Here is a 144,179-nt window from a genome sequence, read left to right on the forward strand (position 1 = left end):
TGATGCCCCCAGTGATTACAATAGAGAACTCTACATGCCCCAGCGATTTACAACAGAGAACTCTGCATGCCCCAAGCAATTTACAATAGAGAACTCTACATGCCCCCGTGATTTACAATAGAGAATTCTACATGCCCCCAGTGATTTACAATAGAGAATTCTACATGCCCCCGGTGATTTACAATAGAGAATTCTACATGCCCCCATTGATTTACAATAGAGAATTCTACATGCCCCAAGTGAATTACAATAGAGAATTCTACATGCCCCCATGATGTCCCCACTGTCAGTGCCGTTGTAGTGGACACAGGTCACTTCAACACCATGGTAGGGGTGAAACTATGCAGATTAAGGATGAGTCCCAAATGCCACCCTATTCCCTGGCCTATTCAATAACTATGTGTCCTGGTCAAAATTAGTGCATTATAAAGGGAATAGACTATCGTCAAAAGGAGTACATTTAGGAAACAACCTATAGCGACAGAGGAGAGGAGCTTCATTTATCAGTGGTGTGACCGTACAACTGAGTCATTTCACACATGGCTGAGGCCAACCTGAAACTCCAATGATGGACTGTACATCAAACGGATCTGGATGCTACACTGAAGTAGGCTACTACTGTTTTACCATAGCACACACCATAGAACAATGTCCTCACCAACCAAAGAGGCTCGTCTTCTTCTTGTTCTTGACACACCTATACGCCGGTTACAGTGAAGGAGAGATATTTGAATAATTGATTTTCCAGTCCTGAGAATCCCATGCATACCAAGAAGTTCTATGAGTTATTCCCGCTGTAGTCGCAGCCGTCTGCAGGCGTCGCAGGGAATATGCCGATTTTATGAGCTCGGGAACATGAAGACACTGTAGATTGTGCTCGTATCCTTCCCAAGGCAGGAGGGGAGGGACACTGGGTATTTAGAGATGTCTGTGTGCTACGTATGAAACCCCTAGAGATGAGTAATCTCCTTGTCAAGGGAGTTGGAGACGACATGATTACTGTCAGCTATGGTGTATAAGGATGAAATTCTTGCTTTGTATAGCTTTGTAATAAGAGCACGATTAGCAACATTGTATCAACAATTTGTTACCATCACTGTGGTTTTCAAGATGTACTCGTTTAGGTATCTGCTAGAAGATGACATGGACTGACATAAGTAACGTTTTAAAAAGTGGGTAGGCATATCATGTCTTTCATGAGAAGGCAATCTGGAATCCAGTATCTGGTATCAAGATTAAAAAGCCACTTACAGTTATACCTACTTTGAAATGACACAAACAGGTTATTAAAATATCATTCTAAAAGTCAAAAACTGTCACGATTGTCTATGGGTGAGAGAGAGGACCAAGGCGCAGCGTGTGCAAAATACATTATCTTTTATTTAGAGAAGGGAAAAACACGCAACGAACACTATAACAAAACGAAACAAAACAACAAACGATCGTGAAGCTATAAACGTAAGTGCACACACAAGCTACAAACGTACAACATAGACAATTACCCACAAAACCCCAATGCCTATGACTGCCTTAAATATGGCTCTCAATTAGAGACAATGAACCACAGCTGCCTCTAATTGAGAACCAATCCAGGCAGCCATAGACATACAAACACCTAGACAAGACACTGACCCATATACCATACAAAACCCCTAGACAATACAAAAACACATACATTCCCCATGTCACACCCTGACCTAACTAAAATAATAAAGAAAACAAAGAATACTAAGGCCAGGGCGTGACAGTACCCCCCCCCCCCAAAGGTGCGGACTCCGGCCGCACAACCTGACATTGAAGGGGAGGGTCCGGGGTGGGCCTTATTATGGCGGCGGCTCGGGTGCGGGACATGGCCCCCACTCCACCATTGTCAATACCCGCTTTGGTGGCGCCTCTGGAGCGGCGACCCTTGTAGCAAGTCCCGGACTGAAGACCATCCCAGAGGGCGCCACCGGACTGAGGGGTAGCTCCGGACTGAGGGGTAGCTCCCGACTGAGGGACGGCAGCTCCGGACTGAGGGACGGCAGCTCCGGACTGAGGGACTGCAGCTCCGGACTGAGGGACTGCAGCTCCGGACTGAGGGACTGCAGCTCATGGCTGGCTGAAGGATCTGGCTGCTCATGGCTGGCTGACGGATCTGGCTGCTCATGGCTGGCTGACGGATCTGGCTGCTCATGGCTGGCTGACGGATCTGGCTGCTCATGGCTGGCTGACGGATCTGGCTGCTCATGGCTGGCTGGCGGCTCTGGCAGATCCTGGCTGACTGGCGGCTCTGGCGGATCCTGGCTGACTGGCGGCTCTGGCGGATCCTGGCTGACTGGCGGCTCTGGCGGATCCTGGCTGACTGGCGGCTCTGGCGGATCCTGGCTGACTGGCGGCTCTGGCGGATCCTGGCTGACTGGCGGCTCTGGCGGATCCTGGCTGACTGGCGGCTCTGGCGGATCCTGGCTGACTGGCGGCTCTGGCGGATCCTGGCTGACTGGCGGCTCTGGCGGATCCTGGCTGACTGGCGGCTCTAGCGGCTCCTGACTGACGGACGGCTCTGACGGCTCCTGACTGACGAACGGCTCTGACGGCTCGGGACAGACGGGCGGCTCTAATGGCTTGGGACAGACGGATGGCTCAGATGGCGCTGGGCAGACGGATGGCTCAGATGGCGCTGGGCAGACGGATGGCTCAGATGGCGCTGGGCAGACGGATGGCTCAGATGGCGCTGGGCAGACAGATGGCTCAGATGGCGCTGGGCAGACGGATGGCTCAGATGGCGCTGGGCAGACGGATGGCTCAGATGGCGCTGGGCAGACGGATGGCTCAGATGGCGCTGGGCAGACGGGCAGTTCAGGCGCCGCTGGGCAGACGGCAGACTCTGGCCGGCTGAGGCGCACTGTAGGCCTGGTGCGTGGTGCCGGAACAGGTGGTACCGGGCTGGGGACACGCACCTGAAGGCTAGTGCGGGGAGAAGGAACAGGGCATACTGGACGCTGGAGACGCACATTTGGCCTAGTGCGTGGTGCCGGCACTGGTGGTACCGGGCTGGGGACACGCATCTCAGGGCTAGTGCGGGGAGCAGCAACAGGACGCACAGGACTCTGGGGACACACATGAGGCTTGGTGCGTGGTGTAGGCACTGGTGGTAATGGGCTGGAGACACGCACCATAGGGCTAGTGCGTGGAGGAGGAACAGGGCTCTGGAGACGCACAGGAAGCCTGGTGCGTGGTGTAGGCACTGGTGGTACTGGGCTGGGGCGGGGAGGTGGCGCCGGAAATACCGGACCGTGCAGGCGTACTGGCTCCCTTGAGCACTGAGCCTGTCCAACCTTACCTGGTTGTATGCTCCCCGTTGCCCGACCAGTGCGGGGAGGTGGAATAACCCGCACCGGGATATGTAGGCGAACCGGGGACACCATGCGTAAGGCTGGTGCCATGTAAGCCGGCCCGAGGAGACGCACTGGAGACCAGACGCGTTGAGCCGGCTTCATGGCACCTGGCTCAATACTCAATCTAGCCCGGCTGATAGGAGGAGCTGGTATGTACCGCACCGGGCTATGCACACCTACACGGTAAGTACAGGGAGTAGGCGCAGGTCTCCTACCTGACTTCGCCACACTCCCTTTTAGCCCCCCCCCAATACATTTTTGGGGCTGACTCACAGGCTTCCTACCGCGTCTTGGTGCTGCCTCCATTCGCCGGTATCCCTCCTCGCACTGCGCCAGAGAATCCCAGGCGGGCTCCGGCACTCGCCCTGGGTCGATCGCCCACCTGTCAATCTCCTCCCACGTAGTGTAGCCCAGATCCTGCACCCTTTGCCATAAATCCTGTGTGTATTGCTCCTGTTGCCGCTTGACACGCCGCTTGGTCCGATTCTGGTGGGTAATTCTGTCACGATCGTCTATGGGTGAGAGAGAGGACCAAGGCGCAGCGTGTGCAAAATACATTCTCTTTTATTTAGAGAAGGGAAAAACACGCAACGAACACTATAACAAAACGAAACAAAACAACAAACGATCGTGAAGCTATAAACGTAAGTGCACACACAAGCTACAAACGTACAACATAGACAATTACCCACAAAACCCCAATGCCTATGACTGCCTTAAATATGGCTCTCAATTAGAGATAATGAACCACAGCTGCCTCTAATTGAGAACCAATCCAGGCAGCCATAGACATACAAACACCTAGACAAGACACTGACCCATATACCATACAAAACCCCTAGACAATACAAAAACACATACATTCCCCATGTCACACCCTGACCTAACTAAAATAATAAAGAAAACAAAGAATACTAAGGCCAGGGCGTGACAAAAACGATATAAGAGGTTTAAAAAACGTTTGTCATATTTGACTCAAAATTCCATGACGTCTACTTCAGTCAGACATTGTAGGCAGAATAAATGGTTGAAAGTCAATGCATGATTCATTTAATTCGGCAATAAATCTCAGGTTAATCTAATAAATATTCCTATCAGATTGTAAAGGGTATCAGTGTGGGGAATCCCCCTATTACACCAGCCTCATTCAAAATAACGTGTATTAAGCAGCAGCATGTTTACATAACCCAGTCAAAATGGGCCCTTGATTGACTGAGGTTACTGTTCCCCGTCTTCTTTATCTCTGTCCAAAGATTAAAACAAGATTATTCTGGAAATTAGAATATACGGAGATGAAGACGGGGCTGATAATAGGTTTTGAGGATATTTTGGCTGTACTGTTTGTACTGAGCATTGTTAAAGCAAGGCTACATTTTGTGTAATCCCAATTCACATTACACTGTATCACATATAACCTACAATCTGACATGTCCTCATAGATTAAGGTAGATTGAAAGAGAGCAGCTCTTTGTAATTTAATGATGTACTGACATATTAAAATATTTTTATGAGGTAACGGTGACATTTATGACAGCTGCTGTTCGTCTTTGTGTCTATGTGTACACGCGTATGCACCTGCCTGCCTGGCTGCGTGTGCATGCATGTGTGTGCACAGGAAATCATTTTCTCTGGCAGTCATAGCCGATTAAGAGGAGGGAGGTAAACCTGTGAGGTTTGAAGCTGTGGCACCGTCTAAAGGCTGGTGGAGAGACAGGAAGGGCAGGGAGGTAAAACTGTGAGGTTTGAAGCTATGGCACCGTCTAAAGGCTGGTGGAGAGACAGGAAGGGCAGGGAGGTAAAACTGTGAGGTTTGAAGCTATGGCACCGTCTAAAGGCTGGTGGAGTGACGGGAAGGGGAGGGAGGTGAAACAGTGAGGTTTGAAGCTATGGCACCGTCTAAAGGCTGGTGGAGTGACGGGAAGGTGAGGGAGGTGAAACAGTGAGGTTTGAAGCTATGGCACCGTCTAAAGGCTGGTGGAGTGACGGGAAGGGGAGGGAGGTGAAACAGTGAGGTTTGAAGCTATGGCACCGTCTAAAGGCTGGTGGAGAGACAGGAAGGGGAGGGAGGTAAACCTGTGAGGTTTGAAGCTATGGCACCGTCTAAAGGCTGGTGGAGAGACAGGAAGGGCAGGGAGGTAAAACTGTGAGGTTTGAAGCTATGGCACCGTCTAAAGGCTGGTGGAGTGACGGGAAGGGGAGGGAGGTGAAACAGTGAGGTTTGAAGCTATGGCACCGTCTAAAGGCTGGTGGAGTGACGGGAAGGGGAGGGAGGTGAACCAGTGAGGTTTGAAGCTATGGCACCGTCTAAAGGCTGGTGGAGTGACGGGACGGGGAGGGAGGTGAAACAGTGAGGTTTGAAGCTATGGCACCGTCTAAAGGCTGGTGGAGAGACAGGAAGGGGAGGGAGGTAAACCTGTGAGGTTTGAAGCTATGGCACCGTCTAAAGGCTGGTGGAGAGACAGGAAGGGCAGGGAGGTAAAACTGTGAGGTTTGAAGCTATGGCACCGTCTAAAGGCTGGTGGAGTGACGGGAAGGGGAGGGAGGTGAAACAGTGAGGTTTGAAGCTATGGCACCGTCTAAAGGCTGGTGGAGTGACGGGAAGGGGAGGGAGGTGAAACAGTGAGGTTTGAAGCTATGGCACCGTCTAAAGGCTGGTGGAGTGACGGGAAGGGGAGGGAGGTGAAACAGTGAGGTTTGAAGCTATGGCACCGTCTAAAGGCTGGTGGAGTGACGGGAAGGGGAGGGAGGTGAAACAGTGAGGTTTGAAGCTATGGCACCGTCTAAAGGCTGGTGGAGTGACGGGAAGGGGAGGGAGGTGAAACAGTGAGGTTTGAAGCTATGGCACCGTCTAAAGGCTGGTGGAGTGACGGGAAGGGGAGGGAGGTGAAACAGTGAGGTTTGAAGCTATGGCACCGTCTAAAGGCTGGTGGAGAGACAGGAAGGGGAGGGAGGTAAACCTGTGAGGTTTGAAGCTATGGCACCGTCTAAAGGCTGGTGGAGAGACAGGAAGGGCAGGGAGGTAAAACTGTGAGGTTTGAAGCTGTGGCACCCTCTAAAGGCTGCTGGAGTGACAGGAAGACAGGATGTCAATGTGTCGGCTCTGTTTTAGAGGGTGGATGTCAGCGAACCCAGTTCTTAATTAGAGCCTGTTGGTCTGAGAGAGGAGGGGGAGACTGGCAGAGTGGAGCTGTGCTCTCTCACATTAGCCCTGGAAGTATTATTAAAAACTGTCACTCTAATTAGTGGGTATGATCACACACGCACTCACACACAGAGAGAGAGACGCAGGCACAAGCACAGGCAGGCGCAGACAGACAGACAGACAGACAGACAGACAGACAGACAGACAGACAGACAGACAGACAGACAGACAGACAGACAGACAGACAGACAGACAGACAGACAGACAGACGTAGACACACACACACAGACGCTCACACACACACAGAAAGAGACGCAGGCACAGGCACACACACACACACACAGGCACACACAGACAGCCAGAGAGAGAGAAAACAAGCGATTACTATCAGTTTTGACTTCAGTTATTTCCCTAGCTCGATCTGTCATTGAAATCAGGTCAACAGGTTTTTTTCTCCATTTCAAGCCTCTAGGGTCCCAAAGTATTTTCTGGAATCCAGTCGTTTCTGCTTCCACAACCATGCAGTGCACTCGGAAATCATTCAGACCCCTTGACTTTTTTCACATTTTGCTACTTTAGTCTTATTCTAAAATTTATTAAATGTGTTTTTTTCTTCATCAATCTACACACAATACCCCATAATGACAAAGCAAAATTTGTTGGCAAATTTAAAAAACTACAAAATCACATTTACATAAGTATTCAGACCCTTTACTCAGTACTATGTTGAAGCACCTTTGGCAGCAATTAAAGCCTTGAGTTTTCTTGGATATGACTTTACAAGCCTGGCACACCTGTATTTGGGGAGTTTCTCCCATTCTTCTCTACAGATCCTCTCAAACTCTGTCAGGGTGGATGGGGAGCGTAGCTGCACAGCTATTTTCAGGTCTCTCCAGAGATGTTCGATCGGGTTTAAGTACGGGCTCTGGCTGGGCCACTCAAGGACATTCAGAGAGACTTGTCCCGAAGCCACTCCTTGTCTTGACTGTGTGCTTAGGGTCATTGTCCTGTTAGAAGGTGAACCTTGGCCCCAGTCTGAGCTCCTGATCACTCCGGAGCAGGTTTTCATCAAGGATCTCTCTGTACTTTGCTCCGTTCATCTTTGCCCCGATCCTGACTAGTCTCCCAGTCCCTGCCACTGAAAAACATCCCCACAGCATGATGCTGCCACCACAATGCTTCACCGTAAGGATGGTGCCAGGTTTCCTCCAGAAATCTGTGCCTCGACACAATCCTGTCTCGGAACTCTACGGACAAATCCTTCGACCTCATTCTTGGTTTTTGCTCTGACATGCACTGTCAACTGTGGGACATTATATAGACAGGTGTGTGCCTTTCCAAATCATGTCCAATTAATTGAATTTACCACAGGTGGACTCCAATCAAGTTGTAGAGACATCTCAAAGACGATCAATGGAAACAGCATGCACCTGAGTTCAATTTCGAGTCTCATAGTAAAGGGTCTGAATACTTATGTAAATAAGGTATTTTGTTTATTTTATTTTATTATTATTGCAAAAATCCTGTTTTCACTTTGTCATTATGGGGTATTCTGTGTAGATTGCGGGTGAAAAAAAAGTATTTATTCCATTTTAGAATAAGGCTGTAACGTAAGAAAATGTGTACAAAGTCAAGAGGTCTGAGTACTTTCCGAAGGCACTGTATATAACACTGACAAAACACATTACAGAACATCTGGAATCCAGTCGTTTATGCTTCCACAACCATATATAACACTGACAAAACACATTACAGAACATCTGGAATCCAGTCGTTTCTGCTTCCACAACCATATATAAACACTGACAAAACACATTACAGAACATCTGGAATCCAGTCGTTTCTGCTTCCACAACCATATAAACACTGACAAAACACATTACAGAACATCTGGAATCCAGTCGTTTCTGCTTCCACAACCATATATAAACACTGACAAAACACATTACAGAACATCTGGAATCCAGTCGTTTCTGCTTCCACAACCATATATAACACTGACAAAACACATTACAGAACATCTGGAATCCAGTCGTTTCTGCTTCCACAACCATATATAAACACTGACAAAACACATTACAGAACATCTGGAATCCAGTCGTTTCTGCTTCCACAACCATATATAAACACTGACAAAACACATTACAGAACATCTGGAATCCAGTCGTTTCTGCTTCCACAACCATATATAAACACTGACAAAACACATTACAGAACATCTGGAATCCAGTCGTTTCTGCTTCCACAACCATATATAAACACTGACAAAACACACTACAGAACATCTGGAATCCAGTCGTTTCTGCTTCCACAACCATATATAAACACTGACAAAACACATTACAGAACATCTGGAATCCAGTCGTTTCTGCTTCCACAACCATATATAAACACTGACAAAACACACTACAGAACATCTGGAATCCAGTCGTTTCTGCTTCCACAACCATATATAAACACTGACAAAACACATTACAGAACATCTGGAATCCAGTCATTTCTGCTTCCACAACCATATATAACACTGACAAAACACATTACAGAACATCTGGAATCCAGTCGTTTCTGCTTCCACAACCATATATAACACTGACAAAACACACTACAGAACATCTGGAATCCAGTCGTTTCTGCTTCCACAACCATATATAAACACTGACAAAACACATTACAGGACATCTGGAATCCAGTCGTTTCTGCTTCCACAACCATATTTAACACTGACAAAACACATTACAGGACATCTGGAATCCAGTCATTTCTGCTTCCACAACCATATATAACACTGACAAAACACACTACAGAACATCTGGAATCCAGTCGTTTCTGCTTCCACAACCATATATAACACTGACAAAACACATTACAGGACATCTGGAATCCAGTCATTTCTGCTTCCACAACCATATATAACACTGACAAAACACATTACAGAACATCTGGAATCCAGTCGTTTCTGCTTCCACAACCATATATAACACTGACAAAACACATTACAGAACATCTGGAATCCAGTCGTTTCTGCTTCCACAACCATATATAAACACTGACAAAACACATTACAGAACATCTGGAATCCAGTCGTTTCTGCTTCCACAACCATATATAAACACTGACAAAACACATTACAGAACATCTGGAATCCAGTCGTTTCTGCTTCCACAACCATATATAAACACTGACAAAACACACTACAGAACATCTGGAATCCAGTCGTTTCTGCTTCCACAACCATATATAAACACTGACAAAACACACTACAGAACATCTGGAATCCAGTCGTTTCTGCTTCCACAACCATATATAAACACTGACAAAACACATTACAGAACATCTGGAATCCAGTCATTTCTGCTTCCACAACCATATATAAACACTGACAAAACACACTACAGAACATCTGGAATCCAGTCGTTTCTGCTTCCACAACCATATATAAACACTGACAAAACACATTACAGAACATCTGGAATCCAGTCATTTCTGCTTCCACAACCATATATAAACACTGACAAAACACACTACAGAACATCTGGAATCCAGTCGTTTCTGCTTCCACAACCATATATAACACTGACAAAACACACTACAGAACATCTGGAATCCAGTCGTTTCTGCTTCCACAACCATATATAACACTGACAAAACACATTACAGAACATCTGGAATCCAGTCATTTCTGCTTCCACAACCATATATAAACACTGACAAAACACATTACAGAACATCTGGAATCCAGTCATTTCTGCTTCCACAACCATATATAACACTGACAAAACACATTACAGAACATCTGGAATCCAGTCGTTTCTGCTTCCACAACCATATATAACACTGACAAAACACACTACAGAACATCTGGAATCCAGTCGTTTCTGCTTCCACAACCATATATAAACACTGACAAAACACACTACAGAACATCTGGAATCCAGTCGTTTCTGCTTCCACAACCATATATAACACTGACAAAACACACTACAGAACATCTGGAATCCAGTCGTTTCTGCTTCCACAACCATATATAACACTGACAAAACACACTACAGAACATCTGGAATCCAGTCGTTTCTGCTTCCACAACCATATATAAACACTGACAAAACACATTACAGAACATCTGGAATCCAGTCGTTTCTGCTTCCACAACCATATATAAACACTGACAAAACACACTACAGAACATCTGGAATCCAGTCGTTTCTGCTTCCACAACCATATATAACACTGACAAAACACATTACAGAACATCTGGAATCCAGTCGTTTCTGCTTCCACAACCATATATAACACTGACAAAACACATTACAGAACATCTGGAATCCAGTCGTTTCTGCTTCCACAACCATATATAAACACTGACAAAACACATTACAGAACATCTGGAATCCAGTCGTTTCTGCTTCCACAACCATATATAAACACTGACAAAACACATTACAGAACATCTGGAATCCAGTCGTTTCTGCTTCCACAACCATATATAAACACTGACAAAACACATTACAGAACATCTGGAATCCAGTCGTTTCTGCTTCCACAACCATATATAAACACTGACAAAACACATTACAGAACATCTGGAATCCAGTCGTTTCTGCTTCCACAACCATATATAACACTGACAAAACACATTACAGAACATCTGGAATCCAGTCGTTTCTGCTTCCACAACCATATATAAACACTGACAAAACACATTACAGAACATCTGGAATCCAGTCGTTTCTGCTTCCACAACCATATATAACACTGACAAAACACATTACAGAACATCTGGAATCCAGTCGTTTCTGCTTCCACAACCATATATAACACTGACAAAACACATTACAGAACATCTGGAATCCAGTCGTTTCTGCTTCCACAACCATATATAAACACTGACAAAACACATTACAGAACATCTGGAATCCAGTCGTTTCTGCTTCCACAACCATATAAACACTGACAAAACACATTACAGAACATCTGGAATCCAGTCGTTTCTGCTTCCACAACCATATATAACACTGACAAAACACATTACAGAACATCTGGAATCCAGTCGTTTCTGCTTCCACAACCATATATAAACACTGACAAAAAACATTACAGAACATCTGGAATCCAGTCGTTTCTGCTTCCACAACCATATATAAACACTGACAAAACACACTACAGAACATCTGGAATCCAGTCGTTTCTGCTTCCACAACCATATATAAACACTGACAAAACACATTACAGAACATCTGGAATCCAGTCGTTTCTGCTTCCACAACCATATATAACACTGACAAAACACATTACAGAACATCTGGAATCCAGTCGTTTCTGCTTCCACAACCATATATAAACACTGACAAAACACACTACAGAACATCTGGAATCCAGTCGTTTCTGCTTCCACAACCATATATAAACACTGACAAAACACATTACAGAACATCTGGAATCCAGTCGTTTCTGCTTCCACAACCATATATAACACTGACAAAACACACTACAGAACATCTGGAATCCAGTCATTTCTGCTTCCACAACCATATATAACACTGACAAAACACATTACAGAACATCTGGAATCCAGTCGTTTCTGCTTCCACAACCATATATAACACTGACAAAACACACTACAGAACATCTGGAATCCAGTCGTTTCTGCTTCCACAACCATATATAAACACTGACAAAACACATTACAGAACATCTGGAATCCAGTCGTTTCTGCTTCCACAACCATATATAAACACTGACAAAACACACTACAGAACATCTGGAATCCAGTCGTTTCTGCTTCCACAACCATATATAAACACTGACAAAACACATTACAGAACATCTGGAATCCAGTCGTTTCTGCTTCCACAACCATATATAAACACTGACAAAACACACTACAGAACATCTGGAATCCAGTCGTTTCTGCTTCCACAACCATATATAAACACTGACAAAACACACTACAGAACATCTGGAATCCAGTCGTTTCTGCTTCCACAACCATATATAAACACTGACAAAACACATTACAGAACATCTGGAATCCAGTCGTTTCTGCTTCCACAACCATATAAACACTGACAAAACACATTACAGAACATCTGGAATCCAGTCGTTTCTGCTTCCACAACCATATATAAACACTGACAAAACACATTACAGAACATCTGGAATCCAGTCGTTTCTGCTTCCACAACCATATATAAACACTGACAAAACACACTACAGAACATCTGGAATCCAGTCGTTTCTGCTTCCACAACCATATATAAACACTGACAAAACACATTACAGAACATCTGGAATCCAGTCGTTTCTGCTTCCACAACCATATATAACACTGACAAAACACACTACAGAACATCTGGAATCCAGTCATTTCTGCTTCCACAACCATATATAACACTGACAAAACACATTACAGAACATCTGGAATCCAGTCGTTTCTGCTTCCACAACCATATATAACACTGACAAAACACACTACAGAACATCTGGAATCCAGTCGTTTCTGCTTCCACAACCATATATAAACACTGACAAAACACATTACAGAACATCTGGAATCCAGTCGTTTCTGCTTCCACAACCATATATAAACACTGACAAAACACACTACAGAACATCTGGAATCCAGTCGTTTCTGCTTCCACAACCATATATAAACACTGACAAAACACATTACAGAACATCTGGAATCCAGTCGTTTCTGCTTCCACAACCATATATAAACACTGACAAAACACACTACAGAACATCTGGAATCCAGTCGTTTCTGCTTCCACAACCATATATAACACTGACAAAACACACTACAGAACATCACCAGATGACCTTAAATAAACAACAGCAGATTAACATTAACAGAATGTGTGTCTGAAAAGCTATAAGAAGTTTGTTGATGGATATTTGTATTTTGTATTTAAGTTATCATTTCAGTTTTACTTGGTGTTATCACTGTTACACACAATATTTCTGATAGCTTAACACTGCTAGAATGTGTCCCAAATGGCACCCTATACACAATAGTTCACTAGTTTTGACTAGAACCCATTTGGCCCTGGTCTAAAGTAGTGCACTAAATAGGGAATAGGGTTCCATTTGGGATGTTAAAAACAGTACTATCAACAATTGTGTTCAATGTGCTGGGGACTGCTGTGACCCATCACAATGTACTAGTTACAGCACTGCACATCTCTATGCTTGTAGCTGTTTGGCTGATAAACTGTGTTCATTAGAGTATGATGCTTAAGGGCTTGCTGGCCCAGATACAATACTCCCAGAATAGATAGATGATCAACGTCTCCTCCATTCTTATGACTGCTGTCCTCAAAACATCTACAGATGACATCACAAGTCACCGAGGGGTCACATGGACCACCAGGTGCATACAGGGATTAACTCCTGCAATGAAGAAACATATATCTCAGTTTTGGAAAGATTTAGTGACATGACATATTTCTAGTTGTATAGTCAATATGAATCATCCAAAGTTGTGTACAATGCATTTCCATGTTAGTTTGGAACTCTGGATATTAAATAAACATGAGATACAAAATCAGTAATAATCTGCCGTGATGATATGTCCAGCCAGGTCACCTGTGATACAAGTCAGTATTCGACGTCCATCCATGTCTGAGAACGTCAGGAGATGACATGGAAACCGGACACTAGGGGCAAAAGTGAGCGCTGTTACCTTCAAGTAGGTTTAGGTTTTGCTAGGGCATTGTGGATGGGGATGGTGGATGTGCGTAAGCCTATCCCAAACCTTAACCGAAACTTAAAAATGTGGAGTTAATGCCTAAACATAACCTTAAACACAACAACAAGAAAAAATTACTTTTGCAACAACCACAAAATTTGAAGTTTGAGAAACATGGATGAACGTCTAATTCTGACGTGAGACTGTGAGAGCTAGTTAAATATGTCACACACCCACAACCAGGCTGTTGTATTTCTGTTACTACATGGCATCTCCTAGGGTGTGTCCCAAGTGGTACCCTGTTTACAATAGTGCACTATCCCTGAACTGGTCAAAAGTAGTGCACTATATAGGGAATAGGGTGCCATTTGGGACTTACCCCTGTGTCTCCACTAATGAGAACCAACCATCCATCCAGTCAGACAGCCAGGCAGCCAGTCAGATAGCCAGCTAGTCAGCCAGTCAGTCAGCCAGCCAGTCAGCCAGCCAGCCAGTCAGTCAGCTATCCAGACAGCTAGCTAGTCAGCCAGTCAGCCATCTATCCATCCAGTCAGTCAGCCAGTCAGCCAGCCAGGGAGGGGGAGGCCCAGCCTGTCCGGCCCACGTGCCTGACTGATCTCCACTCTCCAAGGAGGACCAGCGCTCCAGGACTCCGGCCAGCACCATTAATTATGGAGGGAACCCAGAACACCCGAGTTAATAAGAGTTTGCTCCTGAAAGGTTAAGAGCCAGTCAATGATTTATACATGTGTGTACGGGGTGAGACACAGAGAGAGAGAGAGAGAGAGAGAGAGAGAGAGAGAGAGAGAGAGAGAGAGAGAGAGAGAGAGAGAGAGAGAAACAGAGAGAGAGAAAGACAGAGAGAGTGAAACATGGAGAGATGGGAAGAGAAAAAGTGAGAGACAGATGGAGAGAGAGAGAGACAGATGAAGAGAGAGAGAGAGAAAAATAGAGAGATGGGAAGAGAGAGAGAGACAGATGGAGAGAGAGAGCGAGACAGAGAGTGAAAATTAGAGAGATGAGAAATAAATAGAGAGATGGGAAGAGAGAGAGAGAGAGAGAGAGACAGATGAGAGAGAGAACGAGACAGAGAGTGAAAAATAGAGAGATGAGAAAGAAAGAGAGAGACAGCTGGAGAGAGAGAGTGAAAAATAGAGAGAGCGAGTCAGAGAGGGAGAGAGAGAGAGAGAGAGACAGATGAAGAGGGAGAGAGAGAGACAGATGGAGAGAGAGCGAGTCAGAGAGAGAGAGCGAGACAGATGAAGAGGGAGAGAGAGAGAGAGAGAGAGACAGATGGAGAGAGAGCGAGTCAGAGAGCGAGAGAGAGAGAGAGACAGATGAAGAGGGAGAGAGAGAGAGAGGGAGAGAGACAGATGAAGAGGGAGAGAGAGAGAGAGACAGATGAAGAGGGAGAGAGAGAGACAGATGGAGAGAGAGAGAGCGAGAGAGAGAGAGAGAGAGACAGATGAAGAGGGAGAGAGAGAGAGAGAGACAGATGAAGAGGGAGAGAGAGAGAGAGAGACAGATGAAGAGGGAGAGAGAGAGAGACAGATGAAGAGGGAGAGAGAGAGAGACAGATGAAGAGAGAGAGAGCGAGAGAGAGAGAGAGAGGTAGAGAGAGAGCGAGAGAGAGAGAGAGTCAGAGAAAGAGAGAGAGTCAGAGAGAGAGAGAGAGAGAGAGAGAGAGAGAGAGAGAGAGAGAGAGAGAGAGAAAAGAAGAAGGGCCTTCTATGCCATCAAAAGGAACATAAATTTCAACATACCAATTAGGATCTGGCTAAAAATACTTGAATCAGTCATAGAGCCCATTGCCCTTTATGGTTGTGAGGTCTGGGGTCCGCTCACCAACCAAGATTTCACAAAATGGGACAAACACCAAATTGAGACTCTGCATGCAGAATTCTGCAAAAATATCCTCCGTGTACAACGTAGAACACCAAATAATGCATGCAGAGCAGAATTAGGCCGATACCCACTAATTATCAAAATCCAGAAAAGAGCCGTTAAATTCTACAACCACCTAAAAGGAAGCGATTCCCAAACCTTCCATAACAAAGCCATCACCTACAGAGAGATGAACCTGGAGAAGAGTCCCCTAAGCAAGCTGGTCCTAGGGCTCTGTTCACAAACACAAACACACCCCACAGAGCCCCAGGACAACAGCACAATTAGACCCAACCAAATCATGAGAAAACAAAAAGATAATTACTTGACACATTGGAAAGAATTAACAAAAAAACAGAGCAAACTAGAATGCTATTTGGCCCTAAACAGAGAGTACACAGTGGCAGAATACCTGACCACTGTGACTGACCCAAACTTAAGGAAAGCTTTGACTATGTACAGACTCAGTGAGCATAGCCTTGCTATTGAGAAAGGCCGCCGTAGGCAGACATGGCTCTCAAGAGAAGACAGGCTATGTGCACACTGCCCACAAAATGAGGTGGAAACTGAGCTGCACTTCCTAACCTCCTGCCCAATGTATGACCATATTAGAGAGACATATTTCCCTCAGATTACACAGATCCACAAAGAATTTGAAAACAAATCCAATTTTGATAAACTCCCATATCTACTGGGAGAAATTCCACAGTGTGCCATCACAGCAGCAAGATTTGTGACCTGTTGCCACAAGAAAAGGGCAACCAGTGAAGAACAAACACCATTGTAAATACAACCCATATTTATGCTTATTTATTTTAACTTGTGTGCTTTAACCATTTGTACATTGTTACAACACTGTATATATATAATATAACATTTGTAATGTCTTTATTGTTTTGAAACTTCTGTATGTGTAATGTTTACTGTTAATTTGTATTGTTTATTTCACTTTTGTATAATATCTACCTCACTTGCTTTGGCAATGTTAACACATGTTTCCCATGCCAATAAAGCCCCTTGAATTGAATTGAATTGAATTGAGAGAGAGAGAGAGAGAGAGAGCGAGAGAGGTAGAGAGAGAGCGAGTCAGAGAGAGAGAGAGCGAGTCAGAGAGAGAGAGAGAGAGAGAGAGGTAGAGGGAGAGCGAGTCAGAGAGAGAGAGAGCGAGTCAGAGAGAGAGAGAGCGAGAGAGAGAGAGAGAGAGAGGTAGAGAGAGAGCGAGTCAGAGAGAGAGAGCGAGTCAGAGAGAGAGAGAGCGAGTCAGAGAGAGAGAGAGAGAGAGAGACTGTGAGGCTGCTGGTAGCACATTATGAACTCTCTTTTCTCCTCTGATTAGACTTATGGTGGATTGAGATATTCTCTTCCACTCAAGGTGTTCAACCACATCTATAACTGTTGGGTTAGTTTAGGAGAGCTGTCGGCCAGGAGGCCTAACCCCAACCGACCTCAGTTCATCTTTCAATCACCCACGTGGGTATATGTTCCTAAAAACCAATGAGAAGATGGCACGTGGGTATATGCTTCTAAAAACCAATGAGGAGATGGGAGAGGCAGGACTTGCAGCGCGTTCCGCGTCACAAATAGAATCAACTTCTATTTTAGCGCCTGGCAACGCAGATGCTCGTTGATGCGCGCGAGCACTGATTGAATAACATGTATGTGTACATTTATTTTTGCAACACTCATGCACGTGACCAGTGTGGTCAGCATGTAAGAGTTTATTATAGAACAAGGGGCAGGCAAAGAGTCGTAATCCACATCAGTCAGGCAGGTTTTATTTTTATTTATTCATTTATTTCACCTTTATTTGAGAATAAGTTCTCATTTGCAACTGCGACCTGGCCAAGATAAAGCATAGCAATCTGACACATACAACAACACAACACAGTCAATAATACAGTAGAAGAAAGAAAACAAAAAGTCTATATACAGTGAGTGCAAATGAGGTAAGATAAGGGAGTTAAGGCAATAAATAGGCCAATCTTTGGGAATCTCAGACGATACGAAAGAGAGGTTGAACAGGCTAGTAATAGGGGTTGCAACAATTTCGGCAGATCATTTTAGAAAGAGAGGGTCCAGATTGTCTAGCCCGGCTGATTTGTAGGGGTCCAGATTTTGCAGCTCTTTCAGAACATCAGCTATCTGGATTTGGGTGAAGGAGAAATGCTGGGGGCTTGGGCAGGTTGCTGTGGAGGGTGTCGGTCAGTTGACCGGGGTAGTGGTAGCCAGGTGGAAAGCATGGCCAGCCGTGGAGAAATGCTTATTGAAATTCTCAATTATAGTGGATTTATCAGTGGTAACAATGTTTCCTAGCCTCAGAGCAGTGGGCAGCTGGGAGGAGGTGCTCTTATTCTCCATGGACTTTACAGTGTCCCAGAACTTTTTTGAGTTTGTACTACAGGATGCAAATTTCTGTTTGAAAAAAGCTAGCCTTAGCTTTCCTAACTGCCTGTGTATATTTGTTCCTAACTTCCCTGAAAAGTTGCATATCACGGGGGCTATTCGATGCTAATGCAGAACGCCACAGGATGTTTTTGTGCTAGTGAAGGGGAGACAGGTCTGGAGTGAACCAAGGACTATCTGTTCCTGGTTCTACATGTTTTGAACGGGGCATGCTTATTTAAGATGGTGAGGAAGGCACTTTTTTTTTTTTTTTTTAATTTTTTTTTTTTTTTTAATTTTATCCCCTTTTCTCCCCAATTTTCGTGGTATCCAATCGCTAGTAATTACTATCTTGTCTCATCGCTACAACTCCCGTACGGGCTCGGGAGAGACGAAGGTCGAAAGCCATGCGTCCTCCGAAGCACAACCCAACCAAGCCGCACTGCTTCTTTAACACAGCGCGCCTCCAACCCGGAAGCCAGCCGCACCAATGTGTCGGAGGAAACACCGTGCACCTGGCCCCCTTGGTTAGCGCGCACTGCGCCCGGCCCGCCACAGGAGTCGCTGGAGCGCGATGAGACAAGGATATCCCTACCGGCCAAACCCACCCTAACCCGGACGACGCTAGCCCAATTGTGCGTCGCCCCACGGACCTCCCGGTCGCGGCCGGCTGCGACAGAGCCTGGGCGCGAACCCAGAGACTCTGGTGGCGCAGTTAGCACTGCGATGCAGTGCCCTAGACCACTGCGCCACCCGGGAGGCCTAGGAAGGCACTTTTAAAGAATAACCAGGCATCCTCTACTGGCGGGATGAGGTCAATCTCATTCCAGGATACCCCGGCCAGGTCGATTAGAAAGGCCTGCTCGCTGAAGTGTTTTAGGGAGCGTTTGACAGTGTTGAGGGGTGGTCGTTTGGTCGCAGACCCATTACGGATGCAGGCAATGAGGCAGTGATCGCTGAGATCTTGATTGAAAACAGCAGAGGTGTATTTGGAGGGCGAGTTAGTTAGGATGATATCTATGAGGGTGCCCGTGTTTACGGATTTGGGGTTGAAACATCTGAAACAGGGGTGGGTGCCGTCCTATTTACATTTACATTTAAGTCATTTAGCAGACGCTCTTATCCAGAGCGACTTACAGATTGGAAAGTTCATACATATTCATCCTGGTCCCCCCGTGGGGAATGAACCCACAACCCTGGCGTTGCAAGCGCCATGCTCTACCAACTGAGCCACACGGGTCCTATCACAGCTACAAGACGGTGAGGAACACCCAGTCATGTACATTAGCCGGAAGCTGTTGCCGCGGGAAGAAAGCTATTCCACAGTGGAGAAAAAATGTCTAGCAATCAAGTGGGCGCTGGAGACGCTGAAATATGTCTTATTGGGATGGCACTTCACTGGTTTGGATGTCACGGAATTAGGACAGTAATGCCCGGATCACCCGCTGGTTCCTATCCTTACAGCCCTTTGCTTTCTCTGTTGTCCACAGGTCAGGTGCAGCCAATGGAAATGCCGATGCATTTGGGGGGGGTGGCGGCAGATGGCAGGGAGAGGTGAGGGAAGTGGTGATTGATTGAAGGGAGATATCGTGCAGCCTGCTGGCTCCACCCCCGAGGCTTATATGGACTTCCTGCCCCAACGATGCAAGCCTGTGGATCATTAAGTCATGGAGTGCTTGGGGATGGGCTGCACAAACAGGAAGAGGACTGAGGGAAATGTGTGAGAAGAGAGAATTAGCTCTGTGATTACCCGTTGTGACCTGGACTGTCTGATTACCACCACTGTGTACTGACCTGAGTTTTAGGATAACCCCTGGAGAACAGAACGGACAACGACAATGGATTGTGGACTGAACTGGTTACTAAATTCACCCCTTTCCCACAGTGTGTAAATCTCCCTAATAAATTCCCCATTTGTATTCTAGTTGTGCTTCGTGTACATGTTTGGTTATTGAACTTGGTGATGTGGAAACTCCACCCCCTTGAGCCTGCTACAATACATACATATACACACTTTATTTTAAATATACCTTTATTATTTCACGCAAACCCTAACACATCTCCCCAATTGGAGTAAACTAATAAACAATAACACTTAGGCTTCTACCTTCAGTTTATACATACTACACACATTACAGGCATAATCTATTTTACAGTAGTTATATTTTGTTTTTAATCCTGGCCTTCCTCTATTTCTGATGTCCATCCAGTTTGATTTCTATTTGTAACTGTGCTATTTGACAACATTTCTGAACCTATATACATTTTACAGCCCCCGTATGTTTTACATTGGTTCTTGTTGTTTTCATGACTCTTCATTGAGGTAACACTGAAACATCAATCCATGTGAGAGTCAGTGCCACATTTTCATTGGAACCGAAAACAAAATGAAAAGTTGTCTCACAAAGTGCTGTCTTTAGTTTATTACTTATTGTTAATGCAGTCTTTGGTGTGCTTATCAATGCATAAGCACCTTTTTCCCCACTCCTATCACTAAAATAATTGGATTAAGCCACACAAGTGTTACTGTGCGTGAAGTTTGAAAAGTGTTCCCTCATTACTAAATGTGTAATGTGATAGGTATTTTAACATTTAAAAAATGTAACACACAAAGAAATGTATTGTCTTCTTCAAATTAAGTGGATGTTTACGCAATCTTTGTGAGAGGGAGAGAATCTGATATCATTGGTCCTCAACTCGCAGCTCAGACATTTAATTCAGCATAAATAGTTAGTCCTGACTTGTTCTGAAGGATTCGTTGCCATAAAAATTTACCTGGTTAAAAGGTGAGACACTTTTGTGGATCAGGTTATCCCGAGTTGAACTCAGTTGACCTAAGTTACGTCGGTAACTCCTCAAACCTGGTGCTCCCCAGTGTATTTGTGTGTCATCCCATCAGGTCATTAACGGGCCGAGCCACGCATCAGGTGACCGGGTCAATCAATAAAGCTCGCACTCTCTCTTCATTAGAGGCCTCCCGGCTAGGCAACCTGTCACTCCGCTGCTCTGTCTCTGGCTCAGAGCACCACAGACCACAACACCACCCAGGAAACACAAGGAGCACTGTCAACCTCTGTGTCTCCGAGCACCACAGACCACAACACCACCCAGGAAACACAAGGAGCACTGTCCTCTGTGTCTCCGAGCATCACAGACCACAACACCACCCAGGAAACACAAGGAGCACTGTCAACCTCTGTTTCTCAGAGCACCACAGACCACAACACCACCCAGGAAACACAAGGAGCACTGTCAACCTCTGTGTCTCCGAGCACCACAGACCACAACACCACCCAGGAAACACAAGGAGCACTGTCAACCTCTGTGTCTCCGAGCACCACAGACCACAACACCACCCAGGAAACACAAGGGGTGTGGAGCTCTCTCTCTCTCTCTCTCTCTCTCTCTCGCTCTCTCTCTCAGCAGCGGGAAGAAGAAACGAGGAGAGAAATAGAGGAAAAGCAGGAAGACTCATTCCACAATGTTGGTAAAAGAGACGTAAATGTGTTGCTACCAAAAACAACATATTATATCACATCTGTCTGGTGGTGGAGAATAAGATATGTCAGGTGAATAAAATTCAGCTTTTGTAATGCAATCCATTAAAGATGTTGATTCAGACGTGGGGGTTAGGGACGCAGGGAACGGTGCATCAATCGCAGACCGTGTTAATGAATAACGTTCTGCCTTTGAAATAGTTTACAGGTCTTGGATACCATGATAGCCGTGCACTTCAGGCTGATGATATAAACTACTGAGCAGGATGAATGAAGGGACATTTTACCTGCACCATTTCCATAGCAATACCCACTGAGTGCTTAGAGCGCTTTGAACTTTCATTAGGCATGGCATTACGTGATGTGAAGTGTTTTGCATCGTGGGTTAGGGTCGGGAGTATTTTCAGAAGATAGTGTAATACAGGCATAAGGAATAAACACAGGTATAAGGAATAAACCTCTATGTGACGACTTTGGACATTTCATTGTTATCCTCTAATTTGGTGCCAAATTCAGATTCCAAATGTTTGCAATTGTTTGTTCATGTTGCTAGAGTTTTGAAGTACATTCCTACTGCTAGACGTCAATTCATGTTAATTGATGAAATACCTGTTTAACCTGTTTAGGTTGCTAATTTTGAGTTGAGCATAGGCTGGATTGACATGTTATAACTCAAAGTTATAGGTGCCCTGCCTAGTTTATAGGCGTGCTGCCTAGTTTAAAGGTGCTCTGCCTAGTTTTTCGGTGCTTTGCCTAGTTTATAGGTGCTCAGCCTAGTTTATAGGTGCTCGGCCTAGTTTAACGTTGCTCTGCACCAGTAAATAAATACCACCTTCTGCACCAGTAAATACATTCCAATATATGTTTTTTTTAATTGTACTTTTACCCCTTTTCTCCCCAATTGGTAGTTACTGTAGTTACAGGACTTGGGAGAGGCAAAGTTCAAGAGCCATGTGTCCTCCGAAACACGACCCGCCAATCTGCACTGCTTCTTGACACACTGCTCGCTTAACCAGGAAGCCAGCCGCACCAATATGTCAGAGGAAACACTGTCCAGCTGGCAACCGAAGTCAGCTTGCAGGCGCCCGGCCCGCCACAAGGAGTCACTAGAGCGTGATGGGACAAGGACATCCTTGTCCAAACCCTCCTCTAACCCGGACGATGCTGGGCCATTTGTGCGCCGCCTCATGGGTCTCCACAGACTGGGATCGAACCCGGGTCTGTAGTGATGCCTCAAGCACTGCGATGCAGTGCCTTAGACCACTGCGCCACTTGGGACTCCTAAATACCACATTCTACACCAGTAAATAAATACCACTACTGCACCATTCTGTCTGACTCCTGATGCTTCGCACCCCCTGACAAAATGTCTAGGGTCCACCGTCTTACACTCTGTTACATGCAAAGTGTATAAAAAAAATCTCCAGCGACATTGTTTAGAAAACTCTGGAGGAGAAAAGACAAGTGCTTAACGTAATTGTGTTACATTCTAACCAAATAATGACTCTGAGTTGCTACCCCACAGGTAGTGAACAGCTGATCTTTTACATTGAAGTAGGCCTATGTATCAAGTTTAAAGTGTATTGTCACGCGCCCAAGTACAGTTAAATGCCTTTCTTGCTCTTTCCCAACAATACAGTAATGAATATCAGTAGTAGCCTGTTATAAAGTCAAGTATAACATAAACACATGAGAAATAGAACTGCAACTACTGTAAGTACTGTAATTACATTTTATTTGAGTAGCCTGCCCTACAATGTTTTAGAATTCGGGAAGTTTCTCATATCTAGGTTGGGGGAGAAGTTGATATAAACCATTGTTGAATTCAAACATTCTGCTGACAGGTCCACTACAATTTGCCATTGTTATCTCTTTCAGGAAACTGACAGTCATTTTCCAGATACAGAGTAGAATACTGCTAAAGATTAGAACATTTTGCCAACATAGTAAATAGACCAGTAGTGTATGTAAAATATTTGACAGTATGGGTAGGCCACAGTATTGCTGTGCGATAGGAGCGTGACGTCATAGCCTATTTAATCTCAGAGCCTATACCAAGGCAGGATAGGAGCGTGACATCATAGCCTATTTAATCTCAGAGCCTATACCAAGGCAGGATAGGAGCGTGACATCATAGCCTATTTAATCTCAGAGCCTATACCAAGGCAGGATAGGAGCGTGACATCATAGCCTATTTAATCTCAGAGCCTATACCAAGGCAGGATAGGAGCGTGACATCATAGCCTATTTAATCTCAGAGCCTATACCAAGGCAGGATAGGAGCGTGACATCATAGCCTATTTAATCTCAGAGCCTATACCAAGGCAGGATAGGAGCGTGACATCATAGCCTATTTAATCTCAGAGCCTATACCAAGGCAGGATAGGAGCGTGACATCATAGCCTATTTAATCTCAGAGCCTATACCAAGGCAGGATAGGAGCGTGACATCATAGCCTATTTAATCTCAGAGCCTATGCCATACAAACCTAACAATCTATTGAAAACTAAATATTTTACAACAATTTGTCTTTTGCATGTCGTGGCCTAATAATGCCAAAAGTTCCAAATTACACAACTAGTAAAGGGCGTTTTGTCACCAATAAAGGTGAATGGAGGCATTTTCCAGTCTGGGAGTGTTAATACTTGTTCATGTGCGCAGTTTTACGACCGGTCTGGTTTATAATGGGAAACATGGGTATGTATGGTGTGAGGCAAGTTTATAAATCTCAACAGTTTTGTAAGTGCAAAGACTTTTCAGAAATGGCGCAAGTAGAAATGTTTTGTATAATGTACGCAATGACTGTAAATGAGGCCCCTGGTTCATACCAGCAATACTGGCCCAGTGGGGATCCCTCCTTAGGAATTAGCACTTCCTTATATCTGACTGTTTGTGTGAGCTTCCTGCTTCCCTCTTGTCCCCCTCAACTGAGAATGTTCCGGCGTCCCCCAGCGATGAACTCTATCAATCACCCCACTTGGAAAAGGTTACTTGGCTTTGGCTACTGGCTAGGTACTCCGTGCCCACGCCATGCTCATCAACACTCCACACCTACTTTCTATTTCTCTTTGGCTCTTGCTCTCTCTCTCTCTCTCTGGTAGTCAGACAGGGACCTCAGCTGTAATCTGTAACCACTGTGCTTTTAAAACCCCACTGGATGTGTGTCTCTGTGGTGCCACATGGTCCATTTCACAAGATGTTGTGGGAATACACTGCCGGCTCAGAGCAACAGATTTTTCTAAGTGGCTAGAGGATATTGTGTGTAATGTACCCATGAAATATGATAGCAACATTGCCTTTCAACACCCAGTAAAAGGAAAAATATTCTAAAGTTGCCACCATCAACAACGTAATGACCGTAAAGTACATTGCTGAAACAAACAATTGTTTGTCATTTTATAAACCAACCATTAAACCGATAATTTTGCCAATGATGAATTATGTATGAAAAATCTTCCTACAGCTGGATAGACCTACAGCTCATATCTGAGGAAAATTAAAGTTGTGCTCTCTTAAAAGAACATTAGCTGAAGCTCCACTACTGGGATGACTGGCCTTGAGCTTCGTTGATTCCACAACTCCTTATCGTCTCTGCCTCTGCTCCACTACATAAGATTAATAGGATAGAATAATTAATTACACAGCAAGCAAAGTATTTTCTAAAACCCTAAAGCCTGATGCGTATAAATGTTGCTCACACTTTCAATTGAGCAGAAGGAGAAACAGATGAGAAAAAAACGAAGTAGTGGCCAGGGGCTGGTATGAGGAGGATGCATGGTCACGGTGTGAGAGACCAGTTGAAGAAAATAAAGACCTGAACAATTGAACCCTGGTCAGCAGTGATGGTATTGTAATTCACACGTGTGAAAAACACAAACAAGTCCCACCATCCCAGAGCAAATCCTCTAAGGACAGCAATGACACCTTTACACTGAGACATGTAATGCCAATAGTTTTTAATTCAATGCCAATAGTCTTTAATTCAATGCCAATAGTCTTTCTCATTCAGTGAAACTGATGAATCAAAAAGAGGGATGTTTTATGTTCTCTCTGGTGGCTGGGTGACATCAGGGAAGGGGTAATATTCGATCTCATTCAGCCACTTGTGAACGGCTGTGTTCCTTCTTATGGTCTCCACCGACTCCAGAGTCAACCTGTGGCTGGGTGCCCCCTGGTCCTTCCTTCCTGCAGCTCCAGGAGGATCTCCCTGCTTCAGCCCTGTCTGCCCTCCACTCCTACCCACTCTAGCAAGGCCCAGCGCTGCCCCGCACGTTGGTGGCCTCAGCTGCTTCTCAGCGACACTACATGTTTGGACCCTCTCGTGGAGCTTCTTGGTTTCGTTCCTGTTGTGGATCTCCCTCAGCTTCCTGTAGAAGACGCGGCAGCTGAAGCCCTTCATCCAGCTGAGGCCGATGTGGTTCTGCAGCGCGGCCAGGCTGGGATAGAGCAACAGGCACCCAGCGCACCGGTACTGGAGCTCCCCCTCTACCTGCTCCATGGTAGAGGCCATGCGCAGGAAGTTAAAGTCCAGGTGGCGTGGCTCGTATCTAGGCTCCACCGACTTGGACCGCTCCTTGGCTGAAGGCTGAGGTGCATGTGGTGGATATCCCTGTCCATAAGGGCCGGGTGGGGTGTGCTTTAGGGGGATGCAGGGAGGGTGAGTGGGGATGGACTGCGTCTGTCGTAAGTGTGGCTCTGCTGTCCTCAAAACTGTGAGGGAGGGTGGCCATCTCATTGAGGCTGGGAGAGAGAACAATAAATGAGGGGAATGTACATATGAAGAACCCTGATCTATGAATACATTGCTAGGTGAACACATATCAATGCTCCTGACTGGCCTTTACACTTTTCAGATTTCTATTCAGTATAGCATTTGAGAAGTAGACTAAACTGAAGAAAGCAGCCCATTGAGAACATCTAGCATTACGAAGGAACTGGAGAACATCTAGCATTATTGTAACGGCGTTCCTCCTCCTCTTCATCCGAAGAGGAGGAGCAGGGATTGAACCAAACTGCAGCGTTGTATTTAGACATAATGAATTTATTTAAGTGTAGACGAAAAACACGAACTTCACTTGAATACTTACAAAATAACAAAACGAATGTAGACAAACCTGAACATACGAACTTACATATAACACGAAGAACGCACGAACAGGAAAAATGACTACATAAAACGATGAACGAACGAAACAGTCCCGTATGGTGCAAACAAACACAGACACGGAAGACAACCACCCACAAACAAACAATGTGACACCACCTACCTTAATATGATTCTCAATCAGAGGAGATGAAAACCACCTGCCTCTAATTGAGAACCATATTAGGTACCCATTAACCAACATAGAAACAGAAAACATAGACTGCCCACCCAAACTCACGTCCTGACCAACTAACACATACAAAAACTAACAGAAAACAGGTCAGGAACGTGACAATTATGAAGGAACTGGAGAACATCTAGCATTATGAAGGAACTGGAGAACCTCTAGCATTATGAAGGAACTGGAGAACCTCTAGCATTATGAAGGAACTGGAGAACCTCTAGCATTATGAAGGAACTGGAGAACCTCTAGCATTATGAAGGAACTGGAGAACCTCTAGCATTATGAAGGAACTGGAGAACCTCTAGCATTATGAAGGAACTGGAGAACATCTAGCATTGTGAAGGAACTGGAGAACATCTAGCATTGTGAAGGAACTGGAGAACATCTAGCATTGTGAAGGAACTGGAGAACATCTAGCATTATGAAGGAACTGGGGAACCTCTAGCATTATGAAGGAACTGGAGAACCTCTAGCATTATGAAGGAACTGGAGAACCTCTAGCATTATGAAGGAACTGGAGAACATCTAGCATTATGAAGGAACTGGAGAACATCTAGCATTACGAAGGAACTGGAGAACATCTAGCATTATGAAGGAACAGGAGAACATCTAGCATTATGAAGGAACTGGAGAACATCTAGCATTATGAAGGAACAGGAGAACATCTAGCATTGTGAAGGAACTGGAGAACATCTAGCATTGTGAAGGAACAGGAGAACATCTAGCATTACGAAGGAACTGGAGAACATCTAGCATTACGAAGGAACTGGAGAACATCTAGCATTATGAAGGAACTGGAGAACATCTAGCATTATGAAGGAACTGGAGAACCTCTAGCATTATGAAGGAACTGGAGAACCTCTAGCATTATGAAGGAACTGGAGAACCTCTAGCATTATGAAGGAACTGGAGAACCTCTAGCATTATGAAGGAACTGGAGAACATCTAGCATTGTGAAGGAACTGGAGAACATCTAGCATTGTGAAGGAACTGGAGAACATCTAGCATTATGAAGGAACTGGGGAACCTCTAGCATTATGAAGGAACTGGAGAACCTCTAGCATTATGAAAGAACTGGAGAACATCTAGCATTGTGAAGGAACTGGAGAACATCTAGCATTGTGAAGGAACTGGAGAACATCTAGCATTGTGAAGGAACTGGAGAACATCTAGCATTGTGAAGGAACTGGAGAACATCTAGCATTGTGAAGGAACTGGAAAAGATCTAGCATTGTGAAGGAACTGGGGAACCTCTAGCATTATGAAGGAACTGGAGAACCTCTAGCATTACGAAGGAACTGGAGAACATCTAGCATTACGAAGGAACTGGAGAACATCTAGCATTACGAAGGAGCTGGAGAACCTCTAGCATTACGAAGGAACTGGAGAACATCTAGCATTATGAAGGAACTGGAGAACATCTAGCATTATGAAGGAACTGGAGAACATCTAGCATTATGAAGGAACTGGAGAACATCTAGCATTATTAAGGAACTGGAGAACATCTAGCATTATAAAGGAACTGGAGAACATCTAGCATTATGAAGGAACTGGAGAACATCTAGCATTGTGAAGGAACTGGAGAACATCTAGCATTGTGAAGGAACAGGAGAACATCTAGCATTACGAAGGAACTGGAGAACATCTAGCATTACAAAGGAACTGGAGAACATCTAGCATTGTGAAGGAACTGGAGAACATCTAGGATTGTGAAGGAACAGGAGAACATCTAGCATTACGAAGGAACAGGAGAACATCTAGCATTACGAAGGAACTGGAGAACATCTAGCATTACGAAGGAACTGGAGAACATCTAGCATTACGAAGGAGCTGGAGAACATCTAGCATTACGAAGGAACTGGAGAACATCTAGCATTACGAAGGAACTGGAGAACATCTAGCATTATGAAGGAACTGGAGAACATCTAGCATTACGAAGGAACTGGAGAACATCTAGCATTACGAAGAAACTGGAGAACCTCTAGCATTACGAAGGAACTGGAGAACATCTAGCATTACGAAGGAACTGGAGAACATCTAGCATTATGAAGGAACTGGAGAACATCTAGCATTATGAAGGAACTGGAGAACATCTAGCATTATGAAGGAACTGGAGAACATCTAGCATTATGAAGGAACAGGAGAACATCTAGCATTGTGAAGGAACTGGAGAACATCTAGCATTACGAAGGAACTGGAGAACATCTAGCATTACGAAGGAACTGGAGAACATCTAGCATTACGAAGGAACTGGAGAACATCTAGCATTACGAAGGAACTGGAGAACATCTAGCATTACGAAGGAACTGGAGAACATCTAGCATTACGAAGGAACCGGAGAACATCTAGCATTACGAAGGAACCGGAGAACATCTAGCATTATGAAGGAACCGGAGAACATCTAGCATTATGAAGGAACCGGAGAACATCTAGCATTATGAAGGAACCGGAGAACATCTATCATTATGAAGGAACTGGAGAACATCTAGCATTATGAAGGAACTGGAGAACATCTAGCATTATGAAGGAACTGGAGAACATCTAGCATTATGAAGGAACTGGAAAACATCTAGCATTATGAAGGAACTGGAGAACATCTAGCATTATGAAGGAACAGGAGAACATCTAGCATTATGAAGGAACTGGAGAACATCTAGCATTGTGAAGGAACTGGAGAACATCTAGCATTACGAAGGAACTGGAGAACATCTAATATAATGAAGGAACAGGAAAAGTGCTCTAACCTCGCTAGATGAAAACTACAGAAGAGTTTTGTCCATTTTGGTGTGTCGGAGGAGGCTGCAAAATTCACAAACTAGAGCATTTTGTGATAAAAACATGTTTTTTCTTAAAACATAATTTCACATTGAATGTTTACCACATGGAAATGGATTACTGGACTTATTTCTATATTTTTTTCTGTTTTATATTCTTGTCTTGCATGCTCACATTTCTCAGAGGTGTGAATTCAATCCTAAGGCACTGCATGTAATGTTAATGGAGTAATCACATTTGAGCGTCTCCCTATTTTTAGCCAACACATTTGAATAAATGTAAATCTCCTACACAGGCTTGTCATCATGTGTCATCTGCATTGGCTCTGCCATGTCCATTGACTTTGGGGTGAAAAGAGCCATAGACTCCAGACTTTGTTGAACAAGTGTGATATGTTCTGATGGTTCCCCTCTCTCCATCACCATGGAAATGCTTCTCAGATTAAATACCAGTGGATGATGGCATAAACTACAAGCAGTGCTTTCTACATGGAAGATATGAATGCAAGGAGACTTGAACCTTTGTGAATGAAATCCTATTTTCATCTCTAAATGACAAAATAGAGTTTTCACAGTATTATATTAAAGGTCCAATGCAGGTCGTTTAATCTCAATATCAAATCATTTCTGGGTAACAATTAAGTGCTGTGGTTGTTTTACATTAAAATGGTAAAAAATATATTTAAAAAAAGCTTCTTAGCAAAAGGGCAAATTCTTAAGCAAGAATTTTGCTAGGATTGTCTGGGAGTGGTCTGAGTGGGCATGGGGGAAAACAAAAAAATTGATTTTATTGGCAGAGAGGTTATGAACTGTCTTTCTTATTGATTTACTAACTAATTGATTTTCAGGCAGTCTTTTCAAACAGCTCTTACACTAAAAGGGCATTATCATAATATTCACAATTTCACAGTATTATTCCAACTTCAGTGTGGAAATATATATAAAACACAGGGAACTCAAATTTGACTGCACTGGGCCTTTAAGATCATTTCAGATATCCTAAACTCTGAGTAAAACACATTCAAAAGGGAAGTAGGAACTTATATTATGTTGATGTATTCATTCATTTATTTAACACACTTAGTTTCAAACACCTAGACAACACAGCAACAATAATACAGTACACACATTCTCCGAATCAACTCATTAAAAACTGCCTCAGTGAAGCAATGATGTCACTTCTGTCTTCTGCAGCCACATGTGGATCATGTCTGCCTTCTTGTCCCTTGTCCCAGGACCCTTCCTCCCGTCAACATCAGTCGGATGGTGGGCCAGGGCCAGCGAGGCCGACCCGAGGCGAATGATGGAGGAGCTAGAGTGCTTAGGGTCGATATCCAGGGCCTGGGCCTCCTTGCTCTGGCAACTCATCATGACCATGGGGCTGCGGTCCTGCATGCTCTTCAGCTTCCTGTAGAACACCCTGCAGCTGAAGCCCTCGCTCCAGCCCTGGTCGATATGACCCAGCAGGGTCCCCAGGTGGTCGTAGTACCTCAGGCAGCCTGAGCACCTGTACTTACTCTCCCCGCAGACTAATTCTGCAGCCGTAACTGTGTGTATAAAGAGAGGATCCACCTCGCCGCACAGTGACCTCTGGGAGTCGGAGCGGTGGTGGTAGTACATGGTCTGCGGCGGCTGGGGGTGAGGGTCGGCGCCGGTCAAACTGTTGGACCCTGCCAGGGTTTGAGTGTCCAGGTTGAGGGAGTAGCTGTGGACCATGGTGTCTTGGTGGAGGTGTTGGTCAGAGGGCCTACTGGCGGGGTGCTGGTCGCTGCCCAGGTTGGTGGTGCCGAGCCTAGAGAGGAGGTCTGAGAGACTGGGGTTGAGTCTGGAGGGAGTTGTCTCTATGGCCTTTGACTGCACCTGTACCTGACTCTCACAACCTGTACAGACAGCAGGCAGTTTACAATTCCAAGGCTTCATTAGTGGTCTAAAATTGAATCAATGAAAGAAAAATCTAGTCTGCATTGCATCTTAAAAGTCAGTCTACATGGAAACAGTTGGAGTCTTTTCAGAGGTAGAAATGAGTGGGGAAAAGTCACAAATTTCTCCCACAGCTAGAGGTGGAAATGGGTTTGACACAGTACAGGTCACTAAAGGTCATGACCTTCATCAAGCAGCAACATCTAAATGGATAAATCCATTGAGTCTATCTGTACTTTTACCAAGAGTGATCACCAGATTCCCCTTCAGAAATGTCCATGTCATTGTCATCTCGCCCTGATAAACACTTTTATATGTCGACATCACATTATAACATGACTAGTGTCATAAGGGCAGCAATCTGAAACCATTAAAGAGTAACATACCAGATGATTCCTCTATAATATTTGTATTTTTGTTCTTAGTCCTCCTCAGAGCGTCCACACTCATGACCTTAAGTGCATCCTGCCTACACTGTTTCAACAGCTACTTTGAGTAGATAACTGTTCATTAATAAATTATATGAAAAGTGCTATAGAAATGTAATAAATTATTATAACACTTGAGCAATCATGTGCATCATCATCATCATAGGCCAGAACAGTGATGTCACAAAGGGAACTGAATCTGAACATGTCACTGTGATTAACATTTTCTAACATTAACTAAAATGAGAATAATATTGAGTGCTACATTGTTGCTTAACAAGAGATGATTTTATTAGAAGTATCAGAACAAGCATTCCTTTTCCAGATAAATGTTTATAATGTTCATTCCTCTAGCATAACAATTTAATGAAATATGTAGGCTACATATTTTGTGGATAACAGTGCCAGCATAATCATTTACCTCTCTCTGCAGTCCTAGTGTTATCAGTAAGATCATCTGTGGTATCATTCTTTGGCGAGCCAAGCTTCCTATAGTGTCCCTTCGTGTGATACCTGGATATATCCAACTCTAGTCAGACAGAGAAGGATGTAAAGACATATTACTGAAACACTCAGTGGCCATGATAAAAAGCAAAAAATATAATTTGAAGTGTAACACATTTAAATAAGCAAGGCTACATCAGAACAGAGAACAAAATAATTGTAAAAAATTATATTGAGAGGTGGGAGAGTATTGTTGCAATTGAGAGCATGGTGCATGTGTATTCAGGGCCAAATAAGCCAACATGAGCTCAGATTGTTCACTGTACAAATAAATGTTTGCACATACAAAAGATCCCACTCAACTATCAGATGAATTACTTAGCTGTAAATGTACCTTCTATCTTCTTCACAACAAAGTCCATTGAATTTTCCCCGTCTACAGTTTTGTGTACAGTTCTGTTATGAGCTCTTGAAGTACTAAAATGTTGCATGCTTCAAATACTTTGTTTCCTTGTTCCCCGGGAAACCAGAATTCTATGAGATCAGAGGGTTCCATTCAGAGAAGAGATGCAAATTATCTAAAAATGTCAGTAGGCTCAAGCATTTCTGTCCTATGAATGTACTTACTTGATTGATCAAAGATGATCACGTACATATGTGTTCACTTTCTTAGTTCCAAATACAGGTGGTAATTAGATTCAAGTCAACCCACTTTTCCTTTACATTCACCAACACATAATCTAAACAAGAGCTTCAAGGCTCCTGAGCACTACCTCAATATGCAGGTCTTACATAATCAATGCATCGTCTGGCAAGCCTCCTGAAATTAAGGTGTTTCACCTAATGCATTCAGCTATAGCAGCCGCTCACTGTGCCACTGGGCTCAATGGGTATTGGGGTTTATGTAAACCACTGACTTGCACTGAGAAGAGAAATAGACTATGTGTAGGCGATGTCACACACTCAAGCCTCCTATGGTTTCTCCCTCCCCTGACAACCAAAGAGCCTTAGCTTCTCAAATGAGTTGTACTGTAGGAAGTGTGATGTACATGACCAATGGACATATGCATGGGATGTGGGTTAATGTGGAAGGCTTGCAGCCTCAATGTACAGTTTTCAGGTTACTACACTGAACATAAATATAAACGCAACCATTTCAAAGATTTTACTGAGTTACAGTTCATGTAAGGAAATCAGTCAATTGAAATAAATTCATTTGGCCCAAATCTATGGATTTATTTTCTATTTTATTTAACTCGGCAAGTCAGTTAAGACAAATTCTTATTTGCAATGACGGCCTACACAGGCCAAACCTGGACACTGCTGGGCCAATTGTGTACCGCCCTATGGGACTCCCAATCACGGCTGGTCGTGAGAGCCTGGATTCGAACCAGGGTGTCTGTTGTGACACTTCTAGCACTGAGATGCAGTTCCTTAGACCGCTGCACCACTCGGGAGCTCCAGTCACATGACTGGAAATACAGATATGCATTTGTTGGTCAGATACTTACAAAAAAAGGCTTGGATCATAAAACCAGTCAGTATCTGAAGTGACCACCATTTGCCTCAAGCAGCGCGACACATCTCCTTTGCATACAGTTGATAACGCTGTTGATTGTGGTCTGTGAAATGTTGTCCCACTCCTCTTCAATGGCTGTACGAAGTTGCTAGATATTGTCGGGAACTGTCGTACACGTCGATCCAGAGCATCCCAAACATGCTCAATGGGTGACACGTCTGGTTAGTATGCAGACCATGGAAGAACTGGGACATTTTCTGCTTCCAGGAATTGTGAACAGATCCTTGCGACATGGGGCAGTGCATAATTATGCTGAAACATCAGGTGATGACGGCGGATGAATGGCACGACAATGGGCCTTAGGATCTCGTCACGGTATCTCTGTGCATTCAAATTGCCATTGATAAAATGCAATTGTGTTCGTTGTCCGTAGCTTATACCTGCTCATACCATAACCCCACCTCCACCATGGGGCACTCTGTTCACAACGTTGACATCAACAAACAGCTCACTTACACAACGCCATACTACTCGCCATCTGCCCAGTACAGTTGAAACCGGGATTCATCCGTGAAGAGCACACTTCTCCAGTGTACCAGTGGTCATCGAAGGTGAGCATTTGCCCACTGAAGTCAATTACGACGCCGAACACCAGTCAGGTCAAAACCCTGGTGAGTATGACGAGCACGCAGATGAGCTTCCCTGAGACGTTTTTTGACAGTTTGTGCAGAGATTCTTCAGTTGTGCAAACCCACAGTTTCATCAGCTGTCCAGGTGGTTGGTCTCAGAAGATCCCGCAGGTGAAGAAGCCGGATGTGTAGGTCCTGGGCTGGCATGGTTAGCGGTTGTGAGACTGGTTTGACGTACTGTCAAATTCTCTAAAACAACATTGGAGGTGGCTTATGGTAGGGAAATTAACATTCTCTGGCAACAACTCTGGTGAACATTTCTGCGGTCAGCATGCCAATTCCACGCTCCCTCAAAACTTGAAACATCTGTGACATTGTGTTGTGTGACAAAACTGCACATTTTAGAGTGGACTTTTATTGTCCCCAGCACAAGGTGCACCTGTGTAATTATCATGCTGTTTAATCAGCTTCTTGATATGCCACACCTGTCAGGTGGATGAATTATCTTGACACAAGAGAAATGCTCACCAACAGGGATGTAAGCAAATTTGTGCACAGCATTTGAGGGAAACAAGCTTTTTGTGCATATGGAACATTTCTGGGATTTTTTGTTTCAGCTCATGAAACACAGGACCAACACTTTACATGCATTTATATTTTGGTTCAGAATATGTACATCACTATTATACATAAAGATACATCTCTTTCCTGGAGAAGGTTATTAAGGTCTTTCCGTGTTAACAACTTATTCATGATATTTCTGGGAACGCTGAATTTTATCATTACATATTCCATACACTGTTCAAAGGGAACAAGATACACTTTGGCAATATATAAACTATACAAGGAGTGAATAGTACTCAGCGCTGATCTAGAGCTAGATTGATGTCTCGGCAGCATTAGTGCCCGTCAGAATGACGGGTTCCAGCTAGTTCTTCTGAGAGCGTGTCATTCTGTGAGAGAGCCAGCAGACTGAAATGTTCCAAAATAGATATAAGATATCTTCTCTACAGATATACTCCATGATTTAAAGAAAATCACATCTTTGTTAAATGTTGGTTTGAGGTTACAATTTTCAACACAAAGGATCATTTCAGCCTTCCTGAACTGGCCACAGCTAGTTCCCTTCAGTGTTTCTGTGAGGAGACAGCGAACACAGCTCTAACTACCACGGTTCTAATTCCCTTCCTTTCCTCTCACTGCGCCACAGAGCCAGCCTCGGCAGACGACACCACACAAAGGAGGCCCACGCAAGCACCCTATGAAATATCAAACAGTGGAGCTTCATGAATGAGTAATTGAGGAGAACTGCAGGGCATTGCTGAGGCACAGGGGGAAGAGAGGGACTTGGCGTGAGCTCGACATTTCCCCCATCTCACACAGCAGCTGGTGTTAAAAACCAATCAGATATGGTTTGAACAGAACTCTCTCTCCCTACGCAAAGAGGATAATGGGAATGGATCCACCAGCAGTAGTCTATATTATTATGACTGGGATGCATGAGTCATATATGGAAAAGGGAACAAACTATTACAATTGTAATGATATGAGTAGTTACTAAAAATATGTAGTGTTTTCTTGGGGAGCTTTTTTTAAATGTATTTTTTAAAGGTACAGTACTCAAAAATACCCGCCTGTGCGTCAGTCCACAGCAGAGTACATACATAGGCATCTGAAATGTACATAAATAAAATGTCTACTGTGCTGTAATAGTATGAAGGAGAAAGATTGTGTGAATTCAGGTATTTGATGTACAGTACCAGTCAAAGGTTTGGACACACCTACTCATTCAAGGGTTCTTTATTTGCACTATTTTCTACATTGCAGAATAATAGTGAAGACATCAAAACTATGAAATAACACATATGGAATCATGTAGTAACTAAAAAATCTAATCTTAAACAAATCAAAATATATTTATATTTGAGATTCTTCAAAGTAGCCACCCTTTGCCTACTTCTCTCAACAAGCTTCGCGTGGAAAGCTTTTCCAACAGTCGTGAAGGAGTTCCCACATATGCTGAGCACTTGTTGGCTGCTTTTCCTTCACTCTGCGGTCCAACTCATCCCAAACCATCTCAAATTGGGTTGAGGTCGGATGATTATGGAGGCCAGGTTATCTGATGCAGCACTCCATCACTCTCCTTCTTGGTCAAATAGCCCTTACACAGTCTGGAGGTGTTGGGTCATTGTCATGTTGAAAAACAAATGATAGTCTCACTAAGCGCAAAACCAGATGGGATGGCGTATCCCTGTAGAATTCTGTGGTAGCCATGCTGGTTAAGTGTGCCTTGAATTCTAAATAAATCACAAACAGTGTCACCAGCAAAGCACCCCCACCATCACACCTCCTCCTCCATGCTTCACGATGGGAACCACACATGCAGAGATCATCCGTTCACCTACTCTCTCGTCTCACGAAGACATGGCCGTTGGAACCAAAAATCTCAAATGTGGACTCCTCAGACCAAAGCACAGATTTCCACTGGTCTAATGTCCATTGCTCGTGTTTCTTGGCCCATGCAAGTGTCTTCTTCTTATTGGTGTCCTTTAGTAGTGGTTTCTTTGCAGCAATTTGACAATGAAGGCCTGATTCACGCAGTCTCCTCTAAACAATTGATGTTGAGATGTGTCTGTTAATTGAACTCTGAAGTATTTATTTTGGCTGCAATTTCTGAGGCCGGTAACTCTAAATGAACTTATCCTCTGCAGCAGAGGAAACTCTGGTTCTTCTTTTCCTGTGGCGGTCCTCATAGGAGCGTTTCATCATAGCGCTTGATCGTTTTTGTGACTGCACTTGAAGGAACTTTCAAAGTTCTTGAAATTTTATGTCTTTTCATGTCTTAAAGTAATGATGGACTGTCTTTTCTCTTTGCTTATTTGAGCTGTTCTTGACATAATATGGAATTCCACAAATTAAACAAGGCACACATGTTAATTGGAATGCATTCCAGGTGACTACTATTTTTTAATAGTAAAAAATAAAGGAAAACCCTTGAATGAGTAGGTGTGTCCAAACTTTTGACTGGTACCTGATGTGGTTTGAAGAAAATACATACATACCAACCAAGAATACAATTCTTAAAAGTTTTACTTTGTATTATTATTATTCAGAAATGAAACATTACACATTAAATACTTTTTCCAGAATGGTACTAGAAAAATGGTACATTAATATGATTACAAACTCAGTTTCATCCAATCGATTCCATTTTATGGACAGTTCCTAAAAATATCTTGAATTAATAACAATTTTTTTTTATGATGGTAAAGGCCACATGGAATGAACAGCATTAGAATTAAATCCAGTTGGATCCAGCATATTGATTTTAAAAAGTAGTTGTCAACATAGAGAACAGGGTGCCATGTGGGATGCATCCAGAGTACTGTGTCCCAAACAGACAGAACATCACACTTTATGATGTACGGTGATAGAGGAGCGCCACGCCATTCTATGACCTGCCAGAAAGATATTAAGCAAACCAGGTGAATGGTCACTTATCAATTTTGCTGCGGCCATATACCATGTCAAATAACATACAATAAAACATGTTTTACAATGTAGGGACATGCCTGGAATACCAGATGACTAAGAAAACCGTAAATAACGCTACTATAACTCAGGAAAAACAATCTCATATTTATTCAACTCCCTGGCGCAAAAATATGTCTGCATTCCAAATGGTACTCTATAGTGCACTACTTTGGACCCTGTCCAAAATCAATAGGTTGACATATTGTGATTCACCCGGTCGTGTTTAAATAAAACTGACTCTTGTCAATGTACTTAGAAAACATGTTATGAACTGTGGCCATGGGATATAAAAAGGTATAAATCAAATCTCATATCCCTATTTCAATTGAAGTGATCCAGAGATCCTGCACGTAAACTCCGGTGTGTGTGTGTGTGTGTGTGTGTGTGTGTATGCATGTGTGTTAGTGAGTGTGTGTCCAACGTCCCCCTAAACGCAACAGCCATACCACTAGGCTAAGCGAACAGGGATCAATGCAGCACTCCATTCACCCACAATCTCCTTGCATAAGATATCAATCTTAAAGTACACTTAGGCTATATCTCAAATGACACCTTACGCCCTATAGCAGCCAACTGGCGGTTCCGGATCCGGACCCAGAACAGGGTCAATACGGACCGCAGGTCCTGACTAAATAAATAAATAGTATTTATTTTTTGGGAAATGAAACTTACTGTTGAGTTATAATAGTAGAATGCACAAGGCAATATCTTGAAATTTGGTTGTGTATGGACAGTTTTCCTTCCTCCACTGACAGACCTTAGAGAGCTATTTATAACCTGTCAGAAAAATGTCCAGTTAATTACCACTAGCGCATGTCAACTAGATAGGAAAGTTAGGCTAACCAGCTACCTACATCTTGTAGTTATCGTGGCCAGATTACATGCCCAGGGGCCTCCATCCCAAGGGAACCCCGGCTGATTTTGTTGAGCCACTCAGGTATCATATGAACACACATAAGACATGTCAACATGTGTAGAATTGCAGGAAATTTGTTTTAAAAAACAGCAACTTTATTTTTTATATCTGGCAAAAAGAGGGGTGTAAACAGTTTGAACAGCTTGGGGGTCGCAACGTTAGGGTTTGTTACTACGACAAATTACAATATCCATCCGGACCATTGCCACAGAGGAAATGTATGTGACCGGACCTTCTCAAATAGTAGGCGAGTACCCCTGCACTATAGTACACTATATAGGGATAAGGTAGGTATCATTTGAGATTTGTCCTTAATCTCTTTTAATAAAAATGTGGATTTGTTTTAGAATTCCATGCGTATCTTTCCATATCTCTTTTTGCATCAGGTAAGGCACTTCTGGGTAAAATGGCCCAAATGATGGCCTTAAGGAACATTTATTGTCAACAATTGTTTTCCCCATTTGTTATTGCAATTGCAATACATAAAGTCAAGTGGCTCATTTAACTTAGTGCTGAATTAATAAATCCACGCTGACATCAACGATGATCAATAAGTAAGTAAATAAACATTGAGTAAATATATCATTTAAAATAAACAAGAATTATAATATAATTAACACACCCAATATAGCTACGTTAAGTCTTAGTAGCTTCACTCTATTAGGAAAATAACAATCTCACTAGGAGTCAACTGCATTGACAAGATGCATGTTAGACCAAAAAACAATGAAAAACCACAAGTATTCCTTCTTTCAGAAATGTTTAAATTGCTTACCGTGAGTTATCCAAATTCATAATTGTGATTCATGAACACAACTTAAGACCGGAGTGGAATTTCTCCTACTACCAGTAATCGTGTGGCTAAAGAGGTACTGTGTGTTGTCTTAAGCCTAGAAGCGGAGCCAATCGAAAGTTATAAAGCCCCTCCACGATTCTGTCATCGCAATTTTTTTGTGTGCAATCAAAAATTTCATCACATATTTTGCGAGGGCTTGCAAATTTGACCAATCACCACACTAATTTCTGCATAAAAAAGTCAAATCATTGCAATATTACCGCATAAAACAGATCCATTACCGCAGTACAAAAAGAGGGGGCGCAAATTAACCAATCACAGCATAATATGGTTCAATCAAGCTACACGGCAACAAATGTTTCTCTCGTCAGCGCACTTTCGCGACAAATTGAACACAATTGTTGCATACTGCCATGCAAGATTATTTTGCCCGAAAATATCACAAAAAAAAAAAAAATCTTGGAGGGACTGGTTGAAGTAGTAAGCACGTATTTAAAAAATAAAATATGTATAAAACAAAATATTAGGCTCCCAAAAATACCTGAACAATTAACAACTCACATCACTGAGCTGAGAACATGCTGGATGGAGTGAAAAAGATCAGCACACAAGATGGAAGCTTTGGCTCCGTCTAGAGGTTGAGTCTGAGATTTCCAGCTATAATGTAATGCGCAAGTACATAAGAGTCTGTCATGATCACTGCAATGCCCAAAAACATCCACGACCAGCTGCTAAGTGGTCCTGTGTTCCAGAGAAAGAGAGAGGTAAGAACGAAAGTGAGAATAAAAAGTAGGAGTGGCTTTCAGTCAGATGAACAGACAGGTCATTAAATCCCACACATAAAAATGTGTTAAATATCCCAGTCCATTCCAACATCCTTCGTCTCCCAGGTTTTCACAAATGTGCGAAAACGTCAATGTTGACGTTGTCCAGCAAGCACACGGTTGTGCATAGATACAGGAGGTGAGAACGGTTCTCCTGACCAGGGTCATATTCATTAGAGCACAACATTTACAAACCGTGTGCAACAGAAAACAAATTATTCCTATTAGACTACTTCAGATAGAACCTCGCCGTTTTGGACCATTTTCTTCTGTTTTGTATCTAGTGACTACGACCCAGGTCATCTCCACGGCATAAGGGCGCTGGACCTGAGTATTGGTCTTGGGGGCCCTCCAACCCTCACCCTCTATCCCAGGGGTAAGAGTTTGGTTGACCCTCTACCCCAGGGATAGGGATTTCGGCTGGCCCGTTCCACTACGCCCCCCTCTCCTCAAAAAACCACTTCTGGTTGGCGTGGTCTGAGCAAGGCCGCAGGGCAGGGGCAGGGGTGCCGTTGTCAGTCTTGTCCACGGCCTGGACGCACTTCTGCGTCATCACATGGTAGAGGGTGTCGTCCTAGTGGAAAGAAGTTATTAAAAACATGTTACCTTTATTTAAAACAGGTTATTGAAATATAATCTATTTTACAAGCCAGGCCAAATGGACCACTAGTATAGAGTAGAGAAGCACTGTCCTTAAGGCCTATTAACTAATGCTGGTCCCAATTAACTAATGCTGGTCTTAATCCTTCCCTTTAACCAACTAATATCTACCTAAACAACCAAGTCTGTGGACTCACTAGCCAATCAATAAAAAAAGAAGATTTTAACAGCAGTAGGACTGGCTACAACCCTGGAGAAGTGAAGTTGTGAACCACTGGTGTGTAGACTACATCCAGGAACAAGAGACTACATACAGGCATTACAGAGAGGGGAGCTGTGCAGTGTGAAGAGTCAGAAACTGTCCCTAGCCTTCTGTCAATTGCTCTCTCTCTCTCTCTCTCTCTAGCTATTAACATGTTTGGAAACCAGGGGAGCAACTTTGATTTTAGAAGTGGGAGGGACATCATTTATTTTTTTATCCAGTCCGATAAACATTTCAAACAGCCTAACCGACCGCTCGGAGGCGTCGGCATGGTCCTAAAGCACACCGTGGCCTTGTTTTGTATCACATTCCAATGATAAAACTGGGGGGGGACAAAAATGCAAATGTGGGGGGGACTTTCACCCGTCCCCAGTGAAAGTTGCTCCCCTGCTGGAAACACTGAACACGTACCTGTACTAAACTACCACAACAAGCATGGACTGTGCACCCAGTCAATAGGCTACCTCAATGCTTTATGATCCATTGTGTACCAAACGCCACAAAAACACTTATCACCTGAGATACATCAAAGCTATCCAGAAGACATTATTTAATCATGTGACCCCTACTCCAGAGAGAGACTAGGACTATTAACATCTACTATAGTGATACTGGGATGAGTCTGTATCTGAGGGGAGTTGGAGTCTGTGGAGGATAAGGACTCGAGAAAGAGAAAGAAAGAGCGAGAGAGAGAGTGCTGACAGAGGTACTGCTGAAAGAGTGTGAAAATGGGAGATCTGAGAGAGAGTGAAAATGGGAGATCAGAGAGAGTGAAAATGGGAGATCAGAGAGAGTGAAAATGGGAGAGCTGAGAGAGAGTGAAAATGGGAGATCTGAGAGAGAGTGAAAATGGGAGAGCTGAGAGAGAGTGAAAATGGGAGAGCTGAGAGAGAGTGAAAATGGGAGATCTGAGAGAGAGTGAAAATGGGAGATCTGAGAGAGAGTGAAAATGGGAGATCTGAGAGAGAGTGAAAATGGGAGATCTGAGAGAGAGTGAAAATGGGAGATCTGAGAGAGAGTGAAAATGGGAGATCTGAGAGAGTGAAAATGGGAGAGCTGAGAGAGTGAAAATGGGAGAGCTGAGAGAGTGAAAATGGGAGAGCTGAGAGGGAGAGAGATAGATAAAGCCATCACGTACAGAGAGATTAACCTAGAGAAGAGTCCCCTAAGCAAGCTGGTCATTGGGCTCTGTTCACAAACAACCCCAGGACTGTTTGTGTTTGGAATGTTTACTGTTCATTTTTGATTGTTTATTTCAGTTTTGTTAATTATCTATTTCACTTGCTTTGGCAATGTTAACATATGTTTCCCGTGCCAATAAGGCCCTTTGAATTGAATTGATTTGATAGAGCGAGGTAGCGCTGAGAGAAAAATGAGAGCTGAGAGGGGAGAGGGCTTAATGTGAGTATTTGTCAAAGCTTCCCTTTGAACATGCTCTGAATGCATCGAGGCCGCTCCAACCAGAAAATCAACAGAACAGACAGAACACAAGAGTGCTTAGTGAAAACCAACATTTAGCTACACCCGTACTGTACTCTACTGTATATACTGCCTTCAGAACCCCTTGATTTCCCCCACATTTTGTTGTGTTACAAAGTGGGATTAAAACGGAATGTGTTGTCAATTTTTGTCAACAATCTACTCAAAATACTCTTTCGGTTACTGGCCAAACGCTCTAACCACTAGTCAGATCACCATTGGGCTCATGATGAAATCCCTGAGAAGTTTCCTTCCTCTCCAGCAACTGAGTTAGGAAGGACGCCTGTATCTTTGTAGTGACTGGGTGTATTGATACACCATCCAAAGTGTAATTAATAACTGCACCATGCTCAAAGGAGCACTTAAGTGTGTGTGTTTTTTTTTTTTACCCATCTACCCTTCTTTGCAAACCATTGGAAAACCCTTCCTGGCCTTTGTGGCTGAGTCTGTGCTTTAAATTCACAAATTCACTGAGTGACCTTACAGATAATTGTATGTGTGGGGTACATAGATGGGGTAGTCATTTAAAAATCATGTTACACAAAATTATTGCACACAGAGTGAGTCCATGCAACTTATGTGACTTAAGTACACTCTTACTCCTGAATTTATTTATGCTTGCCATAACAAAAATGGTTGAATACTTAGACTCAAGACATTTCAGCTTTTCATTTTTAATTAATTTGTAAACATTTCTCAACATATAGTTCCACTTTGACATTATGGGATATTTTGTGTAGATTAGGGACACACAAAAAATCTACATTAAATCCATTTTAAATTCAGGCTGTAACACAACAAAATGTGGGAAAAGTCCAGGGGTGTGAATACTTTCTGATGGCTCTGTACGTCCATGTGTTCATCTGGGTTTTCTACTCTCCTCTCCACCTTCTTCAGAGGAGGCTGGTGGACAGAGATCTAAGAGGACTGGTTCTTTGTAATGGTTGAATGGAACGGTATCAAAACATATGATTTCCATGTGTTTGATACCCTTACACGGCAGGTAGCCTAGTTTTGGGCCAGTAACCGAAAGGTTGCTAGTTCGAATCCCCGAGCTGACAAGGTAAAAATCTGCCGTTCTGCCCCTGAACAGGCAGTTAACCCACTGTTCCTAGGCCGTCATTGAAAATAAGAATTTGTTCTTAACTGACTTGCCTAGTTAAAATAAAGGTTAAATACATTTTAAAAACATTGATTCCATTACAAAATTCCTGTACACCTATATCTCTGGCCACCATCCACCACTGACCCTTTCCTCTGCTCCCTGTTTGCTGCCATGACGTGGGATGAACACACAGTCCCCATCCAGCTCACCTCTCTGAGGACAAACTTCTGGTCCTGTGGTACAGTCTGCCGGGGTTTCCTGCACAGGTGCACGGTCAGGTAGTTGGAGACAGCGTCCCCCACAGCGCACCCTGCTGGCTCCCTGGTGTTATAGCGGATCTCCCTACTCTCATTGGAGTACTCAAAAAACTGCAACAGGAGAGACGAAGAGCGTGTGCGTGGTTCGTGGAGTTTTTGTTGTGTTCCATACAGCTGACCTCACACACAATGGTACCTGTTTTCTTCACTTTCATTTTGCTCCAAATACACATAATACTTTTGTACTTGTCAATGTACATTATAATCTGAAGCCCTGAGTCAAATATCATTTCCATTACCACATGCTGTCTGCCAGGCCCAGTTAAAAATCAAATGACCATTACATTCAAGTTTCGCCTCTCCCATTTACTCATTGGTTTTCACGAGCATACTAACCCATGTGGGTGATTAAAAGATGAACGAGGAGAGATTAAATCAAAGAAAATTAACTAGGTTTCTCCTTTATCTGTGGACTAATGGTCAGAGTAGAGCACACACGACTTTGTATGACTCAAAATAGGTTAAATTCTACAAAGATCCACCAGAAAAAGAAGGTAAAATAATCCAAAGCTTTCCTTCCTGGACAAATGATCTAGCAACAGCAAGCTAGCTAAATGTCCATGAATGCTTCATGTGTTTCAACCTGTCCCCAAACTAATATAGTTGGTTAGGCATTTTAATCTGCGCGTTATGAACCCGTCTGCTGGGTGTAGACAAAATCAACATGCGCACGGAAATGCACGTGCAGGGCCGGTTTGGTCAAGGTGTTAGGCTATTAGCCATGAAAGCACTGTAAGCATTGTTTAACCATGACAGATGATGAGACGTCATTTGTTCTTAACTGACTTGCCTAGTTAAAAAAAGGTTAAATTAAAAAAAATGCTAAACAAAAATCTAAGCTAACAACACTAGACAACAATCACTGCAGTCCTGAAAACAATATAGGCTAGCACACCAGTGTCTGAACCACTACTAAATGAAGGACATGGAGAGTAAAGATGGAGCCATAGCTACCTGGTTTTAAATGAAGGACATGGAGACTAAAGATGGAGCCATAGCTACATGGTTTTAAATGAAGGATATGGAGACTAAAGATGGAGCCATAGCTACATGGTTTTAAATGAAGGACATGGAGACTAAAGATGGAGCCATAGCTACCTGGTTTTAAATGAAGGACATGGAGAGTAAAGATGGAGCCATAGCTACCTGGTTTTAAATGAAGGACATGGAGACTAAAGATGGAGCCATAGCTACCTGGTTTTAAATGAAGGACATGGAGAGTAAAGATGGAGCCATAGCTACCTGGTTTTAAATGAAGGACATGGAGACTAAAGATGGAGCCATAGCTACCTGGTTTTAAATGAAGGACATGGAGACTAAAGATGGAGCCATAGCTACCTGGTTTTAAATGAAGGACATGGAGACTAAAGATGGAGCCATAGCTACCTGGTTTTGTCCCATGCCATGACAGGGGTAGAGGATGATCCGGTGGCCCACCAGGTTATGGTCGTCAGGAGGGTTGTAGTCAAAGCAGTAGCTGGACATGCCTCTGTTCTTCAGCTAAAGGGAAACAACATGCAGATGCTGCTGTTAAAGTACAGCTATGAGTGTGGGGAGTCAAGGGAAAGTTCAGTCAAGTTGCCTATGATAACACACTTGAGTGCACTATCCCTTTAATAAACACAGATTCATTAATGTGGTACATTTACTTAAGTAAAAATACTTTAAAGTACTACTTATGTCGGGTTTTTTGGTATCTGTACTTTTTTATATTTTTGCCAACTTTGCCAACTTTGAAAATAATGTACTTTTTACTCTATACATTTTTCCTGACACCCAAAAGTACTTGTTACATTTTGACAGGAAAATGGTCCAATTCACACACTTATCAAGAGAACATGCCTGGTCATCCCTACTGCCTCTGATCTGGTGGACTCACTAAACACAATCACTTAGTTCGTAAGTTATGTCTGAGTGTTGGAGTGTGCCCCTGGTTATCCGTTAACAAAAAAAACATAGGGATGTCTGGTTTGCTTAATATAAGGAAGTTAAAATGATTTATACTTTTACTTTTGATACTTAAGGTCATTTTAGCAATTCCATTTACTTTTGATACTTAAGTATGTTTAAAACCAAATACCTTTAGACAAGTAGCATTTTACTGGGTGACTTTCCCTTGAGTTACACTGTGCAAATGTGAGGTCGCCTGGGTTGAAAACGACAACACGTGTTTCTTATTGGACAAGTTCAGGTAGTTTCAGTCCGTTTCCTTCTGTTTGGTGCCTAACAAATACAACCTTCTGTTTGGTGCCTAACTAATACAACCTTCTGTTTGGTGCCTAACTAATACAACCTTCTGTTTGGTGCCTAACTAATACAACCTTCTGTTTGGTTCCTAACTAATACAACCTTCTGTTTGGTGCCTAACTAATACAACCTTCTGTTTGGTGCCTAACTAATACAACCTTGGAGTCAAAATGGTAGCATTCTCCTCACCATTCCAAACATCCCAGGCCTGTCCTCAGGGACGTGGATATCAGGATAGATGTTCTCCAGGTACCACTTGAAGTCCTTACATCCCAGCTGGGTCCTGAGCCTCCTCCTGTCTGTCACATCCCCAAAGGCTTCCTGACAACAACAACAAAACAAGAGACTTTAAAATTATATCATTATATTTATTTTGAGGCCATGCAGTCATGAGCTCAGAAGTAAATGTTCAACTGACTTCCTGTCTGTTTGAGTCTCTTGGTATTATTCTGTGAACTGACAAACAGCACCATCTATGGTTTTTCAAAAGTTCCCATAAACACACAAATCCACCACATACACTGACACTACAAAAACAGACTTTTGCATCACACTCCTCTTTTGTTGTACACAATCTCAACTCAAACGTAAGCACTCCTCCCACACACACACACAAACACTGCCCACTAGCAGACCACCACTGCATCCTGGTCACTGTTAGCACAAATACACTCCAATCCACAGTCTAGGGTTGCAAAATTCCCAAGGTTTTTCAGAAATCAAATTTGATTTGTCACACGCTTCGTAAACAACAGGTGTAGAGTAACAGTGAAATGCTTACGAGCCCTTCCCAACAATGCAAAGAAAAAGAAAATAGAGAAATAATAGAAAAGTCAAACAAGTAATAATAAATACACTGAGTAACGATAACTTGGCTATATACACAAGGTACCAGTACTGAGTCGATATACAGTATGTACAGTTGAAGTAGGAAGTTTACATACACTTAGGTTGTTGTCATTAAAACTCGTTATTCAACCACTCCACAAATGTCTTGTTAACAAACTATGGCTTCGGAAAGTCGGTTAGGACATCTACTTTATATGTCCTATATCGACATAACCTGAAAGGCCGCTCAGCATGGAAGAAGGCACTGCTCCAAAACCACCATAAAAAAGCCAGACTACGGTTTGCAACTGCACATGGGGACAAAGATCATGCTTTTTGGAGAAATGTCCTCTGGTCTGATGAAACAAAAATAGAACTGTTTGACCATAATGACCATTGTTATGTTCGGAGGAAAAAGGGGGAGGTTTGCAAGCCGAAGAACACCACAATCATGTGGATATATTGAAGCAACATCTCAAGACATCAGTCAGGAAGTTAAAGCTTGGTCGCAAATGGGCCTTCCAAATGGACAATGACCCCAAGCATACTTCCGAAGTTGTGGCAAAATGGCTTAAGGACAACAAAGTCAAGGTATTGGAGTGGCCATCACAAAGCCCTGACCTCAATCCCATAGAAGATTTGTGGGCAGAACTGAAAAAGCGTGTGCGAGCAAGGAGGCCTACAAACCTGACTCAGTTACACCAGCTCTGTCAGGAGGAATGGGCCAAAATTCACCCAACTTATTGTGGATGGCTACCCAAAACATTTGCCAAGTTAAACAATTTAAAGGAAATGCTACCAAATACTAATTGAGTGTATGTAAACTTCTGACCCACTGTGAATGTGATGAAAGAAATAAAAGCTGAAATAAATCACTCTACTATTATTCTGACATTTGACATTCTTAAAATAGAGTGGTGATCCTAACTGACCTAATACAGGGAATTTTTACTAGGATTAAATGTCAGGAATTGTGAAAAACTGAGTTTAAATGTATTTGGCCAAGGTGTTTGTAATCATCCAACTTCAACTGTACATATAACGAGGAATAAAGTGACATAATAAACAGTAGCAGCACTGTTTGCAAGGAGTCCAAAAGGTTTGTGCAAAAAGGGTTAATGTAGATAGCTAATCAAATAGCTACTCAGACTAACTATTTAGCAGTCTTATGGCTCGGGGGGAGAAGCTGTTCAGGGTCTTGTTGGTTCTAGACTTGGTGCATCGGCACCACTTGCCGTGCGGTAGCAGAGAGAACAGTGTATGACTTGGGTGGCTGGAACATTTGACATTTTTTAGGGCCTACCTGCCTGGTATAGAGGATACATGGATCTCGGCAGAGAGCTCTGCTCCAGTGATGTACTGGGCCGTACGGTCGGATGCCAAGCAGTTGCCATACCAAGCGGTGATTGTTAGGTGTTAGTTATGGTCCACAGAGGAGTGTTGGGGACAGGAACATCTGCTTGGAGACAAGCCCCTGTTGGAGGAAGGTGACTGCCCCCTACTGTTGGAGGAAGGTGACTGCCCCCTACTGTTGGAGGAAGGTGACTGCCCCCTACTGTTGGAGGAAGTTGACTGCCCCCTACTGTTGGAGGAAGTTGACTGCCCCCTACTGTTGGAGGAAGGTGACTGCCCCCTACTGTTGGAGGAAGGTGACTGCCCCCTACTGTTGGAGGAAGGTGACTGCCCCCTACTGTTGGAGGAAGGTGACTGCCCCCTACTGTTGGAGGAAGGTGACTGCCCCCTACTGTTGGAGGAAGGTGAAAGATGGGAGCGGCATGCCTGAACATCTCTAATTGATTGCCCATCAATTGATTTAGACCCCAGAGAAGGAAGGTAATCAAGTCAGGGGAGACAGGAGGGTGGGGCAGTAAGGGCCAGTAGGGGGCAGTCTTAGAGGAATTATTAGGCTTACAAAAACTTTCCAACCATCCCAGGTTTTCCAGACATCCCGAGTTAGAAGATTCCTGGAATCAGGAAGGAATAAGCAGGACATCCGGGAACGCTCCAAACGGGATTTCTGTTAGTAAGTAGTAAAATGGAGGTTTCAACTGGTGTGAATTAAAAGTTGAACAGGAAACAAGCCTGAGGAATATTAGTCCAACCATTAGAAAACAACATCCCATTGCTTGACAGGAGCTTTATCAATTTGAATCACTGGATTCTTGAGAGCGATTGTATCTCATATTTCTACTGAAAAGGTCAGACTGGCACATTCCCCTTCACCTGAATGCCAGGCAGAGAGCACACACACAGAGAGAGAGCGACAGAGAGAGAGTGCGCGAGAGTGCGCGAGGGAGAGAGCGAGGGAGAGAGCGAGAGAGAGAGCGAGAGAGAGAGAGCGAGAGAGAGCGAGAGAGAGCGAGAGAGAGCGAGAGAGAGATAGAGAGCGAGCGAGAGCAAATTGGTGTTTGTGGAGAAGGTAAAGTTCTGCCTAGCACTTCCCACTTGGCAGTTGGCATGTCAACCTCCTCTCAGAAAGCTGAGTGCCATCTGATCCGTGTTTCGTTTAGAGTGCCACACACTGGCAGCATGGTACCCTGGCAGACTTGGGTTCAAATATTATTAGAAATCTTTCAAATACTTTTTGCGTTTGTTTGCATTTGCTTTAGCCTGCCAGGAGTGCCAGATGGGCAAAGTTTGCAATTTTCGAACTATTCCATTGGTTCCATTGCACCAGGCAAGCTAAATCAAGCCCAGTTGAAGTATTTGAAATAATTTCAACTAGTATTTGAACCCAGGCCTGCTGGCAGCCTGGCACCTGGGTTGCCGCAGAACGGAGTATCTTTGACTAACTGAAGGGTGGGTGGGTGATGCCCACTGTCGCTGCGTGGAGCTGTGCCGCTCGATGGTAATCTCACACCGGACGGAGTGTCACCTTGTGTGTCCCGTCCTCATGCATCACAAGTGTCACTCAATCAGGGGAGCATTTACAGAGCAGGGGGCGGGGAGAAGTGTGTGTGTGTGTGTGTGTGTGTGTGTGTGTGTGTGTGTGTGTGTGTGTGTCTTAGACGTAAAAAAATATGAGGGGCTTTTCCCTTCTTTCAGTGTAAGATGGCTGCTCTTAACCATAGAGGTATGATCCACAAGTGTGAATGGAAGTTGTGCTCCTCAGAGGCATGCTTTTATGTGAATTTGATCACTACTTTGAAAAGCTGTGCATGCATACATACAAACTATTACCACCTGCACTACTGGTCCTAACCCACAATCACAGCACCATACACTTCTGATCCTGACCCACAATCACAGCACCATACACTTCTGATCCTGACCCACAATCACAGCACCATACACTACTGGTCCTGACCCACAATCACAGCACCATACACTACTGGTCCTGACCCACAATCACAGCACCATACACTTCTGATCCTGACCCACAATCACAGCACCATACACTACTGGTCCTGACCCACAATCACAGCACCATACACTTCTAATCCTGAGCCACAATCACAGCACCATACACTACTGGTCCTGACCCACAATCACAGCACCATACACTACTGGTCCTGACCCACAATCACAGCACCATACACTTCTGATCCTGACCCACAATCACAGCACCATACACTACTGGTCCTGACCCACAATCACAGCACCATACACTACTGGTCCTGACCCACAATCACAGCACCATACACTTCTGATCCTGACCCACAATCACAGCACCATGCACTTTCAAAAGCCACACATTTTGCTAGCTTTCGCTAGTCCCTGTTCAGGGCTGGCCTACCAGGCGAGCGTGGGGGTTACGGTGGTAGTACAACTCCTTGTAGTCGTCCATCCAGACCTCTGCAGCACGCACGCTGTTGGCCAGGGCCTTACTCCGCGAATAGGGGGCCTTCTTGGGGAAGACATGGCCCACGTGGGAGCAGGGGTGGATCTCCAGGCTGCCCCCGCACTGCCAGATCTAAATAACAACAACAACAGCAACACGAGGACATGATTAGCTACACACCATGATTCAATCAGGCAGCACAATGGGCAGCTTTGTGTGTCTTTCTCAAAGGGGAGGGAGTTCTGTTGTTGTATGGTGGTTTGGTTCTTTCCCACAGGAAGTAACTGAAGGAAAACATGACCTCTGTGCTGGTTTAAATTCTTCAAACGTTGCAACTTTATTGACTGCGGAACCTTAATTGACAGAGGTAACTTTTGGTTCAAAGTTCTTTAATGTAATTTTGATTAGGGGACAGAAAGGTAATTTTTCTTTATCCAAAATGGCATAGTGGTGACCTAGTTATATAATGAAAGTGTCAACATTGCAGCCTTGTGTGAATCCCCACATATTTCATAACAGTATGGTGACCATGGGTTACTGGATTCCAGCGGGTTTTTAACTTATCACAGAAACGTCAGGAAAAAGGCATGGATAAACAGCACAGAGTACAGCAAGCCCAAATGTATCACTCTCGCTCTCACACACAATCTCACTCACACACACACTCTTGCTCGTTCTCTCTCTCACCTACACTCACCCTAAATGAGAACTCTAGGTTCTCTCCTCCCCACACCTCCATGCCTGTGTCATACGTGCCCAGGTAATGGAAATAGTTCTTACTGACAGCAAACAGCCCACCAGCCATAGTAGGAGACCTGGGACCAAAACACACACAGCTTACAGAGCAGATCTTGAAAACTTGTTCCATAATTATCATAAATCATATAGCCTATGGTATGTATAACAATTGTTGATCTCTACATAATATGCATATCAAATTGTTAAACATATATCTTGATAGTTAACTGAGGATTAGACTATTTTCCTCTCCGGTACACTGAAGTTGTTAGGGTACCACAGACCTGGTGACATCGATGGCAGAGCGCCTGTTTCTAATGTAGGGTACCACAGACCTGGTGACATCGATGGCAGAGCGCCTGTTTCTAATGTAGGGTACCACAGACCTGGTGACATCGATGGCAGAGCGCCTGTTTCTAATGTAGGGTACCACAGACCTGGTGACATCGATGGCAGAGCGCCTGTTTCTAATGTAGGGTACCACAGACCTGATGACATCGATGGCAGAGCGCCTGTTTCTAATGTAGGGTACCACAGACCTGATGACATCGATGGCAGAGTGCCTGTTTCTAATGTAGGGTACCACAGACCTGATGACATCGATGGCAGAGTGCCTGTTTCTAATGTAGGGTACCACAGACCTGGTGACATCGATGGCAGAGCGCCTGTTTCTAATGTAGGGTACCACAGACCTGATGACATCGATGGCAGAGCGCCTGTTTCTAATGTAGGGTCCCACAGACCTGGTGACATAGCGCCTGTTTCTAATGTAGGGTACCACAGACCTGGTGACATAGCGCCTGTTTCTAATGTAGGGTACCACAGACCTGATGACATAGTGCCTGTTTCTAATGTAGGGTACCACAGACCTGATGACATCGATGGCAGAGCGCCTGCGTTTCTGCTCATACTCTGGCACCGAGTGCCAGGTGAAGACCAGCCGCCAATCAAAACCTCCGATCTGGGGTTCCCCGGGGTTGCCTAGATACTGGAAGGTGTTCCAGTCGATGACATCAATGACGGGACACACCACAGCGGACGGTTCCTCCTTAATCCTGGGGCAGAGGAGAAGAGAGCAGAAGCAAGCATGGGGCAGGGGGTTGCAGTATAACAGGGTGACGACAGAGAGAAAGGCCTCACCAGGTACCATATGGAACAGGCCTTTGGAGGCTTGGGATTAGTGTGAAAGGGGGTGGGTAAGGAAAATAGTTCACATAGCTACACATATCCAAATCTAGCCAGCAGCACGATACATTCAACCGCAAAGTAGAAGGAATGGAGAGAGGCACTACTGTACATGTGGAAACTAAGGTCCTACGACTAGACTGAAGAACAGTCCTGACCTGGCTCACTACGGGGTTTCTCACCTCTCGAGCAGGGGCTCCAGCCAGCCCCTGTGGCATTCACAGTGGCAGTCGAGAAAGGTCAGCACATCGCCCGTGGCGATGGAGGCCCCCAAGAGCCTGGCCCGCACCAGGCCCTCCCTCTTCCTGGCCCGGATCAGATGCACCTTCTTCAAGCTGGAGATGTAGTTTTCTAACGGCTCCTTCAAATGAGCTGACAGGGAACCAAAAGGGCTGTTTACGTATCATGACAAGAGTGTACATTTCCTCAACTGGGATGTGTGTAACATGCAGGTACAGGGTGTGTAATGGTACAGAATGTGTAATGCTGCTAACAGATGTGCCTGCACTTTGTGGTTTAATTGATAATGACAAGCAAGTAAGAAAGGCTTTTCTTCACTATGTTTTCTTCACTATAGGTATTTCCAAAAGTACTGATTTAGCACCATCTAGTGGCGATGGAAGGAACCACTCAATGTCAAATGGGGAAGTGATGCCCTTTGAGGTTCAGTCAATATTGGTGCCTTTTTAATCCTTAAAAGAAAACACACAAAAACAAAAAAAATTGTGAACCAACACTGGCACTTGACTATTTTCCCCTTACTAGCTCTAACTTTGCTGATAGATACTTTATTGAGGAAACATGTATTTACTATGACTGTGATGTGTGGTTGTCCCACCTAGCTGTCTTAATACGAATGCACTAAGTGTAAGTGGCTCTGGATAAGAGCGTCTGCTAAATGCCTAAAATGTAAACTACTTGTCAGAAATCTGATCAAATATTCGGAGCGACTCCCATGGCCAATACTACGTCATGTGCTGAAAGGGACAAATAGTGGCCTATGAGTAAGGCTGCATGTTTACCAACTGGTATTCAAATATATTTAAAGTTCACTTAAAAACTTTAATTTTGTATTTTGTTCATTAGTCTGTTGTTAACACAATCCCCCCAAAAATGTGCATGTCAGCAGTCAAGTTTTCAAGGTAGAACACTTTCAGTACAGAGCAGAAACTTTGATGATGATGAGTTCGCACTATGTGCACCATCCCTTTAACCTTAACATATTGAATGTCATATTCATCAGATATTGGCTCGCTTTGCCTTTGGCAGACATAGTGATGTCACTCTAGCCAAGCATGTCTGTAAATCTGGGCCCATACAAACAGGGTCTCGGGGTAAGAGTTTAGCCTTTTAGATCACAATTAATACAAATTGCATTGACAGGAGGCACCTGGTCCTAGATCAGCACATACAGGCAAAGGGTGGCTACTTTGAAGAATCGCAAATATAAATATATTTTGATTTTTTAACTCTTTTTTTGGTTACTACATGATTCCATATGTGGTATTTCATAGTTTTGATGTCTTCACTATTATTCTACAATGTAGAAAATAGTAAAAATAAAGAAAAACCCTTGAATGAGTAGGTGTGTCCAAACTTTTGACTGGTACTGTATATACATGATTGTACCTCTGTCACTATAGTCGTCCACCAGCACCACCTCTCGTAGCAGTCTGTCGGGTGAGGTCTCCAGGACACTGTGGACAGTACGTAGCAGTGTGGACCAGGCCTCGTTGTAGAAGGCGATCACCACTGAAGTGGATGGCAATGACCTATAGTCATACTTCTGGTCCTTACAACTGGAGAAGTAAAGAGAAGGAGTTCACTTGTTATAGATCTGTAGCAAGCCTGACCACAGACATCCCCTTTCCATCATGCTTCTCATTGTTTACTCACTGTCATTGACATGACAAGGAGTGTAATTATAGCACAACAGATATGTCACCCTGGCTAATAGATCTGGGCCAGTATTCAAAAAGTGTCTAATAGTAGGAGTGCTGATCTGATCTAGGAAGAAAGAAAATCTGTTCGTTTTTGGTCAATGTTGTTGGTTACCCATATGCTTGGATGTCTGACTGAGATATGGCCGCAGTACTTTATTCATTCTTTGCACATGGCTTAACACGCAACGAGTCATTTAATACCTCATTCCTGGCCCTTTCGTAAACTCAAAATAAACAGTTTAATTAACGAGCTTTGTCAGTGATCTGACTTTATCCAACCTTGCAAAATCAAGCATTGCCTTGCCTGTCATTTAGGCATTTAGAAATACTCAACGAGGTTTGCCACAATCGGTTGATGGCTCCTTCATATTCAGTCAGTCATATTTTAGAAAAGCTCTATAAAATACTCTTATCACAAGGGAATGTTGGGAAAATATCATAAACACCACACTCAAACTCACAGAGGATTCCATCGTTCGGGTAGACTGCGGTGGAGAGATACCAGATCACTCACATAGGTATTAATCTGGTGTTTATTAATACTTTCCTCTTCGTTTCTCTTCTCCTCTCCAACGAGGTTTAATTTGACAGCTCTGCCCATTTCTCCCAAGGCATTTAAATCCAACGTCGGTTTGTCATAAACAGGCTTTTTAAGCATTTCATTTGCAATATCTTGCTCAGTTGGAACCTCTCTTCGACGTGTTCCAGCTATGTCACCGTGATTATTATGCCTGTTTAAAATAAAATATCCCACTATAGACGCCGCAAAAAGGCAAACTATCAACTTCCACCGATTCCTTCGCCGGGAAAGTGCCATCGTGTCTCCCTTCCTCCTTCACGAGATATGTTCATACCCCGTAGGCTACAACAGCATCATGGTGCATTACCAAACCAGATCCACCAAATTCACCATGAACTGGCTTCTGATAATAACTTTGTGCAATGTAAAAGTTCCCCTATTTTGCTTGAATCAACTTTATTTCGAAATGTTTAACAGGGTTGACCAAATTTGACTAGCCAAGTCAAATTTCAACGGTCGTTTTCTGTCATGCAGCGATTGGCTTCCTTGGTCAAAGTTTATTGAAATATGACTTCTCCATAAACGTGATGTTAAAAATGGATTATCATTTACACCCAGATAAAAAAAAAAAGAATCAAGGTCAAATTAATGTGTCCAGCGCTCCATTCTGTCCCAGTAGCACTAAATCCTAATCCATTTTGCGCACCCTACTTATCTTCGCGCCATGGACACAATGTAGCCTACATTAACTATGTCACGTTGTAGCTCTTTACCTGCAACCTACGCACACATTTCAACGGTTTCCGTTAGCGAGCCGCACAAAATCATACACGTCGATACATTTAAGAAGTTTATCAGAAGTTTATCAGTCACTAATCTTTCTCCAGTGTCACGAGTTGTTGTATCAACAAACGACGCTGTGCAAACAATGTCTTCTGCGTTCCAGGAAACTGTAACGAAAAAAATTGTTACAGTTTAACAATGTTACAGCTGCTTCGTTTCGATATCGTATTCATAATTATGCAAATGCATGAAGCATTAAATTGACTGCTTCCGGGTTGGCAACAAGTAGTAAAAAAAAGTACAATATCACGTGACTGTAGTTTACTGTAGTTTTCATGCACTGATTCCAAAGAGACTACTGATATTCCGTGTTCTTGTATGAACAGAGCTTGTGTTATTAAATATATGATTTGACATTTGTTTAACATTTACGGGTGCAATAAAGTCATCTTCATTATGGACAAATATTCTTACATTATTTATCTTAGCACTGTTGAATGTCACTTAGCCCTAAATATATTTTAAATAGTCTAGTTTGAAGCAAACATCTTTAAGAAAATGAAAATGATCAATAATTGAGGTAACTGTTCAGAGTGAGAAGGTAATTTGGGTGCCATACTGTTTGATTGAATACTCTTAGTGTCAAAACAACAAAGAGAAAAGGTAACCAGAGTGTTGTAATATATCATGGTACACTGACCTGTCTGTCTTACTATCTCTGGAGGAAAACATATATTAGCCTGGATGAGGACATTTTCATAAAAAATAAACAGTCAACACTTCTCTGTCAAGAAGCCAACTAATATGGTACTACATTAACCTCCAGTTAATTGGCTTCATTTCCATGGTGCTTATGACGCAATATCTCAAGGTGCTATCCAGAGTAATGCACATGCTACAGCATTTCACAAGTGTCATTTACATAATTTCTGGCAAGCAAAATGTATTTAGGATTACACTTCGCTGAGCCTGAAGATTATTCTACCATTTCACACAAAGCCATGGAGTAATTTGATTGGATAAGTAGTAAACACCAGAGGCTCTGGTAATGTAATGTACTAAAGAATGTTGGAAATCCTGATTGTTTAATTGCTCATGGTAAGGTTTAAAAAGCAGTTAGGGGGGTACTAAGTTAACATTTGGAATTGTTTTAAGAAGGTCATACCATGGATCATTTAACTATTTGAGTTAGAATTTTAGGACCCCTTTAGGTATTAAAAAAATTACATATACTTTTTTGTTGTTGTTCAAATATTGAATTTGGTCTTCACTACTATAGAAACGCATTGAGTAACACATTCATAAATAAAAATTAAAAAAAGACTTCAAATATTCATCATAAGAATAAGGTTTTGAAGTGTCTGTCCTATATCTAGGAGATATAAGAAAGCTCAGAAAATATATATATTTTTGGATTTAAACGCTTATTTTTGTTGGCACAAAACGGCCTCCATACTTCCATTCGTTTGTATGGGTTACCTTCAGAGGAGTCCCGTGACACTGGTAGGGGTCAGAGCAAAATAGAGAACACCATCGTGTTCGTAAGATTCTCCCCTTTCCATAGTGGTCATAATAGCCAAACCGTTCGGACGCTACAGACGGTTTCGTGAAGGACCACATGTTCGGGATGTCTGGTGGTCTGACACACACCGCTGTAGCTATGCCACCTTTCACCGCTGATGCGGAAGGCCGACATAGTCGGATGAGGTGGATTGAGACAGTCTATGCAAAACAACAACATATCTCTAGTTTAAACTGACAGATTTTGATGGGGATTAGGTTGTTTAAAATAATAGACTCTTAAGGATTAAAACGGCATCACTTCCCCATTTGACATTGAGTGGTTCCTTCCATCGCCACTAGATGGTGCTAAATCAGTACATTTGGAAATACCTATAGTGAAGAAAAGCCTTTCTTTCTTGCTTGTCAAAGTTCACTGGAGTCTTGTGTCAGTACTAAAATAAATAAAACCAACTCCTTTGGATTCATTGTTCAGTGAGTTAAAAGGCATTGATCTAGCAATCCTCCAAAACTCTCGGTAGCTCTGTTGGGCTCTGGTTTAGGGAAGGGTCTGGCCGGGGTAGGCCGCCACTGTAAATCTTAACTGACGTGCCTAGTTAAATAAAGGTTAAATAAAAAAAATGTCAACACCAATTTTATTTTGACCCTTTTATTCTTCACTGGTACAAACAATAATCCCCACCACCTCTTGTGCTTATTAAATCAGTTCAGTAGTTTAAATACACCACATCCCATTCAGGTCCCTTTATACCAAGAAATATCCTATTAAGCTGGAGTCATTTTGAATGATCAAACAATCATTACAAATATTTGATATGAAGAAAAAAAAATGCCCTCGTGCAAAGGACCACAAAAAGACCATTAGGAAAACCAGTCTGCGGCGGTACAACTGATTTCAATAAGCACTTCAATAGCAACAAACACAGAATCATTGTTATTAAGGCCATAATGTGCTTCTGGAATCCCAATCAAGGGAACATGATATTATAGGAAAGGTTCAGGTTAGGAGAGAGAGTAAGAGCAGAGTGCAGGTGTTGATGTAAGTCTGTCAAAGACAAGGGAATCTGTTGTGTGGCAGGTTTAAGAGAATCAATCCCTTGAGAGATCAGCAATTGATGCATGATACAGTATAAATGCTACAAGTAAGCAATGCTGTGACATGCTTGTGTTAGTTGCAATGGTGAGGCCTTGGAAGAGAGCAGACAACATTGCTATAGACCAAGACTTATATGAGAATATTGCCACTATGAAAGTAAAATGAACATCTTTATAATTGTATGTTAGGCACATTTGATTTTTATTTATTTTTTATTTTTTATAGATTAAAATATGTGTAAAAGAATTCTGCCCAAATTTTTTAACTGTGCCTCAGTTTTTGAATCCACAGCACAGTGAAGACTCCCAGACAACAATGTCAGACATCCCACCATCCTCAGGCAATGGAAAATTGCACTTAGCACAAGCTTAAGTGTTTCAAGTCTTGTTCGAATAGCCCGATTTCAACCTACTTTGAACAGTCTCCAAACAGAGAGACGGACGCTGGTGAGTAGAACACATACAGCCCACTAGCACGACAGGGTCCTCTTAACTCCACATAAACAACAAGATGGGGCTTGTATAGTTAAGTCTCATATGATACAAAGCTTTGGGACTTATTCAGCTATCTCAAAGGGTTATCTTTGAATTGCAAACCTCAGATTAACCACACATAGAAAAGAGTAATCATTTAGACCTCTAAATGAATCGTTTTAATGTACTAAAAACTTTTTTATCTTATTTTAAGGACAACACCATTCAATTATTTTGTTGTGGTCTACCTGTAAAAAAAACACCACCAAAATATTCTATAAAATCATTCTGTAGTGCAACAGTACTTGTTCGAATCTATGCCGATCCCACTGAATTAAAAAACAAAACTCCCATGATCCCTGCCATTGATCCTCTTTGAAACCAGTCTTTTAGATCTGACACCACTAGACAATCGTGGACTGTTCCTTCAAGCTTTCTTATTGTTTTTCAGCCCACATAGTGACAGGAAGGAAAGATCAACAAAACTAGGTCATTCTGACAGACGGACATAAATACTGTCACCTCAGGTGTGGACCCCACTTGGTTTGCAAAGGCACTTTAAATGAGGAAGTCTTCCCACAGGGAACAAGTAGGTAGTTTGCTGAGGGGCTTTGCTGGGTCCCTCTTTAAAAATCCTGCCTCTCAATCGTCCACCGTGGAACTGTAATTGCACTTAGGTCAAAGGTCAATTAGGGTTAGGGTGAGGCTAGTTCCTCCCATTCTCAAACTTCCAGCGCTGGTGCTTGTCCTCGGGAGTGCACGTCCTTATCTGGACGTCCGCTCGCCCCTCGGCTGTGCGGTAGGAGGTGACACACATGTCTGAGTGAGGGTGGTATATGGTCCCGTCCTGAAGTGGTAATACAGAGACATCCAGGTAAGACACTACAGCTATGGAAGAGTTGAATATAGTCCATTTCTAACTGACAAGACAACTTGTCGTGTGTTTACCAATTCAATCAGCCCAGTGGTGCATACTATGAAATCTGTAGTGTTTTTCTGTGAGTGAGTATGTGTGTAAAGAATTTCTCTGCTTACATGCATGTTTTTGCTTGCGTCTGCATCACTCACCTCTCTGAACTCCCAGATGATGGTGGGGGGTGTAGGGGTTCTGTCATGGGGGCAGTGTTTCATCCCAATGTAAGTCTGTCCCTCGGGGACCTCGGCACACAGCTCCGTCACAGAGTTATAGCGGATCTCCTTATGAGTCGTGTACTCAAAGTACTAGGGGAAAGAGAGATGCATGGTTAAACTCTGCTTATCTGAATTATAGTAACCACCGTACTCCTCTCTCTCTCTCCCTCTCTCCCTGAGCGCCTGCCTGCGCCTCTCTCTCCCTCGGTGCCTCTCTCCCTCGGTGCCTCTCTCCCTCGGTGCCTCTCTCCCTCTCTCTCCGGGGGTGCCTCTCTCCCGGAGAGAGGCACCTGCGGAGAGAGGGAGAGAGGTGCCCGCAGAAAGAGAGGTGCCCGCAGAGAGAGAGGTGCCCGCAGAGAGAGGCGCAGGCAGGCGCTCAGGGAGAGAGACACACAGAGAGAGCCTCTCTCGCAAGCCTCTCTCTACCTCCCTCTCCCTCTCTCCGCACGCCTCTCTCTACTTCTACCTCCCCCCACGCGCCTCTCTCTTTCCCTCCCCGTGCACCTCTCTCTTTCCCTCCCCCTCCCCGCCTCTCTCTACCTCAGCCCACGCGCCTCTCTCTACCTCCCCCCGCGCGCCTCTCGCTCTCCCTCCCTCCCTCCCTCTCCTCGCGCACCTCTCTCTTTCCCTCCCCCGCGCCTCTCTCTTTCCCTCCCCCTCCCCCTTGAGCGCATCTCTTTCCCTCCCCCTCTCTCGCGAGCCTCTCTCCCTGCGTGCGCGCGAGCCTCTCTGCCTCTCTCCGCATGCCTCTCCCCGCGCGCCTCTCTCTCTACCTCCCTCCCCCCGCGCACCTCTCTCTAACTCTACCTCCCCCCACACGCCTTTCTCTTTCCCCCCCTCCCCCGCGCGCCTCTCTCTTTCCCCCCCTCCCCCCGCGCGCCTCTTTCCCTCCCCCTCCCCCCCCGCGCGCCTCTCTCTTTCCCTCCCCCGTGCGCCTCTCTCTTTCCCTCCCCCTCCCACCTCTCTTTCCATCCCCCTCCCCCTGCGCACCTCTCTCTTTCCCTCCCCCCTCCTGCCTCTTTCCCTCTCCCTCCTGCCTCTTTCCCTCCCCCTGCATGCCCTTGTCCGCGCGTGCCTCTCTCCCTCTCCACACGCACCTCTCTCTCTCTCCCCCCGCGTGCCTCTTTCTCCCTCCCTCCCCCTGCACGCCCTTGTCCGCGCGTGCCTCTCCCTCTCCACGCGCACCTTCTCTCTCTTTCCCCCGCACCTCTTTCTCCTTCCCTCCCGCGCGCGCCTCTCTCTCTCTCTCTCTCTCCCTCCCTGCGCAAGTCTCTTTCCCTGCGCACCTCCCTCTCCCTCCCTGCTCGCCTCTTTCCCTCTCTCGACGCGCGCCACTCTCCCTGCGCGCCTATCTTCCTGTGCCTCTTTCTCCCTCTCCCTTCCCGCCTCTTTCTCCCTCCCTCCCTCCCCCTGCACGCCCTTGTCCGCGCGTGCCTCTCTCCCTCTCCACGCGCACCTTCTCTCTCTTTCCCCCACACCTCTTTCTCCCTCCCTCCCGCGCGCGCCTCTCTCTCCCTCCCTGCGCAAGTCTCTTTCCCTGCGCACCTCCCTCTCCCTCCCTGCTCGCCTCTTTCCCTCTCTCGACGCGCACCACTCTCCCTGCGCGCCTATCTTCCTGTGCCTCTTTCTCCCTCTCCCTTCCCGCCTCTTTCTCCCTCTCCCTTCCCGCCTCTTTCCCTCTCCCTTCCCGCCTCTTTCCCTCTCCCTTCCCGCCTCTTTCCCTCTCCCTTCCCGCCTCTTTCCCTCTCCCTTCCCGCCTCTTTCCCTCTCCCTTCCCGCCTCTTTCTCCCTCCCCGCCTCTTTCTCCCTTCCCGCCTCTTTCTCCCTCCCTCCCTCCCTCCCCCTGCACGCCCTTGTCCGCGCGTGCCTCTCTCCCTCTCCACGCGCACCTCTCTCTCTCTTTCCCCCGCGCCTCTTTCTCCCTCTCCCTTCCCGCCTCTTTCTCCCTCTCCCTTCCCGCCTCTTTCTCCCTCTCCCTTCCCGCCTCTTTCTCCCTCTCCCTTCCCGCCTCTTTCTCCCTCTCCCCCCGCGCCCCTCTTTCTCCCTCCCTCCCTCCCCCCGCGCGCCTCTTTCTCCCTCCCTCCCTCCCCCCGCGCGCCTCTTTCTCCCTCCCTCCCTCCCCCCGCGCGCCTCTTTCTCTCTCCCTCCCTCCCTCCCCCCGCGCGCCTCTTTCTCTCTCCCTCCCTCCCTCCCCCCGCGCGCCTCTTTCTCTCTCCCTCCCTCCCTCCCCCCGCGCGCCTCTTTCTCCCTCCCTCCCTCCCCCCGCGCGCCTCTTTCTCCCTCCCTCCCTCCCTCCGCGCCTCTTTCTCCCTCCCTCCCCACCTCTTTCTCCCTCTCCCTTCCCGCCTCTTTCTCCCTCTCCCTTCCCGCCTCTTTCTCCCTCTCCCTTCCCGCCTCTTTCTCCCTCTCCCTTCCCGCCTCTTTCTCCCTCTCCCTTCCCGCCTCTTTCTCCCTCCCTCCCCTCGCACCCCTCCCCTCGCACCCCTCCCCTCGCACCCCTCCCCCTCTCATGTATCTTTTAAATGGAACTAGGAGTGAACTCTCTAAAGAGAAGGTAGAGGTTTCCGTTTCAGTGCAGGCTGTGGAAACATTGATTTTCAGTCACACACATGGTGCTTTTAGTAGCGTTGGACACCTGATGCATCAATGAGTAATCAGAGATGGAAATATAGCCGGTGGAGATGGGCATGCAGACAGAGGCCTCCACTACTCCCTGTTGTCTGACATCAAATATACATCCATACAGTCAGCAAGTATCTGCAAACTAACTACAAACATAGATATAAAAGTATAAAAAATTAGTTATGTAGATTTAGGCCTAAAATATGCTTTAGGATACTTTGTCTAGAAATACTAGGCCAAAGTTGTAGATATCTCAGCATCTCACTTGACACTAAATTCTAGATAGCTGAGATGAGGTGGATATTCTCCCACAGTCACCGGATATGGTTGACATTCAGAGTAACCACTCCGTCCGTCCATCAGGGAGACGGACGTGGGATCAGGGGGGTTGAGAGAGAGAGAAAATAAACTGACAAGACATTATTAAATCACCTGGTTGCCGCCCTGCCCATGGCAACCGAAGAGGGAGATGTGCGCCCCCGTGGGACTGTGTTCCGGGGCGTTGTAGTCCAGGCACTCTGAATGGATCCCAGAGCTACGCACCTGTGATGAGAATGATCCGGATTAGCATCATGAGATCTGCCATCACTGCAAAGAGGGTCAGATTAAAGGAGACAAACAACTGTGCTTCTGCCTCTGCATTGCTTGCTCTTTGGGGGTTTGGACTGGGTTTCTGTATAGTGACAACTGCTGATGTAAAGAAGGCTTCATACACTGAGACTGACACACATACACAACCTATTTCTCAATTGTCTCGAGGCTTACAAATCCTTCTTTAACCAGTCTCCTCCCCTTCATCTACACTGAAGAAAAGTGGATTTAAGGGGAGGAGACAGGTTAAGATTTTTGAGCCTGGTTAAGATTTTTAAGCCTTGTGCCAATTGAGACATGGATTGTGTATGTGTGCCATTCAGAGGGTGAATGGGCAAGACAAAGATTTAAGTGCCTTTGAACGGGGTATAGTAGTAGATCCCAGGAACACTGGTTTGTGTCAAGAACTGCAATGCTGCTGGGTTTTTTACAGTTTCCCATGTGTGTCAAGACTGGTCCACCACCCAAAGGACTTCCAGCCAACTGGACACAACTGAGGGAAGCGTTGGAGTGAACATGGGCCAGCATCCCTGTGGGATGCTTTCAACACCTTGTCGAGTCCATGCCCCAACAAATTGAGCCTGTTCTGAGGACAAAAAATGCATACATTTTTACATATAGAAGAACTAAAAGTATGCAGGCAATATGGCAGAGGAAGATGGGTAGGAGATGCTAGTATATTTGAATGCTATTACCATGCTCATTTCACATCTACATGGAGGCCAACGAGGTAGGACATAGGAGTTCATTTTGGCTTCAACTTATTACAGACCCATGTTTTATGTTTAGTTTGTTGGAGTGCCTTAGTGCTTAAGATATGGAATCGTGTTGATGGGGAGAGAGAGAGACAGACTCACCGCCCCGTGCCAGCCCTCCCTGTCCTCTGGTACATGCAGGTCAGGGTAGATGTTCTTCAGGTACCAGTCAAAGCTGTTACATTTCAGTCTCTCTCTGAGGACAACCCTCTCTGAGATGTCCCCATATGTCTCCTGTGGAAAAATAACACTTCATCTAACACGTTTATTTGAGTAGGGATGGATACACTTAAAAACATTGACACATTGAGTAAACAACATAACACTTTAGCTTGCACCAATTTCCAGCATTTCACAAATTAGGCCCACACACAACTCTAAAAGACACACCAGAATAATAACCGGGGCAGCAGGTAGCCTAGCGGTTTAGAGCGTTGGGCTAGTAACCAAAGAGCAGACTGTGAAAAATCTGCCAATGTGACCTTGAGCAAGGAACTTAACCCTAATTGCTCCCGTAAGCTGCTCTGTATAAGAGCGTCTGCTGAATGACTAAAATGTCATGTAAATGTAATTAAGCTGGATTTCACTGCAATCCTCAATGCAGCTCTGGCCAAATATGCCAATCCTAGGAGTGGTTTGATATGCCACACTAACCATGATGGTACTGGGTGACAACATGAAGTAGCTACATCCTGGTCTGATAACTTGAATCCTGGGTGGTGCACTGCTGTTGTGTCCTTAATGAAAGTCATTGAGAAGGTTTTCCTGGATGACAGGTGTGAGCGTGACACCTGTGTAGTACTGACAGCAGTGGTTCTCCCCACCTTAAACCAAAAGGGATGGGAATTCAAACACATGTTTGTGGCAACTGATGAACCAGGGGTGTATTCATTAGGGCACACCGTAGCAAAACATTTAGCAATGGCAAAATGAAAACAACCATTTCTTACTGAATAAAATTCAGGTATGTTTTTTGTTTTCTGTTTCATCCCGTTAGCTTCTGCTTGGTTCCTTGTGAAAACACACCTGGTACGTTTAGACAAAAGACTAGTGGTTTAGGTCCAAGTGAATTTAAACCTACCAATTCCCTCTGGCACCCAGTCTCCAGCTACCTTTGGTTGGGTAATTTATTGTTTGATCAAAGATGCCTGGCATTAATAATGTAATTTATTTCAGAGGTGAAACCAAGATGAACATGAGACTTTGATATCAGGCAACACAAAGAAAGCCGAGAGGGACACACACACAACCTCCTCAACCACTGCTGACACCCAGACAGGTGAAGCAACATCTCCATCCAAGTTACTCCATTACGATACAATATTAATCAAGTCTAGGGTGTTCCATCCTTGGTAGAACTATCACAGCTCTAAAGGGCCAATCAAGAGTTGCTACATTCCCTTTGACTGTGGATGATACAGCAGGGTTCTCCAACTGGCGACCATCGCGGGCCAAATTTGGCCATAAAAGACTAAAAACACCAGGAAATCAGCACCAAGTGATTTTAATTTTAAGAAATCTGTTCCCAAATATTCTCACGCATAGAGAGACACATGATCATATATAAATGCAAGAAATGTTTGACTAAAACATAATAATTTTAAACCTCTGTTTGGGCTCCTTGCGGTCAATTTGCCGGCTCAATTTTTATGTATTTATTATGTTCCAGCCCCGACCTCTCAAGACAAAAATCATCCCGCGGCTCAATCTAGTTGATGATCCTTGATACTGTATATAGACATTGATTCCTGAAGAACAGATCTTAAAAATGCCTCGTGAGCTTAGTTCAACTGTCATACCCCATCAGAACCCAAAATATCAGCTGGTTTTACTCCCATGTTTGTTAACAAAGTCAATGTAAACAAACACTGTATAGCTTCAAAACATGGTTAAAACTATAATTTTGATATCATGGACGGTCAGTCCAAAGCTCTGTCTAAGAATTTAAGAGTGGTTATAGTTCTCAAGCACCATCCCTCAGCGGTTTACCAAAACAAATGTCGGAGTGCATGCTTTGTTATTTTTTTTATCTCCGGATTGGTCCTTTAACTAAAGCATGACCTACTTCTTATCACCTGTTGGGATTATGCACATTACAATAAGTGACTTTATTATTGGTATTTCTACAGCCTGATCTACAATCACTGCATCCTCCACTACTAAGGAAAAGGGAGATACCTAGTCAGTTGTACAACTGAATGCCTTCAACTGAAATGTGTCTTCCGCATTTAACCCCTCAGAGGTGTGGGGGGCTGCCTTAAATCGCCATCCACGTTTTCGGCACCCAGGGAACAGTGTGTTAACTCCCTTGCCCAGGTGCAGAACAACATATTTTCACCTTGTCGATTCGATCCAGCAACCTTTCGTTTCCTGGCCCAACTTTCTAACCACTAGCTACCTCATAATGGTGTAACTTTGTTGTAGCCTCTACAACTCACTGAAAATACTGTACCTCACATCGATCATATGACGATGGGGAGCGAGATAAAATAACATTTTACTGTAAAGTGTACTACAGTACTCTACCTTTCTGGCAGGGGGGTTTCTGTTGTAGAAGTGCTGTTTGTAGGTGTCCATCCACACCTCGGCAGCACGGACCGTGTTCTGGAGGAACTTGGGCCTGGCGTAGGGGGCTTTCTTTGGGAAGACGTGGCCCACATGGGAGCAGGGGTGGATCTCCAGAGAACCTCCACACTGCCACACCTGGGGAACAGGAAGAAATATAGCCCATTTGACATTTTTTGCATCTTATGATATTTCGGACAAAAATCCAGACAAGAGATATACAGGATGGGTATGCATGTGACTCAAACCTTCCCATAAATCCCAAATGTAAGATTTATGGAGAGGTTCCTATTGCTCGTGTTTTCTTTATATGTATATATACAGTGCCTTCGGAATGTATTCAGACCCCTTGACTTTTTTCCCACATTTTGTTACGTTACAGCCTTATTCTAAAATGGAATAAATAAAACAATTTCCTCATTAATCTACACACAACACCCCATAACGACAAATCAAAAACAAGTTTGTAGAAATGTTTGCAACTTTATTAAAAATAGTATCACATTTACATAAGTATTCAGACCCTTTACTCAGTACTTTGTTGAAGCACCTTTGGCAGCGATTACAGCCTCAATTCTTCTTGGGTATGACACTACAATTTTGACACATGTTTTTGGGGAGTTTCTCCCATTCTTCTCTGAAGATCCTCTCAAGCTCTGTCAGGTTGGATGGGGAGCGTCACTGCACGGCTATTTTCAGATCTCTCCAGAGATGTTTGATGGGGTTCAAGTCCGGGCTCTGGCTGGGCCACTAAAGGACATTCAGAGACTTGTCCGAATCCACTCCTGCGTTGTCTTGGCTGTGTGCTTAGGGTCGTTGTCCTGTTGGAAGGTGAAACTTCGCTCCAGTCTGAGGTCCTGAGCGCTCTGGAGCATGTTTTCATCAAGGATCTCTCTGTACTTTGCTCTGTTCATCTTTGCCTCGAACCTGACTAGTCTCCCAGTCCCTGCTGCTGAAAAACATCCCCACAGCATGATGCTGCCACCACCATGCTTCACCGTAGGGATGGTGCCAGGTTTCCTCCAGACGTGACGCTTGGCATTCAGGCCAAAGAGTTCAGTCTTGGTTTCATCAGACCAGAGAATCTTGTTTCTCATGGTCTGAGAGTCTTTAGGTGCCTTCTGGCAAACTCCAAGCGGGCTGTCATGTGCCTTTTACTGAGGAGTGGCTTCCGTCTGGCCACTCTACCATAAAGGCCTGATTGGTAGAGTGCTGCAGAGATGGTTGTCCTTCTGCAAGATTCTCATATCTCCAAAGAGGAACTCTAGAGCTCTGTCAGAGTGACCATCGTGTTCTTAGTTACCTTCCTGACCAAGGTCTTTCTCCCCCAATTGCTCAGTTTGGCCGGGCGGCCAGCTCTAGGAAGAGTCTTAGTGGTTCCAAACTTAGTGGCCTCGACACAATCCTGTCTTGGAGCTCTACGGACAACTCCTTCGACCTCATGGCTTAGTTTTTGCTCTCATAGCAAAGGGGCTGAATATTTCTGTTTTTAATACATTTGCAAAAAAATCTAAACCTGTTTTCGCTTTGTCATTATTGGGTATTGTGTGTAGATTGCAGAGGATTTATTTAATCCATTTTAGAATAAGGCTAACGTAATGACATTTGGAAAAAGTCAAGGGATCTGACTACTTTCCGAAGGCAGGCAGACACACACACACATACACCAAAATATATTTTATATTTGAGACTCTTAAAAGTAGCCATAATTTGCCTTGATGACAGCTTTGCACACTCTTGGCATTCTCTCAACCAGCTTCATGAGGTAGTCACCTGGAATGCATTTGAATTAACATGTGTGCCTTGTTAAAAGAGAAGTTGTGGAATTTCTTTCCTTCTTAATGCGTTTGAGCCAGTCAGTTGTTTAGTGACAAGGTAGAGGTGGTATACAGAAGATAGACCAAGTCCATATTATGGCAAGAACAGCTCAAATAAGCAAAGAGAAACAGTCTATCATTACATGAAGAGATGAAGATCAATCAATCTGGAACATTTCAAGAACTTTGAAAGTTGCTTAAGTGCAGTCGCAAAAACCATCAAGCGTTATGATGAAACTGGCTCATGAGGATCACCACAGGAAAGGAAGACCCAGAGTTACCTCTGCTGCAGAGGATAAGTTTATTAGAGTTACCAGTAGGGTTGCACATTTAGGGAATATTCAGAGGTGGAAACTTTCCGTGGGAATTAATTAATATCATTTAAATGTAATGTTTTTTGCATTGGATATATTTACCATATTGAGACAGAAACAAACATTTTACCTAGACATAATTACAAATGATAATACTTCCAATAGAAATAAAAAAAAACAATTTAGTTATGAATTGAACTTTAATTAAATGAGTTGACTCTTCACATGGGATGATTTCACTGAACAAAAGGGAATATTGAATGATCCCCAATGATCCATCGCATCTCTCAAAAATGTTTTCAACATACATCTGTAATATGATAGTCTAGAATCTAAAGCTTTGGTTGTCTTCCTCTCAGGCTTCATTGTCTTCTCCCTGGACCTTCTTAATGTCCACCTCTTGAACATCAGACGGAGGCCTCATCTTCACTGTCACTTTCCAACCTTGTTGAGGATGGCTCGTTGTCAGGCTCAAAAAGCCAAAAATTTGCCCGATTGACAAATTTTTCAACCCTTGCATTGGTCATCCTGTTGCGTGCTTTGGCGTGTGTGTTCCCAAATAAGGACCAGTTGTGTTCTGAGGCGGCTGATGTTGGTGAGATTTGGAGGATGATGGAAGCAACAGGGGAAAGAGCCTCAGATCCACAAAGTCCCTTCCACCAGGTGGCTGATGAGATATGTTGGCACGACTGCCATATTGCATCTACATCCCAAAGCCCTTGCTTGGAAGTGTACTTCACCAGACTGCCAACAACCTTGCCCTCATCCAGGCCAAGGTAGCGAGACACGGTAGTGATGACACCATAGGCCTTGTTGATCTCTGCACCAGACAGGATGCTATTGCCAGCATACTTTGGATCCAACATGTACGCTGTTGCATGTATGGACTTCAGGCAGAAGTCTTCATGCTTTATTATGCATTTCAGAACTACAGTTTCCTCTGCTTGGAGCAACAGTGAAGTGGGCAGGGCAGTACGGATTTCTTCCCTTACATCTGCAGTCTGAACATCAGACAGAATGGCATTGTCTCCCTCAATCTGTGCAATGGCTACTGCTATAGGTTTCAGGAGTCTCAGGCTGCTTACCACTCTCTCCCAAAATACATCATCCAGGAGGATCCTCTTAAATGGGGCTGTCCATATAGGCAGACTGTGATATGGCCATTTCTTAGAGACTCCTTCCCCTCCAGGAGACTGTCAAACATGATGACAACACCACCCCAACGAGTTTTGCTGGGCAGCTTCAATGTGGTGCTCTTATTCTTCTCACTTTGCTTGAAGAGGTAGATTGCTGCTATAACTTGATGATCCTTCACATACCGAACCATTTCTTTGGCTCTCTTGTAGAGTGTATCTATTGTTTTCAGTGCCATGATGTCCTTGAGGAGCAGATTCAATGCATGAGCAGCAAAGCCAATGGGTGTGATGTGAGGGTAGGACTCCTCCACTTTAGACCAAGCAGCCGTCATGTTCGCAGCATTGTCTGTCACCAGTGTAAATACCTTCTGTGGTCCAAGGTCATTGATGACTGCCTTCAGCTCATCTGCAATGTAGAGACCGGTGTGTCTGTTGCCCCTTGTGTCTGTGCTCTTGTAGAATACTGGTTGAGGGGTGGAGATAATGTAGTCAATTATTCCTTGCCCACAAACATTTGATCACCCATCAGAGATGATTGCAATACAGTCTGCTTTCTCTATGATTTGACCTTCACTTGACCTTCACTTGAACTCTGTTGAACTCTGCATCCAGCAAATGAGTAGATAAAGCATGTCTGGTTGGAGGGGTGTATGCTGGGCGAAGAACATTCAGAAATCTTCCAAAACACATTACCTGTGAGCATCAGACGTGAACCAGTTGCATACACAGCTTGAGCAAAACATTCATCAGCATTTCTGACTATGTTCCTCCATCGAGTCTAAAAAAAACCTTCTGATTCCAGGAGGACCATGAGCTGTTGTTATCGATAAGGTGTCTGATTCATAATTTTCACCTTGAATAGAAGTAGAGGGACTTTTGTCAGAGGTTGCTTATTGGGAGCACTGAGGGAACTTTATGCACTTGGCCAGATGATTCTGCATTTTTGTTGCATTCTTCACATGATTTGGCACAGTATTTGCAAATGTACACAGCTTTTCCTTCTACATTAGCTGCAGTGAAATGTCTCTACACAGAGGATAGTGCCCGTGGCATTTTCCTGTAAAGATGAGAAAAAAATGAGTAAATAACAAATACAATTCCCTGTACAGATAAATAGTTAAGCAGTTAGATTAAACAACTCCTTTGTACAATAAATGTTTTAAAAATGAAACATGTATGGAAACAGGTGAATTAACCCTCTGTTAGCAGGCTCAAGCAAGCTAAACCCCCACATGGTACAGTAGCAAAAACTAACTAGCAGAAATTGTTAACAAGTTAGAAATGATTTAAACACACTTTGCTGTAGGCTACTATTTACTAGTTAACAAAAAAATCATGTATGTCATAAAATATATTCACCCCACCCAGTATTGTAATCAAAACTTACCAGAAAGCTTGTAGTCCTTGGCTCAGACAGTGTAGTAGGGTGGCATCTCAGCGTGAAAGATCTTGAGAATCAGCTGTGCATGTGATGGAAGAGTGCACTGCACAGGTGATGGAAGAATGCACTGTGCATGCAGAGGATTGGAATTCCATTGAATTGGGGATAGTTTAACTACAATATGCCACCAGACCTAGAATTGCCTTGTGTGTATCCCAAAAAAAGGTTCACTGTTATAAGATAACTTTTTGATGAATTTAAGCAAAATTCCCAGGCTTAACTTCCCATGGAAAATCTTCGGAAAAATTCCAGCAATTTACCGGAAAGTTTACGACCTATTGCAATCATAGTTACCAGCCTCAAAAATATCAGCCCAAATAAATGCTTCAGAGTTCAAGTAACAGACACATCTCAACATCAACTGTTCAGAGGAAACTGTGTGAATCAGGCCTTCATGGTCGAATTGCTGCAAAGAAACCACTACTAAAGGACACCAATAATAAGAAGAGACAAGAAACACGAGCAATGGACATTAGACCGGTGGAAATCTGTCCTTTGGTCTGATGAGTCCAAATTTGAGATTTTTGGTTCCAACTGCTATGTCTTTGTGAGACGCATAGTAGGTGAACGGATGATCTCTGCATGTGTGGTTCCCACCGTGAAGCATGGAGGAGGAGGTGTGATGGTGCTTTGCTGGTGACACTGTCTGATTTATTTAGAATTTAAGACACACTCAACCAGCATGGCTACCACAGAATTCTGCAGCGATAAGCCATCCCATCTGGTTTGCGCTTAGTGGGACAATCATTTGTTTTTCAACAGGACAATGACCCAACACACCTCCAGGCTGTGTAAGGGCTATTTGACCAAGAAAGAGAGTGATGGAGTGCTGCATCAGATGACCTGGCCTCCACAATCACCCAACCTCAAACCAATTGTGATGGTTTGGGATGAGTTGGAGGAAAAGCAGGCAACAAGTGCTCAGCATATGTGGGAAGTCCTTCAAGACTGTTGGAAAAGCATTCCAGGTGAAGCCGGTTGAGAGAATGCCAAGAGTGTGCAAAGCTGTCATCAAGGCAAAGGGTGGCCACTTTGAAGAATCTTAAATATATATATATATTTTTTTTTTGTATATAGTTATACTATTTTGATACGATTCACTGCACTGGTGGATCAAGCTTGCAAATTAAGCATTTCACTGTACTTTGCATGTGACAAAAAAAATCCATGACAGTTACATATCGCAATATTATTTTTTGACAATATTATAAATCGATACTTTGACTGCAAGTATCGATTTGTAAAAAAGGTAGCGTTAGCTAGCGCTAGTCAGCTGTACATGTTCCATAATTCGGGTATTTTTTTTATCTTGTAACTACTTTTGTTTAAAGAGTGAGCCAACATGTTTTCAGAACTTTTATTCCAAGACTGATCAAAAGGTATTTTCTCATGCTCTCTCCTATCTCTCTGCAGCAGACATACAGTGAGCAATATGCTTGGAACATCAAATCGCAACAAAAATCACAGTATAGAATTGTAATACATATTGCATCGGTCCCAGGTGATTCCCAGCCCTACTTCCTAATAATTAAACTAGTGCCTAAATGTTTTCCAGACTATGAAATAGGATCCAAACTAGGATGTATGTGGTGTGATAATGCAGGCAGAAACCAAGATGGGCGTTGTCTATGAATAATCAACACTGCCGCTCTTCTTCTCTCGCGGCTACTATGCAAATGACAAGAGAATCATGAAAACCAGTTTGTTGGGGGATCTTTTTCCCATTTGAATACATTTCCTGCAGGACATTTGATTTATGGTATCAATTTGCATCTTATAATTGTTTGTTTTCCACTACAGCCAATAAAACAGCTTTGGAGAGCGACAGGGTGTTACCTCACTATTCGCTAACTACCTTTAGCGACTTCCTTGAGTTATGCCTCAATTACACAACACATTCTCTCATTGTAATGGATACTTAGCTAGAACCCTATTCATTCTCATCAAAACATTTCATTCTGTGCCATACTTACTCCTTTGTGTTCCCAAAACACAGTTGTAAACCAATTCACAAGTCATTAATTATGGATGGAGAGTCCCAGAGAGAGGCATTTTATTTCCACATACATAAAACATCATATAGGGTGATACCCCATCCGTCTTTAGTTTTTCACACACACACACACACACACACACACACACACACACACACACACACACACACACACACACAAAGTCACAAACACCCGCACGCACAAACACACACTTGGATCAAAAACAGGAAATCTGTGCCAGTAATGATTGATGTGAACAGCTGAATGGGACACCAACAACAAGGTAGCCTTCATTATCTAAATGGGGATGCAGTGTCCGACGCCATCCATCCATCACTCACATTCAGCAGATCAGACACTGTGAGACATCACTTCACCATCAGGGCCTGCTGAGAACTAGGCTACGTCCCAAATGGCACCCTATTCCCTATGTAGTGCATAACTTATGACCAGGTGCTGGTCAAAAACAGTACACTACATAGGGAAAAGGGTGTCATTTGGGACACAACCAGACTCTTCTAGGCGACACTGATGAATCAAGCTCATTAACTGGATTTGAACTGGGGATAGCAGTCTGCCTATATCCATTTTCCTCCAATTAAACTTATTATTGAAACCTTTTTGAGGCATAGAACATATACTTTGTAAACCTTTTTGGAACATGGATCATTGACATTTTAAAAACATTTTGGTACAAAGATCAGAATATCCTTTCTGCATTAGATTAGTCTCTTTTTTACCAAGTACCTGAGAAATAGCTTAATTGTGCCAACTGCAAATGCTACTGGCACTGAGAAGTTGATGCCATATTGAAAGAGTGGTTGCTTCCAAATTGGCATCATATTCCCTATTCCCTTAGGGCCCATAGGAGTCTGGTCCAAAGTAGTGCACTTTAAAGGGAATAGGTGCAATTTGGGACACAGTCAATGAGTATTTAGTACTCACCCTGAAGGACAGTTCCAAGTTCTCTCCTCCCCACACCTCCATGCCCATGTCATATGTGCCCAGGTACTCAAAGTAGGCCTTGCTCACAGCAAACAGTCCACCGGCCATGGTAGGAGACCTGAGAGAGAGAAAGCATAGTGGAACATGGAGGTCAGTACAGTGTGCAGTTAACAGTCAGAGGCCATATTAGAAGACGTTTAAAATAAATCTATTTCTCCCTTTCCTGAGGTAATCACTTATTTGTATGTGATTAGACCAAACTTAAGTGATTAGACCTTCTTCAAGGAATGAAGGAGAGAAGGTGAGATGCATTTCAAAACATTTTAAACTAGGTCAGAAAGGAGAGTATTTGGGAACTAACTATAACTTTTACAAAACAACTTCTCTTCAAAATATCTCCCTATATAATTTCCTCCTAAGAGGAGAGCCAGAGGTTGTTTCCCAAAAGGCACCCTATTACTTATCTATAGAGCAATACTGTTTACCAGGGCCAGAGGGCTCCCAGAGGGATCCTCCCAGAGGGCTCCCAGAGGGCTCCCATCAAAAGCAGTGCACAAAAGGGGTGCCGTTTGAGATGGGCCCAGAAATCCCATATGGAAAGAAACTGATGACCATAGAATTACTGACCTGATGGGTTCGGTGCGGGATTTGCGTTTCTTGCGGTCGACCTCAGGGAGGGAGTGCCACTGGAAGGTCAGCCTCCAGTCAAAGCCTCCGATCATGGGCTCATCTGTCTGCATGTAGAACTCAAACGAGTTCCAGTCGATGGTGTCGATCACCGGACACACGATGGTGCTCTCATTCTCTCCAATCCTGGAGGGAGGATAAGATACACAGCATGGTGTAAGAAAGGACTCACTGAAAGTCCCTGGAAGGTTTTCATGATGAGACATTCCCTCATTTACATGTGATGAAATTCACGTGCCACTATACTTGACCAGGAATGCCAATAGGCCAATCAACACTAGTCTGTTTTTATTGCCTCCAGAATGTCTTGTTGCTATGCAACCCTAATGACTATGTCCCCATCCCATTCATTGAGTATTGAATCTGTAATTGTAATCAAATTGTCAATATGCTGGCTAAGCGAAACACACCTCTCCAAGAGCGGCTCGATCCAGCCGGGGACACACTCGCAGTGACAGTCCAGGAAGGTCAATACGTCCCCTGTGGCATAGGTGGCGCCGATGAGCCTCGCCCTGACCAGCCCCTCCCTCTTGTTGGTGCGGATGAGGCGGACACGCTCCCAGTTACTGATGTACTGCTCCAGCTGAGACTGCAGATAGACTGGGTTTCACACAGAGAGATAGATGGTCAAGGCTTCTCACACACACACAGTATGCAGGCACTGTACTTCTAAAAACTCATAATTGATAGTATGGGAAGGGCATAGATCCTTACTTCCCAACTGTTTTCAAAAAGTTTATTTGCCATGTGCACAGGATACAACCAGTGTAAATCAGTACAGTGAAATTCTTACCTTGAGAGCTATTTCCCAACAGTGCAATGATAATAATGTAGACAATAATAGAAAATAGAACAACAAATAAACCGATCTTATCTTTGCACATTGACAGACCAACAGGCTCAGCTAAATTATTATTCAACTGCAATGGAAATGATAGTCCCAGTCTCCCTGAAGGGGAAGACACCATCAGTAGTGTTGATGACAGTGCTTTCCTCTCTCCTTATCATCAGTCTCTTGTATATTACAGTTGGTCTCAGAGGGCGGGGGAGAGTAAATTGACTGGTCTCAGAGGGCGGGGGAGAGTAAATTGTAATATGTGGTCATTTGATACTCAGAGAGAGCAGCTATCATGTCTGAGCATAGAATCGAATGAATAGAACAGACATCCCCCATTCAGGTCAATTATGCCATAATGAGTGGACTGGTGGCAATTTTGAATCATTTGGCTCAATCTATTTATGTGTGTGTCTGAGACAGCCTATTCACTGACACATACATTGAGACCTATTATATAATTTGTTTTTCCTGACCAGCGCCACACAAACACTAGAAACTCCACTTGTACTGACACTCAGCAGTGACTGTTGTCTCCAAGGAAGAATATGTCCTTTCTCTCTCACAGAACTCTCTGGCTCATCTCATCTCATGTCAGATATGTACAGATAAGCTCCATTGTTCGGCCTACAGCGTTACTGTTCTAAGTAAGGATTCTGTTCTGTATTACCGTCAACTTTGGGGAGAAACGCAATGCCTGACAAATAATAGCTAGGTATTCTAAGGTATCTTTTAACCTTTAACCTTTTATTTTACTCTCTAACTTGTGTTTTCTTGACATAAAGGATTGTTCATATAAAAACTAAGTTTATTAACCAGATGTTCACAAATTAAAATATGTTCTATAATTTTTTCACACTAAATAGACAACGACAAAGCACGAACTAACGCAAACCCCATAATGTTTGTAGAGGTGCCGACTAGGCTAACAGAACAGTAAACTGTGTAAAAATGACTATTAACTATCCCCCAAAAAAGACAACGACAAAAAAGCTCCGTCTCACCTCGGTCACTAAAGTCGTCTATGAGAATGATCTCCTTCAGGAGGACAGCAGGAGTGCTCTCCAGAACACTGTGGATGGTCCTGAGCAGGGTGGACCAGGCCTCGTTGTAGAACGCTATGATCACGGACGTGGTCGGCAGACGACGGTAGTCAAACTTCTTAGCTCTGCATCTATACTCAAATGAAAGAGAGAGATGTTGTTTATTAGGATTGCTTTCAGCCTATCAAAAGGCTAATCTTTTCAAAGTCCCTAAATAAAATGTAAAGATTAAGGGATAGGTAACAATTTAAGCAAAAAAGAAAAACATAAAATAACCCCTCCTATAGATGGATACAATTTAATGAAGCTGCCTGTTGAGGACTTGTGAAGCATCTGTTACCCAAACTAGACACTCTGATGTACTTGTCCTCTTGCTCAGTTGTGCACCGGGGCCTCCCACTCCTCTTTCTATTCTGGTTAGAGCCACAGAACAGCGCAAAGTGAAGGGAGTAGTAACCAGCGGTGTACGAGATCTTCAGTTTCTTGGCAATTTCTCGCAAGGAATATACTTCATTTCTCAGAACAAGAATAGACTGACGAGTTTCAGAAGAAAGTTCTTTGTTTCTGGCCATTTTGAGCCTGTAAATCGAACCCAAAAATGCTGATGCTCCAGATACTCATCTAGTCTAAAGAAGGCCAGTTTTATTGCTTCTTTAATCAGAACAACAGCTTTCAATTGTGCTAACATAATTGCAAAAAGGGTTTTCTAATGATCAATTAGCCTTTTAAAATCATTAACTTGGATTAGCTAACACAGTGTGCCATTGGAACACAGGAGTGATGGTTGCTGATAATGAGCTTCTGTACGCCTATGTAGATATTCCATTAAAAATCAGCTGTTCCCAGCTACAATAGTCATTTACAACATTAACAACGTCTACACTGTATTTCTGATCAATTTAATGTTACTTTAAAAATGGACACAAAAAAAAGTGCCTTTCCTTAAAAAACAAGGACATTTCTAAGTGACCCCAAACTTTTGAAAGGTAGTGTATATAGATAATGAATATAGAATATATATATGAATATAGAATATATATATATATATATATATATATATGAATATAGAATATATATATATATGAATATAGAATATATATATATGAATATAGAATATATATATATACACACACACATATACACACATACATACACACACACACACACACACACACACATACACTGCTCAAAAAAATAAAGGGAACACTTAAACAACACAATGTAACTCCAAGTCAATCACAATTCTGTGAAATCAAACTGTCCACTTAGGAAGCAACACTGATTGACAATAAATTTCACATGCTGTTGTGCAAATGGAATAGACAAAAGGTGGAAATTATAGGCAATTAGCAAGACACCCCCAATAAAGGAGTGGTTCTGCAGGTGGTGACCACAGACCACTTCTCAGTTCCTATGCTTCCTGGCTGATGTTTTGGTCACTTTTGAATGCTGGCGGTGCTTTCACTCTAGTGGTAGCATGAGACGGAGTCTACAACCCACACAAGTGACTCAGGTAGTGCAGCTCATCCAGGATGGCACATCAATGCGAGCTGTGGCAAGAAGGTTTGCTGTGTCTGTCAGCGTAGTGTCCAGAGCATGGAGGCGCTACCAGGAGACAGGCCAGTACATCAGGAGACGTGGAGGAGGCCGTAGGAGGGCAACAACCCAGCAGCAGGACCGCTACCTCCGCCTTTGTGCAAGGAGGAGCACTGCCAGAGCCCTGCAAAATGACCTCCAGCGGGCCACAAATGTGCATGAGATGAGATCCTCAGACCCCTTGTGAGACCAAATGCTGACACATGCACATTTGTGGCCTGCTGGAGGTCATTTTGCAGGGCTCTGGCAGTGCTCCTCCTTGCACAAAGGCGGAGGTAGCGGTCCTGCTGCTGGGTTGTTGCCCTCCTACGGCCTCCTCCACGTCTCCTGATGTACTGGCCTGTCTCCTGGTAGCGCCTCCATGCTCTGGACACTACGCTGACAGACACAGCAAACCTTCTTGCCACAGCTCGCATTGATGTGCCATCCTGGATGAGCTGCACTACCTGAGTCACTTGTGTAGGTTGTAGACTCCGTCTCATGCTACCACTAGAGTGAAAGCACCGCCAGCATTCAAAAGTGACCAAAACATCAGCCAGGAAGCATAGGAACTGAGAAGTGGTCTGTGGTCACCACCTGCAGAACCACTCCTTTATTGGGGGTGTCTTGCTAATTGCCTATAATTTCCACCTTTTGTCTATTCCATTTGCACAACAGCATGTGAAATTTATTGTCAATCAGTGTTGCTTCCTAAGTGGACAGTTTGATTTCACAGAAGTGTGATTGACTTGGAGTTACATTGTGTTGTTTAAGTGTTCCCTTTATTTTTTTGAGCAGTATATATATATATATATATATATATATATATATATATATATATATATATACACACAGTTGAAGTCTGAAGTTTACATACATCTTATCCAAATACATTTAAACTCAGTTTTTCACAATTCCTGACATTTAATCAGAGTAAAAATTCCCTGTCTTAGGTCAGTTAGGATCACCACTTTATTTTAAGAATGTGAAATGTCAGAATAATAGTGATTTTTTTCAGCTTTTATTTCTTTCATCACATTCCCCGTGGGTCAGAAGTTTACATACACTCAATTAGTATTTGCTAGCATTGCCTTTGAATTGTTGAACTTGGATCAAATGTTTTGGGTAGTCTTCCACAAGCTTCCCACAATAATTTGGGTGAATTTTGGCCCATTCCTCCTGACAGAGCTGGTGTAACTGAGTCAGGTTTGTAGGCCTCCTTGCTCGCATACGCTTTTTCAGTTCTGCCAACAAATTTTCTATGGGATTGAGGTCAGGGCTTTGTGATGGCCACTCCAATACCTTGACTTTGTTGTCCTTAAGCCATTTTGCCACAACTTTGGAAGTATGCTTGGGGTCATTGTCCATTTGGAAAACCCATTTGCGACCAAGCTTTAACTTCCTGACTGATGTCTTGAGATGTTGCTTCAATATATCTACATAATTTTCCTACCTCATGATGCCATCTATTTTGTGAAGTGCACCAGTCCCTCCTGTAGCAAAGCACCCCCACAACATGATGCTGCCACCCCCGTGCTTCATGGTTGGGATGTTGTTCTTCGGCTTGCAAGCCTCCTTTTTCCTCCAAACATAACGATGGTCATTATGGCCAAACAGTTCTATTTTTGTTTCATCAGACCAGAGGACATTTCTCCAAAAAGTATGATCTTTGTCCCCATGTGCAGATGTAAACCGTAGTCTGGCTTTTTTATGGCGGTTTTGGAGCAGTGGCTTCTTCCTTGCTGAGCGGCCTTTCAGGTTCTGTCGATATAGGACTCGTTTTACTGTGGATATAGATACTTTTGTACCCGTTTCCTCCAGCATCTTCACAAGGTCCTTTGCTGTTGTTCTGGGATTGGTTTGCACTTTTCGCACCAAAGTATGTTCATCTCTAGGAGACAGAACGCGTCTCCTTCCTGAGCGGTATGACGGCAGCGTGGTCCCATGTTGTTTATACTTGCGCACTATTGTTTGTACAGATGAACGTGGTACCTTCAGGCATTTGGAAATTGCTCCCAAGGATGAATCAGACTTGGAGGTCTGCAAGTTTTTGCAATTTTTTTTCTTGGCTGATTTATTTTGATTTTCCCATGATGTCAAGCAAAGATGCAATGAGTTTGAAGGTAGGCCTTGAAATACATCCACAGGTACACCTCCAATTGACTCAAATGATGTCAATTCCCCTTTCAGAAGCTTCTAAAGCCATGACATCCTTTTCTGGAATTTTCCAAGCTCTTTAAAGGCACAGTCAACTTAGTGCATGTAAACTTCTGACCCACTGGAATTTTGATACGGTGAATTATAAGTGAAATAATCTGTCTGTAAACAATTGTTGGAAAAATTACTTGTGTCATGCACAAAGTAGATGTCCTAACCAACTTGCCAAAACTATAGTTTGTTAACAAGAAATTTGTGGAGTGGTTGAAAAACGAGTTTTAATGACTCCAACCTAAGTGTATGTAAACTTCCAACTTCAACTGTACATACATACACACATAAGTATTATACATAATGATTGGAGCTGACTGCAAGACAGACCACACAATCAGTCACTCTTTGGAGCAGTGTACAAGTGACAGTTTGCTAGAGAGTTGCTTTGGTCAGTGCAGGAGAGGAGCATTTGGTCTCATTCCTGTGGGGGAGTTGTGGAAACGACAAGAAACAGAAATATGAGGGGAAAGAAATCACACCGACGTCCCACATGCCTGAGCCGTTCTCATAGAGAGACCAGAGGACAACGTGCCTGAGCCGTTCTCATAGAGAGCCCAGAGGACAACGTGCCTGAGCCGTTCTCATAGAGAGCCCAGAGGACAACGTGCCTGAGCCGTTCTCATAGAGAGACCAGAGGACAACGTGCCTGAGCCGTTCTCATAGAGAGACCAGAGGACAACGTGCCTGAGCCGTTCTCATAGAGAGACCAGAGGACAACGTGCCTGAGCCGTTCTCATAGAGAGACCAGAGGACAACGTGCCTGAGCCGTTCTCATAGAGAGACCAGAGGACAACGTGCCTGAGCCGTTCTCATAGAGAGACCAGAGGACAACGTGCCTGAGCCGTTCTCATAGAGAGACCAGAGGACAACAAATGGAGAAAAAGGAGTGATGAGAGGAGGAGATAGAGAGAACGAGAAAGTGAGGAGAGAGAGAACAGCGAGAAGAGCGAGAAAGAGTTAGACAGAGTGAGAGAGAAAGGGGGCAAGGAGAAGGAGAGGCAGGGAGGTAGGTAAAGAAATAGAGAAACAGAACTCAGGTTTCTGCACTAAAGGGGAAATTAGAGAAAGAATGGCATTTGAGAGCTTCAGCCAGGGACGGAGTGCCACTCTCTTCAGCCAGGGACGGAGTGCCACTCTCTTCAGCCAGGGACGGAGTGCCACTCTCTTCAGCCAGGGACGGAGTGCCACTCTCTTCAGCCAGGGACGGAGTGCCACTCTCTTCAGCCAGGGACGGAGTGCCACTCTCTTCAGCCAGGGACGGAGTGCCACTCTCTTCAGCCAGGGACAGAGTGCCACTCTCTTCAGCCAGGGACAGAGTGCCACTCTCTTCAGCCAGGGACAGAGTGCCACTCTCTTCAGCCAGGGACAGAGTGCCACTCTCTTCAGCCAGGGACAGAGTGCCACTCTCTTCAGCCAGGGACAGAGTGCCACTCTCTTCAGCCAGGGACAGAGTGCCACTCTCTTCAGCCAGGGACAGAGTGCCACTCTCTTCAGCCAGGGACAGAGTGCCACTCTCTTCAGCCAGGGACAGAGTGCCACTCTCTTCAGCCAGGGACAGAGTGCCACTCTCTTCAGCCAGGGACAGAGTGCCACTCTCTTCAGCCAGGGACAGAGTGCCACTCTCTTCAGCCAGGGACAGAGTGCCACTCTCTTCAGCCAGGGACAGAGTGCCACTCTCTTCAGCCAGGGACAGAGTGCCACTCTCTTCAGCCAGGGACAGAGTGCCACTCTCTTCAGCCAGGGACAGAGTGCCACTCTCTTCAGCCAGGGACAGAGTGCCACTCTCTTCAGCCAGGGACAGAGTGCCACTCTCTTCAGCCAGGGACAGAGTGCCACTCTCTTCAGCCAGGGACAGAGTGCCACTCTCTTCAGCCAGGGACAGAGTGCCACTCTCTTCAGCCAGGGACAGAGTGCCACTCTCTTCAGCCAGGGACAGAGTGCCACTCTCTTCAGCCAGGGACAGAGTGCCACTCTCTTCAGCCAGGGACAGAGTGCCACTCTCTTCAGCCAGGGACAGAGTGCCACTCTCTTCAGCCAGGGACAGAGTGCCACTCTCTTCAGCCAGGGACAGAGTGCCACTCTCTTCAGCCAGGGACAGAGTGCCACTCTCTTCAGCCAGGGACAGAGTGCCACTCTCTTCAGCCAGGGACAGAGTGCCACTCTCTTCAGCCAGGGACAGAGTGCCACTCTCTTCAGCCAGGGACAGAGTGCCACTCTCTTCAGCCAGGGACAGAGTGCCACTCTCTTCAGCCAGGGACAGAGTGCCACTCTCTTCAGCCAGGGACAGAGTGCCACTCTCTTCAGCCAGGGACAGAGTGCCACTCTCTTCAGCCAGGGACAGAGTGCCACTCTCTTCAGCCAGGGACAGAGTGCCACTCTCTTCAGCCAGGGACAGAGTGCCACTCTCTTCAGCCAGGGACAGAGTGCCACTCTCTTCAGCCAGGGACAGAGTGCCACTCTCTTCAGCCAGGGACAGAGTGCCACTCTCTTCAGCCAGGGACAGAGTGCCACTCTCTTCAGCCAGGGACAGAGTGCCACTCTCTTCAGCCAGGGACAGAGTGCCACTCTCTTCAGCCAGGGACAGAGTGCCACTCTCTTCAGCCAGGGACAGAGTGCCACTCTCTTCAGCCAGGGACAGAGTGCCACTCTCTTCAGCCAGGGACAGAGTGCCACTCTCTTCAGCCAGGGACAGAGTGCCACTCTCTTCAGCCAGGGACAGAGTGCCACTCTCTTCAGCCAGGGACAGAGTGCCACTCTCTTCAGCCAGGGACAGAGTGCCACTCTCTTCAGCCAGGGACAGAGTGCCACTCTCTTCAGCCAGGGACAGAGTGCCACTCTCTTCAGCCAGGGACAGAGTGCCACTCTCTTCAGCCAGGGACAGAGTGCCACTCTCTTCAGCCAGGGACAGAGTGCCACTCTCTTCAGCCAGGGACAGAGTGCCACTCTCTTCAGCCAGGGACAGAGTGCCACTCTCTTCAGCCAGGGACAGAGTGCCACTCTCTTCAGCCAGGGACAGAGTGCCACTCTCTTCAGCCAGGGACAGAGTGCCACTCTCTTCAGCCAGGGACAGAGTGCCACTCTCTTCAGCCAGGGACAGAGTGCCACTCTCTTCAGCCAGGGACAGAGTGCCACTCTCTTCAGCCAGGGACAGAGTGCCACTCTCTTCAGCCAGGGACAGAGTGCCACTCTCTTCAGCCAGGGACAGAGTGCCACTCTCTTCAGCCAGGGACAGAGTGCCACTCTCTTCAGCCAGGGACAGAGTGCCACTCTCTTCAGCCAGGGACAGAGTGCCACTCTCTTCAGCCAGGGACAGAGTGCCACTCTCTTCAGCCAGGGACAGAGTGCCACTCTCTTCAGCCAGGGACAGAGTGCCACTCTCTTCAGCCAGGGACAGAGTGCCACTCTCTTCAGCCAGGGACAGAGTGCCACTCTCTTCAGCCAGGGACAGAGTGCCACTCTCTTCAGCCAGGGACAGAGTGCCACTCTCTTCAGCCAGGGACAGAGTGCCACTCTCTTCAGCCAGGGACAGAGTGCCACTCTCTTCAGCCAGGGACAGAGTGCCACTCTCTTCAGCCAGGGACAGAGTGCCACTCTCTTCAGCCAGGGACAGAGTGCCACTCTCTTCAGCCAGGGACAGAGTGCCACTCTCTTCAGCCAGGGACAGAGTGCCACTCTCTTCAGCCAGGGACAGAGTGCCACTCTCTTCAGCCAGGGACAGAGTGCCACTCTCTTCAGCCAGGGACAGAGTGCCACTCTCTTCAGCCAGGGACAGAGTGCCACTCTCTTCAGCCAGGGACAGAGTGCCACTCTCTTCAGCCAGGGACAGAGTGCCACTCTCTTCAGCCAGGGACAGAGTGCCACTCTCTTCAGCCAGGGACAGAGTGCCACTCTCTTCAGCCAGGGACAGAGTGCCACTCTCTTCAGCCAGGGACAGAGTGCCACTCTCTTCAGCCAGGGACAGAGTGCCACTCTCTTCAGCCAGGGACAGAGTGCCACTCTCTTCAGCCAGGGACAGAGTGCCACTCTCTTCAGCCAGGGACAGAGTGCCACTCTCTTCAGCCAGGGACAGAGTGCCACTCTCTTCAGCCAGGGACAGAGTGCCACTCTCTTCAGCCAGGGACAGAGTGCCACTCTCTTCAGCCAGGGACAGAGTGCCACTCTCTTCAGCCAGGGACAGAGTGCCACTCTCTTCAGCCAGGGACAGAGTGCCACTCTCTTCAGCCAGGGACAGAGTGCCACTCTCTTCAGCCAGGGACAGAGTGCCACTCTCTTCAGCCAGGGACAGAGTGCCACTCTCTTCAGCCAGGGACAGAGTGCCACTCTCTTCAGCCAGGGACAGAGTGCCACTCTCTTCAGCCAGGGACAGAGTGCCACTCTCTTCAGCCAGGGACAGAGTGCCACTCTCTTCAGCCAGGGACAGAGTGCCACTCTCTTCAGCCAGGGACAGAGTGCCACTCTCTTCAGCCAGGGACAGAGTGCCACTCTCTTCAGCCAGGGACAGAGTGCCACTCTCTTCAGCCAGGGACAGAGTGCCACTCTCTTCAGCCAGGGACAGAGTGCCACTCTCTTCAGCCAGGGACAGAGTGCCACTCTCTTCAGCCAGGGACAGAGTGCCACTCTCTTCAGCCAGGGACAGAGTGCCACTCTCTTCAGCCAGGGACAGAGTGCCACTCTCTTCAGCCAGGGACAGAGTGCCACTCTCTTCAGCCAGGGACAGAGTGCCACTCTCTTCAGCCAGGGACAGAGTGCCACTCTCTTCAGCCAGGGACAGAGTGCCACTCTCTTCAGCCAGGGACAGAGTGCCACTCTCTTCAGCCAGGGACAGAGTGCCACTCTCTTCAGCCAGGGACAGAGTGCCACTCTCTTCAGCCAGGGACAGAGTGCCACTCTCTTCAGCCAGGGACAGAGTGCCACTCTCTTCAGCCAGGGACAGAGTGCCACTCTCTTCAGCCAGGGACAGAGTGCCACTCTCTTCAGCCAGGGACAGAGTGCCACTCTCTTCAGCCAGGGACAGAGTGCCACTCTCTTCAGCCAGGGACAGAGTGCCACTCTCTTCAGCCAGGGACAGAGTGCCACTCTCTTCAGCCAGGGACAGAGTGCCACTCTCTTCAGCCAGGGACAGAGTGCCACTCTCTTCAGCCAGGGACAGAGTGCCACTCTCTTCAGCCAGGGACAGAGTGCCACTCTCTTCAGCCAGGGACAGAGTGCCACTCTCTTCAGCCAGGGACAGAGTGCCACTCTCTTCAGCCAGGGACAGAGTGCCACTCTCTTCAGCCAGGGACAGAGTGCCACTCTCTTCAGCCAGGGACAGAGTGCCACTCTCTTCAGCCAGGGACAGAGTGCCACTCTCTTCAGCCAGGGACAGAGTGCCACTCTCTTCAGCCAGGGACAGAGTGCCACTCTCTTCAGCCAGGGACAGAGTGCCACTCTCTTCAGCCAGGGACAGAGTGCCACTCTCTTCAGCCAGGGACAGAGTGCCACTCTCTTCAGCCAGGGACAGAGTGCCACTCTCTTCAGCCAGGGACAGAGTGCCACTCTCTTCAGCCAGGGACAGAGTGCCACTCTCTTCAGCCAGGGACAGAGTGCCACTCTCTTCAGCCAGGGACAGAGTGCCACTCTCTTCAGCCAGGGACAGAGTGCCACTCTCTTCAGCCAGGGACAGAGTGCCACTCTCTTCAGCCAGGGACAGAGTGCCACTCTCTTCAGCCAGGGACAGAGTGCCACTCTCTTCAGCCAGGGACAGAGTGCCACTCTCTTCAGCCAGGGACAGAGTGCCACTCTCTTCAGCCAGGGACAGAGTGCCACTCTCTTCAGCCAGGGACAGAGTGCCACTCTCTTCAGCCAGGGACAGAGTGCCACTCTCTTCAGCCAGGGACAGAGTGCCACTCTCTTCAGCCAGGGACAGAGTGCCACTCTCTTCAGCCAGGGACAGAGTGCCACTCTCTTCAGCCAGGGACAGAGTGCCACTCTCTTCAGCCAGGGACAGAGTGCCACTCTCTTCAGCCAGGGACAGAGTGCCACTCTCTTCAGCCAGGGACAGAGTGCCACTCTCTTCAGCCAGGGACAGAGTGCCACTCTCTTCAGCCAGGGACAGAGTGCCACTCTCTTCAGCCAGGGACAGAGTGCCACTCTCTTCAGCCAGGGACAGAGTGCCACTCTCTTCAGCCAGGGACAGAGTGCCACTCTCTTCAGCCAGGGACAGAGTGCCACTCTCTTCAGCCAGGGACAGAGTGCCACTCTCTTCAGCCAGGGACAGAGTGCCACTCTCTTCAGCCAGGGACAGAGTGCCACTCTCTTCAGCCAGGGACAGAGTGCCACTCTCTTCAGCCAGGGACAGAGTGCCACTCTCTTCAGCCAGGGACAGAGTGCCACTCTCTTCAGCCAGGGACAGAGTGCCACTCTCTTCAGCCAGGGACAGAGTGCCACTCTCTTCAGCCAGGGACAGAGTGCCACTCTCTTCAGCCAGGGACAGAGTGCCACTCTCTTCAGCCAGGGACAGAGTGCCACTCTCTTCAGCCAGGGACAGAGTGCCACTCTCTTCAGCCAGGGACAGAGTGCCACTCTCTTCAGCCAGGGACAGAGTGCCACTCTCTTCAGCCAGGGACAGAGTGCCACTCTCTTCAGCCAGGGACAGAGTGCCACTCTCTTCAGCCAGGGACAGAGTGCCACTCTCTTCAGCCAGGGACAGAGTGCCACTCTCTTCAGCCAGGGACAGAGTGCCACTCTCTTCAGCCAGGGACAGAGTGCCACTCTCTTCAGCCAGGGACAGAGTGCCACTCTCTTCAGCCAGGGACAGAGTGCCACTCTCTTCAGCCAGGGACAGAGTGCCACTCTCTTCAGCCAGGGACAGAGTGCCACTCTCTTCAGCCAGGGACAGAGTGCCACTCTCTTCAGCCAGGGACAGAGTGCCACTCTCTTCAGCCAGGGACAGAGTGCCACTCTCTTCAGCCAGGGACAGAGTGCCACTCTCTTCAGCCAGGGACAGAGTGCCACTCTCTTCAGCCAGGGACAGAGTGCCACTCTCTTCAGCCAGGGACAGAGTGCCACTCTCTTCAGCCAGGGACAGAGTGCCACTCTCTTCAGCCAGGGACAGAGTGCCACTCTCTTCAGCCAGGGACAGAGTGCCACTCTCTTCAGCCAGGGACAGAGTGCCACTCTCTTCAGCCAGGGACAGAGTGCCACTCTCTTCAGCCAGGGACAGAGTGCCACTCTCTTCAGCCAGGGACAGAGTGCCACTCTCTTCAGCCAGGGACAGAGTGCCACTCTCTTCAGCCAGGGACAGAGTGCCACTCTCTTCAGCCAGGGACAGAGTGCCACTCTCTTCAGCCAGGGACAGAGTGCCACTCTCTTCAGCCAGGGACAGAGTGCCACTCTCTTCAGCCAGGGACAGAGTGCCACTCTCTTCAGCCAGGGACAGAGTGCCACTCTCTTCAGCCAGGGACAGAGTGCCACTCTCTTCAGCCAGGGACAGAGTGCCACTCTCTTCAGCCAGGGACAGAGTGCCACTCTCTTCAGCCAGGGACAGAGTGCCACTCTCTTCAGCCAGGGACAGAGTGCCACTCTCTTCAGCCAGGGACAGAGTGCCACTCTCTTCAGCCAGGGACAGAGTGCCACTCTCTTCAGCCAGGGACAGAGTGCCACTCTCTTCAGCCAGGGACAGAGTGCCACTCTCTTCAGCCAGGGACAGAGTGCCACTCTCTTCAGCCAGGGACAGAGTGCCACTCTCTTCAGCCAGGGACAGAGTGCCACTCTCTTCAGCCAGGGACAGAGTGCCACTCTCTTCAGCCAGGGACAGAGTGCCACTCTCTTCAGCCAGGGACAGAGTGCCACTCTCTTCAGCCAGGGACAGAGTGCCACTCTCTTCAGCCAGGGACAGAGTGCCACTCTCTTCAGCCAGGGACAGAGTGCCACTCTCTTCAGCCAGGGACAGAGTGCCACTCTCTTCAGCCAGGGACAGAGTGCCACTCTCTTCAGCCAGGGACAGAGTGCCACTCTCTTCAGCCAGGGACAGAGTGCCACTCTCTTCAGCCAGGGACAGAGTGCCACTCTCTTCAGCCAGGGACAGAGTGCCACTCTCTTCAGCCAGGGACAGAGTGCCACTCTCTTCAGCCAGGGACAGAGTGCCACTCTCTTCAGCCAGGGACAGAGTGCCACTCTCTTCAGCCAGGGACAGAGTGCCACTCTCTTCAGCCAGGGACAGAGTGCCACTCTCTTCAGCCAGGGACAGAGTGCCACTCTCTTCAGCCAGGGACAGAGTGCCACTCTCTTCAGCCAGGGACAGAGTGCCACTCTCTTCAGCCAGGGACAGAGTGCCACTCTCTTCAGCCAGGGACAGAGTGCCACTCTCTTCAGCCAGGGACAGAGTGCCACTCTCTTCAGCCAGGGACAGAGTGCCACTCTCTTCAGCCAGGGACAGAGTGCCACTCTCTTCAGCCAGGGACAGAGTGCCACTCTCTTCAGCCAGGGACAGAGTGCCACTCTCTTCAGCCAGGGACAGAGTGCCACTCTCTTCAGCCAGGGACAGAGTGCCACTCTCTTCAGCCAGGGACAGAGTGCCACTCTCTTCAGCCAGGGACAGAGTGCCACTCTCTTCAGCCAGGGACAGAGTGCCACTCTCTTCAGCCAGGGACAGAGTGCCACTCTCTTCAGCCAGGGACAGAGTGCCACTCTCTTCAGCCAGGGACAGAGTGCCACTCTCTTCAGCCAGGGACAGAGTGCCACTCTCTTCAGCCAGGGACAGAGTGCCACTCTCTTCAGCCAGGGACAGAGTGCCACTCTCTTCAGCCAGGGACAGAGTGCCACTCTCTTCAGCCAGGGACAGAGTGCCACTCTCTTCAGCCAGGGACAGAGTGCCACTCTCTTCAGCCAGGGACAGAGTGCCACTCTCTTCAGCCAGGGACAGAGTGCCACTCTCTTCAGCCAGGGACAGAGTGCCACTCTCTTCAGCCAGGGACAGAGTGCCACTCTCTTCAGCCAGGGACAGAGTGCCACTCTCTTCAGCCAGGGACAGAGTGCCACTCTCTTCAGCCAGGGACAGAGTGCCACTCTCTTCAGCCAGGGACAGAGTGCCACTCTCTTCAGCCAGGGACAGAGTGCCACTCTCTTCAGCCAGGGACAGAGTGCCACTCTCTTCAGCCAGGGACAGAGTGCCACTCTCTTCAGCCAGGGACAGAGTGCCACTCTCTTCAGCCAGGGACAGAGTGCCACTCTCTTCAGCCAGGGACAGAGTGCCACTCTCTTCAGCCAGGGACAGAGTGCCACTCTCTTCAGCCAGGGACAGAGTGCCACTCTCTTCAGCCAGGGACAGAGTGCCACTCTCTTCAGCCAGGGACAGAGTGCCACTCTCTTCAGCCAGGGACAGAGTGCCACTCTCTTCAGCCAGGGACAGAGTGCCACTCTCTTCAGCCAGGGACAGAGTGCCACTCTCTTCAGCCAGGGACAGAGTGCCACTCTCTTCAGCCAGGGACAGAGTGCCACTCTCTTCAGCCAGGGACAGAGTGCCACTCTCTTCAGCCAGGGACAGAGTGCCACTCTCTTCAGCCAGGGACAGAGTGCCACTCTCTTCAGCCAGGGACAGAGTGCCACTCTCTTCAGCCAGGGACAGAGTGCCACTCTCTTCAGCCAGGGACAGAGTGCCACTCTCTTCAGCCAGGGACAGAGTGCCACTCTCTTCAGCCAGGGACAGAGTGCCACTCTCTTCAGCCAGGGACAGAGTGCCACTCTCTTCAGCCAGGGACAGAGTGCCACTCTCTTCAGCCAGGGACAGAGTGCCACTCTCTTCAGCCAGGGACAGAGTGCCACTCTCTTCAGCCAGGGACAGAGTGCCACTCTCTTCAGCCAGGGACAGAGTGCCACTCTCTTCAGCCAGGGACAGAGTGCCACTCTCTTCAGCCAGGGACAGAGTGCCACTCTCTTCAGCCAGGGACAGAGTGCCACTCTCTTCAGCCAGGGACAGAGTGCCACTCTCTTCAGCCAGGGACAGAGTGCCACTCTCTTCAGCCAGGGACAGAGTGCCACTCTCTTCAGCCAGGGACAGAGTGCCACTCTCTTCAGCCAGGGACAGAGTGCCACTCTCTTCAGCCAGGGACAGAGTGCCACTCTCTTCAGCCAGGGACAGAGTGCCACTCTCTTCAGCCAGGGACAGAGTGCCACTCTCTTCAGCCAGGGACAGAGTGCCACTCTCTTCAGCCAGGGACAGAGTGCCACTCTCTTCAGCCAGGACAGAGTGCCACTCTCTTCAGCCAGGGACAGAGTGCCACTCTCTTCAGCCAGGGACAGAGTGCCACTCTCTTCAGCCAGGGACAGAGTGCCACTCTCTTCAGCCAGGGACAGAGTGCCACTCTCTTCAGCCAGGGACAGAGTGCCACTCTCTTCAGCCAGGGACAGAGTGCCACTCTCTTCAGCCAGGGACAGAGTGCCACTCTCTTCAGCCAGGGACAGAGTGCCACTCTCTTCAGCCAGGGACAGAGTGCCACTCTCTTCAGCCAGGGACAGAGTGCCACTCTCTTCAGCCAGGGACAGAGTGCCACTCTCTTCAGCCAGGGACAGAGTGCCACTCTCTTCAGCCAGGGACAGAGTGCCACTCTCTTCAGCCAGGGACAGAGTGCCACTCTCTTCAGCCAGGGACAGAGTGCCACTCTCTTCAGCCAGGGACAGAGTGCCACTCTCTTCAGCCAGGGACAGAGTGCCACTCTCTTCAGCCAGGGACAGAGTGCCACTCTCTTCAGCCAGGGACAGAGTGCCACTCTCTTCAGCCAGGGACAGAGTGCCACTCTCTTCAGCCAGGGACAGAGTGCCACTCTCTTCAGCCAGGGACAGAGTGCCACTCTCTTCAGCCAGGGACAGAGTGCCACTCTCTTCAGCCAGGGACAGAGTGCCACTCTCTTCAGCCAGGGACAGAGTGCCACTCTCTTCAGCCAGGGACAGAGTGCCACTCTCTTCAGCCAGGGACAGAGTGCCACTCTCTTCAGCCAGGGACAGAGTGCCACTCTCTTCAGCCAGGGACAGAGTGCCACTCTCTTCAGCCAGGGACAGAGTGCCACTCTCTTCAGCCAGGGACAGAGTGCCACTCTCTTCAGCCAGGGACAGAGTGCCACTCTCTTCAGCCAGGGACAGAGTGCCACTCTCTTCAGCCAGGGACAGAGTGCCACTCTCTTCAGCCAGGGACAGAGTGCCACTCTCTTCAGCCAGGGACAGAGTGCCACTCTCTTCAGCCAGGGACAGAGTGCCACTCTCTTCAGCCAGGGACAGAGTGCCACTCTCTTCAGCCAGGGACAGAGTGCCACTCTCTTCAGCCAGGGACAGAGTGCCACTCTCTTCAGCCAGGGACAGAGTGCCACTCTCTTCAGCCAGGGACAGAGTGCCACTCTCTTCAGCCAGGGACAGAGTGCCACTCTCTTCAGCCAGGGACAGAGTGCCACTCTCTTCAGCCAGGGACAGAGTGCCACTCTCTTCAGCCAGGGACAGAGTGCCACTCTCTTCAGCCAGGGACAGAGTGCCACTCTCTTCAGCCAGGGACAGAGTGCCACTCTCTTCAGCCAGGGACAGAGTGCCACTCTCTTCAGCCAGGGACAGAGTGCCACTCTCTTCAGCCAGGGACAGAGTGCCACTCTCTTCAGCCAGGGACAGAGTGCCACTCTCTTCAGCCAGGGACAGAGTGCCACTCTCTTCAGCCAGGGACAGAGTGCCACTCTCTTCAGCCAGGGACAGAGTGCCACTCTCTTCAGCCAGGGACAGAGTGCCACTCTCTTCAGCCAGGGACAGAGTGCCACTCTCTTCAGCCAGGGACAGAGTGCCACTCTCTTCAGCCAGGGACAGAGTGCCACTCTCTTCAGCCAGGGACAGAGTGCCACTCTCTTCAGCCAGGGACAGAGTGCTACTCTCTTCAGCCAGGGACAGAGTGCTACTCTCTTCAGCCAGGGACAGAGTGCTACTCTCTTCAGCCAGGGACAGAGTGCTACTCTCTTCAGCCAGGGACAGAGTGCTACTCTCTTCAGCCAGGGACAGAGTGCTACTCTCTTCAGCCAGGGACAGAGTGCTACTCTCTTCAGCCAGGGACAGAGTGCTACTCTCTTCAGCCAGGGACAGAGTGCTACTCTCTTCAGCCAGGGACAGAGTGCTACTCTCTTCAGCCAGGGACAGAGTGCTACTCTCTTCAGCCAGGGACAGAGTGCTACTCTCTTCAGCCAGGGACAGAGTGCTACTCTCTTCAGCCAGGGACAGAGTGCTACTCTCTTCAGCCAGGGACAGAGTGCTACTCTCTTCAGCCAGGGACAGAGTGCTACTCTCTTCAGCCAGGGACAGAGTGCTACTCTCTTCAGCCAGGGACAGAGTGCTACTCTGTAAAGAACTGGAGAGACAGCTCATGTGCCTTTAAAAAAGGATCCTGACCTCACTGTTTATTGGAAGCTGACCATGAGCCCAGACAGATTCAGTGTTTATTGGAAGCTGACCATGAGCCCAGACAGATTCAGTGTTTATTGGAAGCTGACCATGAGCCCAGACAGATTCAGTGTTTATTGGAAGCTGACCATGAGCCCAGACAGATTCAGTGTTTATTGGAAGCTGACCATGAGCCCAGACAGATTCAGTGTTTATTGGAAGTCATTGAAACTCAAGCAGAACAGCGTCTTATGGAAAACAGATGAAAAGTAACAAAAACACAAGCTTGAATTCAACCACAGTAATAATGGTGTGTGTGTGTGTGTAGTAGTAGCTTGATTATAGACAAGTAGTAACCTGTTTTGTTGCCGATCTTCATGCAAGCAACGGTATGCTTCACAATATAGGTAAACACAGTAGTAGGTAACAAATCTGCTACATTCCAAGCAATTTACGTGCCTAACAAGATTTAAGTCTCCTGTTATGTGATTGGCCCGATCTCAACTTACACTTACTAATTGACGTCATGCTTGCCTTGCACAAAAGTTGGAGTTGGGTGATTGTATTTGAAGTCAGGATTTAGCTTTAAACGTTTATTTGAGCATTCAGGGACCCTTTCTTTTTTTGGCACGAATTTCTCGCGACCCTACAAATCTAATGACACAACCTTAAAATCAGTACATTTATCTCTTATCAAAATGAAAAGAAACCAACATTTACTCAATAAAATTGTATTTTTCAAATTATTTTGCATATTATAGTATACTCTTAATTATTTGTTCCTAAAAACAAACATGATTTTATGTGAGGGGTAATAATATAAGACATTATCACACAGGTGTTGGGCTGCCAGCGTCACTGAGCATCACTTCTGCTGTGAACAGCTGGGAAGATGAAACACAGATGGAGACTTTTTATTGAGGCAATCAATCAAAGTTCAGTCCTCTAGTGCAATGAGTACCTTATAAACTGAGTAAGGCCAGTTAGAGAAGTTACTCATTCATCCCTTACAGCTGTACAGAAAATATCACTGTCTTACATGACACCAGATTAGCCAAGTCTAATTCAGCTTCATAACACAGATTTAAGTAGCCATGTACATTTCTGAAATCAGCCTCACTGGACCTGTACAATAAGAGGTGGTTACTGGTCTAAACTACTTGCCCAGATGGATTGAAATGCCGGGGGGGGGGGGGTCTCTGAATCCCAATAGCATACTCCTCACATCCCCTCTCCTTGCCTCCTTCTCAAAACCCATTGGAGGACAAGGTCAGAGGGGCGGGACCTCTCAATTTTGAGAAGAAGACGAGGAGAGAAGACACGACGAGAACGCAATTGAGATGTTCCCACTGTGTGAAGATGAAGATAATTTGCCTACTCACTCCTTCATCCTGTTGTCCTGGATGTGTCGGTGCAGAGAGATCTTATCGCTGACAAAGATATTAATAGCGTATCTCTCCACGCTGTCCTCCTCTTGCTTCTTCTCCTCCGGGCTGAGGTTTAGCCTGGTGGCCTTGCCCCATTCCCCGGGAGCGTTGGCATCCGCCGGCGCTTTCACGTACACCGGCCTGGCCAGCTGCTCGCTCCCCTGTTCCTCCACGGGGGCTAAGTGCCTAACCAGCAGGCTGCGGCCCCCTCCGTCCTCCCCTCCATCGTTCCCTGTGGAGGAGGAGGCGGAACGGACCAGGAGCAGGTAGCCCAGCCACAGCACCCACAGCAGGAAGAAGGACTTAGCTAGGAGGCCCAGCTTCCGGGAGCAACGCACCCTCATCGCCCCCGGCAACCACTAGAGAGGAAACTCACCAGCTGCCACTCAAAAAGTCCCCAGCTCTGTGGAAAACACAAACACACAACAGGGAGGGCTGAGAAAATGTTTAGGTCCAGTTTAAAGTATGGCCTATGATAAAAGTAGTAAGACACCTTGAGCTGAGTTATAAGTCACTCCATGACAGACTTGAACCATTACAGTGAGCAGATAGCGCTATACCACTTATAACAGGTGGAAAAGGAATTCCCAGGTAAACGACAGTGAGAGCAGCCACAGATAGTCAATCAAAAATCAATCTGGTTTATTACAAGTTGCAACAGGGTGACACCTACAGCACAGAAGCAGTGAAAATGTCTAACTGGCCTCTTGGAAACAGGCACTTTATATCCTAATAAAAGCACCAAATGTTCTCTAAACACCAGCCGAGAGGCTTGTAGAAAGTCCAAACAAAACGCTGTGACTGTCAGCTGCTACAGAATCACACAGTGGTCATAGAACGTCATCAATACAACAGTGAATAATCAGTGTGTCCTCAGTCCTTGTATCTCCAGTCTGGCGTCAATCACTATCAACAGATATGAGAATAATCCATAACAAGTCTCGTGACCTTCAATTTGCACCTTGAGTCGCAAATAGAACACTGGAAACGATCTGTGTTACAGAAACTCCAAATATGCTAAACTTAGTGTTGATCAGGCTAAATTAAATATTAAAACGTTGCCATATTAAATATTTCCATTACAACGGTTGAATAGTAGCGTTCATAACAAGTTTGATATTGACAGATTAAAATTCTCACTCAAGAGCGTTCCACATGAACGGGAGATTTAATTAAGCACAAAACGCTTAAAGGCTAAATTAAATAAGATTTGATGCTAATTTCATTCCACTCCATGGCAGCGCTAATGCTCGACTGAGACGTCTGTTTGCGGCTAAATGAGAAAAAACTGCTAATGATGTCGTTCAAATTGACTAAACTGATGACAATCATCATCATCCAAGATCAATAATGACAAACTCAGGGCTGGGCTAGATGTGAGCTGAAATTAAATACAAATAGCAAAGATAGATCACTGTACCGCTGATTTAATTATATAGGCTACTCTGTGGTGAGATAGTTGAACTTATTATAATATTTTGTTGTTCTTTTGACCCCTTTTCCGTGATATTCAAATTGGTAGTTCCAGTCTTGTCCCATCGCTGCAACTCCCGTACAGGCTCAGGAGAGGCGAAGGTCAAGAGCCATGCGTCCTCCGAAACACGACCCGCCAAGCCGCACTACTTCTTGACACACTGCTCGCTTAACCCGGAAGCCAGCCACACCAATGTGTCGGAGGAAACACTGTACACCTGGCAACCGTGTCAGCGTGCATGCGCCTAGTCCGCCACAGGAGTCACTAGAGCGTGATGGGACAAGGACAACCCGGCCGCCTAAACCCTCCCCTAACCCGGATGACACTGGGCCAATTGTGCGCCTCCTCATGGGTCTCCCGGTCGTGGCACAGCATGGTAATGAACCTGGATCTGTAGTGATGCCGCTATCACTGCAATGCCTTAGACCACTGCGCCACTCGGGAGGCCCCAGAGATACATTTACATTTTACATTTAAGTCATTTAGCAGACGCTCTTATCCAGAGCGACTTCAGAAGATACTTGAACTTAATCAAATCCAACATTTTATACAGGAGGCATTGCACATGGCACACTCTAGAAAGTTCTATTCAGAACCTAAAGGGTTATTCTTCTGTCCCCAAGGGAAAACCATTGAATGACTATTTTCACAGAGGGTTCTATATGGAATCGAAAAAGGGTTCTAACATAGAACCTAAAATGGTTCTTCAAATAATTATCCCATAGGGACAGCCGGAGAAACCTTTCAGAAGCCTTTTTCTTTCTCTAAGAGTGTACTAAATAGCCAAGGTTCTTTGAGACGATACGTTTAGGCAACAGTCTAAGCCTAAGGTTGTTCTACTGTTCTTCTGGTGTTGACACACAGGCTTAGAGACAGACTTCTTCTGGTGTTGACACACAGGCTTAGAGACAGACTTCTTCTGGTGTTGACACACAGGCTTAGAGACAGACTTCTTCTGGTGTTGACACACAGGCTTAGAGTCAGACAGCTCAGCTCAGAAGACAGGCAGACCAGAGGCAAATCAAAGAGGGCAGACACTGCTAAACCTGTCTCCATCATCACTGCTGACATTGAGTGTAATCGCAGCATTAATAATTCAGCAGGGAGCGATACGCACTACAACAGTGACTGACAGACTGAGGCTTCAGAAAGTAACTTTGATCCACTCTGTGTCTTTCCACTCTGAAGATACACCCGATGAGGTGATCTGTCCACACACACTCCAGCTTGCTACTGTACAATTGAGATTCTTCCGTAATCCAGACTACACTGCTTTACTGCTAAAATATCAATTTAACTCTGGGAGAAAAAAAAAAAATCAATGATCATGACAGGGAAACTCTGAGGGTGCCAGCGAGGATGTCACCCTAAAATGATTTATTTATGCACCCTATATAGATTTATATATACACAATGCACCATAAAACTTTGTCAGATTCAGGTCTGAGGAGACTCTTTGAATGGTGTGTGCTTCACCATTGTTGAGTCACTAAGCATGAGTCTCCATTTCAGTCCTTCAAGATGTTAGCAGCCCATGGCTCTTTCACACTCAATGCTCTGGTCACTGGCCAAGGGACTCCCGAGGCCTGGGGTTACAAAATGGAGAACGCCACTAAACAAAACCTCCTTTATATTAGACGTCCATCACACCTTCCTCCCACTAAATCTGATAGCCCTTGGTGGGGCTGGGTAGGGAGGGATTTGCACCAGCAGAGTCTGACAGAAGGCTTAGGGAGAATTTCTGCCTCCTCTTTGAGGTAAGACTGTGTGAGCTCTGCAGAATCCAAAACAAGTAGGCCTAAGCCACCAGCTACAGGAGGCTTTAGATCCAAGGCCGGCTACACTGCCCCATTGCTACGCCGTCACTAATCTAGATGCCACCTGATCTAGCATCTTCTGTCAGAGGGGGTTTTCATGGGAGACTGGAAAGCAGTGTTTAATCTTAAAGGTCTGACTGACGACAGAGCAGATGGCTGCTTTACTGTTGTTACAGTAGACTAGAGAGACTAGCTGTACAGTAGGTTAAAGAGACTAGCTGTACAGTAGGCTAGAGAGACGAGAGTTTAGCTGTACAGTAGGCAAGAGAGGCTAGAGACTAGCTGTACAGTAGGCAAGAGAGGCTAGAGACTAGCTGTACAGTAGGCAAGAGAGGCTAGAGACTAGCTGTACAGTAGGCTAGAGAGTAGAGGTCGACCGATTATGATTTTTCAACGCCGATACCGATTATTGGAGGACCAAAAAAAGCCGATACCGATTAAAATCGGAAGATTTAAAAAAAAATATATATATATATATATATTTTTTTTTATTTTTTATATATACATATATATAAAATATATATATATATTTTTTAATATATATAAAATATATATATATATATATATATATATATATATATAAAATATATATATAAATTTGTACAGGCTAGAGAGACTAGAGTTTAGCTGTACAGTAGGCTAGAGAGTTTAGCTGTACAGTAGGCTAGAGAGACTAGAGAGTTTAGCTGTACAGTAGGCTAGAGAGACTAGAGAGTTTAGCTGTACAGTAGGCTAGAGAGACTAGCTGTACAGTAGGCTAGAGAGACTAGAGAGTTTAGCTGTACAGTAGGCTAGAGAGACTAGAGAGTTTAGCTGTACAGTAGGCTAGAGAGACTAGAGAGTTTAGCTGTACAGTAGGCTAGAGAGACTAGAGAGTTTAGCTGTACAGTAGGCTAGAGAGACTAGTGTTTAGCTGTACAGTAGGCTATAGAGACTAGAGAGTTTAGCTGTACAGTAGGCTAGCGAGACTAGAGAGACTAGAGAGTTTAGCTGTACAGTAGGCTAGCGAGACTAGAGAGACTAGAGAGTTTAGCTGTACAGTAGGCTAGAGAGACTAGCTGTACAGTAGGCTAGAGAGACTAGCTGTACAGTAGGCTAGAGAGGCTAGAGAGTTTAGCTGTAGCCATCTGAAGGATTTACATCCAGCCATGATCCTATTTCACTTTGTGTGCTGGAATAGAGAGAATTTGCATATGAGCCGAACACTGCACCTTGCCATCAATGACCTGCAATACTAACTGCACTATACTGCATTTGCACTATGTAGGCTACACCTCTGCAGAACACTGGATGTGGACTGCAGGCCTATACACAGTGCTGTGAAAGTATTTGCTCCCTTTCTAATTTAGCATATTTTTTATACTGAATGTTAAATAAAGATCTTCAACCAAAACCTAATATTAGATAAATTGAACTTGAGTGAACAAATAACACAACAATGACATACTTATTTCATTTGCTTCATAAACAATGTTATACAACACCCTATGCCCCTGTGTGAAAAAGTAATTGCCCCCACTGGTTGTGCCACCTTCAGCTGCATTGACTCCACACGCTTCCTGTAGTTGTTGATCAGTCTCTCACTGTGGAGGAATTTTGGCCCACCCTTCCTTGCAGAACTGCTTTCACTCAGCTACATTTGTGGGCTTTCAAGCATGAACTACTTGTTTAAAGTCCTGACACAACATCTCAATTGGGATTAGGTCCTGACTTTGACTAGGCCATTCCAAAACTTAAAATGTTGCTTTTTAGACATTTTCAAGTAGACTTGTGTGTTTTGGATCATTGTCTTGCTGCATGACCCAGCTGTGCTTCAGCTCAGACAGATGGCCTGACATTCTCCTGTAGGATTCTCTGATACTGAGCAAAATTAATGGTTCCTTCTATTAAGGCACGTCGTCCAGGTCCTGAGGCAACAAAGCATCTCCAAACCATCACACTACCACCACCATGCATTCCACAGTAAGAACCTTAATCAACGGTGATGCATGGTGGTGGTAGTGTGATGGTTTGGGGACAAAATTTCTCCACAGCGACGTGAGAGACTGACCAACAACTACAGGAAGCGTTTGGTTGCAGTCATTGCAGCTAAAGGTGGTACAACCAGTTATTGAGTGTAACGGGTCAAATACTTATTCACACAGGGGAATTGGATGTTGCATAACTTTGTATATTAAATAAATAAGTATATCTTTTTTTGTTATTTGTAAACTCAGGTTACCTTTATCTAATATTAGGTTTTGGTTGAAGATCTGATAACATTCAGTATCAAAAATATGCAAAAGTAGAGAATATCAGAAAGGGGGCAAATACTTTTTCACAGCACTGTGTACATGTCACGGCTGTATACTGTTGCAGACAAATATTTTGTCACCCTTGCACTTTTCTTTAAAAAATCCTTATTTCTTCTAAAATAAGTTGAAACTGAAAAACAACTTTGTCTCCACACCTTAAGATAACTGCAGACAACTGATTATTGTAGCCATCAATGAGCTTGCTGCACCTTTCTACTGGCAAATAAATGCTTCTGAGTTCAAGTAACAGACACATCAACTGTTCAGAGGAGACTGCGTGAATCAGGCCTTCATGGTCGAATTGCTGAAAAGAAACCACTACTAAAGGACACCAATAAGAAGAAGAGACTTGCTTGGGCCAGGAAACATGAGCAATGGGCATTAGACCGGTGGAAATCTGATGAGTTTGACCGCAGAGTGAAGGAAAAGCAGCCAACAAGTGCTCAGCATATGTGGGAACTCCTTTAAGACTGTTGGAAAAGCATTCCTCACGAAGCTGGTTGAGAGAATGCCAATAGTGTGCAAAGCTGTCATCAAGGCAAAGGGTTATACTTTGAAGAAACTGAAATATACAATATATTTGGATCTATTTAACACTTTTTTGGTTACTTTTTTGGTTACATGATCCCATGTGTTATTTCATAGTGTTGATGTCTTCACTATTATTCTACAATGTAGAAAATAGTAAAAATAAAGAAAAATCCTTGAATGAATAGGTGTGTCCAAACTTGACTGGTACTGTATGTATGTATGTATGTATGTATGTAGAGACAAGCTTTTAAATGGATAGTCATTGGCTAAATGACTGGAAGTCTATGGGAACAGCCAGCACGTCATTGCCCTAACACTAGTAGCAATGCTCTCTCCCCCCCTTACCCTTGCCACCACTGCTGAAAAAAATCCTAGGGGAAACACATTGTCACTGGAATGTATTTGGCAGGCATTCTAAAAGTGGTTACGTTAGTATGGACATGGGAGCGTCGCCAATGTGTTCATCTGCAACCGAAGAGGAAGAAAAACACCCCTGACACTGACAAAGAGCTAGAGTCAATCAACAACAGTCGTATTAAAGTACAAACACAGAACAGGGCTGCTGCTTTCACTGTGACATCCATCTCAGAGAGCAGTCAAACAAGTTGCACTGACAACACTCACTGTAACTCAGAACATTTGTGTGAGTACATTTTATCTGTGTCGCTGAATGGTACACCGCAGATGAACAGCGGGCCAACATGAAATATGAGGGCCAATATGTGAGCGGTTACTCGCTGTTAAACATTCAGCACTGAAAAAACTCAAAATAGGTGCTAGTACATTCTGTATTCTACTATGATGTCATCTGTCTCACTGAATAGTGTAGTTTGAAGTTTCTCTAGCAGACGCTGATCTTGGGTCAGTTTTGCATTTCCATCACTAATGGTTAAGGTTGGAAATGAGGATGCTGATCCTTGATCTGTACCTACGGGAAATTTCCCCTGGCATTTCACTGGACGGTACACCAGACAGGAACCAGCTGGCCAGCTCGAACTACAAGAGCCAACAGGCCTATACTCCCTGTAAACATTTGGCACAGAAAAAGCTCTCTCGACGACAATAACAACTCTTCAGTGATTACACTAAGCGTAAACACTATAGTAAGTCCGAGCGGCCGACCATATGAAACTGGATCAGGAGGTTGATAAATGAAGTTAGGCTAACATGTCTTCCACATACCTCCGTTACACTGACGAAAATTGTCTAAAGCCTACAGTGAAAGCTTGTCGTTCAGCTTTACTTTCTCTTTAATGGACTTGATGCATCTTGTCTGATGTTAGCCCAAACTGTCAAATGAAAATAGCCGATGTCTCCTTGTATGTTGACAGATTTAGTTTCAAAGACTTTGGGGAAAACTTTGGCAAAGTGCTTGTTTTCCCTGATGTTTAGGTTGTGGTCTGGATGCAGCGGAGCGAGCAGAAGTGAGCCGAAGTGGGTGTGTCAGTAGATGGCTAAAGGTCCAGCTACATTTCTACATCTTCAGCATAAGGCCTACATTTTGTTCCAACAGAGTGCAAATAAATCATATCTAGTTCATGAAACTTGACAGGCTTTAATTATAGACAATACAGAAACACGTATCACAGTAATGCAAATATGCTGAGAATGGTGAAACTGCAGAGTCTAGAGGTCACCTTCAGTTTAAAGAAGATGAGGCTTACTGTGAGTGTGAGCTATAATAACTCAACTCGGACTGCGAAGGGTTTAAAAGCATTGCACCTTTAGAATGAACATATAACCATGTTAAATCAGGGAATATAAACTCTAGCTAAAACCAATGCACGTTGTTGTTACCAACTGTTTGTTACAAAATAACAGTAGTATAAAAGTTATTTGCATGGACTGACATGGGTTAGCTATTATTAGGTTCGCCTAACTCAGGTGTCAAGATAGACAACTAAATTAGCTGGTTACTAAATCTCAGATATGGAGGCTCTTTGATTAGATTACCAACTAGTTAGCTAGCTAGCTACGGTTAGCTTGTTACTGACCGGGAGCTGGATGACCATGGTTCGAAACCTTCAGGAACAAGACACTTACATCCAACGTAAATTTACTAAACACAAAGTTCCAGTAGCAAAAGACCAAGCAATCCTACCTAGCTACTATAGCTAGCTAACCTACTTGATAGTTAGCTAACTCTATCCCAGGGCGACCAGAGCTGATCTATGTATTCGTTTGCTAATCAGATTACACCTGATTAGCCACGTGTACAAATTAACTTCATTCTTACTTTATTACCTAGTCCACTACATTCCGTGTTCCTGGAAGCTGCTCGGCGTTTTGTCTCCGACTCAACCTCTGGCTTGCATCTGTCTAGCTCGATCTCAGACTGCAGCTTTCAACACAACCACATCCTCTTCACGTTGATGATGGTCTCGAGCGCTGGCTAGCTCGGGCTGTCACTTTTCCGTTCCGGAATTTATCTTGCCAGCTCTTGTTTTCACTCGATTTCAAAGGAATTCTTGAAGCATTGTAATAAATGAGACTACATGTATGCGTACTTGTGCTGGAAATATTTCTGACCTTAAAACCTCTTGTTGTTCACGAAATGCTGGTTTGCTGACTGAGCAAGTAAATGTACTTTGTTGATCACTCACTAGGAAGTTTGTAAATGTGGCGATTTGATCTGAATAAACCACGTGACCAAAGCATTGTGAAAATATTATATTAAAGACAGCACAGAATTTTATACAATGTTCCAAAATGAACAAGGGTGTTTCACTTGTAACACTTTTTCCAATGTCACAAATAATAAAATAATAACAAAGTAATGCATCTTATATTTTGTATGTGCGTGTGTGTGCATGTGCTTGCGAGCGTGCATGTGTGTTTGACCTTACGTGACACTTTACCTGTTAATCCCTGCCTCTTTAAGATTAGATATATTCTATCCATGGATGAGGTGTGGTTTACAGGTTAGATAGCATGCATTGTTCAATGAGATTTTCATGAGTCTCAGTCTAAACTCTTAGAGGACAGCCCAGTTCTGGCGGATATAACTGGACTTCAACCCCACCGGGTTTGTTGCCGAGGGCAGCCCAGGTGTGGCGGATATAACTGGACTTCAACCCCACCGGGTTTGTTGCCGAGGGAGGCCCATGTGTGGCGGATATCAACAGTAAACTATAGAATACTCTGTGTACACAGACTCCATAGGCATTGCAATGCTAATAACAAAGGTATGGCATGAGAACAAGTGGAAAAGTGTTTACATGTTTACTGATTTATTTTATGCAGAGCTCTCAGTCAGTTTAAGTTTAAGTTTATTTGTCAAATAAATACATTGGAAATCTGACTCACTGTAAAAGAAGAGGAATTATAATATGAATTTGACTTGAGAACATTTGTGGCCACATCCCAGTTCACATCTATAGCTATTGAGGAAGACCGAAGTTAGATCACTGAAACCCTAAACGCTGAAAATATGGAAGGAATTACATTCCAATAGATAAAATTCATGATATGTCAGCCGGCTATTAGCAAAAGTGATCTGTGTGAAATATTTAAGTGCCGTCTCAGTTCACAGTGTCAAGAGAATGTTTCTTATGTTGGATCAATACCAACACATGGTTTATGGTTTCATAACTTAAAACAGGTTTAAGGTTTGAATCTGAAATGACAGGCTGTGGAATAAGTTATGGGCTGAAGTTATTAGTTTAGTGCAGGGACTAGCACTGATAAAATAAGAAATGTGATACTGGAATTTTGCAATATGTGACGCAAATGCTGAAGATATTCAATGAAGTCAGTTATGATTTTTGTAAATAAGTTAAAGTTAAATAAGTTAAATAATTCACAAAACAGAGAATCGTGTGTCACAGTGTAATAACATAATTATAATTTCAATAATAGATAACAGATGTGGACCATAATCTCCCTATTTGAAACAAATGACAGCTACATATTGCCAAAGAAAATTATTCATTCATTGTTTAACTTCTGGGCCTGTCTGCATATGCTATGCACAGTTGCACACAATTCTCCCTTCCCTCTCAGCATATTTGACTTTATAGGGATTGGTTTGTTGTCTTTTCCTCTAGGGGTCCTGTTCATACCGGACCAGGCCCGGATGGACAGCAGTGTGCCAGGCTGCCAACCACCATGACACCTGTGGCTATTGGAAGCCTGCCAGGGAACTTTTCTTTCGCCTCCCTTCTCTTTTTCCTTCTCTCTTTCTCTTTCTACCCTTCCCTCTCTTTCTCCTTCTCTTTTTCCCATTGAAAACAATTGACACTTCTTTTTCACCCAGGAACCCCCAGCCGGAACTAGAGGGGTCCCGTTTCCCTGATACGATCCGAAATCTCAAGCGACTGAAGAAAAGTGATTATTGTACAGACTTATGTTTCAACCATTCCTGAATTAAAATGTAATTGAATTGTACAAGTTTGCTTATTCATGTGTTCCTAAATAAATACAAATGTTCATTCAATTCATTGATTAGAATTAAACATTCTTTTAAAAAATGTATTACAATGTGTTGACAACTATGGTATCACTGTGAGATCCATGATACGACAGTGGTAGGCCTACATACAAAGACCAACAATTTGTGCTCATTCCATGAAGGACCGTGATGAAGGTCAAATTAAGTTGATTCAGATCCTAATCTGTAAATAATATATTCCAGCAATAAATGCATAAAATAGACAGGCCAGAAGGGCTATTTTTCTGGTTGGCCTGATTAAGCCTGTCAGCTTAATTAGCTGTCTGACTAACATTTTATTGTAATCTGGAGGGTCGTTTCAGGTCAAACACAGTTCAAAATCAACCAACACCTCTCTCATCTTGGGACCTTCAAATGGATTTTTAAGTATTCAATATGAAACGCTCTATATTAGACCAGTTGTTATTTACTGCTTGGTGGTAAATCATTTAGCAAAGTGTACACTGCCATCTAGTGGCTATCTTATAATGTACATTATATTACACTTTCTCTGGTGGGACAATTGTCAGATCTGGGAGTTCAAGTCACAAAGTAGAAGACTCATCTGACATTTTTATCGACCCAGAGTGTGCTTCCTTCTTTTCACTCTTACACCACCTTCATGCACCTCAGCAGGCGTGCCGTAGATTCCACAAACTTTACCAGAGCAAGCCAAGGACATCTCCTCAAATCCCATCCATAAGAATGTGAACTTCTTCTATCTGCAATGTATATGTCTCAGTGGTGGCTGGTGGGCGGATATATAGGAGGACATGCTCGTTGTAATGGCTGGAATGAATGGAACCGTATCGAACACATCGTTTCCATGTGTTTGATGTGTTTGATACCGTTCCATTAATTCTATGCCAGCCATTACCATAAGCCCTCCCTTCTATATCTCTGCCCACCATCCACCACTGGTATGTAGAGCATTGTTCAAGGATATGCCATTTATGTAAAGGAGAGAGAACTGAATTGGCAGAAAACTGAAAGTACACCCCAAAACCATGGAGTGTCACTGTTGCATTTCCACAACATCAAGGGCTGCAGGTAGCTTAGCAGTTAGAGCATTGGGCCAGTGTCCGAAAGGTCACTGGTTATATTATCCGAGCTGAGAAGGTGAAACATCTGTCTGTACCATTGAGCAAGGCATTTAACCCACATTTTTGCTCTGTAAAACAACACACTTCACTGCACCTATCCAGTGTACATGTATCCCCAATAACTACATTTTCAAATGGACCTCACTCAACTGGCATGGTGATGTAATTACTACAGTGTCCTGAACACTTAACTCTGTTCAGTTGGTTCGGCCATGCAATACATCACAGTGAATAGAGGTCTATGGGAAGGTCTTCCAAATACTTTGAGCTTTTGCTTTAGCCTGCATGGAGGCCAATTCTATTGTTTCCATGAAGCCAGGGAAGCTCAATCAAGCCATGATTAAGTATTTTAAATGATTTCAATTAGTATTTTAACCCAGGTCTGACATATTCAGACTCCTCTCCTTATGAGGTTCAGCCATTAGAAAGGAATAGTAAGGGTGAGGTCTGTGGAACATTTGAAATATGAACCAGTGTCATAGTTGTAGTACAGTAGTGCATCATCTGTAATTGATGAAAATATACTCTGACACGTTCATTTGGGAGAGTGAGGGTCTGAGGGTACTCAGGTAATGAGTCACTCACTGGGCCAACCAAGGTCAAAAGATTGGTCAAAAACCCAATTAGTGTGTTCACTCATTGACAAACCTTACCAGTCCTGGCAACGTATCCACAAAGCGGCTCAGAGTAGGAGTGCAAGCCCCATACTATTGTGGAGGACTTAATTCTTCCTGCTGCCGCAGATATGGCTGTGATAATGCTGGGGGACAAGGCCAAAAAAACTATACGGACAATGCCTTCATCAAACAACACTGTTTCACGACGCATCAGTGACATGGCAGGAGATGTTTTGAAACAATTACTGTTTTGCATACAAGCCAGTGAATTCTATGCGTTACAGCTGGATGAGTCAACAGACGTGGCGAGCCTGGCACAGCTTCTGGTATATGTCCGTTACATTTATGGGGGGTCAATTAAGGAAGACATCCTCTTCTGGAAACCAGGACAACATGAGAGGATATTTTTAAAGTACTGGACATCTTTGTGACATCATATGGATGTTGGTGGTCAAGATGTGTTGGTATCTGTACTGATGGAGCAAAAGCCATGACAGGGAGACATAGTGGAGTGGTAACACGCGTGCAAGCAGTTTGTCCCGACGCCACTTGGGTACACTGCAGCATCAACTGAGAGGCTTTGGACACAACAGTGAAAATTGTTAACTTTGTTAAAGCAAGGCCCCTGAACTCTCGTGTATTTTCTGCATTTTGCAATGATATGGGTAGCGACCATGTAACGCTTTTACAACATACAGTAGTGCGCTGGTTATCAAGGGGCAAAGTATTGACATGTTTTTTTTTATTGAGAGACAAGCTTAAAGTTTTCTTTACTGACCATAATTTTCACTTGTCTGACCGCTTGCATGATGACTAGTTTCCCACACGACTAGCCTATCTGGCTGATGTTTTATCTCACCTGAATGATCTGAATCTAGGATTACAGGGACTCTCCGCAACTATATTCAATGTGCGGGACAAAATTGAGAAGTTGGAGCTCTTTTCTGTCTGCATTAACAAGGACAACACACAGGTCTTTCCATCATTGTATGATTTTTTTATGTGCAAATGAACTTACGCACCACTGCACTTTATATACCAGGGTTGGCTGGCCTTCTCTAGTCACTCGTAGGCTCAGTCACTGGTATACTTTTATTTACAAAGCCATTTTGAGTTTATTACCATTTTATTTGGGCATTTTTATTGTTCTGAAATGTGGTGGGTATTCTCTTCGTTCGCAGGACTTTTTCCTGCTAACTGTTCCAAATGTCCGAACTGAATTTGGTAAAATGGCTTTTATGTACTCTGCGCCATCGGCTAGGAACGCCTTACAAAATACTTGTAAGCTGGAAGAACTTGTCCCGATTGGTGTTTTTAAATCACTGATGAAGGATTTTGAGACTGATTCCCTGACCTGTCAATGTTTTTAATTTGCTGTTTTATGATTTTGTTATACTCTTGTGATTTCTATGGTTTTTACTAGATTACTTGTAGTTTTTCATGTTGTCTGTCTGTATTTGTGTAATGACTTGGTGCTGCCTATCTTGGCCAGGACGCTCTTGAAAAATATATTTCAAATCTCAATGAGCCCTTCCTGGTTAAATAAAGGTTAAATAAAAATGTTAAAATAAAATAAATGTGATATAGCGAAGCACCTGATGTCACCTGATGTCATGACCTTAGAGATCCTTTTTATGTCTCTATTTTGGTTTGGTCAGGGCGTGAGTTGGGGTGGGCATTCTATGTTTTGTGTTCTATGTTTTCTATTTCTGTGTGTTTGGCCGGGTGTGGTTCTCAATCAGAGGCAGCTGTCTATCGTTGTCTCTGATTGAGAACCATACTTAGGTATCCTTTTCCCACCTGTGTTTTGTGGGTAGTTGTTTTCTGTCTTTGTGTCTGTACCAGACAGGAGTGTTTCGTTTCGTTCATTCTCTTTGTTATTTTGTTTAGTGTTCTGTTTTAATAAATTAAAATGAACACTTACCACGCTGCGCTTTGGTCCGATGATTCCTCATCTTCAGACGACGAACGTTACACCTGAGTGAGCTGGCTACGCAATTACACAGGTACTTTCCCGAAACGGACGACACAAACAACTGGATTCGTTATCCCATTTATGCCCTGCCTCCAGTCCACTTACCGATATCTGAACAAGAGAGCCTCATCAAAATTGCAACAAGCGGTTCTGTGAAAATTTTATTTAATCAGAAGCCACTGCCAGATCTCTGGATAGAGCTGCGCTCAGAGATTCTTGCCTTGGCAAATCGAGCTGATGCCCTTTGCAACCACGTACCTATGTGAGAGTGGATTCTCGGCCCTCACTAGCATGAAAACTAAATACAGGCACAGTCTGTGTGTTGAAAATGATTTATGACTGATACTCTCTCCATTACAACCCAACATTGCAGAGTTATGTGCATCCTTTCAAGCACACCCTTCTCATTAACTTGTGGTGAGTTATTCACAATTTTTGATGAACAAATGAGGTTAGCTAAATAAAGAGGCAAATTATTGATTATTATTATATTGTTATTTGTGCCCTGGTCCTATGAGAGATCTTTGTCACTTCCCACGAGCCGGGTTGTGACAAAAACTCATACTCATTCTTATGTTTAATAGTGTGTGTGTGGCAGGCTTACAATGATGGCAAAAAATATATAATTTGAGGGTGCGTTGACCCTGGTGTCAGGTTTTGGCCAGGACTGTTCTGGTTTTGGTCACTAGATGTCCCCATTGCACCTTTTTTGAACCTTTTGTTTTTTCCTTGCTCTTATTATTGTTTGCACCTGTGTGTCGTTCCCTTGTTGGTATTTAAACCCTGTGTGTTCCTCAGTTCTTTGCTCAGTGTTTGTACGTTAGCACCCAGCCATGCTGTTAACTTTTTCTCTTGTTGGATTTTCCAGAGGTTCTCTGGTTTTGTTCTTGTTTATTTTGGATTAGTCTTTTGAGGTTTGTTTTTTCCCTTGCTGTTCTTACCACTTTGTGGATTTTCTTTGTATTTTGGAAGATATCTATTTTTGTCTCTTGGCTTTTCTTTTGACGTTGTGGATTTATATTTTTGCCGGAAGATCTTTCCTTTGATTAAACCACCGTCTCTAGTACTGCTGTGTCTGCCTCATCTTCTGGGTTCTGCCGATTATTAGTGACTGTTTCTCACACCGGGTCCTGACACCTGGTGCTAAAGGGGGTACGCAGCTGGAGGTTGAATGTTTGAAGGGGTACGGGACTATAAAAAGTTTGGGAACCGCTGCTCTAAGTGATACTGTGTGAGAGAGAATGGCTTCATCCTAAATAGCCCACTCAGCACCCTCTCCGCTCGACTCCGTTTCATTCCAGCCACAGGGCCCACTAGGAGCCTCTGTAAAACAAGCCTCCTCCATGACACACACACACCACTCCATGTCCTTATACAGTACCACACACACATACTCTCTCCAAAATCTCCCTCCCTTCTGCTGCATCAAACTCCCCAAGGCTCTCCTCCCGTTGTCCCGGCAACACATCGGTCTGTGAGAGGCAACAGTCTGGGAGCTGTTTGTGTCGCTCATGAGACAAAAAGGAGGTAGGAGGAGAGAGGGAGGTGTGAAGCTTGTTTTGGGTACGCTGCTAAAGCAGACTGTACCTCATAGAAAGTTCTAAGTAAGAATCCTATGGAAGAAAAGCAGGCAGGCTTACTTCTTTTGAGGTGGGATCTGATAGGATCTATGCAGATATGTGAGAGCTAGTTGTATTGCTGCCCACAACTGGCTCTTTCTCATTTGAATTTGACAGATTCTGCTGGCGGACTTGAGAGCTTTTGAAGTGGTATTTGTTTGACTATTTATGGATCTTAGAACTGGCACACATAAGGTAAAGAGGTATTAGTGCATTTTGGTTAAACTACACTCCTATCATATCACAGTGAGGTCTCATCACAAAGGATATCCAATTGGGAATTGCACAGATGCTGCAGATAAAAATGTGTCATTTATTGTCCATCAGTAAGACACAGCTTGAAAAATAATTACATAATGATGATACTGTAGGCCTACATGTGTTTGGTCATCCTTCAAAATTATTCTGAATACAAATTGAGATATATAGAGAACTATTTATCTGTTTGCTTGTTGTAGATCTGTACGCATTAAGGCATTGGTGAGGCAGTAGGATGGGCTTATTCACTAACTGTATTCATGGAATGCAGTTTCTCTTTTATAGCTACAGCTTCTGTAGAAACAGAAAAGCTTCTGAGGGAATTATGGAGGTTGGAAGGATCAAGTCAATCAGATATAACTCACACTCAATTGGTGCAAATATGTACAAAAAGTATCACATTGGTGGCAGCGTTGGGATAACATCCACCTCACGTCTAGTTACGTGACTTAGTGGTGGGAAGCAGTCTGTTTTTCAACATTGTGTTGGGTGTAATTACATTGATATATCTAGTGAACAATGGATAAGCAACACTAGGCGTGACGGATAGATGTAGTCACTACAGGTGTGATCAAGCCTTACATCAAAGTTGCCTAAAGCTGAATGGAAAGTGTTATGCCCTGACCAGTTATTCAGAATAAAATCCTCTGACTGTCTAATTTACATAAGTTAACTTATCAGTGTGGACCCAAAACAAACATTCTACACATTTACAAACAATCTGTTTAAAGTGTTATTAAAACCATGGTGTTTTGTTGTTACGGAAGCTTATACGTTTAATAATCTGATAATGATCCACATCATATGGGTAGACAAATAATGTGTGTTATGCAGCAAAACACAACTATCCTTGTTTTAGGATGCAAACCAGTCATACGAATCACTGTTGATCCATCCTGTTCTGATCTAACGAGATGGAGGGAGGATTTTCTACAGCCTAGAATCAAGGCCTTTCCTGTTCTGATCTCATGAGATGGAGGGAGGATTTTCTACAGCCTAGGATCAAGGCCTTTCCTGTTCTGATCTCATGAGATGGAGGGAGGATTTTCTACAGCCTAGGATCAAGGCTTTCCTGTTCTGATCTCATGAGATGGAGGGAGGATTTTCTACAGCCTAGAATCAAGGCCTTTCCTGTTCTGATCTCATGAGATGGGGGGAGGATTTTCTACAGCCTAGAATCAAGGCTTTCCTGTTCTGATCTCATGAGATGGAGGGAGGATTTTCTACAGCCTAGGATCAAGGCCTTTCCCGTTCTGATCTCATGAGATGGAGGGAGGATTTTCTACAGCCTAGAATCAAGGCTTTCCTGTTTTGATCTCATGAGATGGATGGAGGATTTTCTACAGCCTAGAATCAAGGCTTTCCTGTTCTGATCTCATGAGATGGAGGGAGGATTTTCTACAGCCTAGAATCAAGGCCTTTCCTGTTCTGATCTCATGAGATGGAGGGAGGATTTTCTACAGCCTAGAATCAAGGCTTTCCTGTTCTGATCTCATGAGATGGAGGGAGGATTTTCTACAGCCTAGAATCAAGGCCTTTCCTGTTCTGATCTCATGAGATGGAGGGAGGATTTTCTACAGCCTAGAATCAAGGCTTTCCTGTTCTGATCTCATGAGATGGAGGGAGGATTTTCTACAGCCTAGAATCAAGGCCTTTCCTGTTCTGATCTCATGAGATGGATGGAGGATTTTCTACAGCCTAGAATCAAGGCTTTCCTGTTCTGATCTCATGAGATGGAGGGAGGATTTTCTACAGCCTAGAATCAAGGCCTTTCCTGTTCTGATCTCATGAGATGGAGGGAGGATTTTCTACAGCCTAGAATCAAGGCTTTCCTGTTCTGATCTCATGAGATGGAGGGAGGATTTTCTACAGCCTAGAATCAAGGCCTTTCCTGTTCTGATCTCATGAGATGGATGGAGGATTTTCTACAGCCTAGAATCAAGGCTTTCCTGTTCTGATCTCATGAGATGGAGGGAGGATTTTCTACAGCCTAGAATCAAGGCTTTCCTGTTCTGATCTCATGAGATGGAGGGAGGATTTTCTACAGCCTAGAATCAAGGCCTTTCCCAGTCATGAAGGATGAAGCTCTTGCTTCTCATTGGCGAAGACTGAACTCAAGTTAGGTTTTATGTCAGACTCTCCTATACCACTTTTCCCAACATGTTATACCCCAGAGGTTGTAAACAAACCCTTTTTTAAGGTGATACAACTTGTATCGTTATTACAGGGCTGTGAAACCCAGAGCCGAATGGCTTCAGACTTAACATTTCTCACTGGAAATTTCTGCTGACATTGAACATAGCTTAGGGTTAGGGTATTTCATTCATGTCAGACTCTCCTATACCACCATTCCTAACATCTTATACCCCATAGGTTGTAAATAAACCCTTTTTAAGCTGATATAACTTGTATCATTATTATAGGGCTGTGAACCCCATAGCCGAATGGCTTCAGACTGAGCATTTCTCACCATTTATTTACGGAGAGCAATTTCCATTTTATAACAGGTACTGTAGCTTTATTTACAGTAGTGTGTTGATGTGTAATAATGCAAATTATACAAAATGCTAAATCAAGCAGAGATGTACAACCATTTTAATCATTACTGAAACATGCAAACTACAAACATTTAACCAGTTAAAGATAATGAATATGTATTTCATAAAATTAAAATAAATAAAAACAAAATTAAGCCACACAAAAACGCACAAAATCTGCTGAAATACTTTTTGTACATTGCACGAATTAAATGTGAGATTGTGTTGGAAATATAAGCGTATAGTACTAGACTAGAGGAACATTCTATCTGAAATATAAACGTATAGTACTAGACTAGAGGAACATTCCATCTGAAATATAAACGTATAGTACTAGACTAGAGGAACATTCAATCTGAAATATAAACGTATAGTACTAGACTAGAGGGACATTCAATCTGAAATATAAACGTATAGTACTAGACTAGAGGAACATTCCATCTGAAATATAAACGTATAGTACTAGACTAGAGGAACATTCCATCTGAAATATAAACGTATAGTACTAGACTAGAGGGACATTCTATCTGAAATATAAACGTATAGTACTAGACTAGAGGGACATTCTATCTGAAATATAAACGTATAGTACTAGATTAGAGGAACATTCAATCTGAAATATAAATGTATAGTACTAGACTAGAGGAACATTCCATCTGAAATATAAACGTATAGTACTAGACTAGAGGAACATTCCATCTGAAATACACTGCTCAAAAAAATAAAGGGAACACTTAAACAACACAATGTAACTCCAAGTCAATCACACTTCTGTGAAATCAAACTGTCCACTTAGGAAGCAACACTGATTGACAATAAATTTCACATGCTGTTATGCAAATGGAATAGACAAAAGGTGGAAATTATAGGCAATTAGCAAGACACCCCCCAAAAAGGAGTGATTCTGTTCCTATGCTTCCTGGCTGATGTTTTGGTCACTTTTGAATGCTGGCAGTGCTCTCACTCTAGTGGTAGCATGAGACAGAGTCTACAACCCACACAAGTGGCTCAGGTAGTGCAGTTCATCCAGGATGGCACATCAATGCGAGCTGTGGCAAAAAGGTTTGCTGTGTCTGTCAGCGTAGTGTCCAGAGCATGGAGGCGCTACCAGGAGACAGGCCAGTACATCAGGAGACGTGGAGGAGGCCGTAGGAGGGCAGCAACCCAGCAGCAGGACCGCTACCTCCGCCTTTGTGCAAGGAGGTGCACTGCCAGCGCCCTGCAAAATGACCTCCAGCAGGCCACAAATGTGCATGTGTCTGCTCAAACGGTCAGAAACAGACTCCATGAGGGTGGTATGAGGGCCCGACGTCCACAGGTGGGGGTTGTGCTTACAGCCCAACACCGTGCAGGACGTTTGGCATTTGCCAGAGAACACCAAGATTGGCAAATTCGCCACTGGCGCCCTGTGCTCTTCACAGATGAAAGCAGGTTCACACTGAGCACATGAGCACATGTGACAGACGTGACAGAGTCTGGAGACGCCGTGGAGAACGTTCTGCTGCCTGCAACATCCTCCAGCATGACCGGTTTGGCGATGGGTCAGTCATGGTGTGGGGTGGCATTTCTTTGTGGGGCCGCACAGCCCTCCATGTGCTCGCCAGAGGTAGCCTGACTGCCAATAGGTACCGAGATGAGATCCTCAGACCCCTTGTGAGACCATATGCTGACACATGCACATTTGTGGCCTGCTGGAGGTCATTTTGCAGGGCTCTGGCAGTGCACCTCCTTGCACAAAGGCGGAGGTAGCGGTCCTGCTGCTGGGTTGTTGCCCTCCTACGGCCTCCTCCACGTCTCCTGATGTACTGGCCTGTCTCCTGGTAGCGCCTCCATGCTCTGGACACTACGCTGACAGACACAGCAAACCTTTTTGCCACAGCTCGCATTGATGTGCCATCCTGGATGAACTGCACTACCTGAGCCACTTGTGTGGGTTGTAGACTCCGTCTCATGCTACCACTAGAGTGAGAGCACCGCCAGCATTCAAAAGTGACCAAAACATCAGCCAGGAAGCATAGGAACTGAGAAGTGGTCTGTGGTCACCACCTGCAGAATCACTCCTTTTTGGGGGGTGTCTTGCTAATTGCCTATAATTTCCACCTTTTGTCTATTCCATTTGCACAACAGCATGTGAAATGTATTGTCAATCAGTGTTGCTTCCTAAGTGGACAGTTTGATTTCACAGAAGTGTGATTGACTTGGAGTTACATTGTGTTGTTTAAGTGTTCCCTTTATTTTTTTGAGCAGTGTATAAACGTATAGTACTAGACTAGAGGAACATTCCATCTGAAATATAAACATATAGTACTAGACTAGAGGGACATTCTATCTGAAATATAAACGTATAGTACTAGACTAGAGGAACATTCTATCTGAAGTGCCGTTTCTCTCTCTCGTCCTCGCACACCGGGGAGCACACCGGGGAGCACAGTCAAAAAGCCAGCTGGATGAGTCATGGCCTGAAGCCCATGTGCTCTGATCTCTGACCCTGTGGAGCCGGAGCCTCCTGGCTCCATCTGTTTGCACCTGATAACACTGCTGGAATTGTTGCTACCGCTACCCTCCCTCGTCGCATTTCCCAAAACGCGGGGACAATAAGATAGTTCAGAGAAATCGCTCACTGAAGTGCTTTCATAGTCGCTGGCCTCCGAAATAGGTCTACATCCTCGGCCCACTGGCAAATATCTGTGTTCACTGCGATTTTCACTCCCTCGACCAGGCAACTGATCTGTCTTCCAGTGCATGACTGAAACCCAGAACACTGAAACGGCACAACCCATTGCAAATTACAATTTTACAGTATCTCTAAATCTTTCCAGTTTTTCTTACTATTTCCCCCTCATTTGTGAGGCAGGCTGTGCCAGCATTTGGGTATAGTTGGAAGATGACGATCCAAATCCCTACTGCTGAATATATTATGAGCCTCTCATTTGGTTCCTGACAGATGGGCATGTGGCTTCATTGAAGAAAGCATGCAACACCAAACTGCCACATTTGACAATGTGTCAAATTATTATCTTATCTTCTCTCAACATTCCCTCTCCTTGACAAGAAAAACAACCCATTCATTTCACAATCACTGATCTATTAATGTGACACCATTCTACTGTCTCTTCCATCTCATCGTAGAAGAAGCCTTACAGAAAATATCCTACATTACCCCGGGCATTTGGCAGCATTAGTATTTCAGCATCTTCTTCTCCTCTCAGCACTGTCAGTCGACATGTCAGTGTTGCCTGCGTCCAAAATGGCACCCTATTTGCAATATAGTGTACTACTTTTGACCACAGGGCTCTGGTCAAACGTAGTGCACTATGTAAGCAATAGGGTGCCTTTTGGGATGCAGATGAATATGGATAAACCATGCTAGTGACAGTGGGGTCAGGGGCCCAATCTGGCCCCGGAGTCTGAATGTGAAAACCTGTCACTGTCAGCAGTAAAGTCTGCAGTGTAGCAGTAGCAACCGTTACAAAGGGTCACCTTGTGTCTTAGTGACTTGCCCTCATAACTCAGCACTCAGCTCAACTCCTCCGGTGGAGGGAGGCTGAGGGGCCACTGTCATCCCCTGCCATACCCTCTCTCCCCTGGGCCGCTCCACCAGAAAAGTGGCGATGATTGGAAGTGAAACCTTGTATGAGAGCGTGAGGGACCACAGTATCTGCTGGGAGATGAGTAAGGACATTTATTTGGATTCTAGTGGTACTGGTTTTCCTCTCTGTTAAGAGATGCTGACAGTTGTTCAAACATGATATTTAAAAGATAAGTTCCTACGCACATACATTTTGTTTGTGCAATATCAAATGTACCCCCCAAAATACCAAAACAGATTTGCTCTTTGCCCTATTGAGAATCCATTTTATACATTTTTCTAAGCATTTTGCATTATCTTTAATGATGTAAAATAGAATTTATGTCTATCTTAAATATATATCACTGAACCTCATAATGGCAGGAGGTTTCATTCAAATCTTGGAGCATCCTTTCCCCAAACTAGATGCCAGCTTCATGGAGCATAGCATATGTAGACGTTTACATGATCAAAGTCACATTCCCCGACTCCACGAAGACGGACTGCTTCCAGGGGGCATCTGAGAAACGTCTGTATGTCCTTGTTTTCGGACATGGCTGAGCGGTATCACAGGATCTCTGAGACTCTTTCACATCAACACCAGGTGTGCGTTCCAAATGGCACCCTATTTTCTATACAGTGCATTATTTTCTATATAGTGCATTATTTTCTATAAAGTGCATTATTTTCTATACAGTGCATTATTTTCTATAAAGTGCATTATTTTCTATAAAGTGCATTATTTTCTATAAAGTGCATTATTTTCTATACAGTGCATTATTTTCTATATAGTGCATTATTTTCTATACAGTGCATTATTTTCTATACAGTGCATTATTTTCTATACAGTGCATTATTTTCTATATAGTGCATTATTTTCTATATAGTGCATTATTTTCTATAAAGTGCATTATTTTCTATAAAGTGCATTATTTTCTATAAAGTGCATTATTTTCTATACAGTGCATTATTTTCTATAAAGTGCATTATTTTCTATACAGTGCATTATTTTCTATAAAGTGCATTATTTTCTATACAGTGCATTATTTTCTATATAGTGCATTATTTTCTATACAGTGCATTATTTTCTATACAGTGCATTATTTTCTATACAGTGCATTATTTTCTATATAGTGCATTATTTTCTATATAGTGCATTATTTTCTATAAAGTGCATTATTTTCTATAAAGTGCATTATTTTCTATAAAGTGCATTATTTTCTATAAAGTGCATTATTTTCTATATAGTGCATTATTTTCTATACAGTGCATTATTTTCTATAAAGTGCATTATTTTCTATACAGTGCATTATTTTCTATATAGTGCATTATTTTCTATATAGTGCATTATTTTCTATAAAGTGCATTATTTTCTATACAGTGCATTATTTTCTATAAAGTGCATTATTTTCTATAAAGTGCATTATTTTCTATATAGTGCATTATTTTCTATATAGTGCATTATTTTCTATACAGTGCATTATTTTCTATACAGTGCATTATTTTCTATAAAGTGCATTATTTTCTATATAGTGCATTATTTTCTATACAGTGCATTATTTTCTATACAGTGCATTATTTTCTATACAGTGCATTATTTTCTATACAGTGCATTATTTTCTATATAGTGCATTATTTTCTATACAGTGCATTATTTTCTATACAGTGCATTATTTTCTATACAGTGCATTATTTTCTATACAGTGCATTATTTTCTATATAGTGCATTATTTTCTATACAGTGCATTATTTTCTATACAGTGCAAGTAATACACTATATAGGGAATAGGGTGCCATTTGGGACGTACTCTTGGAGTCTTTCTTCAAGGGCAGTCACATCCTAGCAGGTCCCTCATACATTTTATTCAATACTTTTTCACTTAATATTTGTAGGCATTTTTCCCCCTTTCTGAATAATCTGTCCAACCCACACGGTTGGTCTTAAACACTGTGACAAGTCACAGCTGTCGCTGGAGCGCATGCCGGCTTGGGCTCCATTTTAATGAATCATCTCTCTCTGTCTCCTCTTTCTCTCTCTGCCTCCTCTCTCTCATCTCTCAGAGTTTCTCATAAAGAGCCATTGTTCCTCTCCGGAGAGAGCTGAGGTGTATGGAGCCTGAATTTAAAGCCTGAGACTCCTTGGATGGTGCCACTCTCTGGTCCTACAGGGTCCTCCTTGCTCTGTAAAGTGAACACAGCCGAGGGTATAATGAACTAAGCTACTATGGGAAGAGAAACTCTCTCTCCGTTGCTTTCTATCTCTCCGTCTCTCTCTTTTTCTCTCTCTCTCTCTTCTTCCCCCTTTTTCTTTTTTCTTTCTCTCTTCGTATGCCCCTCTCTCTCTCTCCCTACCTCCCTCCCTCCCCCCCTCCTTCTCTCTCGCTCTCTCTCTCTCTCTTCTGACCTTGTGTGTGTAAATGAATACAAAGTGCGCTGCAGACGGGCGGATTGATTATAAACCAACTCGTAATTAAGCTTCAAACAGATTGGTGTCTCTATTAAATATGAATTTGGCATGTTTGAGTGTAATTCTATGAGACTGGGTGTTTGTATAGTAAAACGAATAATACGATAGGTAGTTAATGGAACTGCTTGGCAATGTTTCATCTGGGAAACTATTGTCTGGCCAATCTAGGGACATTCTGTCTTGAGCTGAGAAAAATACATGCCCTGGCTAATGAATTTTATCCAACATTACCATTTTGTCTGAGGCATTTAATGGGACAATGTGCAGTTCAAGAATCAATGGGTATATATCATCCATTTAAATGTCCAAAAAGTGACCTACCAATCGCAGATTGCCCCTTTAAAGACCTGAAATGAACACAGATCTGAATGGCTTTATGTAGTGCAGCTCACTCCAATATGTAAGTGCACATTGCAGATGGAGGCAAGTGTCCTCCTAAACACCTAAACATGCAGGATAGGCAGCACTGTCTGTCAGGAGATGAGCAATCTAACAGATCTGTCATAGCAGCTATCCTTGATTACTTTTCTTAAAGTGGAACTGCTCGAGGTTATTCAAGTCTATTTGCTACAATGTACACATTGGCAAGGGGAAATAACTGAAATGACCTCAATAAATCATAGCATAGATTCACATGGGGTTGGTGAATGGGCCAATTTTTATTCATTCTCAAAACCTAGTGGGGGGGGGGGGCAGATACCAGTGAGCATAGGTACCTTGGGATGCAACCACAACCTCTTTCTTCCAGACAGGAATGAGTATTTGTATGAACACGCAGCCCTATGAATACTGAATGTTTTGAAGGAACTCATATCCTGCCATGGAGTGTTTCTGAAAGGTCATAATACTCTCCTAGCATCACTGGCGTTGAGAAAACACATGGCTGCCAGAGTCCAGTACGTAATAGTCACGGGCTGTAACAATGCAGCTGTGGAGGGAGGCACCGCTACTATCTTGCCCGGCCCGCCTCAGGAATCGCTAGAGTGCGATGGGACAAGGACATCCCGGCCGGCCAAACCCCCCCTAACCCGGACGACGCTGGGCCAATTGTGCGCCCCTTCATGTGTCTCCCGGTCTGCGACACAGCCTCGGATCAAACCTGGGTCTGTAGTGACGGCTCAGGAGATTAGACCGCTGCACCACTCAGGAGGCCCACAGTGCACTACATTTGACCAGGGCCCATAGGGGTCTGGTCAAAAGTAGTGCACTATATAGGGAATAGGGTTGTCATTTGGGATGCAACAGCATTGTTGGCCAATGTAACCCCTGCTTTGACACAACACAAGTTAAGGGCCTAGATTGATGACCTGCTCCCTGGATTTATATTCAAATCAGGTGACACCCCTGTCAGAAAATGACTTAGTTTAGAGTATGCTCCTTTCTCCCCCGCTGTGCCATGAAGAGGTTGTCGGGTGTGGAGTGGACAAATATTTACACCTAGCAGCAGGTGACCCCTCTCCTCTCTCTCTCCTCACCCGTTTGCTGGGAGAAAAGGCAATCTCCTGCCTCTTCATCTGTGACCTTGGGAGATATAAAGGGTCATTAATACCAGCCCAGACAGCCAGGCAGCTCGTGCCTCTAGTGCCTTGCCTCCTCGCCATGCCACACCTCACCCCAAAGGTGCATCATTGTTGACCTTGTCTAGCCTAATTCTATAGCCTCACAATCGTGTTTGCCTTATTGCTGGCAGAAAGAGAGAGAGAGAGAAGCGCTGATTCTGCAAGCGCCCCCCAACTCATCACTGCTCCTGTTGAAACAGCTCCCTCACAAAAAAACAAACATCAAAAGGGCTTTTACTTTAAATGTCAATGCCTCATATTATTCAGCATCTTGGTTATCATTTTCACATGGCTAATCTAAAAACTTCTGCTATTGAACATACAAAACAAGAGAAAGGACCCTGCTGGTGATTGTTGACAGCGTAGAGAAGAGTGGAGAAAGAACCGGAGGAGTCCATGGCAGACTGGACACGGCGTCTCTTTGGCGTCTGTTTCGGTGTCTCTTTACGGTGTTAAGCGGTGCGACTGTTCCACTGGCTGCAACACAAGACACGAGCAGGAAGGACAGGTAGCTCCCATGTCCTGTGTTGCAGCCCCTGGCCCAGCCACAGGTCAACTTCAGCCTTCAGATACACCACTTCAACAGCTGCTGCTGCACTGGAGAGAGAAGAGAGAGAGAGAGAACAAGGGAGGAAGTGAGAGAGAAGATAAAGAGAGAGAACAATGGAGGGAGGGAGAGAGAAGATAAAGAGAGAGAACAACGGAGGGAGGGAGAGAGAAGATAAAGAGAGAGAACAACGGAGGGAGGGAGAGAGAAGATAAAGAGAGAGAACAACGGAGGGAGGGAGAGAAGATAAAGAGAGAGAACAACGGAGGGAGGGAGAGAGAAGATAAAGAGAGAGAACAACAGAGGGAGTGAGAGAAGATAAAGAGAGAGAACAACGGAGGGAGGGAGAGAGAAAATAAAGAGAGAGAACAGCGGAGGGAGGGAGAGAGAAGATAAAGAGAGAGAACAACAGAGGGAGGGAGAGAGAAGATAAAGAGAGAGAGCAACGGAGGGAGGGAGAGAGAAGATAAAGAGAGAGAACAACGGAGGGAGGGAGAGAGAAGATAAAGAGAGAGAACAACGGAGGGAGGGAGGGAGAGAAGATAAAGAGAGAGAACAGCAGAGGGAGGGAGAGAGAAGATAAAGAGAGAGAACAACGGAGGGAGTGAGAGAGAAGGAGAGATAAAAATGGATTGGTGTGTGTGTGAGAGAGAGAGAATTAATGGGTGGAAAGGAGAATAGGATAGAGAGAGAGAGAGAAAGAGAAAGAGAAAGAGAGAGAGAGAGAAGAAGCAGAGGGCGGAATAGGGAGAGAAGGTACGCAAAGGGAAGGGAAAAAGGAGAGAGAGTGAGGAAAGAGAGCAAAAAGGAGAAACACTGTTCTGTGTGGCACAGACACCACATTCATCACCTTGCAATGAAAATAGCTTAGCCCAACCACATTCACACTCAGACAGCCAGAGAAAAGCTCCCGTGGCCCAAATTGCTCGACCATGGCTAATGACTCCTGGTGCTCGTTTTTTACTCAGAAGAAGGAGAAGAAAAAACATGCAGAGTCTCACGTCTGAGATGTCCCGATTGGAGCGAATCATTGGGAATACAAATCATTATCATTCATTTATGCGAGAGAGTGTAAGAGTGTAAGAGAGAGCGAGCGAGAGAAAGAAAGAGACAGAGAGAGAAAGAGAGAGAGAGAGAGAGAGAGAGAGAGAGAGAGAGAGAGAGAGAGAGAGAGAGAGAGAGAAGAGAGTTAGATAGAGAGAGAAGAGAGAGAGAGAGCACATAATATGACATTTGAAATGTCTTTATTCTTTTGGAACTTTTGTGAGTGTAATGTTTACTGTTCATTTTTATTGTTTATTTCACTTTTATTTACTATCTACTTCACCTACTTTGGAAATGTTGTTACATATGTTTCCCATGTCAATAAAGCCCTTACATTGAAATTGAAATAGAATTGAAATTGTATAGAGAGAGAGAGAGAGAGAGAGAGAGAGAGAGAGAGAGAGAGAGAGAGAGAGAGAGAGAGAGAGAGAGAGAGAGAGAGAGAGAGAGAGAGAGAGAGAGAGAGAGAGAGAGAGAGAGAGAGAGAGAGAGAGAGAGAGAGAGAGAGAGAGAGAGAGACACCTGTAGTGCGTAATGAAAGGTCACGTCAGTGTGAAATCCATTCAGCCTCTATTACACTAAAGGTCTCTAAATGTCAGGCCGTCAAAGGCATTCCTTCATGTTCATTCAAAACAGCCAAATGTTAAACAAAACCAACCGTTTTCTGCAACAGCTTCTGCTCTTTCCTTCAGAAAAAAAGACTCCTATATTTCCAACTTTCCCCAGTATAACCCACCCACTTATAGCAGGGGAAATAATGTATCTCTTTCTTTCGTAAGTAAGCATTTCACTGTTAGTCTACACCTGTTGTTTTTACGAAGCATGTGACAAATCAAATTAGATTTGATCTTGCTCTCTGTCTCTCTTTCTCTCTCTGCTTTTATAGTGAAGTTCAGCAATCACGAAAGCATCTCCCAGCTCCCCGTGTGGAAATTGGTCCAACCTAGATTTGTGAGGCTGCAGGGATATGAGCTCACTGAGGATAGCGAGCCGAAGGATGAACAGGAAGGTCCAAGGAGAAAGGCAGGCGAGAAGAGCCGAGGGGGAAATTCAATGCCCACCTTTCTTTTCAGACAAAATGTGCCAAGCCCAGGCTAAATTAGAATGAGGTAATGAGGAAATGAAAGTCAGAACAATCAATGTGGCCATAGTTTGTTTGATTAGGCGGAGGTGAAAGGAACAATGAGAGAGAGAAAGAGAGAGAGAGAGAGAGAGAGAGAGAGATCCATCAATGTTGTTTCAACAGAATTTGTCAACGTATTCTGATGTGGAATCGACGTGGAGAATACATTGGATTTGAAAAAAGGAATCAACTGTTGTTCTGAGGGTAAAATTTCAACCACAGGATTATGTCATTATGGTAACAAATTTTCAACATAGACAAACCGTATTTAAAATATGTTACATTTGTATCTTTGAAACGTAAGATCTTCAACGTGATATCTACTATAAGTTAAAAAAAACAATAGTGCGCTACAGTATTTATTCAACCTTAAAATCAGTAACACATCCACGGCAACATTTTGAGATTACTGTAACAATAAATGTCTTCTCATGAAATCATAGAAAGTGTTCTGGGTTGCAGGTCTGTGGAAATCTTCACAATTGCTATAATAATCTGCACAGAATCTCAAACGGCATTAATCACTTGCGCCATGTACTTTAATGTAATCTCAACTGCAATCCAGGTAATTTGGTTGTGCTATTAGATGAAGCACAGTGATAAGTTGTTGTATAAATACACTAAATATCTGACATTGTATTCCATTTGAACTTGGTTGTTTTTTAAATGGTTGAAAGCGCAGTGATAACACATTTAGGTGACAACTAAACCAAAAATCAGACATGGATTTTCCATTGGAATTTGGTTGTACATTAAAGCTGCAATATGTAACTTTTTTGGCGACGCGACCAAATTCACATGGAAATGTGAGTTATAGATCTGTCATTCTCATTGAAAGCAAGTTTAACACGCTATAGATATGATCTATGTGTGCTATTTCTATGTTTCCCGTGGTTTAGTTTAGTTTTTTGCATCTTTTACTCTCTGTTTTGTACACCAGCTTCAAACAGGGGAAATACAATATTTTTGGTTGTGGGAAATATATTTCACAGCTGTTTAGATGGTACAATGATTCTCTACACTACATTTGCTTGTTTTGTCATATAAACAGAAATTAGGCAAACTATTTAGAATTTTAGCAACCAGGCAATGCCAAAGCAATTTCTTCTCCGTGTATATTTAAGATGGCTGAAAGAATTGTGATAATACATTGGGAATTCAACAAACTTTTGGCTGTCTTTCTGAGTGGGCCAAAATAGGTTTGAATCTCATTGATCTACCTAATATTACCCAATTCTCCACGTTGATATGACGTGGTATGCCCAGTGGGGAAAGAAGGGTTCCAAAGGGTTTGGATGATCCTTTGAAGTATCGTGGTCTGCCTCAGAACATATTTCATCTCTCTGCTTAAAGGATCAGGTGGAATTAGCTATCTTTAAAATTCAACACTAATATCCTTTTGGATTAGACTATTTCACATAAAAAAATGAAATACTATATTGAAAACTGCTAGGGGCAACTTGGCTCTGCTGTGAAAGAGGCCACCCATTTTCTACACTGAACAAAAATATAAAGGCAAAATGTAAAGTGTTGGTCCCATGTTTCATGAGCTGAAATAAAAGATCCCAGAAATGTTCCATACGCACAAAAGCTTATTGCTCTAAAATTTGGTGCAAACATTTGTTTACATCCATGTTTGTGAGCCTTTCTCCTTTGCCAAGATAATCCATCCACTTGACAGGTGTGGCATATCAAGAACCTGATTAAACAGCATGATCATTACACATGTGCACCTTGTACTGGGTACAATAAAAGGCCACTTTAAAATGTGCAGTTTTGTCACGCAACACAATGCCACAGATGCAATCGGCATGCTGACAGCAGGAATGTCCATCAGAGTTGTTGCCAGAGAATTTAATGTTAATTTCTCTACCATAAGCCGCCTCCAACATCATTTTAGAGAATTTGGCAGTAGGTCCAACCGGCCTCACAACCACAGACTACGTATAACCATGCCAGCCCAGGATCTCCACATCCAGTCTTTTCACCTGCAGGATCGTCTGAGAACAGCCACCCGGACAGCTGATGAAACTGTGGTTTGCACAACCAAAGTATTTCTGCACAAACTCAGAAACCGTCTCAGGGAAGCTCATCTGTGTGCTCATCGTCCTCATCAGAGTCTTGACCTGACTGCAGTTTGGCATCTTACCCGACTTGAGTGGGCAAATGCTCACCTTCGATGGTCACTGGCATGCTGGAGAAGTGTGCTCTTTACGGATGAATCCCGGTTTCAACTGTACCGGGCAGATGGCAGACAGCGTGTATGGCGTTGTGTGGGCAAGCGGTTTGCTGATGTCAACGTTGTAAACAGAATGCCCCATGCTGGCGATGGGGTTATTGTATGGGCAGGCATAAGCTATGGACAACGAACACAATTGCATTTTATTGATGGCAATTTGAATGCACAAAAATACTGTGATGAGATCCTGAGGCCCATTGTCGTGCCATTCATCTGCCGCCATCACCTCATGTTTCAGCATGATAATTCACAGCACCATGTCGCAAGGATCTGTACACAATTCCTGGGAGATAAAAGTGTTCCAGTTCTTCCATGGCCAGCAATCTCACCAGACATGTCACCCATTGAGCCTGTTTGGGATGCTCTGGATCAAAGTGTAAGACAGCCTGTTCCACACTTAGAATAGATTTCAAATCGCATCCTTTCCCTATATACACTGCTCAAAAAAATAAAGGGAACACTTAAACAACACAATGTAACTCCAAGTCAATCACACTTCTATGAAATCAAACTGTCCACTTAGGAAGCAACACTGATTGACAATAAATTTCACATGCTGTTGTGCAAATGGAATAGACAAAAGGTGGAAATTATAGGCAATTAGCAAGACACCCCCAAAAAAGGAGTGATTCTGCAGGTGGTGACCACAGACCACTTCTCAGTTCCTATGCTTCCTGGCTGATGTTTTGGTCACTTTTGAATGCTGGCGGTGCTCTCACTCTAGTGGTAGCATGAGACGGAGTCTACAACCCACACAAGTGGCTCAAGTAGTGCAGCTCATCCAGGATGGCACATCAATGCGAGCTGTGGCAAAAAGGTTTGCTGTGTCTGTCAGCGTAGTGTCCAGAGCATGGAGGCGCTACCAGGAGACAGGCCAGTACATCAGGAGACGTGGAGGAGGCTGTAGGAGGGCAACAACCCAGCAGCAGGACCGCTACCTCCGCCTTTGTGCAAGGAGGTGCACTGCCAGAGCCCTGCAAAATGACCTCCAGCAGGCCACAAATGTGCATGTGTCAGCATATGGTCTCACAAGGGGTCTGAGGATCTCATCTCGGTACCTAATGGCAGTCAGGCTACCTCTGGCGAGCACATGGAGGGCTGTGCGGCCCCACAAAGAAATGCCACCCCACACCATGACTGACCCACCGCCAAACCGGTCATGCTGGAGGATGTTGCAGGCAGCAGAACGTTCTCCACGGCGTCTCCAGACTCTGTCACGTCTGTCACATGTGCTCATGTGCTCAGTGTGAACCTGCTTTCATCTGTGAAGAGCACAGGGCGCCAGTGGCGAATTTGCCAATCTTGGTGTTCTCTGGCAAATGCCAAACGTCCTGCACGGTGCTGGGCTGTAAGCACAACCCCCACCTGTGGACGTCGGGCCCTCATCCCACCCTCATGGAGTCTATTTCTGACCGTTTGAGCAGACACATGCACATTTGTGGCCTGCTGGAGGTCATTTTGCAGGGCTCTGGCAGTGCACCTCCTGGCACAAAGGCGGAGGTAGCGGTCCTGCTGCTGGGTTGTTGCCCTCCTACGGCCTCCTCCACGTCTCCTGATGTACTGGCCTGTCTCCTGGTAGCGCCTCCATGCTCTGGACACTACGCTGACAGACACAGCAAACCTTTTTGCCACAGCTCGCATTGATGTGCCATCCTGGATGAACTGCACTACCTGAGCCACTTGTGTGGGTTGTAGACTCCGTCTCATGCTACCACTAGAGTGAGAGCACCGCCAGCATTCAAAAGTGACCAAAACATCAGCCAGGAAGCATAGGAACTGAGAAGTTGTCTGTGGTCACCACCTGCAGAATCACTCCTTTTTTGGGGGTGTCTTGCTAATTGCTTATAATTTCCACCTTTTGTCTATTCCATTTGCACAACAGCATGTGAAATTTATTGTCAATCAGTGTTGCTTCCTAATTGGACAGTTTGATTTCACAGAAGTGTGATTGACTTGGAGTTACATTGTGTTGTTTAAGTGTTCCCTTTATTTTTTTGAGCAGTGTAGTTCACCCTGCTCAACAGTTGTGCACTATAGAGGGAATATGGGGCCATTTGGGAAACATAGTTCCACCCAACACAGAACAATGACAGTCCAGTGTTATAGTGTTTTAGTGTTCCAGTGTTCTAGTGTTCTATCTGTCCCACTCCCATCTTGCTCCAGCTCTGGTAATTTAATCTCTATGGTACCAGGGTGTGGGCATCAATCCTACAAGATGCTGCTCGCGTCACTAACCAAATGTTTGTGTCAGTTATATCAGCCTAAATGGAGACACTTGGCCACAGAAAATGAGTTAGCTGGCTCTGCCTTGATTTAAGGGGAGAGCCAAAGCCTTAGTCCGTCTGTATCCCAAATGACCCCCTATTCCTTATATAGTGCACTACTTTTGACCAGAACCATATGGGGAATATGGAATAGAGTGCCATTTGGGACACAGGCTTAGTTGGGCTGGCAACCACCTCTGGTGTGAACCAATTCATCATCTTGACTGGTTGATGGAGCAGGATCCAGAGACCTGACAAACAGCAACATATATTTTACAAAGGATGGCGATGGCCTCAGCGGGGCTTGATAGCGTAGTAGACTTAAATCTTCACAGTGGAATGTAATGAGAGTCCTGGGACAGAGGATAAAAATCAAATCTGCACAATGACCATATTACATGATGTCCTGACTATGGCATATCCCAAATGGTACCCTATTCCCTACATAGCGAACTACTTTTGACCAGAGCCCTGGTCAAAAGTAGTGCACTATAATAGGAAATAGGATGCCATTTGGGATGCAACGTATGAGATGTACATGACCAATACACAAACATGGTGTGAACAAGGCAGTCCATCAACAGCCATTATGAGGATGACAATCGCCTACCACCTAATCCTAGATTGTCATATTCTCATAATTAAAGCATATTTTTCCACACATGATACAAGTGAGTGGAACAACTATCCCCTGTCACTAGGTTCAAAGCTGAAAGGTTCAAAGCAGGTCTTTCTTATCATCGCCTGGTTGGTAGGCTACACACTGAAAGAGCCTGTGTTCTGCTGGGTGCTGAACCAAACAACCATCGTTTGTAAAGCTGGGAATCTTTGTTCCCTTAAACCTGATTATGCAGGGCACAGCACTAGCAGGGTATTCTGCACCAGTGTTTCTCTCTCTCTCTCTCTCTCTCTCTCTCGCTCACACACAGAGGGAAGGATGACATCAGGGGAGACGAGATACTGCCTCAAACCGGACTTTGATGCCAGTGTTTTAAAAGGCTTGTCATAAACTGTGGGAGCAGTAAACAGAACGTTCTGGTACATATTGCAGACAGAAAGATCGAAAGGGGGGTGGAATAATTAATGTAGGCAAGCCTGGAAAAAACATTTTCAGAGGTTTCCTCTCTTAGAAAATGTAAAGCAGTAGACCTGAATAAAACTCTTGGGAAGAAAGTGTAATTGTCTGGACCTACTGGCACAGATGTCAGTTCAACGTCTAGTTTTGATTTACATTTGGTTGAACTAACGTAAATTCAACGTGAAATCAACAAAAAGTGTCATTAGATTTAGGTTAAATGTTGGGTGAAAAAACTCTAAATTCCCTTTCTTTGATAACTTTTTCTAATCCAATCAGTTTTCCACGTTGATTCAACATCATCACATAGATATTTTAGTTGAAATTATGTGGAAACAACGTTGCTTCAAGCAGTTTTTGCCCAGTGTGTAGTCTCTGTCTGCATCCCAAATGGCACCCTATTACCTACATAGTGCACTACTTTTGACCAGTGCCCATAGGGTAAGTAGTGCACTCATTTTGACTAGGGCTCATAGGGTAAGTCGTGCACTAATTTTGATCAGTGCCCACAGAGGGACGTATTTGTGATGCAACCTCTCTATTTTTCCAGTCATGGTATCTCTCAGGGATAGGCTAGACAAGAAACAGTCTCAAGAGACTTAGAAACTATGCTGAAAATGAAATGGTACTGTCAAGACTGGCTATATTTACAGAAACATGCACAAGTTATCTTTGAAATATTATGGCCCGTATCCACAAAGCGTCTCAGAGTAGTAGTGCTGCTCTAGGATCAGTTTTGTTTTTTAGATTATAAGGAATGATGTCATATGTACATGGATCAAGGGTCTGATCCTAGATCAGCACCTACACTAGAAGAAAAGGTGCTATCTAGAACCTAAAAGGAATCTTCGGCTATCCCACTTTGTGAATTCCCCATGTGAGCAATCCAAACAGACTACACCCAGTTTACAGCCTAATGAACCTGACTGAATTATCACAGCAAGGCCATGTTCAATAAGCAAACGTTGTGGAATGTTGCAGATAGAAATTGCTTGAATAGAGCTGATGTGATTCGTAATTACATGCCAGAGAGGCAAGTTTGTTGTAATCTATATAATAAATGTCTATTTGAATGTTAGCCAACGTTGTGCCCTGCTGGTCGCTACCCATGTTTGGCTTTGGTTACGGTTTCCAACATGGTGTTCAGTCTTGAAAACAAAATCAAAGCATTACTACTGGCCATAATTCAGAGAGGATGACTATGATCAACGCATCCCTACAAGTAGGGGAGGAGTGAATACCTGGCTATCTTTCCAACTAATGCATTGAAAGGATAAATCTATTCCACAGCCCTAAGAGGAGGTATGTCGGCAGGAATCAGGAAAAGCACATACACACTCCAAATCAAGATGGAGTGTATGGCAATAAGCTGAAATGGGCAATGTGTCTTTTTGTAATGATATCAATGTACAAATGTGTAGTGCTCGAATAGCAAGACAGGCACCCCTCTGAGTAGTAAAGATCAGATAGGCGATGGAATACATGAAGTAGACTTGGCATTGGAGCTGCTCATTGAGTGACCTCATTTAGTTTTTACTGTTGACTCAGGTGACTAATTACAAAACCATTACACTGCTCTAGTCTATTCAGCTGTGCCAGCATCATTAGGACTGGTGTCAGGCGGACTGGAGCTCCAACCTCACATAAAATGAAGTTTTTATAGCACCCAAAGAATAGCCACAATTGCACACGACACTGATCTGGTAATGCGGGCTAGAACCCAGCTCGATTCCCAACCTCATAACTAGCTACCAAGAAGCCATTTCAGGCTATCAATCTAGTTACAGTAGCTAACTTGTCTAACTAGCTTAGCTGGCATGCCTGCTGGCAAGGTTGGTAGACTTTAGAAAAGCAAGCATTTACTAAATGTAATGAATAAGACTCACATTCCTTTCAATCTTTTACCCAGATTTGAGCAGAGATGCAGAGAAGCATATTTAGTTTCTTTAAAAAAACACCAGTCAGGAGGATACAGACAGCTCAAGAGGTATGCTTAGATATGCAGAAAAATAAACATATTTTTTTACATAGAATTAAGGATAGTGATTATGGCTCTAGATTGCAGGAAAAAGCTGTGTCGGGTGTTTAAAAAAAGCAACATTTTCCAACTTCCGAACAGGGGGGTAGAGCACCCCTCCAGACCATCCCCCCAGCCATCCTCACGTACTTTGTGCCCACTCAGATATTTGGGGTGCATAATGCTCCTGGGTAGTTTAACTTAATTTAGAATTAATCATGTTATAATACTAAACGGAATCAATCTTTATATGACTAAGCAAGTCAAAATTGATTAAAGTAGTAAGTAGAAATTGATGAAATAACTCTGTGAGTTCATAATGTGGATGCGTAATGTACATACACCACATCTTTCTATATCGTTTTCTCGTCTTGATTTCCTTGTCTCAGTCAGCACTATCGGAGTTGGTGTTGCGTTACGACACTGATAGCATAGCTGGCTCTTTGGTTTGCCTTTCCTCTCTCCTCCCCTCCCACATGAAAAAATACTATAGTATACTATGGTATAAATACTATAGTATTCACTGTAGTGGATAAAGGATTGCAGTATACTGTAGTATTTGCAGTATACTGTAGTATTTACTGTAGTGTTTTGCTGACTGTACTATACTGTAGTATTTCCTGTAGTCCCTTTAATTATCCTTTATCCAGTTCCATTGAAGATACCTTTTTTTGCAGACTTTACTGTCGTATTTACTATAGTATTCTACAGTATACTAAAACATTCTATAGTAAGTACTACACATGATCGAGTAGTATAGTATTCTACAGTTTACTACAGAATTCTATAGTTAGTACTGTAGTATTCTATAGTAAGGTGTAGTATTTTTTCATGTGGGCTGTAAGGTCCTCTAGAGAGGAAAGACCGGACTCTTGGTACCGCGCGCGTCCCAGAGGACTGAGCAAGGTGGCAGTGGTATTTTTCATCTCGTCAAAGTGCTGGCTCAGAGGGCACCAAATAATTCCACATGAGCGTGTCAGGTGGACACTTAAGTTTGATAGGTTGCAACACCTGCACTGTTCTTCAAGGTCTTCTAGAAAGGAAAGACAGAACTCCTGGCTCCGCGCGCGTCCCAGAAGGCTGAGCAAGTGATATTTTTTCTTATCTTCAAAGCGCTGTCTCAGAGGGCGCGCCATTAATTCCACATGCACGCGTCAGTCCCTTTGGACGCAGTCCCTTTAATGATCCTTTATCCAGTTCCATTATATACAGCAATTGTATAAAGGTTATATTAAATCAATGTGCATTAATGATGGGAATTCCTTGATAACAGTAGTTTCAATCTTCATCATTTTTGGTTTGAATATATAACCCCCAATTAATGCACCCATCATTCATTGAAGAGCCCTTTCAGTCATTCGTTATTAGTAAGTGGATGATTGGTGAGACTAATGACTCGAACATTTTGTGATGTTTATCTAAAAGTATAACATTTTTGGATATGCAAGAGCGCGCGAAAATGCACGTACGCACTCTCCTCTCTCTGTCTGTCTGTCTGTCTGTCTGTCTGTCTGTCTGTCTCTCTCTCTCTCTCTCTCTCTCTCTCTCTCTCTCTCTCTCTCTCTCTCTCTCTCTCTCTCACACACACACACACACACACACAACATTGACTAAACGAAATGGAACTCAGCAATCCAATTTAACATTTGAAGTGAGAGAAAACCAGGGTAGGTTAAAGTATATTTGGTCCGCGGTAACGCACAACTGCTATACTCGGCTATTTAAATCTATTTTAGGGTGGGGGCCCCGCAAGTCTGACAGCACCTGATTAAGTAGAATATTTACTCTCCCACAAAGTGAGGGGCCATCACTTACACTTTAGACTACTCCATGTATTACCGTCAGATCACTGTCACAATCACATAGGCTAGCCTACATGGTGTCATTTAGCTATATGACTAAAAAGAGAAGACGCAAACACTATGTGTCATTATGCGTTATCCCCTCCACAACAATTATAGTCTACTGATATAAATAATATGGAATAACATAAATGATACACAGATCGTTTTGGAGACATCAACATCACATCATATCATATCAACGGTCTTAATCAGCGCAATAGGAATCGAAAAATGTATTTAAATAAATGATATAATAGCCCATAGGCTTATAATAAACAATGTGTAATAATATCCACATAATTACCAGTAGTTTGAGCGGATCGATAAATCCCTCTAGTCCTGTAGAGAAGGTGCGCGTAAAAGGGACGGACCTCTGTTCGATGCTGCTTCGTGGACACCATCGGGAGGTGTCTCACTTCAGGGACTCGGAACGTGTGGCAGTCTCTAGCCTAGTCATCATCATCATCATGTCCTACAGAATATCATTCGTGTTTAACAATGCCCCACTGTTACTTATTCTGTCATCCATTCACATCTCTGCGTAGCCTTATCTAGCGGGTCGGCTGCAAGACCGTGTTGCTTGCTTCGTTTGATATTTGCCGCACTCTGCGCGACGAGAGTCATCTACTGCTGTGAGCGCGCGCGCGGTTTGACATTGACTTTGACTATTGATTCTTGCTTACAGAAAAAACCAACACAGTCTCACATTCAATTCGCGCATATATGTACAAAATGTATTTCAGCAGATTTCGTGCGTTTTTGTGCATTTTTGGGGTGGTTCAATTCGTGCGAAAATACACGAATTTCTGTGCTACTTAATTCGTGCGAAAATACACGAATTTCTGTGCTACTTAATTCGTGCGAAAAGACACGAATTTAACCAGTAGGCGACACAAGCCTTTGCAACAACCATATAGACGCGATAATTTATATTTCATTTTTGTTCTTCTTAATGGCTAATTCAACGTCATGAATATACAGAAATGTTGTCTTTGTTTAACCATGTTTTAAAATGTGTCGTTGTATGCCTATATGTACTGTTTTAGACTTGCTGAACAGAATTTTTGAGAAAAGACGCACATTTACCTGCGACTTAATTCGTGGGAAATATTGTTTTATTAATGCCAATGCTGTTTTCTGTGCTTGATTTCGCTTAATACTTTGGATACTGGTGCACTTGTAATCAGAACGCCTTTTTGTCATGTAGGCAACCATACACGATTTTCTTCATAACCCATTTCATATTTCGTGGAGCCTAAATTACACCATTTTCTTCATAATGCATGTATTACATGTTAATGTAAAATAATGAATTATGTTGGCTTACACTTATGGACTTTCCAAGGCCTTTCCATACCTTAAGGGAACATTTTAGCACTCGCCATATGGTTAGTGAGAAACGCCACATTGCAAATGTAAGGTTCCTTACTAGACGTCCTGCAACGTTTCTAAAATTCGCGGACGGCGTCGGGCTGTGAGCGGGGGAGAGATCTTTCAGGAAGTCATCAAACTAAATCTCTCGGACGTTCGGTTTCCGTTTTATAAAAATAACACATTTTGGTCATTTTTCCGCAGTCTAGGAAATTCCCACCAGAGGGAAAATAAATAATATTGCAAATGCACAAGCACATTGCAAATGCATGTGGCCTTTTCTCCTAAACGGAAAATATTTCGAAGACGTAATGGACAGTTGGCCCCGAACAAGATGGCGTCGAGGCCTCAACGCTTTTTGAGTTATGGCCATTTTTCTGGGATTAAAGGTCAAAAACGTAAAGTAGGGTGCTAATTTGACCGCTTCACGTCAAAGTACATAAGCATACGGTGTCAGGAAAAAAAGAACCAGCCATTTATCTATCGTAATTTAAGAGAAATCGTACATTGACAAATTGGTCATGTTCACAAAAAGGAGTTAAAAAAAAAAAAGTTACAGATCCAGTTGCAGTGTGTTCAGACGAACATTTTTTAAGTGGGTCTCGAAGCTCTGCCACTGCATCGCAGTGCTAGCTGCGCCACCAGAGTCTCTGGGTTCGCGCCCAGGCTCTGCCGCAGCCGGCCGCGACCGGGAGGTCCGTTGGCCTAGCGTCGTCCGGGTTAGGGAGGGTTTGGCCGGTAGGGATATCCTTGTCTCATCGCGCTCCAGCGACTCCTGTGGCGGGCCGGGGGCAGTGCGCGCTAGCCAAGGGGGCCATGTGCACGGTGTTTCCTCCGACACATTGGTGCGGCTGGCTTCCGGGTTGGAGGCGCGCTGTGTTAAGAAGCAGTGCGGCTTGGTTGGGTTGTGCTTCGGAGGACGCGTGGCTTTCGACCTTCGTCTCTCCTGAGCCCATACGGGAGTTGTAGCGATGAGACAAGATAGTAATTACTAGCGATTGGATACCACGAAGAAAAGGGGATAAAAGGATGGAGTGAAAAAGTACGGTGCTTAAAGACACACAAAGCCTGCAATGGCATTGCCATTATCTCCAGGCCGTGCCGAGTTCAACGAGATGCCCCGCTTGACCGTAGCTAGCTCGGTCTGAGTGCAGCGACAGGGACAAGAAGAAGGACCCAAATGACCCTTTGACCTCAATTTCATATTTTTTGTTGCTTTTGGGAGACAGAGAGAGAACCGTTAAGGTTAGAAGCACAATTTGACCTCAGGAACGTTCCTAAGGTCCTCCCGATCTGTGCAAGCCTAACATTGACCGTGTGGCATTAACCCTTAATAGTTAAAAGAAGGTGTTTACATCAAACAGTTTACAATGACATGTCTCCCCATAGGAATACATTGCCTGCTCCCCTAAATTCAACCTGAAGCCTATGTGGGTTAATAATGCCTTATGAACCTGTCTTCGATGACAATCCATCAGGCCACTATGAGGTCTACCTGTGTCGATTCTAAGCTTCCTGGAGCAACCGGAAGTGGTTAAATCACCCTAAAAGTGTTTGCCATACCCAACCTGCAGTTTGAGAGAAATAGTGCATTCAACCCTATGTAAATCGGTGAGTTCTTAACGTATAGACTTAAAACTCAGGATTCTGTAAAAGCCCACTCCAATGAGGATATGTGTTTACTTTCAGCTTCCTGTGCCAACCGGAAGTGCCATAATTGGTGTCAAAAGGGCTGTTTCGAAGGGTTAAAAAAGTCAAATCTTTCCAAAACTTAATATATGTGAATAGGCAACCCTCATGAACTGTAAATCAGTCATTCATCCCATCAGATTTCAAGGAAAAATTTACACACCCACACAGAAAGGATGGAGTGACACACTGAGGGGCTTAGAGGCAGACAGTGCCTGCAATAGTTACTTTTGTTTGAACTTTTAAAGAACCGTCAGACCTAGAGTTCTGAAACTTTACAAACCTGTTCTAGAGCTCAGGTCGATTAAGCACGGTGAGTTATGTGGCTCTAGAAGGTTCTCGGACCGATAAAAAGCCTCGGTGCATTTGCATTGACTTCAATTCATTTTGAGCATTACAAAATTGTGACATTTAGAAAAGTCCCAGAGTTGCAAGACTAGGTGCATTGAAACCGGCTCGGCCCATAGAGACGGACCCCGACATTTCTGTCCGATAGCTCATTCAAGGACCCCGTAGCAAGGCATGGAAAAAAGTGGAATTTCAGCACCAATTAAGGTTTTGCTCGGGCACCGAATGACCTATTGAGCCGAAACTTGGGATTCGAGGTCGCCTCACATAGGGCTAAACATAATGTGAAAACTGGACCCGCAGCTAGAACATAACTACGTATTATTTGTTTTATTATGGTTTAAATGGAAGGCGCTGTGAATTTTGGGCCTGCTCTGAAATATGTGATAGTTGGCTTCTAAACGAGTTGGAAAAAGTGAGTTTGGAGTCAGATGGTATCAGTTTGGTGTCTGAAAATATCTAATTGGCTGATGGACACTGACTTGCTAGTTGACTTTTGTGCATTTGCAATATGTTTCAACAGTGAAAAACCACCAAAATAGCATTCTGAAATCACCACTAAAAATGACATCACCATAGCCGTGCCGAGTTCAACGAGATGCCCCGCTTGACCGTAGCTTGCTCGGTCTGAGCGCAGCGACAGTGACAAGAAGATGACCCTTGACCTACATTTCAAGTCTTTTGCTTTTGGGAGACAGAGAGAGAACTGTTAAGGTTTAGAAGCACAATTTGACCTCAGGAACGTTCCTAAGGTCTCTGTGCAAGCCTAACATTGACCGTGTGGCATTAACCCTTAACAGTTAAAAGAAGGTGTTTACATCAAACAGTTTACAATGACATCTCACCCCATAGGAACACATTGCCTGCACCCCTAAATTCAACCTGAAGCCTATGTGGGTTATGAATGTCTTATGAACCTGTCTTCAATGACAATCCATCAAGCCACTATGAGGTCTACCTGTGTTGATTCTAAGCTTCCTGGAGCAACCGGAAGTGATAAAATCACCCTAAAAGTGTTTTGCCATAGCCAACCAGCAGTTTGTGATATATAGTGCATTCAACCCTGTGTAAATCAGTCAGTTCTTAACGTATAGACTTAAAACTCAGGATTCTGTAAAAGCATACCCCGATCAGGATATGTATTTACTTATAGCTTCCTGTGCCAACCGGAAGTGCCTTAAAATGGGGTCATAGGTGCTGTTTCGAAGGTTTAAAAAAGTCAGATCTTTCCAAAACTTTAAATGTGTGAATCGGTCAACCCTCATGAACTGTAAATCAGTAATTTCGCTAAACAGATGTCAAAGAAAAGCTCTCTCACACACACACACACACACACACACACACACACACACACACACACACACACACACACACACACACACACACACACACACACACACACACACACAGCAAGGATGGAGTGAAAAAGTATGGTGCTTAAAGACACACAGAGCCTTAAATGCTTTTAGGGGGGATCCAGACTTCCATACCCGCTCTGGGAGCGCTATACTACCGCCCCAAATCAATGGGTGCTGGCCTGAGTGATTTATGGAGGTTTTCAAAAAATATTCTGTTTTTTCTTCTGGAAAATATTTTATGTTTTTTCTTCTCGAGTCAATGGCCTGAGTGATTTATGGAGGTTTTCAAAAAATATTCTAAGTCCAAACTTTTCATGCACCTGGTATTTTTTTGGGGTTACCAGGCGTCATTTTTCAAAACGGTTGAAATTGCTTTTAGGGGGCATCCAGAGTGTCACATGACCGGATGAGGTAACTATTCTTGTTCTTCTTGTAACTTTCCGGTAGGCTAGAAGCTTTCCGGTGTTTAGCTGCTCGACACAGGTCGACGCAGGTATTGCACTTGATTTATCGTTATCGTAACCGTAGGTGCAGCCAAGTGGAAATACGAAAGCTTTCTAGCTATTTCGCACTGACGGTAATTTGAACACAAGAACGTTTCTAGTGAAAAGGTGCTTACACTCAGAGCCATGTATTTACACTCAGCCACCCTAGCCTTATTACGGGTTAACGTTTTGGTAATTTTGGTTGGCCAACAAAATGTAAGACTACAATGACTGCATACGTTTCCCCAAATGTTATATGAAAAAAAAATGTTTTGTTATTGATGGACAATGGCAAGGCTGCCATTGTATTTTCAGTTACATTCTGTTCAATAAAAATGGTTTACACGTTTATGTTTAAGAAATACATGGAACTACAACCGAATAAAACACCATTAACCATCATGCATTGCTTACATTCATTCTATCCTGAAAAGTCTGTTCAGAAAAATCGAAAACAGTACATATAGGCATAAAACCACAATGTTTTAATAGGGATTAAATAAAGACAATATATATATAACCTCTTATGGTTAAATGGTTAAAAAAAGACAAAATATCTATATATTCATAACGTAAAATAAATAAATACAGGCGATCGCGTCTATGGTTGTTGCAACGGCTTGTGTGTCGCCTACTGGTTAAATTCGTGTCTTTTCGCACGAATTAAGTAGCACAGAAATTCGTGTATTTTCGCACGAATTAAGTAGCACAGAAATTCGTGTATTTTCAAACGAATTGAACCACCCCAAAAATGCACAAAAACGCACGAAATCTGCTGAAATACATTTTGTACATATATGCGCGAATTGAATGTGAGGCTGGGCTGAAAAAACAGACGAAAAGCAGAATTTACTTCAGAAAAATGTTTCACTTAAAAATACATAATACACGGCATAAATAGAATACAGGACACAAAAACATAGTAGTGGATTTTTTTTTTTTCAAAATAGGAAAACTGAATTGTTAAAAAATGGAATGATTGAAATAGGATTTTTTAAAAGAGATTTAAGAGCTAGAGCTGTTGTACAGTCTGACAGCAGTGGGTGGTGTTTTTTCTCAGAAGCCTGGTGGAGAATTCACCTCTTTTGGGGGGCAGCAGGTCATACAGTGGGTTCCCCCATCGCTTTAAAATATCCAATTTCATATCCACTACCCTTGGGGCAATTCTCTGCTGGAGGCAAGTCAATGCTATTATTTTCCAGGATCTATCAAGAGCTGGGCTTGTAAGACCACGGAGGTCTGTCTGTCCTTGTATGATCTCAGATGCAGTTGAGGGTGTATAATTTCAAGCCAACAGTGCCAGTAATTGCGCTGAAAACTCGATTCCACGAACAGTCCATTCTCATTCTGCTGGGCGGTGTTCAACTTTCACCCTCAGTTCTTTTGGTAGTAATGATGTCCAATCTTTCATCTGGATCTATTTCTATGAGAGCAATCATTTAAAGTGTTGTAGGCTAGTTGACCTTCCATTACAAGCTCAATATAATTTGATATCATTATTAGCCTTTCAAGGAATCACCATTGACACAAGAAAATTTAGAGCGCAAATCAGTAGAAGCATCATCACATTCTGACCACAGTGACAGCTTACAATGACCAACCTTAGACTCATGGGGCACTGGATGCTCTAATTTATTTTGAAGGGGTGAAATTATTATAGGCCTAAAGCCAAGGATATCACATGATGATTCGGCTATTTGCCTAGTATTTAGGCTATTGGCATAGACTAACATGCTGACTAGCCTCGCCTACTAAATAGAGGCTGTCATATAGGCATTATAGCATTATATGTTTGCAATTCCCCTAAATGTTTGAAGACATCCTCAAACTATTTTCCGTGTTTCATACTCGATGTAAATCATCATAGTGGGTTGAACGGGGTATCATACTGTAACGACCATGGGTTTATAAGCGCGGAAATCGACTCTGCCGCACGAGCATGCTTTTGCGGCACAGTCGATAGGGCGCTGGACTTCGGGCTAGAAGGTCGAGGGTTCGAGACCTGCTCCCTGCTGTTTCATTACAATACAAATAAATCGAACTACATCCAGTGCGGTGAGGCACACAGGGCTATTCCTCGCTTTCCCATAATGCTTGCGCTTAGCCTGATGCATTGTGGGATTGCAACATAAGGACGGAAAGTGTAGGGTAGGCTATCATGCAAAGAGAATGATCACTGTTTAAACCTAAACAAATAATTTAGCTATCATATATCGTATCGATTTCTATTGCTCTTGAAGATAATTTTCAATGTAATGTGACTGCTACACTCTTCTTTATCTTATCAACGCTCCAAAAGAGGTAAAACAAGGCGGCCAGGAAGTGACCAGCCTTTCTCACACGCGGATTCTCGAGTCGGTGGCAAAGACAGAGAAACATGGCTTTTACAGACACCACAGGCTCAAGTCACAAGTTTTTAAAGGATGCATCGCTACTGTATCAAGACATTTGTCCGGAGCAGTCACGTTTTCTCATGTAAGCGCTCTCTTTATTACGTAGAACGTAATAGATACATCTCGTTCATATATGATGTAATGATCATATAGTGACACTAGGTGGCAGAGTAGCACAGTGCAATTCATTTAAAATTGTGTAACTTTACGAAAATCAATATCATGCCAAGTTAATTTGTTCCGTTTTTGTATTGTTCTTTTCACAATGTATATATATATATATATTTTTTTAGAACCAATGTCATTTGCATAGTTATTGTTGTCTTGAAACAATGTCATGCATTTTGTAACTACATATCAACAGGATACACATTAGCCATGGATACGCTACACACGCAAGCACGCGTTTGCCAATGTACAGAGGTAGTCCCTAACCAGGTCTGCTTTGTCTAATACAAATGTTTAAAGTTTGCATGTTCCTGTCCTGTATGTTTGCATACATCAATTCCAATAGCAGGCAGCCTTAATGAGCTAACCCAGCCGCCAGAAACTGTGCCGTACGGTGTTGGTGCTTCTGGCTGTTTGCTCGCCGTCCTGAGCCCCCCGGGAAATCAATGCCATGACATTGCTAAGAGCTCACTGCTCCGGAGCTCGAAGCTGATAGACCACTACTATGGTGCCAGTCTGTCACTCAAAATATTTTGTGGCACAAATCCAATGCATGTCACTATATTAGCATTTTCATGCTTCATATCCAAGAAGGAAAAACTGAATTGCTTTCATACAGGAATGGCTTGAAATGTGAAGATGACAATCTATTTTCATAATGAGACAAATGTATTGGTTTTCTATCCAAAGTTGAAAAGGAAATGTTGTGCTCTATTAAATAAACACACGAGACCAGCAACATGGATAGTGTGGCGGTATACAGGAACAGTGGCATCTAGTGGTCAAAACGTGGTATGTTCACACTACTTTATGGTAAATAATGCAAGCGACTTCAATGATACACTTCTCTGAACAGTGGTAAAAAAAAAAGACCTCTCCAGATTCACAGGGAATACATTACATAGTATGGGGAAGCAATACTACAAGCCACAGCGTCATACTACTTGTCAAACAGAGAACTGACACTGGTTGTTGGGGTGGTATTGGGATGGGATGTGGGCGGTCTGACTACAGAAACGATTTCAGAACCGTCTGAGATGATGGGTGTCGGAATCCTTTTGACATGGAACGATCCTTGATTGGGGTGGCAGGTAGCCTAGTGGTTAGAGCACTGGACTAGAAACCAAAAGGTTGCACGAACGAATACCCGAGCTGACAAGGTTGTTCTGCCCCTGAACAAGGCATTTAACCCACTATTCCTAGGCCGTCATTGAAAATAAGAATTTGTTCTTCACTGACTTGCCTAGTTAAATAAAGGTAAAATAAAAATTGAGACCCACTAATCAAAACAGAAACTCATTCCATTTTCATCACCTTTTTGATTTCACAGAATGATGATGGCATTATACTGTAGTTAGAGAGAGAGAGTGTAATTTCTGGAGGAATCCTCTTGCCACTGGCTGCTGTAGTGTGGCCTGTGTTTGAATTGGGCCTGGGCCAGTAACCTCTGAATCCCTTGGCCTGTTTTTCCTCTCACTCACCTGAGCCAGGAAATTTGTGGTAGAATTTTAAAATGGAAATCAAAATAAAAGGCCCTGTCGGGATGGATTTACAGATGGATTTAAGGATTGTTACTTTTAGGCTACCCGTTAAGAGTTTATCCAGATTTGAGTCTCTATGGAAAGAACCGATTTATGGGAAATGTGTTGAACAGATGGTACTGATATCACAGCTGTCCATGCCTGGAGGGTTATATATGTTGAATAGATGGATTATTTTTTAAGCCATTCAAGGGGAACTCCACCAAAAACAATATGTCTAATTCATTTTATTTAAAACATTTGATTGAACCTTTTATTTTTTTAAAGGATAATAGATTCTCCTTCTGTGTATGTATTAAACGGATAGGGGAGATGCAGTACAGACATAACCATGATGTGAACCCCGCTCTCTGACAATATATAGACCAGGGATACTTAACTCTTATACCAAGAGGTCCGGAGCCAGCTGCTTTTCTGTTTTAACTTATCATTAATTGCACACACCTGGTGTCCCATGTCTAAATCAGTCCCTGATTAGAGGGAGACAATAAAACATGCAGTGGAACTGGCTTGGAGGTCCAGAGTGGAGTATAAGGGATATAGACTATGAGAACTATAGTTGTGGTCGGTGTTACCCATTGAGCCACACTCAAGCACAGATGATTTGACCTTTCTTACATGTGAAGTCTACAATTGTGTGTTCGGCTACTCATTGGTACTATATCTTGTTATAGGTTACATGAAGAACAAAACCCAGAAACAAATCTTATGTGTACTGGCTGTAAGGAGAAAAGCATCCTCAACAAAGCAACTTGGTGGCCCTGTAAGGATATGATATGTGTAGAACACAGAAATTCTATCATCTTATTTATCCACAGAGCAGTCATCCTGCATACCGTACTTATTTATCCACAGAGCAGTCATCCTGCATACCGTACTTATTTATCCACAGAGCAGTCATCCTGCATACCGTACTTATTTATCCACAGAGCAGTCATCCTGCATACCAAACTTATTTATCCACAGAGCAGTCATCCTGCATACCGTACTTATT

General features: G+C 44.4%; 3 protein-coding genes across 5 annotated transcripts in view; 1 reads left to right on the forward strand and 2 right to left on the reverse strand.

Annotated features, from left to right (window-relative positions):
* Nucleotides 1-38,010: 38,010 nt before the first annotated feature.
* On the reverse strand, nt 38,011-57,090 carry LOC120022499 (polypeptide N-acetylgalactosaminyltransferase 12-like). Its single transcript, XM_038966441.1, has 10 exons — nt 56,030-57,090; nt 55,255-55,424; nt 53,808-53,997; nt 53,310-53,495; nt 52,400-52,517; nt 51,658-51,834; nt 47,283-47,414; nt 46,233-46,346; nt 44,739-44,897; nt 38,011-41,657 (listed from the first exon to the last, which is right to left on the reverse strand). Exons 1-10 carry the CDS (start codon nt 56,383-56,385, stop codon nt 41,517-41,519), a joined length of 1,743 nt encoding a protein of 580 aa, XP_038822369.1. The 5' UTR covers nt 56,386-57,090; the 3' UTR covers nt 38,011-41,516.
* Nucleotides 57,091-59,031: 1,941 nt separating this feature from the next.
* Nucleotides 59,032-104,505, reverse strand: LOC120022435 (polypeptide N-acetylgalactosaminyltransferase 4-like). Of its 3 annotated transcripts, none has more exons than XM_038966332.1 (11): nt 104,406-104,505; nt 95,387-95,834; nt 77,799-77,968; nt 76,370-76,559; nt 75,900-76,085; nt 75,273-75,390; nt 67,587-67,763; nt 65,163-65,294; nt 64,147-64,257; nt 61,030-61,182; nt 59,032-60,808 (listed from the first exon to the last, which is right to left on the reverse strand). In XM_038966332.1, the coding sequence occupies exons 2-11, from the start codon at nt 95,773-95,775 to the stop codon at nt 60,668-60,670; spliced, it is 1,767 nt and encodes a 588-aa protein (XP_038822260.1). In that variant the 5' UTR covers nt 95,776-95,834; nt 104,406-104,505; the 3' UTR covers nt 59,032-60,667. The 3 variants fall into 3 exon arrangements, with proteins under 3 accessions (XP_038822260.1, XP_038822257.1, XP_038822258.1); XM_038966329.1 differs by lacking the exon at nt 104,406-104,505 and adding an exon at nt 103,792-104,158; XM_038966330.1 differs by lacking the exon at nt 104,406-104,505 and adding an exon at nt 103,784-104,158.
* A 36,699-nt stretch (nt 104,506-141,204) lies between these two features.
* Nucleotides 141,205-144,179, forward strand: part of LOC120022765 (UPF0711 protein C18orf21 homolog) — a 25,421-nt gene continuing 22,446 nt past the window's right edge. Inside the window, exon 1 of the mRNA XM_038966758.1 lies at nt 141,205-141,558. Coding sequence (XP_038822686.1) covers nt 141,461-141,558 — 98 coding nt within the window. The 5' untranslated portion in view covers nt 141,205-141,460. The remainder of the gene's footprint in view (nt 141,559-144,179) is intronic.

Source organism: Salvelinus namaycush, chromosome 27 (assembly GCF_016432855.1).
Source record: "Salvelinus namaycush isolate Seneca chromosome 27, SaNama_1.0, whole genome shotgun sequence".
Taxonomy (NCBI): domain Eukaryota; kingdom Metazoa; phylum Chordata; class Actinopteri; order Salmoniformes; family Salmonidae; genus Salvelinus; species Salvelinus namaycush.

What these genes read in the sequence shown, in the direction of transcription:
- LOC120022499 (XM_038966441.1), bottom strand. Translation starts at nt 56,385, where the DNA reads ATGGCACTTTCCCGGCGAAGGAATCGGTGGAAGTTGATAGTTTGCCTT. An exon ending in CCCGAACGATGGAATCCTCT is followed by an intron (nt 55,425 to 56,029) that starts GTGAGTTTGAGT and finishes TTACTTCTCCAG; the next exon opens with TTGTAAGGACCAGAAGTATG. An exon ending in ATGGCATGGGACAAAACCAG is followed by an intron (nt 44,898 to 46,232) that starts GTAGCTATGGCT and finishes CTCCTGTTGCAG; the next exon opens with TTTTTTGAGTACTCCAATGA.
- LOC120022435 (XM_038966332.1), bottom strand. Translation starts at nt 95,775, where the DNA reads ATGAGGGTGCGTTGCTCCCGGAAGCTGGGCCTCCTAGCTAAGTCCTTC. An exon ending in ATCGAGCCGCTCTTGGAGAG is followed by an intron (nt 76,086 to 76,369) that starts GTGTGTTTCGCT and finishes TCCTCCCTCCAG; the next exon opens with GATTGGAGAGAATGAGAGCA. An exon ending in TCATCTGGGAGTTCAGAGAG is followed by an intron (nt 60,809 to 61,029) that starts GTGAGTGATGCA and finishes TTACCACTTCAG; the next exon opens with GACGGGACCATATACCACCC.